The sequence below is a fragment of the Anser anser genome (genome assembly GCF_964211835.1).
Source record: "Anser anser genome assembly, chromosome: 2".
Classification (NCBI taxonomy): Eukaryota; Metazoa; Chordata; class Aves; order Anseriformes; family Anatidae; genus Anser; species Anser anser.
In genome coordinates this window covers 69,439,725-69,582,595 of record NC_139721.1, presented here as the reverse complement: position 1 = coordinate 69,582,595, position 142,871 = coordinate 69,439,725, and the positions used below count along the sequence as shown (strand labels likewise).

The 142,871-nt window shown below is 39.5% G+C and overlaps 1 protein-coding gene across 3 annotated transcripts; it reads right to left on the bottom strand.

Moving 5' to 3' along the window:
- Positions 1-45,069: 45,069 nt before the first annotated feature.
- On the bottom strand, positions 45,070-136,097 carry TMEM245 (transmembrane protein 245). Of its 3 annotated transcripts, XM_083822349.1 has the most exons (18): positions 135,143-136,085; positions 124,161-124,278; positions 122,960-123,061; positions 122,249-122,356; positions 116,909-117,118; positions 112,172-112,341; positions 107,917-107,940; positions 101,271-101,375; positions 99,978-100,060; positions 97,844-97,934; positions 96,985-97,083; positions 93,318-93,449; positions 85,901-86,023; positions 79,509-79,654; positions 57,590-57,690; positions 55,481-55,655; positions 52,645-52,839; positions 45,070-51,656 (listed from the first exon to the last, which is right to left on the bottom strand). In XM_083822349.1, exons 1-18 carry the CDS (start codon positions 135,698-135,700, stop codon positions 51,611-51,613), a joined length of 2,586 nt encoding a protein of 861 aa, XP_083678475.1. In that variant the 5' UTR covers positions 135,701-136,085; the 3' UTR covers positions 45,070-51,610. The 3 variants fall into 3 exon arrangements, with proteins under 3 accessions (XP_083678475.1, XP_083678476.1, XP_083678477.1); XM_083822350.1 differs by lacking the exon at positions 107,917-107,940 and having other exon boundaries at positions 135,143-136,079; XM_083822351.1 differs by lacking the exons at positions 45,070-51,656; positions 52,645-52,839; positions 55,481-55,655; positions 57,590-57,690 and adding an exon at positions 57,712-75,328 and having other exon boundaries at positions 135,143-136,097.
- Between the last annotated feature and the right edge of the window lie 6,774 nt (positions 136,098-142,871).

Here is a 142,871-nt window from a genome sequence, read left to right as displayed (position 1 = left end):
CTTGCCAGGTGGTTATGATTATCTACCAGATTACACTTTGATATGAAATTGGAATGTGGAGCTTGCACCTACAGGGCTTCTGGCAACACAGTTTGCAATGGGATCACCAGAGAGAAGAAAAGCTTGCAGAAATAAAAAAGGAGGACTTTCTCCCATGGCTAACCAAATTTCTTACAAATATCCAGTCATTACTAGAAGCTATAAATACTATTACTCAAAACAAAAGCAGAAAGGTTCAGTCCAAACCAGAAAATAAAATCTGTTCAATGTGTTTGTATTTAGAGAACAGACCCAATGAAAAAAATATATATGAGGATGAGGGAGAATTCATTAAATGCCTGAGACAGGCGAGTCGTCAAGTCTGCGCTATGCTTCTGAGGTTTTGTGAACAAGGTGGAAAAAATCTCAGCTAAAATAAAGTACCACCAGGGCCCCCCGCCAAATACAACAAACAGTGAAGGCAACAGTGGGAAAATCACTCCTCAACAACAGGATATGTGCAAAATGTCCAGGGCATGATACCAAAAAACTACATATGACCAGGAAAACCACAGGAAGTAAAACAATCTACCTTGCTAGATGATGTTAAAATGTCAGCCTTGACAGAAACTGAAGGAGAACAATCACTAAAGGCACAAGAAATTGCCTGATACAGCACAAGGACATTACCTATCCAAGCTCATCTCTCCATTTGTTCACACTGGTTATTCGTAGGAAGCTGGCTCAAATGTTGTTTAAGGAAACAAAAAAATTGCTAGGAAAAAATTGCTAGGAAAAGGGTTAAAGGGTTCCAGCATGGATATGTATGCAGATTCCGAACAGCCAATGCTCTCTCTAGAAGGTGTGTGGGATCACAGTGGAGAGCACTGGAGGCGTAGCAGGTAGTGAGAAAGTACGAATGAGTGCCATAGATCTAAGTTTCACTACAACTCTGTATTTTGTAGGCTTACATGGGCTCCCAGAGAATTTACATCAAGGAGATGAAACTCAGCACTGGAGGAGGAATTAGACAATTAGATTATGGTAAGCAAGGAGTTCCAGGAAATTTTTGATTTTAGAAACTACACCAGCATAATGTACTATGCATGTTATGGCAGAATCAGTTTATAAGCTTAGGAACTTAATGGGATGATAGGGAGAAGAACTTGTAACAAAATAAACTCCAGAACTTTACTTTTCTGAGTTGGTGGTGCTGCGATGGACTTGTGTTTTTTTGTTTTGTTTTGATAAAACCAACTTTTGTTTTGTTTTGGTGAATGTTGTGAGAGTTTTCCAGATGCTTTTATACACAGACAAAAAACAGCTACATTATGAAAGTCAGAGAGAGGAAAGTTAAAGGAATTGGAAGGCTCTGGCACTCATGAAAGAAGTCATTTGGTATCGACTACATATTGCTGCCAGAATACTACATGTTTCAGACAATATAGAAATTTGTACCATCAGATTCAACAGTTGGACACTGACTGGGGTAATTCACCAGCAGTTTCAGGCTGCAACCTGCAACAGTCTTTAGTATACATTCATATCTTCTTCTTTTGCTGCACAGATTTTTGTCCTGTCATGATTTGAACCCCAAAAGTGCTACTTAGAAGACAAAGAGGGCATAATGGTTTTAAAAAGGTCTTGCTGAATATGGGAAATAGTTTTGGCAGGGAGAGGGGAAGAAGTAGTACACTCTGAGCCCTGTTACCGCAGCAACTTTGAGAAATCACAGCACAGACAAGAACTTGCTCAGAATAATTCTAGTTTTCCTTCACAGTAAGGTTTTGTGATTTCTGTGTTACTGACACTCTGAGATCAGTCATGCTTTCAGAGATGAGCTCTTAACACGTTAAGATCTAGGCTACTTCTATATATCTGCTTAACAACAGGATTTGAAATATACATTTGACTTTTCTGACTAATTCTGCTGTTGCTGTCTTCCTCCACATTGCTGCAGAGCACAGGAACCTCTCAGACAGCCTGAGTGGTGAGTTCGTGCATTGAGAGGGGAGAGGTCACACTGCAATGACAAAAATGAGCTAACACCTAGGAAGCCAGCTATGCTAGAATTAAATTAGAATTCATGCTCATCCCTTCTGGAAAAAAAAAAAAAAGATGGCTTCTCTTCTCCTTCATTAGCAGAGAGAGGCTGGGCATATAAGTATGCTACAGTGTAATTTAAACAGCAAATCTGAAGAGGAAGGAGGGTGATAAATGCAAGTATCTAGTATAAAACGCGACTATAAGGAAAACACCAGCATACAGTCATTTCATTTACACACATTTCTCTTAAGGAAAAGAAAATAAAAATCAATGTTCAAAGAATCTTCAGTTACAGGAAAAAAAAAAAAAAAAGCTTCTTGGGGTAGTCACTCTGAACATGACACCACACAGCAGCAGAAGTATTCCAGCATTAGCTTACAAATTTTATTCTGTCTGCATCTAACGGAAACCTGGGAAAATAACAGTAGACTTCCTCCTGTCTAAATCACCTACTTAGAAACTGAGACATACAGCAAGGGGTGTCTAGGTAACAGCCACAACAATGTTTAGACACCATCTATTTATCTAATGAGAACTTATCCATAAGGAAAAGGACACATTTCTGGATTATATTTTACCGTGAACTGGAGGCATCTCCAATTCCTTTCAGTGTGTAACAGGCTGTTTACTGGAAATATAAAAGCTTGCCTTCAAATAGAGAAAAATGAGTTTGAAAGCAGATCTGAACCTGAAGTGGTGAAGTCCAACACGGAATGTACCCTAAGGAAATTCTTGAGAGTCTACTAAGAAGCCAAGGTACCTGGCCTCTTCAAAGCCTTCTCCTTGATATCGACAGGGAGCTCAGATGCTGCTGGCAACAGTATGGCCTTCAGACATATTTAAGTCTCACTGTCAGCTGTAGGGTTCTTGCAGGGCTATTAGAATTTGACAGCAAGCTTGCTAAGCACTGCACAAAAGGCCATCCGCTGTCTAACCAACGAACAGGTCACAGACGCTTCTCATTTTGGAAAGAAAAGAATAAAATTGAATTTAAAATGTAATCTGCCACAAGGCTTTTGAGGAAACAGCTTCTCTGATCTGCAAATCAGAGCTAAAAGGATAGCCCTTGCATGTCCTTCTCCTGTTAAATTTGTTCCCCGAGAGGACAGATCTGTATCTTCTGAAAGAAACAGGGAGAGCTCTGTAAAGTAACATTGGTGTGTTCCCATCTTTCACTGGTTTTCAGCATCAGTGGTCCAGGCTAACTAAAGGATGACCTGCTAAGGGTTATTTACATACACATTTCAGGTGTGAGCATGCATCATTTTCCCACTGGAAGAATACCTGCTTCCTTCAGAAATGTCCTAGATGCAGTGAACTGAAACCTCTAGAGTACAAGTTGAATAACAATATTTATGTTATACATATATATATTATAGAAATATATATACACATATACACGTTGTTGAATTGCTACGGTTGTTTTAACTTCATAGTACTTCTTGAGCAACAGACAGGATCATTACCTGCATTTCATACGCTAAGAGACAGAGCTGAGCATCTGCCCAAGGTCACACACAAACTCTGTGGCACGGCTGAGGACTGAACTCTGAGCATAAAAATATCTTTTGTCTGTTGAGAGAAAACCCAGAGCATTCATTTTCCTAACTCTCAGTGAAAAACAGGTGTTTCACTGATGTAGATTTGATAGACCAATCTATGCCAGGAATTACAATGAGATTCAGATCCAAGCCAGGACAAATCATGCTCTGTCTACAGTTGTCAAGGTAACAGCAGCCCGAGGTATGCTGGCTATGGAGGAGCTTCAGTAACTCCATATTTATCCCTTCAGGAAGTACTCCTTGGCTGGTTTATGGTCACTCTGTGATATACTCACTAACCCTGCTGTGAAGAGACCAGGTATGTTCAATTTGCCAATGAACGGCAGCATTGTTTGCACATAATTCACAGAACCTCTGGATCTTGGCGAGGGGAGACCCTTCCGTGGTGCTAGTGCTACCCTGTGGTCCATCCTTCAGCCCGTGACCAGGCACGGCTGCTTAGGAGAACATGGATCAAACAGCAACCAGCACAGGGTTGGGCTACAGCACTGCGAGCCACCTTGCAGCAGGACAGGAGACCGGGGCTGACTGTGGGATGATGATGCTCACAGACAGCACCTGGCCCATCCGAAATACATGCAATGGGAGAGTGGTCTACACCACAGGACAGTTCGTGGGAAACGGGTTTTTATTCATAAGTTGACATATCGATGAGACACCCATAGCAGTGAGAGAGGACTGCAGAGTGGCAGTGGTGCTCAGGGTGCATTACTCCTCAAAAGGGAGTTGTTTTGTTGGTGGTGGGCTGTTTGTTGTTGTTTTGGGTTTTAATGCATTTCCTTCAGAACAGACAGTAAAGAAAAAGTAAAAATCAGAAAATTCATTTCAGTTCTGTTTGCACTTGCTGTCAGCATAGGGTCAGTCCTTCAAGCTTTGGAATTTGGGTTTTCACACAGTCCAAGGAAACATCTGTGTGTTTTGTTTATTTTTAAAAGAGAGGATTTTTTTTTCCTATCAGGCTTAGTATTTTTGCAGCTTATTTGTACAAGATGTTAACGATAGGTGAGATTTAAGCTGACAATGTCTCCTTAAGTTAAGGCTAGTTAATTCTAGTCTAATAAACTTAAACATTCCTGCAAATATATGAACTTCTCTTTCACGTCTGGACTAGCTCAACTTGGCTGTCTTTGAGAGAAGGTCATCAGGTCCCTTCACAGAGCTGATACAGGAATAGGGAGCCATCCAAAAGCTGAACCACACTTTGAAGCGGATCTCAATAATTTTCTGGAAAGGAGCTGGCTTTCCAGCTACTGTAGTACAAATGTCTCCTCCTCCCTTGCCAGTACAGTGGCAGTAATACTAGTAATATAATTCTTAAAATGAAGATAGTGCAGGAGGTCAACAGGGAGACAAGTCTGAAAAACGTGGCTTAAGACCAAGTGAGGACACTTGGCTTGAGGCAGAGTTGCTAATAAAACCTTTTAACTATGCCTGAAGAGTAACTTTCTGGGGAGTACCTCTATGCTTCTTTAATGTTAACAAACTCTTTTAGTTTACTGCCACTAGCAATGACATTATTGCATTCATCTTTCTTCCACGAGTCTTCCGAAGGTAATCAATGCCACCTTCCACAAAGGAGTAAACTGAGGCAGATTGGTCATGCAAGGCCAGCATCAGCACTGTAAACATAACCCAAGCACCTTGTGTTCTTGCTTTGTGCTCTGCCTGCCTGGTACACTCCATGCCTCAGGTAAAAGCAAAGATGGGGCCTGAATTGGTCAGAGGGGTTACCATCCTTCTTTGCATCTAGTCACACAGAGCAGAGAGGCTACCACGACCTGTTAGTTCTTGCCAGGTGAATAGCGAGATGCTACTCCTGATCATTTAGGCATAAACTCTTCGGGTGACAGTGCCCTTTGGCTGAGTGCTGATGTTTTTGCACTCAAAACTTTCATTCCTATCTAAATTTTACACATAGCTGCCTACATCAGACTGAGCGGTCTACTTTAACTTTCCCAAAATAAGTATCCACATCCTTTAAAAACATCCAAATTATTTGTACTGCCAAGGTCTTTCCCTGTCTCCTTGACACTTCTTCCTGCATTGGGATGTAGGATGAAATTCCCTACACCCTTTAGAAAGGACTGGAAAGAGCCAAAATGCAAGGAGAGGAAGGGGAGTTGCTGCTTGCAGCTCTAAAGGAGTGTCCTCCAACTGCCTGCAGTTTGTCCTCAGAGCTGTCCTTGCTCTTTGCTTTCAGTCCCCTCTGGCTTTAGCAGAGCTTTGCTGGAGAGTTTCCAATCATTTACAGGAATGAAAAGTTTAAAAATAAAATAGAAGCTTTGATCAAGTAAGAAGTTCAGCTAGGAAGGAAAAAGAGAAACACAAGCAATGACAACTCAGGCGGAAAGGAAGGCAAAAAGTAGGTTCATTATGAGCTGACAGACATTTCTATGCCTGTTTGCAAAGCCAAAGCCCTCTCTGCTGCTCATTCTTCTCCCAAAATGTCCTGCGTTAACAGTGAAAAATGTTTTGTTTTCATCTCTGGCTCTTCTCCATGTGCCAGCATTCTTTGCTTTTTCAATTGTAAAATGTTGTGGGTTTTTTTGTTGTTGTTGGGTTTTGTTTGTTTTTTGAAGGAGCTTTCAACTGTACTAAAACGTGTGTGTATACACAGATGCACATCAGAAGTATCAGTTCTTCAATTTCTGTTTATTCTTAGCCAGTTCTCCCTCTCTCTCTGCCATATATTTACTTATGTCTTAGATTGCAATAGCCATGCCAGCTGCTGCTAATGGAGAGATATCTTCACTATTTTTCTATTGTAAGGGAGATAACGAGGCTGATGTAAAAAGAGTGCCAGCCTCCGCCTGATTTTTTTCGTAATACACCCAACTTTGCACATTTTGTATGACATACAATTGCAAAAGCCTGACTATTCAAAGCAACCTCTAAGCAAGCAGTTCATTTATGTTTGTCAAAAAGAAAAAGTCTAATCCATACATGCAGTCTGCATCGCTCAGGACCTCCAAAAATAACAGTGCTGAGGACATGCCCTAAAATGCAGACAGATCAAAGACTACAGTGGCTCTGGAGAGTGCACTTCCAGTAGTCTGGGTATCTATACTACCTTCACTATGTGGGGGAAGGCTGTTGGCAGGAAGGTGGTGAATGTCTGCATAACAGGCCTGATGAAGAAACCTTCAGGCAACAGGTAAAAACACTCCTCTCAGTTTATATTATTAACAACAAAAGTAGAACCAAGATTATTGTAATTCCGATCTTTAGATTTTCTTATCTTAAGCCAAAAATTTGAAAATGAACTCTGATCACCCCATCTTGAGCCATTTTTTAAACGACAACTCAGTAAAATCACTGCTATGTCACTGAAAAGTAGAATTGAATCACAGGAAGATTTTACTTTAGAAGTTGCAAAACTACAAGTCTCATGTGACTAACTTTTGTTTGTTACACTTTCAGATCGTGTTTTGATACTGAAAGGGGAAAAAACACACATAAATCCAAAATGAACACACTTGCCCTTTGGAGTCCCAGTCTTGGGACCCTGGTGGAGTCCTTGGAAGGTTGCCCTTTCTTCACGTTCAAATAGATGATTTGACATGCAGCTTGTTTGTTTGTTTGTTTTACAACATGCTCATGAGAAGCCTAAGTTACAAGAAAGCAAAGCTGTGTCAACAATATCGATGAAAGCAATTGCAGGTCCTGGAAATATAGGCATTCTTGAGCAATACTCAATTTTCCATTTTGACAGTTACCTTTATAACCAAAACCAAACTCTTTTTACTCCCAATGCAAATTAAATCAATAGAAACTGCATGTCTGCTCTCCGTTATGTATTTTGCAAGAATGTTCAGCAAAAACATTTATCATTGTGGAAGGATAATCTAGTGGCATAATTTAATACTTACTATTTAAAAATTACTGCTTATGTATATATGGACAAAGGAACACGCTATGTCTGTAGAGCTCTGTTTTTTAAAACCAGAAATGACTACTAGATCATTTACTTCAATCTGCTATGCCATAAAAGCCTGTCAAGCCTGCTTCAACCTGACAACTTATATTTTACTATGGTACATCTTCCAGTGAGGCATCACAGCCTTTACCTGAAAACTTCAAGAACCTGTCAGTTTATTCCAATAGTTAATCACTCTCCCTGTTAAAAACACGTGCACTGTTTCTCTTATGAGTTTGTCTGGCTTTGACTTCCAGCCTTTGCTTCTTGTTATGCCTGTCTCTGCAAGATTAAAGAGCCATTTAAGAACCCAGCATTTTCTTCTCATAAAAGTACCTGTGAAATTCACTCATCTAGTTACTTCTCTGTGCAATAAAGCCAGGCAAATGGAGTTGTGGAAGTCTCTCACTGTAAGATGTATGTTACAGCTTTTTGGTCTTGCTTTGCAACCCTTTCTCCACTTCTTCAATATCGTTCTTGAAGAGTACACGGAGAACCATGCACGTCATAACAATCACCTGAGTATGAAGCCATTATGATCTTCCATTGGTCAGTAAACTCCCGCCTATTTTACAAGTGACAAAACCAAGACACTGAACCAGGATTGGCCCAACTCTTCAAAGAGCAAGTACTGGAATCAGGACATAAATACATGATTTTTTTTTCCACAGACCTAATGCTCATGCCTTGTTATGGCTAAAACTCATGCCTCTACTACAGCAATGACCAGGTAATCTGGTATAGCAATTCTTACCAGCATTTAATGGGTCTGTACTATGGACAGTAGCAGAAGAACAATGGAACTGAAGCGCATGACTTTCTGTCCTCCTTGCTAAGCTGTCCAACAGAAAAGAGCCTGTTATTGGTGAGAGACCAGGTACACTAGGCTGGAGCTCAGGATCAGTTAAGACAGGTGGTTAAAAACAACAGCAGATCATTCCAGCCTCCACTTGGTTACCACATTTCCCCCTTTGTGCACTGCAGTTCCTCAGCACCTCTACCTCCCTGCCATCCAAAGCAGCAGGAGACACACCACCCCTTCACATTCATCTTTATGTCCAGACCTCACCAGTTTCAGTCATCTATAGCAAGAGACAGTCTCAAGATACAATGAGAGCAGATAGTTTTCAAGCAGATTTCAAATCTGATTCAAATCTCAACCTTATGTGGATTTAAACACACTACAGAAGAAGTATTTCTAACTTTAAAAAATAACAAAAAATAAAAAATAAATAAAAAACTTGAATTAAAATTCAATATCAGAAAGATATCAAGTAGGAGGGAGGAAATGGTCAGCGGGAAAACCCAAGCCTGATTTGCCATTACAGATGAAGGTGGAGTAGCAATGAAGTGTCTCAGCGTCTCACTGACTGTCACTGTACAACTCAAGATTAAGGATACAAGGGAAATGGACATGTGCAGATAGGTTGAATGCAATCCTTTTTACTGCCTGTATGTGACCATCTAAGGCTTGGTTATATTCACATATTATTTCTGTTCAGATCTGGTGGCTTCCACAGGAGACTGGAGAGCTGCTAGAGGAAGGTCTCATAGACAAGTTCCTGTACGGTGAGAGTTAGGGGGTCACAAATGCTGCACTTCAGACTCTTAGATCAGACCTCCATCAGTTTACATGTCTTCAGCAGAAAATCATGCTGCAAGATAACTGCCCTAGGGCAGGAACTGCTGGTACATCCACCCACAGCACCGTTACTCTCCAGTTATCTTACAGAAATGCTCATACTGAACTGATATTAGTTAGCAGCTAAGTAGATGCATGCCAGTTACAATGTATTAGTTCTTCAAGCTGAGCAACCCTAATTCATTTTTTACAAGTTTGGCCAAGATTTCATTCCATCACCAACAAAATAAGAATGTACATAACCTTTAGTTTCTCAGTACCTTTCTTCTACAGGCACTCACAGCCTGCATTGGTCTTAGTGGCTGCAGTCCAGGAATTGCTGCTCCTACTGCTTAACAACCATCCAACTCCATGGAGGGTTGGTATTCAATTATCTTTCATCGCACTCTGTTGGATTCTTTACTCACAGCTATGCTAATTGCTGTGCAAAATCTAGAATGGATCTTTGCTTCCCTAGATGTCTACCCCCTGCATCTCTCTTGTGTACACACAGAGAACGTGGCTGAATCCTGCAATTTAGAAAAGGTTATGAAGTGGCTTGCATTTTTATTTTTATTTTTTTCCATAGAAATACATGTAAGCAGTGGAGAGAAAGACATTTTAGAAAGTCATTATCTTCCTCTTTTAGAAGCCAGAGGTCATAGCAAAGAATCTTGGTTGTTCACTACTTACAGAGATGTGAACAGCACTCCAGGACCATGACACAAGTCTTTGTAAAGTGAGAGAAGGGAATTCAACCTTCTGCAAAACACTACATGACAAATATTTTCTTTGGGGAGCTCAGAAGGCAAAAGAAAACACAGAGAATAAAAATGTCACTGCAACGCACTGTTCATCACGTAGGAATCAAAAGAAGACCAGTTAAAAAGATAATGTTGTGACAACAAAGATGTGCTAGAATGCCTCACCTTCTGCTGGAAGTTCCCCATTAGGATCTCAGGGCATTCTGGTCTTGCAGGGTTTGTAGTCATAACGCTTGATGGAAGAAAGCAACGCTTTTCAGAAATACATTTGAAATTCCTCCCCAAATAACTGCCTCCAGCCTAGGTAGGAAGCGATGTACTCCTACCCAGTTTACACTACAGACCTGCATAAAGGCTTCTGCACTGCTCACGGCATTTACAAGGATAAGGGCTTGAACATTCCTCTCCAACAGTGTCTCATTGATTTTCCTACTCAGCCAAGTCAGATGCTGTACAAAAGTACTTCAAAAAAACTGGGAATGGAAAAAGAGACTTCAATCTTACTGGTTTTGCCATATTCCTTTCAGAGCAAAGTCTATTTTGTGTAAACACTGCTCTAGCCACCACACTATAACTTGCCAGGAAGAGAAGCTACAGTTTATGATAAAGTGTTGGAAAACATGCTGGCTACCGAAATCTCTGGCACTTTGAGTCAAGGTTGAGAGACATGCCCTCTACAGGCACCCCACATCAGAGGGAAACCCTGATCTGCTACCATAGTTAAGTTAGCTCAAGTGGTAGAAGCCTAGGACAGCTACACCGGGGAAAAAAAAAACATGGTATTTTCTCCTATAACTAAGGGCTCTAACTATATAAACCAATCCATGACCGAATAAGGATTACACAAGTAACCAGAGATTAATCTAATTACTGCTTCTAGGAAAATTCCTTAAACTTCCCCCCACTCATGAGAGCATGCTTGTGCGTTTACGTATGAGAGTAACTTAACCTTCTTCCACAGTGCTGTCAAGAGGATACGTCTTGCCAGCATTACATCCACACATATAAAAAGGGACAGGTGGTAGTGTGTGGGAGAACTTTGGTTAGTGCAAGATGGGTATTTATCTTCTGATTTGTATGCTGTTTCACCTGTATTCAGACCTGCACAGTAGCTGGTAGTCAAAGTACTCAAGGAGTTTTATTCAGAACCTGTGGTTACAGAGGTCCCCAAGAGTTCTGGAAGTCCCCCCAGGCATCATCAGAGAGGTTCCTACAAGATCTGACTGGCCAGAACCAAAATAGAGAGGCTTTTTCGCCCGAGTCTTCTCTGGAAACTGTTCTAGCCACACCACTCTAGTCACAGAAGGCAAAGGCAGGGACTGGGAGAATGAAGAACCATCCATACACTGTAGGAGAAAATCAGGTTCAAGGCCATCTAAGGAACCTGAAGGTGCACAAGTCCATGGGACCTGATAAGATGTATCCACTAGTCCTGAGGGAACTGGCAGATGAAGCTGCTAAGCCTCTCTCCATCATATTTGAGAAGTCTTGGCAGTCCAGTGAAGGTCCCACTGACTGGAAAAGGAGAAACATAACCCCCATTTTTAAAAAGGGGGTAGAGGAAGACCTGTGGATCTACAGACCAGTCACTCTTACCTCTGTGCTGATCAAGGTCATGGAGCAGATCCTCCTAGAACGTATACTAAGGCAAATGGAAAATAAGGAGGTGATTGGTGACAGCCAACATGGCTTCACTAAGGGCAGGTCGTGCCTGACAAAGTTGGTGGCCTTCTGCAATGGGGTTACAGCCCTGGTGTATAAGGGAAGACTAAAAGATGTTATCTACCTGGACTTCTGCAATGCATTTAACACTGTCCTGCATGACATCCTTGTCTTCAGATTGGAGAGATGTGGATTGGGTTGCCAGAACACTGGTGGATAAAAACTTGGATGGTCACACTGTAAGTCAATGGTTTGACGTCCAAGTAGAGACCTGTGAGTAGTGGTGCTCCTCAAGGGTCCACACTGGGACCAGTGTTGTTTAACATCTTTCTTGGTGACACAGGCAGCGGGATTGAGTGCACCCTCAGCAAGTTTGCCAATGACACCAAGCTGAGCAGTGTGCTCAACACACTGGGGGGAAGGGATGCCATCCAGAGGTACTCTGACAGACTTAAGAGGAGGGCTCATGAGAATAACGTGAAATTGGACAAAGCCAAGTGCAAGGTCCTGCGCCTGGGTCAGGGCAATCCCAAACATGAATACAGACTGGGCAACAAGTGTATAGAAAGCATCCCTGTGGTGAAGGACTTACGGGTATTAGGATCATAGAATCATTCAGGTTGAAAGAGACCTTCAAGGTCATCTGGTCCAACCACCACCCTACGACCAATGTCACCCACTAAACCACATCCCTAAGCACCACGTCCAACCTTTCCTTAAACACCCCCAGGGACGGTGACTCCACCACCTCCCTGGGCAACCCGTCCCAATGCCTGACTGCTCTTTCCGAGAAAAAACGTCTCCTAATTTCCAACCTAAACCTCCCCTGGCGCAACTTGGGGGCATTCCCTCTAGTCCTCTCACTAGTTATCTGCGAGAAGTACTGCATGACGAGAAGCTCAACATAAGCCAGCAATGTGTGCTTGCAGCCCAAAAAGCCAACTGTATCACAGACTGCATCACAATAAGTGTGACCAGCAGGTCAAGTGAGGCAATTCTCCCCCTCTACTCCACTCTCATAAGGCCTCACCTGGAGTGCTGCATTCAGCTCTGAGGCCCTCAACATAAGAAGGACATAGGCCTGTTGGAGCAAGTCTAGAGGAGGGCCACAAAAATGATCAGAGGGCTGGAGCACCTCTACTACAAAGTCAGAGTGAGGGAGTTGGGGTTGTTCAGCCTGGAAAAGAGAAGACTCCAGGGAGACCTTATAGCAGCCTTCTAGTACCTAAAGGAGGCCTACAAGCAAGCTAGGGAGGGACTCTTTGTCAGGGACTGTAGTGACAGGACAAGGGTTTACAGTTTTAAAATAAAAAAGGTAGGTTTAGATTAAATATAAGGAAAAAATTCTGTATACAGAGGGTGATGAGACACTGGCACAGGTTGCCCAGAGAAGCTGTGAATGCCCCATCCCTGGAGGTGTTCAAGGCCAGGCTGGATGGGGCTTTGGGCAACCTGGTCTGGGGGAGGTGTCCCTGTCTATGGCAGCAGGACTGAACTAGATGATCTTTAAGGTCCCTTTCCAACAAAAAACATATGGTAATTCTATGACATGACAGTCAAAAAAAAATACATTGCCTGGTAAAGACCTGCAGAGGTGCAGCAGGTTGATCTTACCTGTAAAATCACTGGACATAGCTTTTATTTAAAAAAAAAAAAAGGAAAAAAAAATACTTTCAGCCTACAAATAGCCTGACCCATATCTTCATTTTCCTCATAGGATCAACAGAAGACAGGTTGATATATACTGATCCTTCTCTCTAAAAAGTCAGATATAATTAAAAAAGGTGAAAGGGACTGTATATTTTAATAAAATTTCCAACTGCCTTTTTTTAACCTGATTAATTTATATGGTCCCTAACCATAGGTTAGACTACTCACCATCTTATCAGAGATCTTTATTCAGCCTGAAGTACTCTAAAGCCTCCAGGAATATATGGCTGTTGTTTTGTATTTAGTTCTCATTTTATCTTTTAAGCTACATGATAGCTGGAAAACAGAGAAGTTACATTTCTACTTAGAGGTAAAAATTGCTTGAAGATGTTACAATACTTCAAATACTTTCATATCTGCTCTCAGGTAGACATGATTTAGAAGTAACATTAGGTTCATTCTCTCACTTCCCTTCTTCAGCTAAACATAAGTAAATGAGAAAAAATAACGTATTGCAATGGCTGACTGGCGAGTGGTTCACTACGGGTTGTTGTAGTTTAATTGCAGAAACTCAGACTTAACTCAAACTTACACACGATAATTGAGAAAGTAAACAATATTGATTTTAGCTCAGTATCTTCTTTCCATCAAGGACAGAGAGAAGCGAGTCTTGAAACTTTCTGACTGAATCAATTTAATGTAACTAGCCTTGAAAGATCTCCCTTTCATCATGATTGTATCATGACAGTGTGAAAATAAGAATGTAAACCCAAAGCATATTTTAGAAAGAGATGGGCATTTAATATATATATTTCCTTCACAACTAGATATAGCACTCATGTGTGCACTTTTTAATAGCCACACAACTGATCTTATCAACCTGTCAGTCCTCTCCGGAAGTGTACCACAAATACCTCTAGAAATAGTACAAAAATGTCTACTGTGTTCCAGAAAAATTGATGTCTCATCTGTCACAGTTGCCATGTCTCAGAAACAAACTCTTTAATATATATGCACACCTTTGAATATTTAAGAAAATAATCAGTGCCTCTCGTTATGACCTTGGGAGGAGGCCAGTAACAACACTGTGTTATTTTTATGGCAATTAAGGCTTACAAAAAAGTGTATAAGCAACTTCCTTCTTAAAAAAAAAAAAAATTGCTCACCAAGAAAAACAAATTTTAAGTTGAAATTCTCAGAGAGAAACAAGTCTTCCCTGATCATTACAAAATTTTTTGTCTAAAAAATGTCTTTTCCTAATCCAGTAAACTAAATAAAGTGCGAAGAAATGGTTAAACAGCTTCTGAGTAATCCAACATGTAATAAAATATTTGAAAAGACAAATTTGGTAAAGGTAACATGGAGGAGAATTTATTTGGAGATTCTGAAAGCTTTACATAATGATCCTCACAGAAGCTTTATTTGGGAAAGTCAGTCAGTCAGTCAAGTTTCTTCTTGTTAGCTCACAGCAAGGAACAAAAACTGAAGAATAACAGTAACCAAACAGATAAATAGCCAACTTCTTCAAGGTGAGCAAAAATCAATGGCAAGTCACACCAGGATGCCTGCAAAGACAAGTAGTTCATATGCTTACTAGTGAATCACAAGGAACATCAAATTAAGCCTCTAGACAACATCAATGTTTTCTAGTTGTTAAAAAGTACAAGAAATTTTGAGAAAAAATATAGATTGTATTAGGGAACTGAGCAACAACAACAAAAAAGTTTTTCTTTTAATATACATTTAAAATAATTTGAGCATCATTAAAAAATGAGCACTCCTCTCACACATGTAAATGCATTTGGAATTTTCTGACCATCTTCAAGACAAGACTGATAGCACTAGTAAGTCAGCAAGAACATTTCAGTAGGACAATTTTGCATCATCAGATGAACACAACTTTAGCCTACTGGGATGCCTCAGGTGGACAAGTGCACAACCAATGCAGTGACAGAAGCAATGACATACGCAGTGAAAGAGATGGCACAAAATGTGTTTATAGGCATTGTAATAGTGAACTAACCCCTACTAAAAGAGTGAGACAAAACATGTGAGTCAACAGCAAAGGTGGACAAGTACCGTTTTTAGCACTTCTAGACTTACCAGATGAGAACTTGTGGAGGGGCAGTGAATAAACAAATAAATAAATGAAAAAAGCCTGAGGATGTCTGTCTGCAGAAAAAGAAGCCTCTGACAGAACACAGTACAAATCTGAATAGCAGTAATGATGTTTGCCTTGTGAGCTGCTGGCCTTTTGTTCAACAGGAAATAAGAACATTGGGTTGTGAGAAACACGTCAGGGCTCTGCAGATACTCAAGACAGAGACAAGCAAGGCAAAGGCAAATCACTACAATTTGGAGTCCCATGAGCTGCCACCATGCCAGGTAAGTAAACCTGAGCATAACTTGGAGAGGAAACAGCAGTTATAAAAACAAGCAAGACAAATAAAATACCCTGTAAAGTTACCATCAAAGAGGGACATATTCCTGGAGAGTGAGGTAGCAATCCAGGCTGAAAGATAAATGGCCCTAAGACCCAAAAGGTTTCAAAAAAGCAACAGCCAGATCTTGTGAACTTGTAAGCAAAGAGAAGTAATGCTGTCACAGAAAAGCCTAGCTAGACCATAGAAAAGCATATGAGCCATATACAGATTGAAATATGCTGATTAATTTGAGGACTGATCATTATAATTCCTGTATTTCATTAATTATAACGTTGCCTGTAAATTCTCATTATTATCACTTTTGCCTGGGAAAGGAACAGAGACAGAACTGCTTGAAGATGCTCTTTACAGGGAACTGGAAGCAGACATTATATTCTGCATATTCCCTCTGTATATAGATCAAACAAGAAGGCAAAAGTAGATGTCATGGCACATTTGTAAAGATACACAGACAAAGCTCATCACCTAACACAGTCACCTAAATACTTCAGATTCACTTAGTCATTGTTACAAATATACTCACTGTTTATGCAATGTTCTACCAAAAACTGAGGGAGATTTAGATATCAATAGGACTGCAAGTCAGAATGCACCTACACTTAAAATTAGAAAAATGCAAACCAATATTCATTGCATTCTCCCACCTCACACCTAGACACTTTTTCATTAGTAGGCCATAAGCATTCCCAAGCAAGGTGAGTATCATTATTCACATTTTGCAAATACAAAACAAACTAACAAACCCTGCACACAAAATTACTTCACTAGCATCACCTAGCAAGGCAGAAAAGGAGATTAAATTCAGGTTGGAGGAATCTTAGTGAACCACTGTGGCCACAAAGATGCATGCCATACTTAAATCATGATTTAACAACTGTAGAATGGTTTTCCATTCCTTACACCACAAAGTTGTATTCCTTTTACAACTGCCATTACCTAGATTCCCTAGATCATTCAAATATATTTTCAAACCTTTTTTTTTATTATTATTATTTTTCAGCTATTGATATTTTCAAAGAAACAACCCTGCAACATATCAATCACAAGAATGGGGAATGGGTAGCAATGCCTTTCTTAGTAACAGAAGAAATGCAATAGCTTTAGTTGGATCTTTCCTTATTGAGTGCTTTTTACGTTGGGTCTCTTCTATTCTGCTTCTACAAGTATTTGTACTTCTGTCAACTCCATTACAGAGATTTTGTACTTACCAGCGTTTTTTCATTATAAGGTCACAAACTCAATCTGCTTCTGCGACCTCAAAGAGCAGTTTCACAAGCTGTCAGAGGCCTCACCCATCCCAAGCTACTGTTACCTCTGAAAAGGTGTATCAAGTGTCATCTCAGCACTCCTTGAGGCATCCAAGTCCTCCTCCTGCTCAGAAGTGGAAGACTCAGGCACTGATTGCTCTCTGTGGCAGACAACCCTGCCGGCAAGGACTAACCCAAACTCACAGCTCCTCTCTTCTTCTCTCTCCCCTGTTAGCACCTCTTAAATATTCTGAGTTGTATGATACAGCAGTTACATGCGTCTACAGCACCTGCCTTCCCTTCCCCAGCAGGGAGGCAGCTGTATCCAGCCTTATTTTTAAGGAAATCCCACAGTTTATGACAATTTTTCCTGGGGCTCAGTATTGGCCCTGGCATCAGCATTCAGAGAACTCAATGCAGCCAAGCATTTCTAACTGCTAACATCTTAAATCCTCTAGCCTGCAACTGAAAAAAAAAATCTACCATATAAATCAGAGAATTGCAAAAGGCAGGCTCTTACTAGCAAGGTGTTTTCTAGGTAATTGTCAGTTTATGCTGTTGCCCAAGATATGAAGCAGCTCCTTTCCTAATAAGATGGGCATTTACAGCTACTGTAGACACATCCTGTAAACTATTCATGCTCAACTCTACTTTCATTTGAAGTTCTTTGACATTTCTTTCTCTCTTTAAAAGATGAAATTATTTAACTGATTCTGAACATAGGGTCAATCTTCCCCTATCCTCCTCCTTCCCCCTGAAAAACCCAGAAACCTGGAGGCTTACAGTCACCATCCTGAAACTTGCTGTATACAAAACCTAAATTTTGCTTTACACAAACATCTGCATATAACATATCTTTAATAAATAGATAGATAAACATTTTGTTCTGAAGGATATGAAATAGCCGTACAAAATTTGCCTCTGTTCTTCAGTTGTGTAGGTAACTCAAGAAATGGTCTGGTATTACAGAATCCATGCATTTTACATTTTTCCATCTATAAATCCTTTATTTGTCTTTTGTCCTGCATCTGCCTCTTCCTTTCTGATCTCCACACCTGCTCAGTTTCTCTCCCATCTGCCTGACATGCTGAAAATAATGACATACTGTCCCCTGCTACCACTGCCAACATCACTTTATCCTTTGAATTCCCTTATCAAAGTGCTTTTGCAACATGCCCAGCATTAGCTGCTCCTTCAAGGATCTCCAGTTACATGAGAAATGTATCAGAACTCGTCTTCCAGAGATCTTCTCACACTTGACTGCATTCACATTTTGCTCACCCCTCAGTTGTGACTCCACGATATCTCCCCTGCTGCCCCCTTGTGTGGTGCTCCTACTGAGCTTCAGTTCATCATCCTCAGACTTCACATACTCACACTCTTAAGTCATCTTGATCCAAATAGGTGCAGTCACCACACCTGACAGAACAATAAGTTTGGAATACAAAGCAAATAAAAAAATAAATCAAAAATGCACACGTGTTCAGGCCACTAAATCACACCCAGAGAACAACACAGGAGAGTGAACTATAGAAATTCTTCCCCCTGTATTTACCTCTGTCCTTGTTTTCAGTGACACTGTCCTTACCCTCCACAAATATATCATTGCCTTGTTTCAACTGCACAAAACAGACTGATGAGGCTTCAGGGGCAGGGCTTGCATCTGAAAAATTTCAAGCAGATCTAAAAGATCTAAAAGATCTAAAATCAAGCAGATCTCCTTTACAAGCTAAAATTACTGAGGTCTCAAAAAAAGCATGTATTTTTATTTCTAATTTAAGCATCTTAAGAGCAAATTAACAGACAAGTCCACATATACATGCATGTTAAACTCAGAAGTCACTCTTCTCCATCAAAAAACCTATAACTGATTACTTGTCTTAATCTCCACTTGCTAATCTCACTCTCATCAGCATGCATTTCAAACATGCTTGCCACCACATTATCCTAGTGCAAATTCAGCATGCAAAAAACCTGTTCCTGATGGCTGATATGGCAGAAGCTCGGCTACTGAAAAAGGCACTCTCAACTTGAGGCAAGACCTGTCTGTAGTGATTTCTACTTTTTGCCATGTATCTTCAAACAAGCTGCATTTTCTTGACTCAGACTTGAAGGCCTAGGGGTGTTGGAAGAACCTGGCATACAGATCCTGCTATTGCTCTCATTACTCTCTTGCAAAGCTGCACTCTGACTCTGTGCCCTCACAGCCCCTACTCACAGAGGGAGAAATCTTCTGAAAAAAAATATATGTATAACCAGACATTACAGCCTTGTATGTGCAAAAGCACTAGCATGCCCTGCTCCAGCTGCACTCGTCAAGCTGAATTTGCAATCACACCCCAACAGCACCAGGCCCCTTTCCTTTCTCCTGTCAAGGGCAGAGTCACCCTGGCAGCAGTGTTTGCAGACTGCAGGAGAGGCTCACGGTAGCTCTTACTCAAACACTTCAGATGCCGCAGCAATAAAAAATTAGAAACACAACTGATCACACAGATTGCTGTTTGGTTAAACATTCTCTTTCTTCACATTTGCTGCAGTGCAAAACTGCTTTCCCTTGCCTTAAGTTCTTTTATTAAGTGTTTCCCTAAGGAAATATTTTTATTACCCAAATCAATATGCACTGAAGTGGATTTAAGAATTTTAAGGTCCTTGATGTTTGCTATTAACTGCAGCTGGGGCAGCTACCCTGTTAAATTCACAAGTTTTCAGTGGTGATTCATTTGCAAGAGTCTGTGCCCTAGCTAGTGAATTTATTTTCCATCAAAATTTACTGGACCAGCTTCTAGAAGGCAGCACTGGACAGCCACCCTTTGTGGCAAAGGACTGTTTAATTAAGTAACAAGTTTGTCTGTCTGAACACATTAGGCTTCTTCCACCTGCCCTATACCATTAGGCTGCTGTTTGCTTTTGAGATGCTAACATGAGTAAATCAACTACACCTCTTATTTGATCATCGTGAGCCTTTCAGATGTGTGAAGTAAATAGCAAAGAAAGTCACAAATATTTCATATAAAGTAAACATCACATTTTTACTCATTTCAAATGAATAAATACCTCAACGGAGATATATGAAAAGATACACTTATTTTCTTTGTAAGCTTCCTTTTACCTAACAAACTGGATTTGTGCCTACTTTCTCCAAACCTTTACAAAGCTTTATGCAAAACATTTCAGAGCATCTGCTCCCAAAATTAGTATGGCTATTAAATCTGCATACTTATATTAACAACACACAAAGCAACTAGTATCTAACTAGTAGGCTCACACCATGTGCATGGTGTGTGCACATATTTGTGCATCTTTCTTCATTAGTGAAAAGACCTAACAGGAGGGGTTGACCCCCTTGAAGGCCAAACACTCCTGGCTGATACTGAGCTGCCACAGTAGCAGGTGTTCAGCATTTCTCAGAACTGAGATCTTCAGCTGCTGAGAGGGCTCTAGCATCATAAATGCATGTGCAGAGAGGCTTTGAAGACTAGCTACATGCAAGCAAGCATACGTTGACACCACTCCACAGCTAGGAAAACTGTATTAAATAAGCACATAAATACATACTACTAATACTGAAAGTATACATTAAGAGCTTTTTCATTTCTTGCAATTCTATGGCACCCTTTCTCTTACTTTCAAAGAAAAAAAACAAACAGTCTGCATGACAGGATAGCCTGCTGGTTACAAAAAGACCACAAATGCTGCATTTTGTTCACAGCCTTCTGCATCGTGTATCCCAGGCAAAGATGTTTCTGCAGAAAGGCACAACCCAGCCTCATTCAAGAACATACAAGTACGTGATCGCTGGAGGCAGGGTGTCTCCCGAGCTGAAGAAACGTGATTTGAAAAAGACTTCATTGTAGGAACTTACCTCAGCTGTTACATATGTAAGTCTGGGGGGGAAAAAAGTGGCTAATTAGGCACAAAACTGCATATTTTTTTCTCTACAATAATCAGTTAAGCGTGGATTGCCAAAATACACGTGAAGGACTTCACTCACAGGCTCTCAGTATTGTGTACAGGTTTGGGTTGTCTCTCTGTGCATTTCTTAAATTCATCAGCTTTACCTGATTCCAAGAAAATTTATCAAGATCAAATCATACTTCCAACTCCATATATACCTCCTACCTCAAAATTCATAGAAAAGCCAGGCTTATAGACAGTAGAAATAAAATTAATCTCACGGGAAAGATCCGGGACAGAGGACTGCCCACTGGAAATTGGAGCAACAATGTTCAAAAGGTGTAATCAGCTGTTTGAGTACACTTCTGACGTATACATGAACATTTTCCTCTCCGATTCCAACTTGGAGTGCAACATTTTTCATCATACTCTTAGATCAGGATTCTGATTGTAACAATCGTTCCTAGTGCAAATTTCCAGAAAAGAGAGAAGCAAACCAGTCCTGTCTGCTTTGAATGAGATGGAGATAGCAAATAAATGTAAATGAAGAAAATAAACCTGTAAGAATGTTTTCAAATAATTGTCATTGTCCAAAAGCTTTAAATTGGTTGAATACTTGAAAGTTTATTAACGTAATCTCAGGTTGCATCACCGAATTTGAAGTAGTAAGATAGACTTGCATCGTTGCAGAGCCTCAGTCACAGTTTAAATTGGCGCTGCCTCTAACTTCACAAGAATGAAAGAGAAAAGCATATCTTTCTACCTTGTCAGCTATTGGCAGACTTAGGAAAAAACAACAACAACAACAACAAAAAGCTGTTAAAATTAAAAAGTAATGTTTTTTTAGGACATTTCACCAAATATGTAATATTTAGTAGTAACCAGACTACAAATGAAAGGGAAGATGAAACAGTAGAAGGTACTTGCATGGTCTTAATTTACATGGCAATTGACAACAACCACAATCTGCAATGATTTATAAGTGCCTTACACCATTCACCCTTGAGACAGAAAAATGGGATTCCCATATTATTTAAGGGGAGTGCAATCCCTCTCAAAATATGAGAGTCTGGGGTACACTACTGAGTACTGAAAATCTTAAGACTAGGCAGCACCGAACTCAACTGAGAAGGGAGGATGAGTCTCTTTGGATCTTCACGTAACAGAAAGGAAACTCAGATTTTAGCCCTAAGCAACTATTTTTAGGGACAGGCTGGGAACTGGTTCTTTTTAACCCAGGGTCCATTTCAACATCTTCAAAGCTAAAGAAATGGTTGACTGCTCTGTTGAATCGTGTTCCAGGTGGAAAAACTCATGTTCCTATTAACATAAAGAGCTTAATGTCTTGCTTCCGTCCTAAAGATGAGTTTTGAATTCAAACCTACCCCCTCCGAGAGTAACAACTACCTTTACTTTGTGGGGCTCATATTCTGCATAAGAGATCTGTAACTTCAAACTTCGTAATGTCTCCTCTCAGAGAAGGGAGGAGGTTGCAGGTGTATAAAACAGCAAGACAACTTCCAAAAATATATTGCATTGCCACAAAACAACGTTACCGTATTCCTGGCAGTGCAAAAACTCCTTTGCAAACCACCACAGATTAGACATCAGGGCTAAAAAGTGTGGAACGCATTGTTTAACATTTTTCTGCATGCTTCCAACTTTACGAGCCGGTCAAGCTGAGATGACAGCTAGAGATCCCAACTGTGGCATAGGATATGCTCTGCACCAGAGAACTTTCTCCCCATAAGACGCCTTGTTTAGGAAGTACGTACTCTGTGGTGACTTGACTTCTAAAGTTCCTTCAAAATATTCCTAGTGTTATGTGTTAAATCACACTGCCTTAATCCAGAACTTTTTCAGCCACGGTTATTGACTAGAAATTCTTTTTAACCATAAATAGTCAAAGCAAAGATCTGGGGACCAGATCTGGGGACCAGATTCTTTATGTAGACCAGTTCTTTATGTAGAACTTTTCATAATCTAGCCCCATGACCTCTGACTACAGTATTTACTTCGGCTGCATATAAACTATCATGTATAAATGCCAGGATCTGGATCCTCACTCACTATTCAGGTCAAGGACTGGGCTGAATGTTTTGGCTTTAATTTGCTTACATGCCTGCATTGCTGTTTCCTGGCAGGCCACGGGAAGAAGATTGGCTGGCTTGGGGGAGCTTATGTACACATGGCTTTTAGGCTGCAGCCAAAGTGTTCCTCTAGATCTGGAAGTTTGAAGATGGTTGCAGCCTCCAAGATCAGATACACCACATATTAGTCTGGCGCAACTGATTTTTGTGTTCCTTGCACTAGCTGTTCCTCCACCTCCTCTTCACATACAAGGACACGCATCTCTTTCACGCTCCTTCATTAGTAAACAAGCCAGGATAGATTAAAGCCTCTTTCTTCAAGTCAGTAAGATACTGGGCTACAAAGATGGTGAAGGGCCTAGACACTAATGTTATTGAAATGTGCTTTTCCGAGATCTCTTCTTTGAGCCTTGGAATATACTTGACATTCATATCCATCTACTTTCTTTGTTGATCAAGCTGAACATATTTAAATTCAACTGTTTTCAAGCAAGCAGCTGTTTTGAACTCTCACAACACACCACCATTTAGCACCTGGATTTTAAAGCCATGATATGTTTCCATGATATGAACAGTGTAAAAATATCTTTTAAATGATTGATTTCCTCTTTAAACAAAAATAAAAAATAATTTAAAAAATCCCTGTTCTAAAGAGAGTTTTAATTTCTCAACCATGAATTATACACCCATCCTCCCATACTCCATGCAAATGTTGAGATTTTCACAAAATATCTCTTTTCAGAAAGTATCTGTTTTTTAAATTTGTGCCGTTCTATCACTGGTGTTCTGTCTACATTTTGGGGCACTTGCTTTGATGCTGTTGGCATCTAACACAGATGTTCTGTTTCATATATACTTAGCCACTTTTAGCCAAGTTATCAAGACATATGGGTCACAAATTCTAGAAGTTACAGATGAAACCATATGAGTTAGAAATGTGCCTGGGGAAGGGAAGTCCTCTTTTTCTCAAAGTTAAGATTCATATGGCTCCAGAAACTGAGACTTAAATCATCAAATATCATAAAACAGGATTAAAATTGCAGACATTGTCAGCATTAATCTGCATTATAGAAGTACAAACTATGTTTAGATGCATTTCTCCCTATTAGTTTCAAAAATAAGTGACAGAACGCTAATGGCTAAAGGTTCTCTTCCTCTCCCTCCCCTCCTCACTCCTTCTCTTTCCTTCTCTCAAAGGGTCAATTACAGCTAGGCTTCTGAAATTTGATGGCTTCAGACTCCTATCTGTTTTCAATCTTTTAAAATTTGCTAAGTTGTTTTTAAGTGACAGATGAACTATTTACTTCAATCTTTCTAAAAATTCCTGTCTCACAAGTGTTCAAGTAGAAGAAACCAAAGAAATCTGGTAATCCATCTCATATGAAACACTCCAACTGTGGAACATATTCACCATGCATCACAAATGCTGCCACAGTGGACTTTCTAACTCAGCTAAGGTTTGCAGAATTGCACATCATTATGTTTTATGTTTTGTTTTGTTTTGTTTTTTTAATAACTGCTTCTTTAAGTTATTTAAGTCTTTCATGCTCTTCTTGCATATTTCCTTATTTAAATTTTATTGAGCACTTTAAAGTCAAATATGAAGCAGTAATTCCATTGTACGTCATTAGGCAAAATGCACCAACATCTGTTATATTCAGAGATTTTTTTCTTTAACTAAGAGAATAGATTCAGTGTATTTACATAGTCCTAGCTATATTTTGCACTTGTATAAAAATATAATCTCTAAAGAGAAATTAACTATTCATGAGAGACACAGTGAACAGTGCTTTTCTTTCACAGAATCTTGTAAAAAAAAAAAAAAATGAAAATCCAATCAATTCACAAAAGAGTACCATGAAATGTTTTGGGATAATGTCCCATCCACCCTCCCCCTCTACAGTACTGGTTTTGCACAATTCTTCAGACAGAGCAAGAAGGAAGCTGAGGGAAGTCCATTTGCATGCCTGATGAGTTACTGAGCTTTATGGACTCAAAGCCCTAGTTTGCTAGCTTTATTTCCCTCATGAGCAAGGTTCATCTTAAGAAATCTGTACCAGCTTCCTCTCCCATGCTCTGCAAGCCCTTTGTCTGGAAACATGCTGCAGACAGCATTTACGTAGCAGCTAACCAGCAAAGAATCTCTCAGCATTATGCAGTAATTAGTATTCCATCACTAACCAAGAACTCCATTGATTGCACCTTGGATTCCACCCTCTCCTCAAAACTGCTGAAAGCTGCTGATCCTCACTTTGGAAAGAAAGGAATTTTTAGGCACTGTTCTAACACAGTGCTAGTAAATTACTGTGAAAGGATCACTTGTATCACCACTAGATGACAGGCAGCTTTGGACCCAACAGCTCATACTGATGGATATCAAATCAGCCAAGGGAAGAGGAAGGAATCTTGAGAGATATACATATAAAAGTTTTCAAAAATTACAGCAGTGAGGGAAAAAAATGCAGAAGAATATAAACTAGGGGAATTTCTAGCATTTTTCCTTGTTTCACCAGTCCCATTATATAATCTCTAGTGAAGGAATATTTGTAAATCAGCCATGAAATTTTCTCAGAGTTAAAGAACTAACATTGAAAATCTCAACAAAAAAAATCATTATCTACATGCAACTTCAAAAACTTGAAACTTGGAAAAAATCATTCTTCTTCAAACACATTGATTTACTTCTTCACATCAAAAACTCTTCTAAACAGTCAGACTATCCAGTAAATAGGTTAAGAAAAAATAACAAAGACCCCTTTAACTGCAAAAAACAGTTTCTTATACCAAAAGTGAAGTTCTCAAGGAAGGAGAAAAATAAATCTGGAGTGATTGTGTAATGATTCCCCCCCCTACAGAGAAACAGCAGGGCTGAAGTACTTGCTGGTTGACATTTTGTCAGGCAGCATATAACTCAGTTAGTTCCACAACAGCAACCTGCATTCTTGTACTCTAAAAAATCTAGGCCCTTCATTACACTGATTCAGAGGGAAGATTACAAATAAGCAGTTGTACGCACTAGCTGTATTCACCAAAATGGAAAAATTTGCAGATGTTTGATAAACACACAGATGTAATTACCACTTCAGATTTTTCAGCTACAGCTGAAGAATTTTTTTTTTTTACTCTCCGCAATGCAGGCACAAATGTGCAATACCTATGATACTCCTTGGACATCTCCCTCCAGCTGTTTGCTCATCCAATACAATACGACTTTATTAATTTGGATAAATATACTTGATATTAAAAAATCCTTTCTTATTTATTTTACTGCAAATAATACAAAAATTAAGCTCATCCTCGTCCTTAGATCTCTAGCAGTAGTGTAACAAGGCAATTGGAAAGCAAGCCATCATATAAATCAAGTAGGTTCCTCTTTCTCCTGCACCTCAGAACTCCCCTTTGCTGAAATACCAGCTGAATTCTGTCTTTCCTTAAAGCATTACTGAAATCTCAAGATTTCCATACACAAAGGATATGTGGTAGAAACTCCAAATCTGCTCTCACATACTACACAATTTCTAAGCAATGTGGAATTATGGCTTCACAGGGAATGTTGCAAGTAGTATTTAGAAAAGTCAGAATGACTTTTAAAATATAACTATTATAAAGTAAATCCAGTGGTTTCTTGACTTTTCCCCTTTTCTTCTGTTAAGAGAAAAATTATAATGGAAAGTTGTAGCATAAAACATTTATATTTCTGCGCTTTACCATGCATGTAAAATATATTTTTCTCTGTCTTTTCCAGAGGTGACACCTTAGACATGCAACCAAGTTATCATGGATTAGATGAGCACTAAAAGTAGCTGGTGGGTATGCTCTAATACCAGGTAAAATGCAATGTAAGGAAACTGCTGAAGCACCCTTTGTTATATCAACTTCCCTTGCATTTGCCCTGAGCTAAGAGTACACAGAAAGATGTGCAGAAATGTCATAACTCAGTCCCGTGCCTAAATCCTTAGTTTTGACAGTATGACTATCAGAAAACTGCGTGTTAACTGGAGTCAGAGATTGAGGAAAAAGGCAAATATCTTCACTCTTTCCATTCCACCTAAAACCCAATTGTCTCTCTTACTACAGCTTTTCTCTACTGCTTAAATTACTGTTAGAGACAAAAGCAGAAATGCCCCACACTACCTACCTGCACAAGAAACTCTTCCCTACCACAGATGTCAAGGTTATGATAGGACTCCGCTCAGGGTTGGGGAAACTAATGTTCGAAGGGCACTCTTTTTTTCAAGTAGATCTTCCTGCAAAGATACATAAAAGCATGTGGTCAGTGTAGTCTACAATATTTTCTTGTTAATAATCCAACAAAATTACATTTAGAAATGTACAATACTGCTCTGAATTGTTTTCCTCACAGGGTCATATAAAGTCTCCGAACTCATGACTTTTCTTTCTCAGCCAAGCTCTCCATTGAAACCTTCCTGTACTGTTTCAGCTACAAAGCAGTTCATGTCCTCTCTCCTCTGAGTCTCTTCCTTTCTTTGGGCCAAAGACAAGTAAGATAGTATAAGACAGCAGTAAAAGGTTACAGAAACACCTTAAAATCCAATGAAAACTTGAACAGTTAGGTACCATTCTTTGACAGACTTAACGAAACTGGCAGCAGTGTCATGTCTTGGCTGTCAGGATAATCTGCTCCACGAACTTCCCTGGCACTGAGGTCAGACTGAAAGGCCTGTAGTTTCCTGGAGCTTCCTTCTGGCCCTTCTTGTAGATGGGTGTCACGTTTGCTAGCCACCAGTCGCCTGGGGCCTCCCCTGATAGCCAGGACTGATGATAAATGATGGAAAGCTAATAAAGAACGCACATTCTTCTTAATCCTCCTTTTCTTGTTTATGTATTTATAAAAGATTTTTTTCTTGTCCTTAACAGCAGTAGCCAGACTGAGCTCCAGTTGGGCTTTGGCCCTTCTAATTTTGTCCCCGCACAGCCTCACAACATCTTTACAGTTCTCCTGAGTGGCCTGCTCCTTCTTCCAAAGGTCATAAACCCTCTTTTTTTATCCTGAGCTCTAGACACAGCTCTCTGTTCAGCCAGGTCAGTCTTCTTCTGCGCTGGCTCATCTTTCAGCATGTGGGGACAGCCTCCCCCTGTGCCTTTAGGATTTCTTTCTTGAAGATTGTCCAGCCTTCTGGACTCCTTTGCCCTTCAGGACTGCCTCTCAAGGGACTCCACCAGCCAGTCTTCTTAACAGGCCAAAGTCTGCCCTCCAGTAGTCCAGGGTGGCAGTTCTGCTAAACCCCTCCTTACTTTTCCAAGAATCAAAAACTCTATTAATTCGTGATTGCTATGCCCAAGACAGATTCCAACCTCCACATCACCCACAAGTCCTTATCTGTTAACAAGAAAAAGACCCAGATCCACTGTGGCACCATCCCTAGCTGACTCCCTCACCAGCTGCGTCAGGAAGTTATCTTCCACTAGAAGATCTCTTGCTGTTTAACATCGTCATTGGTTACATGGACAGCAGGATTGAGTGCACCCTCAGCAAGTTTACTGACAACACCAAGCTGAGCGGTGTGCTCAACACACTGGAGGGAAGGGATGCCATCCAGAGGTACCTTGACAGGCTTGAGAGGAGGGCTTCTTAGAACAACATGAAATTGGACAAAGCCAAGTGCAAGGTTCTGCACCTGGGTCAGGGCAATCCCAAACATGAATACAGGCTGGGCGACAACTGGATAGAAAGCATCCCTGAGGTGAAGGACTTGGGGGTATTATATGAAGAAAAGCTCAACATGAGCCAGCAATGTGCGCTTGAAGCCCAAAAAGCCAACTGCATTCTAGACTGCATCACAATAAGTGTGACCAGCAGGTCAAGTGAGGCAATTCTCCCCCTCTACTCCACTCTCATAAAGCCCTCACCTGGAGTGCTGCATTCAGCTCTGAGGCCCTCAACATAAGAAGGACATAGGCCTGTTGGAGCAAGTCCAGAGGAGGGCCACAAAGATGATCAGAGGGCTGGAGCACCTCTCCTATGCAGACAGGCTGAGAGCATTGGGGTTTTTCAGGCTGGAGAAGAGAAGGCTCCAGGGAGACGTAGTTGTGGCCTTCCAGTACAGGAAAGATGGAGAAAGACTCTCTACCAGGGTGTATAGTGATAGGACAAGTAGAAATGGTTTTAAATTAAGAGAGAGTAGATTTAGATTAGATATAAGGAAGAAATTTTTCATTATGAGCATGGTGAGGCACTGGAGCAGGTTGCCCATCTGTGGATGCCCCATCCCTGGAAATGTTCAAGGCCAGGTTGGATGAGGCTTTGGGCAACCTGGTCTGGTGGGAGGTGTCCCTGCCTGTGGCTGGGGGTTGGAAGAAGATGATGTTTAAAGGTCTCTCCCAACTTAAACCATTCAATGTTCTACAATATGGAGTACAAATGTACGGTTGCCTGGGGAATTCATGTGTCTATATGAAGCATTGTATATAAGTAATCTGAACAGCTGACAACTCCATTACACATGAAAGCCACAATTTAGATTTTCATAAAAATATTTTTATGAATCCCAGAAATGAAAAAATGATTCAAATATATGCCAGCACTTTTATATGCTAAAGTAAAACTTTCAAGTGACCTTTACTTTCAAATGTTAATTATTCATCAGACAACATAGTCTTCCAAGTTCTGAATTCCTGCTAAAAGAAAGCAAATCAATATAGATTCTTTCCCCAAGAAATAACATTACTTCACAACTGCATAAGTCTTTTGAACACACTGCATGCTAAATACTGAAATAATCCACTAGAAGTAGTTTCTCCAATATTGTTGGCTTTGGAGTTAACCAATCATTGTACCTGGTGAATACATTGATACTCAGCTGCTCCCAGGATGAAACTATTTGCTTACACTGAAGATCATGAGATTATTATTATTTATCAAGTGTCAATGAGATAAAACTATAATAGATGCAAATACAACACATCTGTCCCAAGGTATTTACAGTGCACATTAGAAAGATAATCCAGTTTATCACGCCACAGCAAGTAATTAGATAAACTCACTTCAAACTGGGGCTTTTTCCTGGAGTCAGTGTTTGTTCTAATGATGCAGGGAAAACAGTTTCACAAACCATGCTCCTCCTGAACCAAAAGAATTACCTTTCTAAGGTCACCACTGGATCCCTGTTTTAAAAAAGCTTTTGGATTAAAGAAATACATTAAATATATAGTAGACTTGGAAACTTCTAGCTTTTTTTAACTACTACAACAGTGTATTCCAATCCATTCTTTTTTTTTTCCCCAAATCATCTATTTGTAAGCTAAAAATAAGACTTGTAGCAATGTCTTTCCATACAAATATTTCAGTTTATAAAATATCCAAGGCCTGTTTTTTGCTTTGCTGATATAGCATCTTTTTGCTTCCAAGAACATGTTGGTTCCCCTAGCAGCACAGTTCTGTTAAGGAAAAAAAAATAGTGCGACTGCAAACTAAGGGTAGCCTTTGATTAACACTATCAGCAAGTGATGATATTGACTGGCAGTAAGGACTGTGCATGTTAAACAGTCTTACAAGAATTCTTATGACATCACTTGTCTCTGTTTTTATTTACTGAAGTCTGTGCATATTTCTCAAATATGCACTTCTGTAAATAATCATGTTGATACAAAATTACACTCATTTGTATCAACCTTCATACTTATCATATCCTAAGCCTACCTTTGCTTACAAATAACTCACATAACTATTCGTGTTTAATTTCTGATTATTTTATTTTATTTTTGTACAGTTTGCCTGAATATGTATTTTAGCTACTGTTCTAGACTAGTCTGAAAAGGAAGGTAGTCTTGAATGAATATTTTGGTTCTTAATAGGCAGGTATTCCTCCTTACCATTCACCACAGACATTTTAACTCTTTCTTTACTTGAACACATAGTATTAATCCAGGTCAAAATTAGTAAGGTGAGTATAGCAAGCATAGAGTCATGAAACTTCCTTCTTGCTTCAGATCTTCTTCAGACTGTCATTTAAATATGAAATTGTATGCAGAGCATCTCTCCCACGGTCAACAGCCACTACAGCAGCACTACAACTGCTTGGGCTGGCATTAACATTGCTCCCTATGCTTACAGGAACATTTCTCTAATGCAATCGTTATAAAAACAGATAAAGTAATTTCAATATAAACAGACCTGGAATAATCCCTAGGATCTTACTTATCAGAAAGAATGTTTCAGAGAAGAATCACTGACTACTTTGACTTTCTGCTTTATGAAACAAGAAGCCTACAAAGCAACATGCTTCCATACTTCCACTTTTGTCTATTGTTGAAGATAACCCAAAATTTGTGTTTTAATCTACCATGCTCTACAACGTTCCAGCAATACAATCTTGTTTGCTGGACTCCTTTGGTTCTTTTTCTATTTCCTCTGAACTGTGAGCTTACTAATTCTATCTTCCTAAGAGGGACAATCAAAACTTTTATATAGGTAGTCCTCATCTCAGAAATTTCTGATGTTTTTATTTTCTACAGGGAGGTGACAACTCCTAGTTAACATTTCAGGTTTGATTTAGTTCAACAGTACTGGTTTGATTTAGTTTTCAAGAAAAAATCACTCATCTTTTTAGTTTGATGCTACTGTTTTTTTTCCCATTCTGTGCTTTTTTGTTTGTTTGTTTCACTTCCTGTTTTAATTAAAATCTTATTTTGAAATGTCAAAATTCTTTGTGAGATGATCACCTTTTCTAAAGAAATCCAGCTCCTAGTAAGAACATGGTTATCAGCACAGCAGTAAACAGCAATGTCAAAATCTGCTAAACATGAAGGTTTTGACAAGTTTCTATTATGTAAGCTGCCAAGTGAATCTACATTAGAAATTTCATTTTTAACTCTGCAGTCTCACCCCAGTGTACAATGGTCTACTCTTGCAAGAAAACAGATCTACTGCTGAAAATGAGGTGTAGTACACAGCTAGTGTTATCATGACATTGATTATTGTATAAATGGCTATTATCTGAAGAGCAGCATCTACTTTTCGTGATGTTTTGACCTTTTTAGGAACTTACTAACCAGATGTTCTGGAAATCATAATATCACAAAATGGTTTGGGTTGGAAGGGACCTTAATGATCACCTAGTTCCAACCCCCCTGCCATGGGCAGGGACACCTCCCATCAGACCAGGTTGCCCAAGGCCCCATCCAGCCTGGCCTTGAGCACCTCCAGGGATGGAGCATCCACAGCCTCTCCGGGCAACCTGTGCCAGTGCCTTGCCACCCTCACCATGAAGAATTTCATCCTTATATCTAATCTAAACCTACCTTCTTTTAGTTTAAAACAATTTCCCCTTTTCCTATCCCTACACTCCCTGACACCAAGTCCCTCCCCAGTTTTCCTGTAGGCCCCCTTTAGGTACTGGAAGGTCACTATCAGGTTTCCTTGGAGCCTTCCCTTCTCCAGGCTGAACTACTCCAACTATCTCAGACTGTCTTCATAGGAGTCACGCTCCGGCCCTCTGAGGGCAAGTTAAAATGACAATTCTTGTTTTGTTTGTTTTTGTTTGTTTTTGTTTGTGGTTGTGTTTTGTGTTGTTTTGTTTTTTTCTCAAATTCTCTTCCACCAGCCAGCCAGACATACTCTGAACACTACCGACAGGACATCTATGGTAAGGATGTGTTTTAAATCCATTTTCCCCAATGCTTAAGAAAGTTTGCCTGGCACTGCTGGGGTAACATTATTGGGCTTAGAACTAAAAGCTTAGGACCGTCTCCTAGAAACAGGTTTCTAAGATGAGCATGGACTTACTCTTTCCTTACAAAGCAGACAGTTAAAAGGGATGCCTCCAGCCCATCACCTGTATTTATACACCTGCCTTGTACCTGGCAGGATTGGTACTCTTTCCTACCTAAACAGGCTAAGTCGCTTTCCTCCTCACTGCCTCCTCCATTTAGAAAAAAAGGAATGCAGTTTCCTTTCTCAGCTGAAGCTGTTCTGTTGTACACTGAGTATTTAAATAGTAATTAAATCAAAGTGAGCAGCAGTCTCTAGCCTAGGTGTAAGAGTACATTCACTTACTTTATATTAAAATGCTACCAGAGCAGGATCCCCTTTCCACACTGGCTGCTCTCAGAAGAGTAAATTGAATTTGTATCCCAGATGAATGCTTGAACCGAGAGACTAGTAAACAAGGGAAAAAGGAAACAAACATATAACTCTGATATTGGCTATGCTTTACAATAAAATGGCAGTCACTTCTCTGTTGGGCCAATAGCCCAAATACAGGCTCACAGAGTAAGCTTTCTGGGAGTGCACGTGCTTAACGGAGAGAGGCAGAAGAACAACACCTATTTACAGATTTGGAAGAGCTCAGGTGCATGTCTGTCACTGAGCTGTTTGGATCTGTCAAGGTGATGGTCTTCTAGGCTTATCCAAGATCAGATCTGGGGGAACAGAATACGGATGTATTAAAACCAGTAACTCCTACAGATTTTAGCTGCCTCTAGGTTTAAAATGAACTCAACAGTGAGACCGGGAACAAAAATCCTAATTCCCTTTCCAGACCTGACCTTTAGTCTGTGCCTCTATTCCATGCCTCTGCTTGAATGTATACCAAAACACAATTAACAGCTTCCCCGGCTTGTCAGTGTCTCATATATGTTAGCAGACAAAAGCAAAGGGTTGCCTGAAAAGGAAGAAAGGAATGAAAGCCAGAAGATAATTAACACCATCAGTGGTCAGAATGACAGCCCAAAATTTCAAGCATCTGACAGACTCTGAGTAAACCCTGTGGCGGGGCCTCTGTCAGAACCACTAACAGAGCCATGGTTACTTTTTAGCCTTTTAGTGGGGAAAAAACAAACACAAACTGCAGCAGGCAACAAAGCATATCCAATAGTTTACAACTGGCATGAACATTAAACCACCTCAGAGAAGTTATGAGGGTGCCTGTTGTGCCAAAAAATGACAACAGCCCAGATCCAGGAGGGTGATGTCCGCTTCCCAGAGGTTGCTCCCCTTCAGGGCCCACAGCGACACAGGCCCGCAGGCAAACATGGTGGCCGGGGAGGGTAAGGCAGCTCCTTGCCTTCACAACACTCACAGCCTCACCTCTCCTGCACCCCATGGCACTGCCTGAGGCTCCCCACAGCTGTACTATCCAGCCAAGTAATTCAGAGAGTCAAACCTGCCAGGAGAGCAGGGAGCAAGGTGAGGGCCTCGCCACCCTTCCTTGGTCCCTTCTGCTGCTATGTTGCTGGCTTCCTCCATCTTAAAGCAAAGCATGCAGTGCTTTCATTTTACAATGGAAGTTGTGGGTAGCAGGGGTCAGCCTCTTCTCACAGGTAAATAGTGATAGGACTAGGGGGAATGGCCTCAAGTTGTGCCAGGGGATGTTTAAGTTGGAAATGAGGAGACATTTCTTCTCAGAAAGAGCAGTCAGGCATTGGGACGGGTTGCCCAGGGAGGTGGTGGAGTCACCGTCCCTGGGGGTGTTCAAGGAAAGGTTGGACGTGGTGCTTAGGGACATGGTTTAGTGGGTAACACTGGCAGTAGGGTGATGGTTGGACCAGATGGTCTTGGAGGTCTCTTCCAACCCTAATGATGCTGTGATTCTATGATTCATTTGGCTCTGATGCCACTCATACCTGATTAAACACCCACCCTTGGTAAGGAAAGCACAGTTACATAAACACTGACTAACCTACCCAGATTTTCCCCCTACCTCCTGTGAATAATAATAATAATAATAATAATAATAATAATAATAATAATCAATCAACAGGCTCCTCCGTCATATCAGTAGGCTGAGATGTGTTGTTAACAAGTTACCCAAACATTGTCATTTGGAAAGAAGTAAAAGACAGGGGAAAAAAAAATCTGGCAGTAGGAACATCAATCTTTTCACAAAAAGGACTCCATGCGTCAGCAAAAATGTTTGACTATTTTGAGAAAGATTACTTGGATTATGACAGAAACAATTGTTTTAAAAACAAAAATTAAAATAATGAGTCTTGCTCCAAATATACGCAAACAGTTTGTGAAAAGAGTCAGTCTCTTTACAAAAAGAGTGCCAATGACGTGGTATCGCTTAACTGTGTTAAAGATGCTGCAGCCAGCAACAGTTTACCCAGTTGTTCTCAACTGGATTTCATGGGGAGAAAAAGAAAAGCCAACAAAAAAAAAGTCAGTTCCAGTGGGACTTTCCAATACATTTATTAACTCGGCAAAGCTACAAGGTCATTCTTGTGCACCCTAGAGCATTTTAGATTAGACTACTTCTTCACCAATAAGCATTTAATACCTGGAGGAGAGGTGAACACCACATGTCATTCCAGAAAATACACTCACCCTGGAAGAAAATGAAGAAGCACCTAAGCAAGCCAGCAACTTGACAGCATTTTCCTGTACCACAAACAACAAACATTCCTGTTAAGAGAGATCAAGGCATGACATCATTTTCTTAGAAACAAGACACAAAAAAACAAGACACACACAAAAAAATGTTTTTTCACTCAACATCACAGATACTTATTTGGAAAACATAAAAGTCAAAAAGCTAACATCAAAGCAAAGCCACGCAAAGCTGAAAAATATATCTTGCTTCAGCATGACTCATGAACCCATTTCCACTCCTAAATCCCTAGTAAAATGCCTTTTTGCAACCACCATTTTTATGTTATAATAAAAAGGTACATTAAAGGACAAAGGCCAGTACAGCGCAAGGAACTATCATGAAATCTAAGGTGTTGATCTTGCAGCTTCCAAGACAGCAGCCATTGTTTATCTTTGCAGACAACTGCAGATGCTTTTAAGTACATGAGGGGGTTTAACTGAATGAAATTACAGTTTTCAGCAAATATTCCCTATATTGGAGCACTCACAGAATTTTTTGCCAAATGGATTGTACTAGCCTCTATTTTGCATCCTATATAAAAGAAGCCATAGGATTTTTTCATTCAGAAACTCAGTTGTCCTGGACACAGTGTAATTAAAATTTATCTATTATGGATTTTAAGTCTTCAAGGATAATTAATACCTTCATCAGTGTGATTTTTCCATTTGTTAATTAGTGTTAAAACATGTGGCATAACTCTAGTCTGAATTTGGTTATAATCAACTTCCAGCCATCTGATATTGCCATTTTTATCCTACTTGAAAGGAAGACCCTTTGTTATTTATTTATTTTTTTCCTTAGAGTATGATCAATCTACTGCCAATAACCTCTTTCTTGGCCAATCTCTAAATACAGTGTTTCCTTAATCACTCATTAGAATGAAAATTTGCCAAGCCTGAATCACTCTTTTCCCTTGTTTCTGAACTTTTTCTACCAGCCAACTTTCTTGTCAATGCATAAGCCTCAGGTCTAGCCCAATTATTTTCTCAGTTCTATTAATGTCATAGACATGTATCTGATACTACCTTTTTTAAACATCCAAAAATTGTATTTGTTTTACTCAGCATCCAATACAAGGAATTTTCATTCTGTCAGATTTTTAACTGGATCATAAAACCTTTAAAGAAGCACTGGCTTCCAAAATATAATTCTCACAACATACATAGAAACCTGAATGTATCACCTTGCATTTGGCACTGTTAACATGTACGTTGTTCAAATGAGACCAGTTTGACAAGTAACCAAGTTTTCTCAGGTGTAATTTTTACATATCATTGCAAATGCTGAGAGTTATCATATTTAACCTTCAAATACTTTAAATCTTTTCTTCCTGTCTTGATATACATCAATAATGTGATAGACCAAGAATGATTTTTCAAAGGAACATACTGCAATTTTTTATAGAATGAGTGTTCTCATTTATGCTTTTTACAGTCATTTGACTTGTGTATAATCCATCTAGCTTTCAAATGTATTACCAATTTTTTAATCTTAATGTTGTTTTGACATGGTGTTTGTCAGCTCTCACAAGAGTCTACCAGGTCAACAAAATTCTTTACAGTCGATCAAAACGGAAGTATTTCCTTCTGCAAGACCTGCCATGTGCATGGCTGTCCAGAAGACAGGAATCCCCTTTATCAAATGATCATTTCAGTTTAACAAAAAAAATATTCTTCATATTTTATTTAATTCATGTGAACATTCAGAACACATCTATTTTAAAGGATAGAACAAAACTGTAGAAATAAGCTGATTTATAAAATTTACTCTTTTAAAGAGTGTTTTTACCCTGTGGTCATGAATATACTAGATTTTTCCCAGCCAGGAGAATTTAACCCTGGAATCCTTTCTTCAAATATTTATTCCTGAGAGATGAAAAAAGTAATGACATTTGAAAGTGCACAGGCAACCCTGATGTTCTTGTAAAGGTACTATGAAAGTTCCATTTAGCTACTCAATAAATGCCAGTGCAAAGTAGTTCATTCTGACACCAAAATTAAATATATTGGAAGTTTTAGCTGCCACAGAACATTCACTTGCTCTTTTAAGAGAGCAGAAATACTTTGAAAGCAAGCTTTTTAATGCCTGTAAGCCAGTGGTGATGGCAAGCAGAGAGTTCAAATTCATTGCTGTCTCCATAGTTTTATTAGGAACCCATCGGCATAAGGTTGACGCTTTCTCAGATAAATATGGTTAGAAAAACATGTAAGACTTCATCATTTTGCAATAATTGGTAATAATCCAAACAGAAATTTAAAGTTATTTCATCCTTCAGAAGAACATTTATTTAATTTAAATCTCCACAAAGAAATAGGCTTTACAGCATACAGGCAGCTTCTGTTTTGTCAGGATGTATGAAAAAATGGGAATAGGCTAACCACAGCTAGAATGATTGCAATAGGACAGCAATGACAGTCTAGCCACAACTATCTACTAGCTGCATTTTATAAAGAAAGAAATAACTTACTACATGTCAGTTACAGACCACTGAGAACTGTAAAAGAAAATATTTGACATTACCAGTTTGTAAGTTTCTGAATTCCCCTGCTGCCGTCTCAGTTCTTGAAAGTCCACAGCTAAACCAGCATTTGATGAAAGCCAGAAGTCTTGCTTTTTACAAAATGAGATTTCTTAGGAAAAAAAAAATATATATATATATATATCTATATACATACACCATATTCTGTACATTATTAACTTAAGGAAAAAAAATCAATCTAAAGAAAATCTGTCATTGCTGCCTCCCTCCTGATGGGGCTACATATATGTTATGGCCTTTTACTCAGACATCTGAACAGGAAGCTATGATTTTTACCTGGTTGAATTGAAATAAAGAACTGAACTGTCATGACAAAGAAAAACTTCTGGGGTATCTCAGGGAAAGATGATTTTTTGAGGACCTTTCTCTAAGAGGAATCTGAGCAACTATTTCCTTTGACAAAAATCAGATCTAGATTCCCTTTCTGATTTTTACATATTTTTTTTTTTCCCAAACTAGTTATGGAAAATCTTCAACAGAAGTCCATGTGGTGCTCCAAGAGGACTACGTGGTACTTTCCTCTCCACAGAACCAATATATGCCCTGTCACCAAATACTGCAGTGGGCTCCCAACCAGCAAGCATAAAATTGTGCCCCCTTAATTATCAATCAAAATTATTCAACTATTTTGTGCTATTTTTGGAGAGCCACAGAGGTGCAATCTGCATGCAGTATCTGTTAGGGAACTGCTGTGCCTTGCCACATATTGGATATGTGTTATATCAACACTTAGTCTGTAAAGCCTTCATGTCGTCAGTGCAGTGCCAAAAATCCTATCATTATTCTAGCTGGCAGAGCTGCCATCACCTAACTTTGCCAGCATTAATTTGAGTTCTAAAGCTATTGAGGGTAGCTCTTTTACTGAAAATCACCATAGTTAGATAAACCTACCTGGATAAAGTTTTTTCGGTAATAAACAAATACATTATTATAATTCTTTAACTGTGGCATCTTAGAAAAGATGAATTATTTGAACTGCAACAGTTCAGTTATCCCTGTTTGTAAAACAAAGGAAGAAGAGAATTACATGGAAATACAATTTTGAAAGTGGCACAATGTTTCTTGTGGTGATCATTACCCTGTTTGTACCGTTAGTTGCTTACTCACTTCCAAATTTCCACATGAAATCTTCTTAGCCTTTCAGTGCATAATTCCAGACTGGGAGCAGCAAATTTAACTCACCAGCATAAGGCCAAATGCCTCAAGAAACTGCTGAAGTTCAGACAAGCTAAAATTACCAAAGTATGCCTTTTCTGAACAAGCCCCATTACATTCACATCTCTGAAAATTGAGAGAAATTTGTTTCTTCTGAGAACAGAGAAACACAGACTAAGATGCAAAACTTGCAGCCTCACCTCTCTCCAGTTCTCATAGCTGTCAACAACCACATTGCATGTCAGCAGCAGCAGCCCTGCAAAAAGGATGTGCTCATGGAATCGCAGAATCATTTAGGTTGAAAAGACCTCTAAGATCATCAAGTCCAACCTTTAACCTAGCACTGCCAAGTCTACCACTAAAATACATCCCTAAGCATCATATCTATACATCTTTTAAATAACTCCAAGATGGAGACTCAAACAGGAAGACAACTTCCCTGGGCAGCCTGTTCCAGTACTTCACAACCCTTCCAGTGAAGAATTTTTTCCCAGTATCCAACCTAAACCTCCCCTGCTGCAACTTGAGGCCATTTCGTCTTGTCCTATCACTTGTTGCTTGGGAGAAGAGACTGACCTCTACCTCACTACAGCCTCCTTCGAGGTAGTTGTAGAGACCGATAAGGTCTCTCCTCAGTCTCCTTTTCTCTAAGCTAAATGACCTCAGTTCCCTCAGCTGCTCCTTATAAGTCTTTTTTTCTAGACCTTGCACCAGCTTCATAACCCTTCTCTGGACATGTTCCAGGGCACCGATGTCCTTCTTGTAGTGAGGGGCCCAAAACTGAACACAGTGCTTGAGGTGCAGCCTCACCAGAGCAGAGTACAGGGGAACAATCACCTCCCTGGTCCTGCTGGCTACACTACTCCCGATACAAGCCAAGATGCCGTTGGCCTTCTTGACCACCTGGGCACACTGCTGGCTCATGTTCAGCTGGGTATTGACCAATACCCCCAGGTTCCTTTCCGACAGGCAGCTTTCCAGCTACTCTTACCCCAGCCAGCCTGTAGTGTTGCATAAAGCTGTCTGTCCCAAGTGCAGTACTCAGCACTTAGCCTTGTTGAACCTCTTACAGTTTGCCTCAGCCCATAGGTCCAGCCTATCCAGATTCCTCTGTAGACCTTTCCTACCCTCAAGCAGATCAACACTCCCACCTAACTTCTAATTTCTCTGTTCATAAGCAAAAGATCCAGCAGGGCACAGTCCCTAGTTGGCTCACTCAACAGCTGTGTCACAAGTTACCTTCCACACGTTCCAGGAGCCTCCTAGACTGTTTTCTTGGCTGTGATGTAGTTCCAGCAGACATTTGGTAAGTTGACATCGTCCACAAGAACAAGGGCTAGTGATTGTCAGACTTCTCCCAGCTGCTTGTAGAGCATTTTATCTGCCTCTTCATCCAGGTTGGGCCATCTATAACAGACTTCCACCATGACATCTGCCTTGTTGGCCTTCCCCCTGATTCTTACCCATAAACGCTCAACCCCATCATCACCATCATTAAGCTCAAGACAATCAAAACACTCCCTAACATACAGGGCTACCCCACCTCCTCTCCTTCCTAGCCTCTCTCTTCTGGAGGTTTTATAGCTATCCATTGCAGCACTGCAGTTGTGCAAGTCATCCCACCTTGCATCTGTGGTGACAAATATATCGTAGTTTTCCTGCTGCGTGCATTTGTGTCGATGCACTTCAGTTGGGCTGTCTTTTGGGGCAGGGGGAGGACCCTAATTCCTAGGCGAGCATTCTCAGGCACTTCCATGAGTTCTAACCCATCACCATGCCTTGTGTTTTTGCTGTCATATGATTCTCCATCCCTTACTTCCACTGGGAGGGCAGACCAAAGGACCTTGCTAGCACGCTGTCCCACAACCATCAGTGTGCCACCCCCAGACTTATCTCTAGCAAGCCTGGTTTTACGCTTCCTCTCTTTAAATCCAGTTTAAAGCTCTTTTAGCGAGCCCTGTGACCTCCTGTATAAAAATTCTTTTCTCCCTTTGAGGCAGATGTACCCTGTCTGTTGCCAGCAGGCCTAGTGTCAACCCGTGATCAAAAAACCCTGCTGGTGACACCAGGCTTGGCTCTTCCTGCTTTCCCCCACCATTGCCTGTAACTGGAGGGATAAAGGAGAACACTTGTGCTCCTGGTCCCTTAACCAGTTGTCCCAAGGCGTTGAAGTCTCTCTTGATTGCCCTCAGACTTCTTGCTGGAACTTCATCGCTGCCTACGTGAAAAATCAATACTAGATAATAATAATCTGAGGGTTACACCAGGGTGGGAAGCTTTCTTTTTACATCTCTACCTGTAGAGCCCCGGGGAGGCAGCAGAATTCCCTAACAAGTGGGTCCGGTCTGCATATGGGGCCTTCTGTCCCCTTCAGAAGGGAGTCTCCTGACAACGACCCATCTTTTTTCCTTTGTGGAAGCAGTTTTGATGCAAGGAATAGGCTGACTTAACCTCGGCAACACCTCCAAGCCAGATGAGCCATCATCCTCAATACTGTTCGGTTCCACTTGCAGAGCCTCATACCTATTACACAAAGGCACCGTGGAGACAAAACTATATGTGAGTTTCCCTAAAACTTGTCAGACAATGTCATCTGAAAGATACTTATCAACAAATTCGGAAAGCACCAAAAGTTTTGAAGTTTTATCACAATGTGTTTTTTTCTCTGCTGTTCATCTTCTTTAGTAAACAAAAGGAGATATTCGCCCAAGATTATTTTGTTTTCATTTTTTATTAATATAAAAGATTAGATTATGGTAAGAAAGGCAAAATCAAAACAGCCTGCTTTATTTCCCTAAGGCATGAGGATTTGATTCCAGCTGTGAACCAAAAACACAAGTTTGTGTACTGTTCTAGGTGCATAAACAAACAAACAAACAATCAAAAACATAGGTGTTGGTACATATTTGGATCACACTTTACACCTGCATGCATTTGCAAGTGCCTTCAATTTTTTAAAATCTCATTACACTGAAGGGAGGAGGAAGTAGGTGAAGGAATAGCTAGAGCAGATTTTCATAGCTGTTGGCGCAACACAAAGAATGGAGTAGAAACAGTGCCAGGCTCATGTGCTTCATTTTGGCTGAACACTGCACAGGGGACTGATGCAGTATTCCTGCCAGGCAATCAGCTCCACTGCATGTGGTCAGGAATGCAACATCTCCATGAGCAGCTTTCAGTACTTATAGCTGCACACCTATGCTCAAGCTCATTCTAGTCTTAGCACAGTGAAACATGGCACAAATTAAGAACATAAAATAAGGAGCCTAAGAGGCCAGTAAGGGAGTTTGGGAAACAAATGGAATAAATTACATTATTTCTTATTTGTTTCATGGCTCCTATTCCATCTCTTTCTCTGCTCTGTTCCAACAAAGCAGAAACAAGACAAGCAAAGCACAGGGCTGTGGACAACCTAGAACAGTTGGGGTTTTGTTCGCTAGAAGGTATTTTCAGCCCTACACAAGGCTGCGCACTCCATGCAGACACCACTTTGTGGCAGGTTGAAACTTTCACAAGTACACCACTCCTTAGCTCCATGTGATAAATAAATTTCTTGTGTCTTCCTTAAATCATCTTGCAGCTACTAACTTGACCAAACCACTTGTAAGCGTGCATGTTCAGAACTTCACAGAACTGGATCCTCAAAGAAGTATTCAGGGTTCATCATAACACAAATAATGGCAGCATTAATACTTCAGTTTCAAAGATTATCTTGTATAAAGAAAAAAAAAGGGAAAAAGAACTGCCACATGAAGTGCAACATGAACTTCCTTGTGAATTTACATAGAAAAGTAATTAGCATCAAGTAGTTCCTGATTTGAGGTGGTGGAAAAGAGCTATTAAATTTTTGATACAAAGCTATGTCAAAGGATTTAAACATCCTTCACTCAAAGGGAAGAATAAACTTAACGTTAAACACGCAACCTCAATTCTTTTTGCATGTGATGTTAGGATTACATTATACATCTCAGTTGCAGCATGAAATTTTAAATGGCAGCATGAGATACCATCTCAGTGTTTTTCTGAGCTGCTTTCATTCTTCTTACTATTTTCCTTGTTATCATTCACTGTGTGTTTGGATTAATGTCAACTAGATATACTTGAATGTCTAGGGTATTATTTTTTCTCAGAATGATAACTGCTATTTTTATGAGTGGTAAAGCCAAAAGACTGCAACTGCAGTGTGAACAAGGGACTTTAATGTTCGCAAGATGGAAAAAAATCTCACCACCTATTCTTTTTCAGTGCTGTTAATTGAAATACAAAAAGTCTTCTAAAGCAGTAAGAATGAAAACAGATGAAAGTAGTCTTTGGAAAAAAATTGCCAATGTTCCGTAAAAGTTGGTTAGTAAAGCAGTCATTTGGTTTGGCCTCACTCAGCAGGAAGAGCAATTCATGTGCCACTCGTCATCTTGAAGTTCGACAAATAGGTTAGAAACTAACTGAAGACCAAATTTTGCTTCAATTCTTAATATATTCAGTAATATTTATTTCAGAATGGCAGAGAAAATGCGATGTATTGTAAAAGCTACTCTTCCGATTTTAGTTCCCACCAATCCCAAAGAAACAATGGATTCATCTTGCAAGTCGCAGTCAGCTGCTCGCCATAGATTTTCTGTCACTTTTCAATTAAATGCTAACAGCTGAAGCCCTTTGATGGAGAGGCTTTTATCCCCTCTTCCCCAGCAATTAATTCTTAATGCTAACCAAATTGCAACGAGCTGAACCAAGGAGGGAATGGAGAAGGTGATAAGGCCCTCAGAGGCTCACATCTATTCAGTGCATGTCCTTCCCAAAAGTGAGAGAGGAATTGTTACAAACACTCTGTCCTGCATGGGCAGAGCTGACTGTTCTGAGGTTAAAAGACCGATGGGAAAAAAAAAAAAAAAAAAAAAAAAGGCAATCAGTATGAGCCAAATTCATCTCCAGGAAAATCAACTACAGTATGAATTACTGCACCAGAAAATCCTCGCTTAGATTAACAATCCAACTGAAATCACCAGAGAATGAATATGTAGTTTGGAAATGATGAGGACTTCTTACAATGAAACAATTACATTTTTAATTATTTCTTTGGTCAAGCTCAAAACACATCGATAACTTTTCTTTCAGCACATTTCTTCCTTTGTATCTGCCTGATAGTTCTTTCATACGCTCTAACCTTCCACCTCCAAAATACTAATGAATTATATTGGACATGGACCTCCTGAAGTACTTTGAGCAAAGAGTTGAGGCTGAGCAAAAAGCCTCCTTCACCAATGCTAAACCATTTTAAAGCTTTATCTGCTGTCACTGCTGAACATGAGAAAACCCATAATTTTCTCTTCATAAAAACAAACACTGTATTTGTACATTAAAAATATGTATTTTTTTAAAAAATGGGAGCAAAGGAGTTCTTACAGAAGTGCATTTGTTTTGCAAATGGGCTGCTGGTTTACAGATACATTTGTTTTGTTTGCAACTTAGGAGGAATTATGAGCATCTTGGAAGCCCCAATTTTCAAAAAAAAAAAAAAAAGTCATTATTACGTTGCTAGCATCAACTGCCACAAATCCCTGCCCATACTGAACTAAACAAGGTTTGATACCTTCAAAGAACTAAATATCATTCGTCTCTCTTTACAGAGATACTCACTAAAATGGACTGTGCTATATGAATTACTTTAAGGCAGTAAGTTTGGCCACCGAACAATGAGAGGGCTGAAAGTGGAACATCAGCCGTACCTCTTTTTAAACGCGTGAGCAGTCATGCAGAGAGGATTTGATCAGTTTTGCTTTATAGTCAATAGAATGATCTAAAATTATGCTTAGACACCAAAGAATCATTTCCATTTCACAGAGTAAGTCATAACGAAAGTAACTTGAATTACCTACAGCTGCCGAATGCAAGCCTTTGCAGGGTCTGGATGCGTGGTCATGCTACTGCAGGCAGTGTAGCAGGTTGCCAGATGTCAGCTGGATCACAGTTACTGTTGAGGCACATGCCCTTACCCCATGGAAAATGTGAAGGAAAAAAAGAGAAGTATGGAACTAAATGGAGTTATGCTCAGTGACTGCAGATCCGTTGCCTTATTTGTTCTTTGTCTCAAGCTTTGCTTGAGATATTTCACCAAATTAACCTGGCCTTTGTGACTCATTTCAAATATCCGATCACTCAAATCAAACTCAATTTTCTTTTCTTTAACAGCATTTTATTTCAAAATATATTAAACATTCTGTGCTTACAAAGGACTGCAGTGTGAATACAATATTAAGTTAAAAGCCTCGTATACCTGCTACAAAAAAAATGTTATTAGAAAGAGGACTGGTGCATACAATCAAAATTAATTAAATACCTCTGCAGTCTACACAAGTACTTCTTAACCTTAACTCACATTCTTTTTCTGCCACAAATGGACATATAGATTATATTTTCAGTATTACACATGCAAAAAAAAAAAAAAAGGTGCTGTACCAAAACCTACCAAAACCAGTTATGGAAACATTAGTTTTGAATGTAGTTCCATTCTGAAGATGTATCGCAGGTACATTTACAGACAAATTTGAGTCAACAGATAGAAGTTATTGCTCCAAATCCCCCCAAGTACTGGTTAGAAATGCACGCTTTTGAACAAACTGTGCTCTGTAACACAGCTTTTAGATTTTAGTAGGATCTAGCCAGTCTTAGCACACAATATCAAAGTTTTCTTTGGATTTGGTTTGGTGAAATTTACCAAAGGGGAAAAAACAAAACAAAACAAAACAAAACAAAACCATTGCTAGTCTCCCAACCAAAATATCAAACAGTAGTTAACTTATATTTATAGGTAAACACACAATATTATTATAGAAAGTTTCTTTCCAACTGTCAGTGAAGCAGAGAGTTTCTTTTTAAAGGTAACAATCTGAACAACTTGTGTGCTTGCAGAATATACCAGTGGTGACAATGGAAACTGAAAACATTGATCTACTCAGCCATTAAGGTATAAACAACATGAAGTTGTTTTTTACTGATTCTTCTTGAAAAAACTTCAGACTGGCAGAAAGGAGGCCAAAATTTTGGATTTGTTCTTCCAACCTTATGGTCTGGATGACAACGCCTAATCAACTTCTGTTCTGTGGCTACACTGTAGCTTTGTGATGCCTCTCACATTTAATCCACAATGGTACCATGAAAAGTTACTCTGACTTTGGGTCCCCATTCAAAGTCAAGACACAAAAAGTCAGGCTAGGAAAAGAAATCAGTATTTTCCTTTTAAAAACTTTATGCTGAAAATCGTTCAGATAGATACGTGGATGTTAGGGCACTCATGCTGCCTTCACTATCTTCCAAATGCATCCTGCTGCAAGCAAATATGCCCTGCTTCTGACCCACACCTAGCTTTGGAATCACTATATAACACTGCTCAAAAAACAACCTCTAGTTCAATAAAACATCAATTATATTTGTCCAAGTCCAACCATATGCAGAGCACATTAGGGATGCACTTATTTGCCAATTAGCGATTCCTTCCTGAATTGGACATACTGCTATCAGTACGGACATTCAAAGCGTGCCCTTCGGGGGAATCTGTCCCAAAATAGCACGAAGCAACACTCTCATATACTAAACCAGATTCAAAATGAGGTACCAGATGAGGGTGCGGAAGAGGTTAAGACACTGGGGATCTGAAGACGTATTTCATGACCTATTAATTTTGGCAGCTCTTTAGCAGATGTGTGCAAATACTTCCAGGACCAGTAATCTCTTAGCAATGCCTTACTAGATGGAAGAGCAGTCTTTCCCAACTTTATATTAACTACAGCAGAACAGTCCTAGTCACCCCACCAGTATTTGCTTGCTACTACCCTGACCTTTATGAAGTAAACATTAATTCTAGAAAATAGTGCTTGTTTTCACTATATAGAGGCACTATCTTGTTCTCAGATATCTTTAAAAAAAATGATAGGACAAAATTTCATTTGAAGCCTGAATATGACAGTCACTGTTCATATTTATATAATGGTGCACATCAACACATACATTTATGAACCCCATGTGGAATCCCTGAATAGGCTCTACGCTTCTGGCATGGATTCTGGTTTCAAAATGTCAACTTCATTTTCCACACTTTAATTTTTTTCTTAAATTTCCAATTTTATCACTTAAAAGTGATCTGGGATATTTTTATCATGAAGCATTAAAGAATGTTACTGAAAATGAGAGAACAACAGTAACAGGTTGAAGATCAAACCTCAAAAAGGTTTAGTATTAGGCAATTTTAGTTTTGTGGAATCGGAAATCAGAAGGGAATACATTTGCCAAAGCATGCTTCACCAAAAAGCGTTAGTGATTAATAATAATAATACTCTTGAAAAACAAGCCAAGATGGAATTTGTAAAGATGATGTGGTTTCCATAAAGGTAGCAGTGAGAAAGTTAAGCCAATATAATATATACACAATGTCTGAATAAAGGCAGTTGTGGAAGCATCTTCCACCACTGATGCAAAGCCATACAGTCTCAGGAGAATAATGATATTTCATAGGGAAGGCAGCACTCTGTACAATATTCTGCCACCAATATTTGGGATTAGAAATTTAGCAATGCTGCTGCTGGTTTTAGTGGGGTATAATTTTATCCAATTTTGTATTTTCAGGCTTTCTAAAATCCTATTTAATATTACAACCAAACACCTATTTCAGAAATTACACTGATGTTTAATATTGTAGAAAGCCTCCGATTTTCCCTTTGCAATGTTTTTTTTCTTCGTTTATTCAATTTAACAGATTATGGATTTCACAATCCAATAATCACTGACAGAATGTACAAAAGTGCATCTTTCTTCTCCCAGTGTCTTGAAGAAAAGTCACTTACCCTTTGAAATCAGACAAGCCTCAAGGTATCTTAGATGAACGAACTTGTATACCAATGTGAATGGAAAATCAGACTGTTGTCTCAATTATTAGACACAGGGGTATCCAGTTAATTTCTGTAAAATGCATACTGTATGTACGCCTCTAATGTTAAACACTGTTTTTTTTTTCAAAATAAGCCATTGCTGCTCCCAGCTGGTCACAGCGCATCTGTGCTGAAAGCCAGCGTTTTGCAGTAAGGCTGGCAAAACGAGCATGTGCCGGACTCTCACCCTCTGCAACTTGCTGCGTTGTGTTCAACTAAGCCAGTATTTATAGTGACCTGAGGTTAACAAGCTGGGCTGTAAACGGGCACACATTCACTTCTGCTGGCTCTGCTGCAGTACAGTAACGTTCAGCTAAGGTGTAGGAAGGGCAGAAAGGGATAACTGAGGCTCTGTGCAAAAACAGTTACCCTGGCCCTTTGGCACTGCACTTACTTGCAACAAGCCTGACTTGCTAGAAAAGAATGATAAAAAAATAGTATCGTTGTACACTACAACACTGTGAGACCACATTGTCTTGTTTTATTACTATAAACACTCCCTTCTGAATTCTAAATTGTTTTTGTTCCAAATTGAATACTAAATGTATCTAATACAAGTAAATACTTGCCCCTGGAATGACTGTTTACAATAAAGCTAAAGACCATCAGCTTCTTACCTATGAACATATTAAGACTGGCACTGCTAAGAAAACTGTTGTTAAATGCTTCTACAAAACACGTGTGTGAGCAGTTTCCCTCCCCGCTCATCTTTTTTTTTTTTTTTCTGAAGCCTACAAGACATTTAAAAGCTCATCTCACAGAGCTGCTGTTTGCTTTTGCAGACAAAGCTATATAATAGGAAATCGTATGTTGAAATGACCAGAAGTCAAAATGACCACTTTGATTATTTTCAGGTTATTGTGAGACTGACCTAAACCAAACTAGTCTTAAAGAGGCCAAATCTTTACAGAAAAGAACATGGAGCTAGCGAAATACACAAGGGTGCGTGGCAGAATTCTGTATTTCATATTCTGAAAGGGTGTTATTGGAGGTTTTGTTCTTTTCTTTCTGGCAGCATACCATTACTGTACCACCAAGGCACACAATTTATTCCTCAGTCAGACATGGCACATAGCACAGGATCCTTAAGTTTCATTTCCTGAGAAAGACCATGCTACAGAAAGTTCTCCATGGCAAGCCCTAGTCGAATTTAAAACAGGAAGCATCAAGTATGAAGACTCATTTCAAAGGTGGACAAACTAACAGACTACGTAAGAAATGAATTCTCCACACAAAGTGATTTCTCTTCATGTTGGAAAAGGAACATTTCAAAATAGCAACATACGTTCTCGGCTGATTGCACTGACTTGCCATTATTGAAGATGACTGTCTGAAATACAGTTTCAATCTTCACATAAGAAACCCTTCTTTGATCTAAGGCAGTCACATGAACGGGGGGGAAGAAGAAGAAAACTTAAAAACAAACAAACAAACAAAAGAATAACAACTCTTTAAAATGACCATGCTGAGTCTGAAAGATTGTCTCAAAAATAACTGGGTAAACAAATGTGGATAATACAAATGTCTTGACCAGTGAGAAAAGAGGAGCAACAGAAAACTGGGAATACATTAAACATGCATATTTCTTGCTAGTAATCATTAAATACTGTCTACAAGAAGCTATAATGTGAAGAAGACATTTCAGTGCAAAATTCTGGACAAAAAGAAAAAAAAATAGAATAAAAAAAGTCTCCCAAGTATCAAGGTGGTCTCATTTAAATTGGTTAGAGTGTTGCCGGAGTATTTAGGAGCAGCCTCAGTTTCTCCGTCATCCTCCAACCTAGCCAGCAACAATTATGAAAATGTGTTTTATTAAAGATTAATTTTTTAAAAAATGAAATTAAAATATGGGACAGTTACTTAATACAAACAACACATCCTTCTGTACAGTTACTTGAAACTGATGTGTAGTCTTTCAGAATTTAAAATATTAAATGGGATATTTCCATATTTCAATGAACTAAAGTCCAACCACTACATTAAGCCTGAATCTGTCCTCCAAACACATATCTGCAAGTTTGCAAGACCAAAACCAGCACACTTGAAACCCCACATTTAGGCATAAAATTTCAGTAAAACTGCAGCAGCAAATTTAGAGAATCTGAGAACTAGGCTATTTATTTCTTAATAGGCAGCCTGTTTATTGCAAAACTATAGCAAACCTATTCTTGCTTAGTAAGTATCAGGCTATTTGCCAGCCACTTTTTATGTCAATATACTTTCAGAAATCATCTAAATATACATGTATTATCAAGAAAATAAGAGCCTTCCAAATCTATGAGCACCTCTGCAATGGGAATAGAATAAACATCTAATTTACTGAAACCTGTCTCTACACAAACCAGACATCCTTATCCCTAGATACGAACAGATTTGTGTACCAACCACTGTGTTATGGTAAACAATAAATGCAAGGCATGCCTGTATTCAATATAAATCTTGTCAATCAAACTCTGAAATAAATTCAAGATAAGTTATAACTTACTAGAAACTGAAAGGTGGTTCTTTGGTTAAGCATGTGCAACTGCTACTTTGTACCAAGGGCCTCAGTGTGTTTGTGGAAAATCTGTTCAAGTATGAAACTTCCACCAAAAAAACACTTCCTGTTTTCCATGGTATAAAGATCCATTGTGTCAAAGTATTTCAACAAGCAATACGAAAGGCCTTAAATGTCACCAAAACTGCAATTTAAGCAGAACTACATATGGAAGAAAAACGCTAAAGCAGTTTGCTTCTGTGACCTAGGCAATGCACTGTTTCAGAAATTTAAGAACTCTGCCTAACTTTCTAAGATATTTGGCCAGAGGCATACAAGGGAAAAAGCAAACAAACAAAAAGGAACTAAACAAAACCAAAACCTGTATTCCTTTTCCTTCCTCTTTAGAAATAAACTTGTATTTGTTTGAAAAGTAAATGGAACTCAGTCACAGCATTTGAAAAACAATATAAAACAATCCCCATTCAAACTCTTCCTATTATTGGAAGGAGACATGACAATTGTACATTACCTCTGATTGAAAACATTTAAGGCCTTTGATTAAATTTAGTTGACAAGATGACTCCACTAGGATGGTGAACAGACAGCAAAATACTATCAGATTTAAACTATTTAAACAAGTCCTCCTATTTCAGTATGAGGAAAACCCACATTTTACAATCTGTATGTCTACTAATTTCAGGAAGATATTAGAAATACCTGTCTCCAACAACAATAAATTTCAGTGCTTATAAGAGGAAAAGATTTAAGTGTACTTATGAGTTATAGGTGATGATTAAAGCCTTTAAAGAAATACTTTGAGGAGCAGCAAACAAACAGTATTCAATCTTCATTTAACAATGAGTGGTTTACATCTCTGTTGCCACCAGATGAACAGAAAATAAATATTTTGGAATTAGCTTTCTGTAAATCTACTACAATTTAGTAATGCAAATAACCCAATAAATAAAAAACAAGTTAGTTATTTCAGCAGATAACAACTCCAGTGGATATACCTGTCCTCTTAAACATCCTTTTTATGAAGATAGAAGGTCTACAAAGGCGGCAGTGGAACTGTGTGTTAGTATGCAAAGCCATGGAAGTAGACTTCCTTCCTCTCTCGAAGAAGCAAAGTGCACAATAATGTAAGGCCAGCAGTAATTTGGGAAGTGGTTTCTCCTAACGCCCAAACTATGCTTCCCCGTGAGCTATCCCTAGGTTCAGCTGGAAAGGGACAGAAGGCCATGGCTGTTGTGAACTCAAGACAGAAGAGAATGATTCTCTCCTGTCAAATAGGTGCAGCACAGCAACGTCATCATTCCGCAGCCATTTTCGTCTCCTCAGGACTCTCTCTAGGTGACCTGGAAAAAAAATAAAAAGATTCATTTTTTTTGAGTGACTGCAAATGTCTAATTTCCTACAAATGAAACAGGGAAAAAACACATGCAAATTTTTGTGCATACTGCAGGCAGCGCTATGTGTAGTATATGGAAAGTCTAGGAGCATAAGTTCCACAAGTCAGAGACTACAGACAGGTCCAATTAGTGATTTTTTTCATCAGATGAAAGATGACAACATTATTCATGTGAATGAAGCAAAGAATTGCTCACAAGCATAGAATCTCTTTAAGATATATGTATAATGAGCTAGCCTATATAATTAAACAAGACAGTAGAGACATTAAAATGCCTATTGTCATTAATAATTTCACAATATGATTTCCAACTCTAATTAAATATTCAGTTAGGAATTTATTCATCCCATTCCTTAGCTGTACAGTTTAAAAATACATTTCTATACTCCACATTTGGTAATTTCAATATAGAGATTAATCAAGACCGTACTTTTAATGGAATAATGGCATATAAAGGAATCTCATTCTTTTAAATTCAAGTATGTTTATTCATATTTTGCAGTATTGTAAAGTAACACAAAGTGCAATATCCGCAGACAGTTCTCTTATTAAGGCCAATAAACACTATCAGATATCCATGAATAATAGTTTTACACGGGGAACAGGGGATGTTCAATTATATTCAAGCACAAAGGCAGCATGTGTATTATAAGATACAAAAGTAGTGTCAATGAATACTCTAAAAGAGCTTTCTGTAAGAAGCTGAGAGACATGAAACAAACATTTCAAGTTTACAAATTCCAGTGAGCATTTTACAGTACTTTTTATTTCTAGAATACAGGATAGCTGAATCCTCTCTGAATACTTCAATACACATGTATGAGTGCAGGCACACACGTACACAAACTCATGCAGACATTCTCTATACCTATGTGTGTATACAGTGTTCCATGTAAAAACTTATCATGCATACATGTAAGACACTTAAAGCTTACCGGTAAATCTGTAATGGACACGCTGCTTGTGATGGAGTGGGCACTGAATTTGTTGGACTAACTAACATGGCACTGTATATGTTGGAGGCAACCACAAGTATACAAAGTAGAATTGGTCCTATGATGGCTCCTTCTAGTCCCAGGTAATATGCTCCACCAGCTACTGCAAGACCTGTCAGGTAAGGGTGACCACCTCTGGAATTACAGCACGAGAAGGATAAAATTAAAGAACAAGCAACAATACTAGTGATTATGAAATGTGGATTAATCACACAGTATCGTTAAGCTTAAAAAGTGACATATATTTACAGATGCCTGTATTTAGAATAAACTGCTGTTTGAATGATTGCACAAGTATTCTGAGCTGCATTCTGTACTATATTTGTACAGTATATCAAACAAAATTTATAGCACATAAGGGTAGCAATATCTACAGTAGCTATTTTCTAGAGAACTGTTGGAAGAATCACAGAATCATTGAATGGTTTGGGTGGGAAGGGATCTTTAAAGATTACCCATTTCCTACACCCCTGCCAAAGTCAGGACACCTTCCAGGTTGCCCAAAGCCCCATCCAACCTGAACCTGGACACTACAAGGGATCTGAAGGAGTTAATAGTAAAAACGTTTCCATTTCAAAAATGGAAAGATTACAAAGACTGTTCACGGTTTACAGTCAAGAACTGTTAAATTTTAAGACAGATGGCAACATTTACTATGTTGAAGCCCTGAGAAGAGACATTAATTTACACAACAATAGCAATTTACATTTCATCTTCCAAAGAACAGTTACCATATATCTTTTAGGAATTATACTAGAAAGCCTACAGTGTAACTTAGCTTCCAATTTTTAGGAAGTTGCTCTAAATTCTGAGTGTAATGTAATACTAGCTGGTCATTTTAGAGCTCTGGCAGTTTCTGCCACATTTCTACCACAGTCCTGACTTCTACCCTGCTCCCACATTAGCAGTCCTTACCTTCATTACAGCTATGTATAGAATAAGATCACGAAATGTTGTGATTTATTACATCATACTCACCTCATAATCATGTCTTACCTAGATCAAATTTAACATACTGGTAGGGCCAAAGAGATTGTTTTTTTTGAGAGGACAGACTTAACCTTAAAGTTTTATGTTGCTCCAACAGTAGACATGTGATTCATTTCTGAACCTTTAAAAATTTCTAATATTTTTTTCCAACACTCGCCATCAGTTTTAAAGTTTTTTCTGGCTAGTTTGCTAAATCAAACAACAGATCACCTGATAAAATAGAGCTACAGTATAAACTTAATACATTTAGAAAACCTCACATAACCTAATTATAGCTATATCAAATAGAATTAACCTAATCTGCAAGGCAGCATGATGCTTACTGTTTTATGTAATGGGAAGAATACAATTTTGCTCCATCGTTAGAAAATCTATTCTTGCCACGTATATTTTCTGGACAGTGAACAGAGCCCACAACCCACAAAATCAAAAAATATATTTCAATAAGTAGAAGAGTTATTGGCTACTTAAATAGCTACTGGCCTTAAATTTATCCACAATTTATTGTTGAAAAAAACAATGTAATTTGATTATACTTCACCTGTTAGCTTTAATTCACGGAAAATAACTAGTGTCACAGTCTATGAAAAAGATTATTAATATTGCTCATATTATCATAAGGTTCTCTCTGTTCAGTGTAACTATTTGGTGGACAAAAAAATGAATTTCTAACTTAACACAGCTGAAACAATGTCTTTATTCTACATTAATTCACTACAGTGCAAATTAATACAAATGAAGGACTAGTTTCAGCATACAGCTATGTCTGGAGCATGAATTAAAGCAAAGACTGATTGAGCATTCACACCTTGTCATGAAAAGTTCTCAATTAAAACAATTTGACTAAGACTGAAGCAGTGACTAGAAGAGAAGAACTTTTAACCTATATTGTACATGGTTGTGAACACGTCTTGCACATATGAACCTTGACTGTTCGTATCTTTGGCAGCTCTGTAAAACTTCACTTCTACATTTTCTAGTTTGAGTTCCACAATGGGATTTACAAGGTATTTCAGCAGTGTGACATGCCAGTCAACATTTCAGTAGCATTGCTAGTCCTCCAGGTACAACTGCAGATGTTGACTTTCTGTCTCCACAGTTTGGAGTTAGCTTTTTTTGTGTACAAACTCAAAGCTGAAACCAAGAGACACTTCAACTCAATACAGGCAGCCAGAAACCTAGCAAGATTTTTCCAGAAACCTGTGTTCAGCTCCAACAACAGGAAAACAGCTCTGGCTGCTGTCTCAGTAGAAGCCTCTCTCCAATTTCACACTTTCAGCTGTCTCAACGCATTTAAAGATCAATCAAAAATCAATAGATTTTCTACACTGGGGCACAGTGGCACAACAAAGGCTGGCTTCAAAACAATCCTCAAAATTTTCATAGCTTATTTTGAAAAATTACAGGATTTTGGGGGGGTCCATAACTATCTCATGGATTTTCTGTTTGTTCTGCAGCATCATTTGGCGTTAGGTGATATGAAGGAGAATTCAAGATGTCATTAGTCAATGATCAGATAAATAATATAAGTTTACTTTACCAGCCAGAGCAGCTGAATTTTTGACTGTGAACAAGTTCAAGACCTCTGAAATGACAAATTTCACAGAAAAGAGGCCTGGGAAAGTAATGGCTTTTAAAACTTAGGTCAGTTTTACTGAGATATCACTACACCTACTCCTGTGCTTAAAGACTGTTATACATGCTTCATAAAAGTAAATTTAAAGGCATTGTTGTTCATTAATCACTTTTACAATATGTAAATTTAAAATATTTTCAGTATACTTACCCTGATATATCCGAATATATTGCTGTATCTACAAAATAGGTTGGCAACAGGTGAAAAACCAAGAGCAAAATGGCTTTGCATCCCTGTCCTTGCACAAGCCACAAGTCTAGGACTGCAGGGATTGCTGCCCAGTATGTCCCCAGAAATGGAACTGCTCCAAGGATTGCTGCTAATGCTAGAGCACACAGAAGCAGGGGTGAGAACAACACCAGAGAAACCTAAGTACAAAAACATTTACAGTTCAACTCTGACACTTTAGCCACACCAGTAGTCTCACTTCTATCAACTGTTGCAAACAAGACACTGAAGAGATAGCACATAAGGCTCTTACTGTTTTATAACTGTGGTCAAGGAAAGAAAGAACTATATTTAAGAAAATGGAACTATTCCCATACAGAAAAACTCCACCAGCTATTAGTCACAAAGAGTTACTTCCAATAGAGACACTGATTAAGAAAAAGCTGAAGTTATAATAATCATTCAAATTTCATGTAACCACAAAATTAGCAACGGTGTGCAAGAAAGCACACAAAAGGAAGTCTCAGTGAGGCATTGGAACAACCAGTATAATGTAAGTAGTACTGTGAGAAACCAGGTGATAAGAAAACCCTTGACTTCACGTATTTATGTCTGCACATAAATAAATATGTATCTGTGCAGAAACACACGTGTCCACACAGGCATACAGCCTCCTGCTTATTCAAACACCCCTGGTAATCTCAAGTGATGTTGTACTGCTGTCATTCTAATTTAATGCAAAATGAATGAGCACAATAGAAAAAAAAAAAAAAGAAAAAAAAAAGGGTTTTACTCCTTTTTGGTCTCATTAACCAAAAAGTAAAATCTAAGATTTTGAAGGTAGCCGAAAGAAAAAGAACGATTATATTTCTAAGTAGGTCTAATGACAACCAATACCTTTAAGATAGCTGTACTTTATGATACAAAGGTTTTCTATTACAAGATATTATATGATATTTTTTCTGTTGCTTTATAGCTTCCCTTTTTGTTCCCTAGTACATGAAGGTACAACTGTTGTTTTTGTTGTTGTCTTTTTGTTGTGTTGTTGTTTGTTTGTTTGTTGTTGTTGTTTACATGGGAATAGGGGGAAAAGAAGAACAGGGAGATTTTTCAGTGAAAACTGTTCAGCCATTCCAAAGCTAAAACTTAGAGAGTAACAGAAACCAGAGGCTGGTAATACAGTCAGGCAACAGCACTGAGAATAGGAAGCATGCCTCTATTGTGCATTTTCATGATACCATATCTTCCTGCATTTAGGCATCCTGAAAGAACAGCACCTGTCAATTACAGAGGAAACAAAAGCCAAGGCATGCAGAATGAAGTTAAAACCTAGAAAGACTTGGACTGAACAGAAGGGGGAAAGAATTACAGCCAGCAAAATAAACAGAAGTAAAATAGCTGGCTGGGGATGTGTTGTGAAAACAGAAAAAGGTAAATAAAGCTAAGGAGGTAAGACAGAAATCAGGGACTTCTCTCCACCCTACTCGTGGTCATCTTGAAACACGCCTGGAATAAGTTTTCAGCAGCACTACATAAATTCACAGCTGGATCTAAAGATTTTGAAATAAGAGCTATGACGAGCTGTACAGTCCTCATGGAATAATTAGATCTATGGTAATTTAAATTGAACTTGGAGGAATCAGTTAATGCTAAGAAGCTCTTTGGAACTCCAATGCATCATGCAAAAGTATTAAACTTGTCAAAGTATATTTCCAAGTCTGGTTTGAACAATAAACGGGAAATGAAAATGAGGTTTCATATTGAATGGGGAATAAAGAAAAAAATAATTGAATAGCTACTTTCTGAGTTCATACCATATACTGAGTCCACCAACAGCCTCAGGTGTCATGATTATAAAAAAAAAAAAAAAAGTACCCAATTTTGTAATTAGAAGCTGTATTAAGACCTTTGCACAAATCAACCACATTAAGGTTACATACACAACTTCAATTCTGAGAGTTGCCAGATTCTAATATAATGTTCTCTAAAAATAACTTTGGGACTAATCTCATCAGCAACATTTAATCCTACTGCCCTTGTGTAATTATGTAATATTACCTATGAATAGATTATAATTATTCAAATTCTTACCAGATGGTATGAAGACTATATTAATCCCAAATATAGTGTGAGTCAGCCATGTGTAGAGTCCATAGAACCCAGCCATTTTGAGGGAAGCATCAAATACACCTCTAAAACGATCAAAGAAACTCTGTTAAATGTTATTGGCAGTACGATTCTGGGAACTATAAATCTTTACATGTATGTTAAAATACAAGGTAGTTGGATAAACTGCTAAGCCGTTAGTGCCACAAATTACACGACTGAAAATGTAACCCATTTGCATGTGTTCCCTACGAAAAGGACAATTATCCATTGTATTTATCGTTTAAGCCATCTATAGGAGAAAAAATAAACAAAAAATAGACTGGTTTTTACTGCACAGTGGGTTCCTGGGATAAACTTCTGGGAAGAAACTGCCCAGGCATCTAAAAAAGAAATCTATCTACGAGAAGCAGTACCGTTCTATGCACAAACTACTTTGTCCTTTTCTATTTCTACCTCTTCATACATTTTCTTTATCTCTTCACATTTCTCTACCTGCTTATTCTCAATGGATTAAAACCACTGGTCCAAGAACTGAAATAGGCTGTTTAAGCTCTTACTTTCCTACATACCTACAAGACTTTCCAGATGAAAATAATTCAGCACCTCATATTTATTACTGAATTTTAGTCTCAGTATCTTTATTTTCATAGCTTTTAGGTTGCTTACTAGGTTACACAGATAAAAAGCAAATAAAAAGTCTTGCAATCTAATTAAATCCTGGTGAATTTATATCCAGCTCGCTGGCCACAAAACAAGGTACTCTTCTGTTAAGTGTCACCACAGCTTCATGAGACAGCGAACAGGCAGCTAAGTGTTGTATCCTTTTCACAGCACTGGCACACTCACGCAAGTGAAATGTCACGCAACTGAAATGAAAACTTGTGCCTTCAGACTACAGTCACAAAAGCCACACTCCAAAATTTGTATATCTCACCACTGCACTATGCTAGTTGTTCACTTTTATTTGAGAAGGACACTGAGGTTCTTGGCTTGGATCTGAGCGACTAAAATATCCCTACCAACTCTAAATTCCTCCTCTCAAAAAAGCCCTAACAGTTACATCATTGCAGAACCGGTGTCACACACACCCTCTTACCAAAGATAAATGCAGTGTGTTGATGTTAACTTCCCGTTTTACGTTTTATGCTTTTGTACACTGTTTGTATCTTTACAGTTTTGGGAGCACTGGAAGGAGGGCAGAGAAGATGGGAAGACACGTAACTGAGGTCCTGTAGCCAGATGATTAGCTGCAAGGCTGTCTCTGCACCTTGAGGAGGAACAGTCTGCACAGAAAACATCCCTTTCTGGAACTAACCACTCCAAGAACACAATTTCGTTCCTCTGTTGCGTTGATAAAACCTTGTAGAAGGGGAACACTCTCAGCACTCCCAACCACCAGGTAGAATCTTCCAACTACCACCAAGAACTCCAGGACTCCCAGCTTTTGCTTCTTTGGGCTCCCTTCTCATTATTATTCCCTTGAAAAATTTGCATATTTTTGCCCTCCTTTCCCACCTAAAGGCACGCCGTAATTCCCAAATGACTGCTGAACCAAAATTGCCTTATTCAAAACTCATCCACTGGAAGTGAGGAGTGCATAATAAACCTTGTACATCCACACGGTTGTTAAGATAAATGCGAGATTCTCTTAACAGACTAACTAGAAACAGCTGTTGTCAGCCATTTTCCCGGAAAATGGAGGGAAAAGTATATATATAAAAAAGAAAGCTTTACAGAATGACTTGGAATAACAAATCCAGCCTTTGACAGACAAATATTATGAGGTACTTGAAAAAGGGGAAGGAGTGTTTATGAATATGTGGGGCCTCAGTGAAGAGAGTCCGAACACCTCACAGCTTAAAAAAGCTTCTATAATATTAAAATGGGAAGTTACAGACCAAAATCTATATAATCTGAAGATTTTGAGGAGTGAAATACTTTTTAGTATTTTAGTTATATGAGAAGTAAGCGTCTGGTGTAATAAAATTTGAGGAGAGAGGAGGGAAGTTCCCAAAACCAAAGCCACAGAACACTAAATACAAGTTTGCACTAAAAACTCTGGATGGTTTCATACTTCAGCTGCTCAAAAGCCTGATTCTTCTGTATTTTCTGTGACATTTAATTCATGTCAGCTCCTTCAGAGGATATCAAAGCAGTGTAATGTTTTCGTAACAAGAACCTGTTTATTGAAACTGATTCTGTCAACCATCAGACAGAAGGGGAAAAAAATAACCTGTCAACATTTTATTTAAGGACACTTCACAAAAAAGGGGGCTAAATACTACCTGCAAGTTATCTGTGGTTGTATTTTAAGAATTTAGAACATGAACAGTTCCAACGGGGTCTTCTGCAATGAGAGCCTCAAGGCAGCTGGTGGGATGAAGTGCTAGCTGTGCAGCAATGATCATGATGGTGCAGCAAAAAACACTTCTCCTGGTTGCCGTAAGGATACATTTGTTCCCACTAAAGCCGTATGCTTTTGTCAAGCCAACCTCCTCAGCCTTGTTGGTCTCTTAAATCTTAGGCTTGTCCCATAGAAACCTCACAATTACTGAAACTCTCACAGGTGACAGTTTTCAACTTTTTTAATGCAGTTCACCACATCCTTCCAAAACCAACCCAACCCGAAAAAAAACACAATCAAAACAACAACCAAAATCCAGAACAATTTAACAATTTGGATTGTTAGAAGAAAATACGACATCTAAATATTTAATAGCATGTATGAGAATCCAGGTTTCAACATGCTGTAATTAAATTTTCAAGTAAATCCCTTTCCTTTCAATCAAACAGGAACCATGGCACAAATGTATTTCAGTTGTCAAAAATGTTTTAAAATTGCCCTTGAAGTACCTACTTATTTTGCCTGTAAAAATGTTTTCTGTGCTGTAGAAGAAGAAACTAGGTCTTAACTTCTATGAGCATGCCCCCAAACTACCTTCGAGTATACAGGAGACATGGCAGAATCCTGGCTTGAGGCAGGCATCTGAAGTATCAGCTTCATTTGAAATTAAAATACCCATCTACAACTACAGGACAGACTTAGTGTTGAAACAAGCAGTCATTTTAGATTTCCCCCCAGAGACTACAGAAGACGGGCTAAAGTCTTATTACGGTAGCTACAAAAAGAAACCAATAAACAGACAGAAGAATGATCTGAATGGCCAAAAATAATTGCTGTGAATTTAACCATCTCAGGGAACAGCTGCAAATGTATTTCTCATTCACAAGAAAGCATCCAAAACTAATCCAAAACTAAAACTAATTCTACCCGTCTATTTAGGCAGCTTTCTGCACATTCCACTTCAGACAAGGGTTGTTTTTTGATGAATTTTATTCAAATCTAAGTTCCAAGTTCAGACATGTCTTTTGCTGATGTAATCATGCAACTTGTAAGAAAATTTTATATTGTAAATCCATTTCTCGTTACAGATCCAGTAACAGAATAACAGAAAAGTTAATCATGAACCAACACATATGTCCTAGTCTGATGTCATTCTGCAGCCTGACGAAATGCATTACGGTTACTGAAATTTGTAGATGATGTCATGCAGTTGGGAAGAGCTGTGGTAATTTAAGAGCACAGATCACAAATCAAAGTGGCCCCGAAAAATTAAAAAGCCACCTTAAAAAATGCAGTTCAACCAGGAAAAAAAAGTAGCGTATTTCGATAGCAAAAAATAAAAAATAAAAAATCAGGTGTAACTAGAATATGTGGAATTGCCAGTAGCCCTGCATAGACAGTGGTTACGAGGGATCATCAGCAAATCTATATTATGTTAATGCACAAAAAGAGAACTTCATATGATCCCCATATACATTAGTGATGTCTATGAGATTGCTACCTCCAGTAACAACTTTACGTAGTAATGCCTAGGCATCAGCTGCAAGACTGTTGCACAGACTGATTTATTGATGTTTCAAGAAAAATGTATGGATGTGATTCATAGTGGAAAGTGGTAAGAATGATGAGCAGTGCAGAACAGGTGACCTTTGATTGAAGATACCACTAGAAAGGATACCGCCAGGGAAGAAAAATTTGAGGAAAAGACAAAAGATACCAAAGACAGCTGCAAAGTCAAAGTAAGTGCTTTTTCTTCCCCACCATGGGTTGGACAAAAAGGAGCACTTGAACTAGAAAAAGAAGGGTTTAAATTAGATGTTGGTTTAAAAGCTCTTCCTACGTAGGTCAGGGCAGTCCACCACCAAGTTTTCACGAACAGGTTACAGATGTGGGGTGCAAGCTGCTGGGACTGAGGCACAAATCCATGTGTCCCATATGTGTCACAACAGGTCTGCAACGCAGTGCTATGGCAGGCAAGAAGCATATACCTCTAAATGGCTGCATAGTAGTGCAACATCTCTCCAGCTCCTTGCATCTAGCACACAGAACTAATAAGCTGAAAGGAGAAGGCATTGCACAGTGCTGAGGACCTGTGAGGTGCCAGTAGTGAAGCAGGAAGTGTGAGGAGACAACCTAATTGTATTCTCCTTCTACCAGGAAAATTAATAATCCTATTTTAAAGACTCTAGAAATTCATATTCATTGTAGCTCATGGTTATGGCAGCTCAAAACACTGACCAGAAACTTCATACACAGCATACTTCAGCTATTCTGCATCTGTCATACCTGACCTTAAAGATCATGTATGTTAGTGCAAAACGCTGAATGAATCACCATCAGTACAAAGCATACCTTCCTGGTTAAACTATGACAGTAAATAAATTTCTTTTCTTATTACTTTATTGGTTTACGCACAGCTTCCTTTTAGACATAAGAGCAATTCTACGTTTTAGAAATCAGAAAATCCAATTGCTTTTCATATCTCACTTTGGCATTGTATCTGGATGAGCAAGAGTTGTCATCTGCAAACATGTAATTTATAAGCACTTCAAGCAATTTGGTGTAGGGCACATTTAGACATATGGATTTTATTTTACTGAGTTTTGAAAAGCATGTAACTGACAAAAAAAAACAGAGAAACGTGTGTCACACTTCACATTATTCAGATTATAAATGAAGAAACTTCTGTCAAATTGTCAAATGTTTCTACACAACTGGCCTATATTTGTTTTTCAGTTATTTCTACTTCACTGAAAATATAAGAAATTTGCTTTTAAATTTCACAAGAGACATAATTTTATGGGTTGGGAGGGGGGTCAATTTTTTTAGAGAATTTTGTTTATTTTTACTGATTTATTTCTACTGGAATTTACATTCAATGTATGCTTGCCTACTAAAATAAACAGATGAATTCAGGTGCACTTCACAGAGCCTACAGGTAAGGTCTGTTTATCATTACTAACACAGTGAACTGGCTTCCATATGAAGACCTCCAAAAATTTCAGCCTACTCCTGTAACAATCCCAGTTTAAAGGAAAGAGGCAGAAGAACGAAGGCTCCTGGGATGCAGAACATACCTCAAGCTTCAACTCAAGAGCGTTATTTTTTTGACCTCTGAGTTACTTTGATTTTTTCCCTCTTCCCAGAGCACTGAGGGAAAGAATGTATGGGCTGAAATGACGAGAATCAGAGTTTCCAGAAAGATTATATAAAGAATATAGTAAGCTCAGAAGAAAGATTTAGTGGTTACTATTCTAAGGGGCATAAAACTAAAAAATGGATAAAAGTCACATTTGTCTTTGAAACAATTTGCAAGAATTAGCGTTTCCCTAAATACTTTACAAAACATCTGACAAGACATAAATTGGTTTACAATGTGATTACAATGCAAGTTTTATAACAAGAACACCCTAAGCTAAGAATACTATTAGGAAAAAGACAATTTCACTCCATAATCATCACCTTTAGCACCACTTTTGGTATTTTCCCATATTCTCTAAGTACACATTACGAGGGTTGCACTGTGTCTTTGTGGCAACACCTTCCTCTACACAAACCTGACTAATTCAAATGATACTTTAGGAAATTCCAGGTATTCAATTTCTGTTGAGAATACACCTTTTACAACTTCCAAGTAGAGGGTTCAAGGTATAAATGCGAATGCAAGCATTACAAACTTCACAGCACAATTTTCCAATTTATTTCTTCCTGCCGTAAGAAGAGATCCCACCCGTTTCCCTGTTCTCAATCATTCATTTCTGCCCCAGACCACCCTTCCTCTGGGTACTTGCCAGCACCGACGCTAAGTGCCACAATGGTGCAAACAAGACCAGGGAACAGATCTGCTTGCCAATGATCTCAGTTAATAACTGCTTTTTGCTGGGGAACTTCCAACTAAGTAGCTCAGCTCTCTAGACCCCATCCAACTCATAGAGCCAGCACACTCATAGCTGGCAGGGCAGGAGATCTTTGTACAACAGAGAACTTACTTATCCCAAATGAAACAGAGGAGCTGTTGACTCCCTTGAGGGTGAAGTGGCCTTGCAGAGAGATCCTGACAAATGAGAGGGCTGGGCAATCACCACCTGTAGGAAGTTTAACAAGAGGAAGTGCTGGATTCTGCGCCTGGGACAGGGCAACCTCGGCTATACGTACAGGCTGGGGGATGAGAGGCTGCAAAGCAATCCTACAGAATGGGACTTGGGAGTTCTGGTTGACAGCAAGTTGAACATGAGCCAGCAGTGTGCCCTGGCAGCCAAAAAGGGCCAGCCGTGTCCTGGGGTGCATCAAGCATGGCATTGCTAGTCGGTTGGGGGAAGGGATTGTCCTGCTCTGCTCTGCACTGCTGTAGCCTCACCTCGAGTACTGTGTGCAGTTCTGGGCACCACAGTATAAACAGGACATAGAGTTGTTAAAGAGTGTCCAAAGGAGGGCTACAAAGATGGCGAAGGGTCTGGAGGGCAAGACATCTGAGGAGCAGCTGAGGTGCCTTGGTTTGTTCATCCCAGAGCAGAGCAGGCTGAGGGGAGGCCTCATGGCGGCCTGCAGCTCCCTCACGAGGGGAGCGGAGGGGCAGGCGCTGAGCTCTGCTCTCTGGGGACAGCGACAGGACCCGAGGGAACGGCATGGAGCTGGGACAGGGGAGGGTCAGGCTGGGGGTTAGGGAAAGGTTCTGCACCCAGAGGGTGGTCGGGCACTGGGACGGGCTCCCCAGGGCAGTGGTCACAGCACCGAGCCTGCCAGAGCTCAAGGAGTGTTTGGACAATGCTCTCAGACATACGGTTTGGTTCGTAGGTGGTTCTGTCCGGAGTCAGGAGTTGGGCTCGATGATCCTTGTGGGCCCCTTACAACCCAGGATATTCTGTGATTCTACAAAACCAACAACAGCTGTCCTATAGCTTGAAAACCAAATAACTCCTCCTTCTCTCAAATACCACCAAGACTGATTGCAAAAGACAAGCTACCAGTGACAACAAAAGGATAGCCATTACCTTAAAAAAGGACTTAAGTATTTTTCTTTCACAGTGATCTCCAAAATTTCAAGAGATCATTGACAGAACAAGATCCTGTACAATGAAGAATGAATTCCAAGTGCCAGGACTTAAAGAAGTCCTTTTCTAAAAAGCTCATAAGCCTTTCTTTTGCTCTCCTTAAGGGTCCTGTTCTTTTAGGGATAAAAAAGACCCTCATTATTTTTCAGTTTCAAATTACACATAAGAACAAGCCAAGAGTGGCAAGATATACTATAGCTGCAAGTAAAGGAGAAGTGGCAGTAAGTATTCTTTTGACAGAGTTCATCTCCAGAGCAATATAAACGTGAAAATAATTTTCAGAGATGACTCCATGAAATAATTTCAACAAATTTGCTGTCGAAGTAAGTTTCTCCTTAGGAATGATGCAACTGATCAAAGAAAGGTAATCGCTCCAACATATGGAGACTAGCAATCCCACTAATCAGACAAAGTGATATAGTCTTGAACAAAGCATAGGTCCTTGAGATAGAATAATCAGCACAAACTTTACACAACTCAAGGCAGGACACTGCAGTGGCTGTACCTAAATTTCAGACTTTTAAACAGTGGGAACTAGTCTGAGAAATACATCAGCAAACAGGCTGTCTAACAAAGAAACAGGTCTACATTCTCCGAAGAACAATTAACATGTAGTCCAACTTGTAAGACATGCTACATCTAATTATTTCTTCTTTCAAAATTCAAAAGATTTTGGGAATATTTTTGAATGCCTATTTGGGCCTGTTTTAGCCATATATACCACATGAACTTACAAAGATTCTTCCAAACAGCACATCTGAAAACAGTAGCTATTTCTGAATTAACTATTTCTAACGTTTCCAGATTTTTACCACAAGCAGATCATGATGGTTACTAAGCACAAGACCTATCTACTCTTAAAAAGGCTTTTGGGACAACACATACAAAAACCCACACTAGTTCGGACCAAAGGACTGTCTAGCCAATGTCTTATTTACAGCAGGAGCTAGCAGCAGACACTAAGAGAACAACAGAAATAGGAAAACACATTTAATAGCCCCAGTGAACACTTTTCCAACATCTGTTTCCACCTCTGGGGATATCATGAACCTCATACAGGCTGTCTTATCTAGGAATCCTAAATTAATGTGTTCTTAACTCTGTGCAGCCCGTTATCCCCCCAAAAAATCTATGCAGAGTTCCTTCAACTCCGACTTTCTTTGGCAAGATATTCCCCATGCCTGTTGTATTAAACAACATGCCTTTGTTATTTCTAAAAATGTCTCCTGCTTGCTTTTTCGATGGTCCTGAGATTTTATGCTGGAAGAGACCATGAAAAGTCCGACCTCAGTCACCCTTTGCATGCCAGGTCTGATTCTGTAGACCTCAAATGTGTAACAGGCTTTTTCCAGGCCAAAGAATCCTAACCTACTTCGTTATTCCCCACACAGAAACACGTGCAAATCTTCATTCCTCTGATCAGCCCTGTTGCCCTTCTAGCTTTCTGAGATGCAGGAACCAGAATGGCACACAATAATTCAAGGCTTAGGCCAACCACAGATTCATACAATGGAATAATATTCTCTGTCTTTTGTAACAAAACATTTAATCTGTCTTGCAGATACCTTTAGATATTACCAAACACAGGGCTAGCACGCGTACTTGAAAATAGAGTTCCCAAGCAGTAACAGACAGCACAGAGGCCACTGGTCTGCGAGTGAAGTTAGGACTGTTTTTCACCCACATGCATCACTCTCATCTATGCTGCATTTCATCATTTTATCCCCCAGACACTGCTGTCTCCTGAGATTGTCTGCAATCCTGCTACAGTTCTACCATCCGCTTTCATCCTTAATAGTTTTGCAACATCAATAAGATGTCCCTCTCTGCTTCTTTCATAGGATGTTTATGAACAGGTGGAACAGTAGAGGTCCCTACCTTGATACTGTCATTCCCTCCTGCCTTCTGTTTCTTATTTTTTTAATCAATTATTTACCTGTGCAGAACCCTTCTCTATCATCACTACTTCATCACCACAAGTCTTGGAAAAGAGATGCTGTCAAAGACCTTTATGAAACTTCAGTAGAAAGTAACAGCCCAATTGACATTATGGCCTTGTCTGCTGAGCACTTCTAAAAAGAATAAGGCAGAACTTCTCTCTGTGAAACTAAATCATATTCACCGGGTGCTGGTACTTCCTTAACTATAGTTCCTGTCCTGGTTTTGGCTGGGATAGTGTTATTTTCTTCACGGTATGAGCTGTGTTTTAGATTACGGCTGAGTATAATGCTGATCCCACCCCGATGGTTTAGTTGTGGCAGAGCAGCGCATAGCCGGAGCCAAGGGCTTTTCAGCTTCTCGTGCTGCCCTGCCAGCGAGGAGGCTGGGGGTGCAGCAGGAGCTGGGAGGGGACAGACCCTGGACTGGTGACCCAGACTGGCCAAAGGGATATTCCTGACCACACAGCATCGTGCTGAGCAATAAAAAAAATGGGGGAAAGAAGAAGGAAGAGGGGGATGTTCAGAGTCATGCGTGATGAGCCCTGCTTTCCTGGAAGTGGCTGAACACGTGCCTGCCGATGGGAAGTAGTGAATGGATTTCCTGATTTCCTTTGTTTGTGTGCGTGGCTTTTGCCTTACCTTGTGAACTGCCTTTATCTCAACCCATGAGTTCTCACACTTTTACTGTTCCAATTCTCTCTCCCGTCCTGATGTCGGGGACGGAGCAAGTTGGTGCTGAGATGCCTGCTGGGGTTAAACCACAACAGCCCTACTGGTTCTGGTGTCTGACTTCCACATCTGTATGTCCTGGGTTCCCTGGATCGTTGTTTGTTTTTTCTTTTTAATTCCATCTTTGAGTTTTCTTTGGTGAGTATCATTTGCTCTCAGCAGCTTGCTATCACTCAATTTTGTACATTTCTGTTACAACCTCTCCTACAGTCACTTCATTTTCTGAAAGATTATGCTGCAGCTCTCACCCAAGCATGGCTTTACAGCATGACTCCCTCCACTTGTCTTCACAGCAAAGAAAGCAGCATTTGACCTTACCTCCCACCTCCCACCGCCCCAACAGCCTGCAGCAGCCTTCTTATCGCTGCGTACTCCTTTGACACGCCTCACCATCCCTTAGCCTGAGTGCTTTCTGGTCCTGGTGCACAGGAATTTTGGTTTAGTAGCACTTGGGGGAGCTTTGAGCAAATCCAACTCTCTTCTCCCCCTTCCTTTTCAGCTTATTTCTATCTGCAAGACTTTATGGTCCTTCTGTTTTCTTGATTTAGCTAAAACTTCAGCTTTTTTTCAGGTATTTTCTCATTTCCTGTGACCTTTGTTCCTTTGATGCTTACCCATGCAGGCTTCCTTTAGCTTTACCCAAGCCTTCCTTAACAGCTAGCATTCACTGGCACTGTGCATTGAACACCACACAACTTGAAAGGATTTATGTTTTAGAAAGCCCTTTTAGCTTCAAAAATTTCATGAATGAGAGCAACAGCTAGCTGGACTCAATAAAGCTCAAGATCCGTTCCAGTTTTATATTAAGATACTCCCAGTCTGTTCAGATTATTACTATTACACATTTATGAATCACAAGCACCAATTTGATTGCTTATGCAGAGAGTAAGTAGTGGGTTGACTTAATAGTTCAATCTAAAATGACAATAAAGCAAAAAAACTAGAGCTATAATATTAAATCTTTCAACTGTCAGGAAATGCTGGAGTTTTACACCAGTCCTCATACTGTCCACTCACATTATAATAAACCTGTTATTTTAAATAGCAAAAATCTATTTAAGGCTATAATAACGTACACTGCAGCCTTAAATATGAAGATAAAGAATTATGAGATATGCAAGTATGGAAACTTGCAATGTTATACTAAAAAAATAGAATTCTCATAGTATCACTTTATTCCTAGAAAAAAATTCCAACATGCAAATAGTGTTTTTTAAAAAAAATCGTGTTGTAGAAAAAAGCAGTGTAAATGCAAAAATGCATAATTAAAATATGATTACTCGGGGCAATACATAATTCAAGGATTAGTATCTAAGATACTGTGCAGTTACATGGTTCTTAAAGATTGCATGCAAGTGTGCATATGTTTAAACCCACACACACACGCACTAACCCACTCCCACGTGTTTCCAGATACCTTCAGACTTAAACTGGATAGTCACAGAATCAGAAATTACAAAGTAGACTGAAATAAATACATCTGGGACATACAGAATATGCCATCTGGAAAATTAAAGAAGCAAATGTCAGAAAGGTGACACTGCCTGATACAAAACAAGGAAGTCCTGCAATGGCCAGTGAATGTGTTTGAAAATACACTACACCAGTCTGCTCAGTTTTGAGAATTGTTTTTTTTCCAAGCATCAGATTATGCACTTAAATAATGCTGTGTATTAGGCATAGTAAGCTGGAAAATTCCTACAGACTTTGTGATATGCTTGACCCGAAGTATGTGTATACAGTAATTTTTCATAGTTTCAGATATAGTTGGGAAAAAAAAAAGAGTAACAATTAAGCAGAAACAAACAAAATTGCTTTATTTTTTTCCTTTAATGTCTTTTTTCCTTTGTGTAATCTGTTGAATAACTTTTTAAAATCATGTGTATGTAAAACAACATACAGACAACTGTATTTAGTAAGAACAAGTATTTTGGATATAAAAGGAAATACAGGTAAATACAAATGCTTTTCTTTTCATACAGGTCAATGTTTAAGATTATCTAACATTGTGATATGGGTGAGTCATGTGGTTACTACTACTAAAACTCTCATCAGACATATACCATTCGTTATCTATCCCACTGGGATAATCAGGTTACAATTACTGTCAGTCTGGTTCTGCAAACAGTGGCACAGTACAGCAGCTCTTCTGGATTTATAAACTATAGTATAGCCTAGACTTTTTTTTGTTGTTGTTCAGTGACTTAATTGAAGCCTTCCTTTCCTCCATTAAATTTTTAAAAATATATTATTCCCTATTTTAAGCTAGGAAATTATTTAAGACAGAATCGTTTTTAGTTCTATTGCCATCTCTTAACATACACCATAACTAGACTTTATAACATTTTATTATGTTTCTGTTAAATGTATTCTTGTGACAAAACATATTTCTGCAAGAGACACTCCTGTTACTAAAGAACACACACAACCATGCAAAAATTAAGTCAAAACATAATCAGTTAACAGTGGCTTTGAAAAATTACTCTGAAAGACATTATTAATGTTGCAGTAAAATAAACAAGATCACATATTTTGGCTTTTCTAAGCATTAGCTTAAACATGCTGGAAGATTATTGTTTTCTGTGGGAATTGTATCACCACTTCATTTTCTCCATCATTATTGCTTGGAAGACACAGCAAACAAACCAGATACTTAAAACAGCTAAGATTTTTTTTTTCTTCATGATAGCTCATTTCAGATCTCTTTAAATGTTAACAAATAGAAGCTTAAAAACCATTAAGAACCTATTTCAGCCATCCAGGTACTATAGGTTCTCTTCACATCAAATCTCTCCTTATGCCAAATTTCAATTAAGGACATGATTACTTTGAGACTAAAATATTTCCCAATATTTTAAGAAACGTTTATATAGCCAATGAAAAATCTGTTCGAATTTGAAGCGTACATGACAAATGAAGAAAATGAAGCCAATAATGACAACCCTTCTCAAATTGAAAACAAACAGTACTCATCTTCCTGGCATTACAAACCAAACTTTCACTAACAAACGTTTCAAGACATCACTCAAAATACTGATCTGGGTTTAAGACCATCTCACAACGTAATCAGGCCCCACCAAAATTGAAAGCTGCAGTAACTTTAAGCCACAGCCATACCCGTGTGCATGCACTCATGTGAAAGTATCGCACACACTAAATTGCACTGAGGCCGTGACAACATGCAACTTAGTAATGTGCAATATCTCCACCAGAGCAAGCAGAATGGGAGCTTCAGGGAAGAAGGGTATGGTGCATTCAGGAGGAGAACGACATGCTGCTCAGGGAAAGGAAAATGGTTCAGGCAAAGGTGTGCATGCTACTACTTAGGAGACCTTTGAATTGGAGAATCACTGCTTCATCCATTCAGAAAAAAAAAAAAATCCAGACAAAAGCACCACCTCCTTGTTTAAGGGGTAAAGTCTGACCGACATGAATTTCCTACTTACACAGGGATGTGTGGGTGACTGACCAACTTGATTTTACAGTAGCTTTTGAGTCAAGTAAATCTCACCATCTGGTACATGCAGATAATGATTTCCTCTTGCCCTCAAATCACTTCAGGGACCACTTTTGAGAACTAAAAAAAAAATCTAAATCCAGTAAACTGGTCTTACTGGTTTTCACATTTCAAAAGTAAATCACCTTCCTAAACCTGACTGCAAGTGCTGCCAAAAGAAGCTGTACAGCTCATCTTATTCTGGCACAACCCTTCTGCCATATTTGCCAGCTCCCTCCCTATTCCACTGGTTCCCATCTTTATTTCAGTAATATTTCCAGTGAAAATCACACTTGTTACATTCATGGACTACTAAACAACACTCAGTCAAGGCAGACTCTTGAACACTATGCAGGTGCAATACTACTTTCATAATTCACCCACCACATTTTTGTGCTCATACCTACCAAGTCAAGTAATAAGGATATACGGAAAAACAAACAAATGAAAAGGAAAAAAAAAAAAGAAAAAAAAAAGAAGAAAGAATATCAGGAAGGGCGAATGGAGCATTTGTCAAGAAGTAGCAGTAGCAGTAATAAAGTGTGGTCACACCAACAAAATTAAAGTGAGAAAGGCCTGAGATTATTTCCAAGTTAAAAAAGAAAAAAAAAAAAGAGAGATCAAATATCTGGGCACGAAAGACCAAGTCAATTAGAGGACAGAATTTATTTTGCTACTGAGGGACTAACAGTGTTCAGAAGTATTACCATTTTCTTAAATTTCTACTTCCCTCTTGATTTGTAGGTGATTGTACATGGAATTGCAGCACTGAATTTAGCATTTTGAATGAATTTCTTTACTTGGAATAGCGTGAGTACTACACACACCAGTCAAAAAAAACAACAGTCATATGTGCTTTTGGTAGCATTCTTCATCCCAGGCTTTTTGCCATGTTTTTTTTTTATGGAATCATCACACAAATATTGACCCTCCCTTTCCTTGCAGGTTACAATTTGCCATCCCCAAGAAGCAACCTATCAAGAGGAACAAAGGCATTATATGGCAACAAAGCATACAGAGGTGCTTATTCTGAAGAGATCTAAACACATTTAAATCATGTAAGTTATTCTAACGAGAAGGACAGATTTATGAACAGTTTGCAAAACCCCGTTTGTTCTACAGTTCAAACCCTGTCAATCCCTTACAATGGATGCCCGGGCGCCTGACAGGACTTGTCCATAAGCACTGGGACAACTCCCTCAAAGGCAAACACCTGGGGCAAAGGCAGATGTCCAGATCAGAAACACCAGACCACATATGCATTAGAGGGAAAGACCGAAACAGAAGCAGGCCATTCCTCATGTTCGTCTTTGCCTCTTAGTCCCAGCAAAAGCCTGGAAAGACTGAAATACACTCCCAGGTTGGGAAGTTCCACCCCCAGCAGATACAGGGAGAAGAGCAAAGGCAGTTCTTGCATCCCTCCCTCTCCTCTCCATGCCCCAAGACGGGCAAGAGTTTCTTCCTGGGAATCTGCCTGAAGGCTCCCATTCAGGAGCTATTTGTGACAGGAGAGCCCTTCTTCTGAATGAGGAAGCAAGAAGCCACAAAAACCACTTGAGAAAAGAGCAAGGACGCACCTCAGACCGCCCCTTTCCCCCCCATGCCCCCTCCAGGCCCTGAGGACCTCGGTGGCCCTCCAGCAGACTCCCCAGCACAGGAGGCCAGGCCCTCTCCCCCATCCCCCTCAGGACTCAGGGCACCTCTTCACGCTCTGGGGGCTGGGGTAGGGGACAGCACCTAAGGGCTCTCACAGCACTTGACCATCAGCAATGCTTTCATTGACCACCGGGAGACCTGGCGCAGGCTGTCTGTGCCTCTCCCCTTCCACTTGCAGGACTCTGGGTGATTCACCCCCTGCCAGCTCCCGTCCAGAGCGGGGCCTGCAGCATTTTTATGGAGCCGTGCTGCTGACGGGGGCGGAGGGGTGATGGATGACCCCCGACACTCTGGAAACACTCCTGCCACCATCACATTGACGGGACCCTGAGCACAGCGTGAGCAGGGGGCTGGAGCCCAGAGAATAGGAGGGGAGGTGGAAGGCCCGAGGGACAGCGCTCACTAGCAAAATGGCATGGGGGAGTAATCCCAAGGAAAGGGGCCCTTGTCCCCCCAACCTTCCTCCTCTTTCCACACAAAGGCATCTTTCAGGCCACAGAACCTAACTCCCAACACAGCCACACGTGGCTATGTGTGTGTCCCAGCATCACAGGGGCTTCCTGATGTCATGGTGGCATCTGCCCCACCTTTTGTTCTGGGCCCTACAAATGCAGCTGGGCCCACCACTCACTGAGTTTCCAGGCCCTCTGGCGACAGCATGGTTGGAAGGATGAGCACCTGGAGCAGCAGCTGCCCACCTTTGCATGGGACAGAAGAGAAGTGGTTCCTGGAGCCAAAGAGGAGGAATACATATCCCACGAAGAGGAAGTGGAGGAGAAACAGCACCTGTGGCATAAGAGCCATGTCCACCACTGTGGCTGATGGTATAGAGGCCATGGAGATATATCCACCTCCAAGACAGGTGACCAGGGCCTCCCTGCTGTGCGGTCACATCAATGGCATTGCAGGAGCACCCAAGGAGCTCCATACCCACACTACAACCTCTGTGCCCAAAAGTAAACGGGAGAGGCCATCCTCAGACATCTTGCAGGCTTGTGTGCGAGACCTCTCAGTAATCGACAATGCCTTTGTTGGTTGGCCAGGGTTGTGTGAGCCCTTCTTTCCCATCCCTGCCCCTCATGAAGAGTTAGCATCTCTCCTGCACAGTCCCAGGGAAGAGGGCAAGAGAGGAGCTGGCTTCCCTCAGGCTGCAGCACAGTGGCAACAGAAGTAGTCATCCCTTGGGGGGTCACTGTGGGGCTCCCATGGGCAGTCTCTCAGCCTGAGGACAAGAAGGCTACCCAACGGGTACTTAAAGATGAAGCCAGACCTTCTGTGGTGGTGCAGAAAGAACAGCAGCAGATCAATCGAAACAGTTAGCTGTTCCTTTGGAGAAGCAGAAGACTTCAGCATCTGGGCAAAGAACAACCCCAGACACCAGTATAAGTTGGGGACTGCCCTGCTGGAGAACGGCATAGGGGAAAGGGACCTGGAAGTCCTGGTGGACAGCCGAATGTCCATGAGCCAGCACTGTGCCCTTGTGGCCGAGAAGGCCAATGGCATCCTGGGGTGTATCAGAAGGGGTGTGGTTGGTAGGTCAAGAGAGGTTCTCCTCCCCCTCTAGTCTGCCCTGGTGAGACCACATCTAGAACACTGCATCCAGTTCTGGGTCCCTCAGTTCAAGAAGGACAGGGAACTGCTTGAGAGAGTCCAGTACAGAGCCACGAGGATGATTGAGAGAGTGGAGCATCTCCCTTACAAGGAAAGGCTGAAGGAGCTGGGTCTCTTTAGCTTGGAGAGGAGGTGACTGAGGGGTGACCTTATTGATGTTTATCAATATGCAAAGGGTGAGTGTCAGGAGGACGGAGCCAGGCTCTTCTCAGTGACATCCAATGACAGGACAAAGGGCAATGGGTGCATGCTGGAACATAGGAGGTTCTGCTTAAACTTGAGAGGAAACTTTTTTATGGTGAGGGTGCGAGGGGGGTTGCAGAGTCTCTTCTCTGGAGACATTCAAAACCGTCTGGACGCATTCCTGTGTGACATGATTTAAGTGTTCCTGCTCCAGCAGGGAGATTGGACTAGACGATCTTTCAAGGTCTCTTCCAATCCCTAACATTCTGTGTTTCAGGTATGCCAAGGAGTGCTGGAGTGCACTGTTAAGGTCCATTTACAATATTTGGTTAGTTCTTTCAAAGACTGGGCAACAAACAGTGCAGAAATAAAACAGTAAAAATGCTGTCCTCTCTTATTTGGCACTTTTATGACTGCATCTGGGCTCCTGCATCCCCTTCTGGTCTCTCCAGTACAGGAAAGATACCGATGAGTGTGGTGTGAGCCTGGCACAGGGCCATGCGGATGGCGAGGGGCTGGGGCACATGGCAGACAAGGGCAAGCTGAGGGAACTCCTTTGGTCAGCATGAAGAAAGTGAGGCTCAGGGGTAGACCTGACTGCTGCCTACAGCTGCCTACTGGGAATGAAGCCTGAGTCTTCTCAGAGGTGCTCTGTGGTGGAAGGACGAGTGACGCCAGGCCCACGCTTGCATGGTGGATGGAGAGATCCAGCTAAATAAAAGGAAAAAACTGTCACCATGAGGGTGCTCAGACACAGAACAGGTGCCCAGATAGGCTGCAGAGTCTCCATCCTTGAGGGTATCCAAACTAAACTGAACAAGGCCCTGAACAACCTGATCTGATTGGGGCTGCTTTCAGCAGGAGCCCGGACTGGAGACCTGCAAGAGTCTCTCTGTAACACTGTGCTTCTGTGGTTCTTTGAACTGCAGCTGCCCAGCTTCCCCCACACTGGAGGGCAGGCTCACAGCCTTGCACAACGTGGCCACCACCATTCGGGCCTTTGCTTCAGGCAACCATTTGCATTGGGCCTACCAGTGGCCCCATGATGGAGCAGCTGAAGCTTTGTCCTGCTTCTCATGAGGTGGTGATTGTCCCACCTTGTAGAGCCCTCACCCAAATGGATGCTGCTGGAAATGTATCGCTGGCCTTGCTAAAGACAGCATACATTACATTCACCACGCTCTCACCTCCCATGCAGATGACCAAGCAACCTCTTGTATTAGGCCTCGGCATGACCCCCCTTAGCAAATCCCTGCTGGTCACCCCCCACCTGATGTGCGTTGCTGGCATTTTGCCTCCCTTCTGTCTTAGATAAACAGATTTCCTATCAGAGGAAGGGAAAGGATTTCACCTCGTGGATTCCCTTCAGCTTCAAAACTCTTGAAAAACTCTTAAAAAGAAAAAAAAAAAAAGCTTGAAAAAGCTGCATCTTTTTTTCTCCCACTAGTCAAGTGGGAATTTACCATCTGAAGCACTGTGACATATACAGTCAGATTCATTACTTGGCTCAAAATAGGCAGCAAAGCTTTTCTTATCCAAACACTACTCTGTCCAATCAGTGTGACCCCAGGTGAGTTAGGAAAATATTTATGGAATCTACAGGTACTTATAGTGAGAAAGATCACAACACAGCTCTGAAGAGTCATTGCAATGGAAAAGGGTCTTTGATCAGGTGCTTGCCAAGTAACAAGTCCAAGTTCAGTGATGCCTCAAGCTACAGAAACCATTTGCAGACTGTCCTCCTCTTCTTCACCCTTCGATCTTCTCCTTGCAGACATACAGCAAAGGACACAAAGCAACACACTTTCCAGACTGCATCCATGTTTCCTCCTGCTTCTCACTAACACGTTTCAAATAAAGGAGCAGTGGAAGCGACTTAAAACAGTGAGTATTTTAATGTCATTTGATGCACAAGCAGAGAGGTAACTACGTGGCTTGCCACGAGTATCCCTGCTCTCCAGACTGGACTACTTAGATGCACCCTGTGCTCTGTGAGGGTGCTATGTCCCGCTGGAGAGTGATGGGAGCTGGAACACAGCTGGTGGCTTTCAAGATTTATAATCTGATCTGCCTGTACTTTTGGTCAACTGGATTGCATGAGTATTTTGAGACCAAATTCAAGTTTGTGTAATGCTGTTGAAGTCTAATAATGAAAGCAATTACAGAAGTTTCATTATTTCATTATTCATAATACAAAGGCAGACCCTTGCTCCCCTTGTTTTATGATAATTCGTAAAACAAATCTGCCCTGCAAAGAAGGACCTGGGGGTACTGATGGAGGAGCTGGCGATTTCTGCTTGTAGACCAGAAAGCCAACTGCATCTGGGGCTGCATCAAAAGAAGCATGGCCAGCAGGGCAAGGCAGGTGATTCTCCCCCCTTTACTCCATCCTTATTGAGACCCCACCTGGACTACTGTACGCAACTCTGGGGCCCCCAGCATGAGAAGGGCATGGGCCTGTAAAAGCGGGTTAAAGGGAGGGCCACAAATATGATCATGGAGGGCTGAAGCACCTCTCCTATGGAGACAGGCTGGGGAGTTGGGGTTGCTCAGCCTGAAGAAGAGAAGGTTCCAAGGAGACCTTATAGTGGCCTTCTAATACTTAAAGGGGAAGCCTACAGGAAAGCTGGGGAGAGACTTTTTACAAGGGCATGTAGTGACAGGACACGGGGTAACAGTTTTAAACCAGAAGAGGATAGGTTCAGATTAGATATTTGGAAGAAATTCTTTTCTGTGTGGGTGGTGAGGCACTGGCACAGGCTGCCCAGAGAAGCTGTGGATGCCCCATCCCCGGAGGTGTTCAAGGCCAGGCTGGATGGGGCTTTGGGCAACCTGGTCTGGTGGGAGGTGTCCCTGCCCATGGCAGGGGGTTGGAACCTGATGATCTTTTAGGTCCCTTCCAACCCAAACCATTCCACAATTCTAACTTCTATATGCATAAACACAGGGAAAATTGTTAATTATACTCTTCATTTACATACTGAAGATCACATTAGGTACTGAGTGGAATCCAAGGTCATCTAGAAGAATTATGAAAAATTCTCTGGTACAACTAAGCAAGAGAGAAACTGTTGAAAATCTCAGAATTACCGAATTCAAATAAGGTACCAAATGGAGACTACTCCAAACAAAGAAATATGAAAGACTGATTCAGCCTGCCTTAATGAACACACAGACTAAGCTCCTCCTCAATTTGTTTTTATTAAAATCTATGACTAGGAGCTCCACATCCCACTTTCTCCAGACACTATCTTTTTCTCATCATATTATCAATTACTGCTGTACACTAGCTCTTTCCTGCTCTTCGTCCTGATGTTTCTCTAATATTATTTTCTTTCTTTCCACCATTCTAAACTCTGATAAGTATCTTGGGTCACCTGTGTCACAAACCCATGAATTTAATTCCCTCTAATACAATCCCCTTTGTAGAGTACCCACGCCCGGAGAAGCCATTTTCTATTTTTTGATACTGTTCCCATCTACCAAGGGCTAAAGTAAACAGAACAATTTGTGAGATGACTAAGTTTCAGTTTATAGATCTTCCAACACCTTTCAGAAGAGACAGAACTGATATATTAACCACAAAAATCAATGAGAACTTAATAGCAGCCTCTCAAGAGAAGAGCTGTTAACTTCTTGGCAGAATTCTGAATTTGTTTCCTTCTACCTGGATTGCCCCTTCGTTTCAAACATCTGTAGCAGTATGGTAGTTGGTCTAGATCTTACACAGCATGATCTAACCTGCTCATTGCCACAATGTACCCAGACACAGCTTAAGTCCAGTAAAAGAAAACAACACTTGTAAGGTACATTTAAGAACAATGGCTAACATCTGGCAATGAGTTTGGAAAGTAGCTTAAAATATCATCTACTTAAGCTCTATTCATGTTTTGTATATGTGTGTGGCACTGTAAGAGACAGCAGCTATATAGATCTCAAAATGGAGACTGCTGACTTTGCGTAGTCCAACTTTTTGAAAAATGGAGCTATGACTTAAATACGTTATTTAAATCCATTTATTATGTTGCCATCATGTTAGTGTTTCACAGTGCTAGAAAGTGAAAACTGACAGCTTCATTCATCTCTGATCAGTAAAATACATTACTGTACCAACCCCAAAATTGCTTTCTTGTCATATCTCAGTGAAGCATACTTAAAAACACAAACACAAAAAATCCTCCTTCAATAATATGCAGCAATTTAGAGATGAAACAGAAGAAGGGTAACTAAGTATAAAACACTGTGGACGCACTCCAGAGGTGCGGTACAATAGCATCTCAACTAGGATGAGGAGAATGCTCCCCAGTTTTTCCTTTTGGTGTAATCTGGTCCATACAGTGGAGAAGTCTTGGGAGACCATGAACTAGATTTCTCTCTGATGAAACTGTACCAGGAAATGCACCCCAGGAGCATATCTAATACATTCCAGTGGCAAATGGGTACTTAATCCCCAAGATTAGACTAAAAATAGCCCAAAGTAAGTAACTTCAAAACGTGTACAGCACAGATGTCATGTCCTCCATTTCAACTGTTTTACTCTATGAATCTGCTCCTACTGAGCTGCATTAGCTGTTAATGCCATTATAGCTGCAGACACAGTGCTCACTGATGGGTTTGGAATGTGATGGGTGATCAGTTTGTTTTGTAAAATACTAGCATTCACTACAGCATAGACTTTTTTTTTTTAGGCAAGTCCAATCAAATTACTCTTATCAAGGGGGGGAAATCATCAATGCTAGATAGGCTCTTGAAAATCTTGAGATCTTGAAAATCTTGAGAGTTTCAAGTCATGTCTTTGAAACGTGAGCTGTTGTAAGTGCTTAGTATTTGTAATTGAACACCAAATTAAACAAAAAAAAAATCCAAAAAGGGCAAGAAATCAGCAACATACCTTATTGCTTCCTCCACAGATTGGCCAACTATATTTGAGGAGGCACCTGGCTGAGACAGAGGTGTCAGGCTTATCACCCACTTTACTGGCTTGTAGTATTCATCACTGGAACTTAATAGGTAGAACAGTGTGGTCAGGAAAATCACCTGCAAAGCAAATTGGAGTTTTAAACCAAAAGGAAATAAACAGTTTCAAGAACTACAGTATGCAGATATGCTTCAGATCACTGAACTTGACTGGAAAGTCAAAGTAGTATTCTACAAGCTTGGAACACACAGAGCTAGGAGAGTAACTTCCAGCCTGTCTCTACAAAAGACTTAACAGTTGTATCTAGACAGCACAACCTCTTAGCTCCTTTTAGCCTCTTCACAAAGTCACATTAAAGCAACCAGATACTGATCTAGATCAGTGATCTAGATTGTTTTTGATTTTCCAGCATAGTTAGCAGATCAGAAAATTACTAAATGTTAACATCCTTTGTTAAAAACAAACAAAACCAAGTAACTCTGAGTTGTCTGGAGAATCATTGTGTAACTGGATACTGGATGAATTAAACAAAACCCCACAAACAGAACATCTGCAGTGTAGATTAGATTATGCAGATTAGTCTCAGCAGAAGTGACAGCAGTTCCACTGTTTCAGTTTAAAGACCAAAACGCACAATCAGATTGTATTACCTTCAGGTATGTTGCAGTCTACTGTGTTTTACTTACTCTCCAGATAGTGGGTTCAGCAATTTCTTTGGCTAAACATACACCACAAATGTCTCCAGCCTGAAACTGAATACCTCAAACAAGGAAAAATCGTTCTGTATATTACAATGGTAAACTACGGCTTATATTTTCTTCATCTGCAAGCCTTAGTTCTCTTATCTGTCTTCCCAAGATTAAAAAGAATTCGTTGACCTTCCTTATTTCCAGCCTACTGGTATGCTGGAATAAATCATATCCTAATCTTCTGATAAACCAGCCTGTCTGACCTACGTAACTCTTGCTTTCAAGCATCTTATCCAGTCTGCAGAAACCTCATGACCTTTTTCTGCACTCTTTCTGAAGATGTTCAGAAAAAAACACAGGCAGCATAACATGCAGTATTAAGTTACCAGTCTCAACAAAGCCATCTACTCGTCATTGCTCTTTCTGTAATTCCTTTCTACTCAGTAAAATGTTACATTTTTTCCCCCATCACAGCCTTTAAGTCACATTCAACTGTTCACCCACAGTGACCCCTTTCCAAAATATCACGTATAGATACGGGCTGTACTCTATCTTCCCAGGTGTGCAGCTCTGGCCTCAGGTGATCAACCAATCTATCAACTAAAGCAAGTCATTACATCAGCACATTTGTTCAGCATGCTGTTAATTTCAAGATCATAAAAAAAATAAAATAGGTTTAATGAAAAGCAATCCAGCAGCAGTATCAGCTAAACTGTAACTCAAACTTACAACTTCAAGTGAATCTTAAAACCTGAATCAGGTTTACTATCTTTTGTAATGCTGCAAACATGGTTGTTGTCTCCTTGGTAGGGCCTGCCTCCTAAGCTACTATAACGTTTCCTGATTTAGCTACAAAACTCACCACCCTGAAGCAGGCATCCAGATGGTGAAAACACCATCCTTCTTCCTTCCAGTGGGACCTGGTTATAGATCCTTCCTGCAATGCAGCTTTCAACACAGAAAGCAGCACACTGCTAGACATGCAATATCCTCTCATCCCAATACTTACAAAAAGCAAAGTGGGGAAAAAAAAAAAGCTCCACTGGATCTTGTTTTTATTAGGACAGCTTCAGTTAACTCCTTAAGATGTTACCCTTTGAAAAGTGTATGGCAGCCAGGGAATGAGGAAATTAACCGCAGCAATCAGGCAAAGCTTGATTCCCTGTGGCATGAGGAACATAAAGTGCTGATTTAAGGCAACTACGAACAAGAGCTGGGGATTAGTTCAAGTGGCAACACGCACAGCACCTGTACCCACTGGAAAAGCTTTTCTCCCCCAGTGCCCACAAAAGAAACTGTCTTCCTTAGGGAATGATGGATACGCCAACTTAGACATACCCACCTGAACTGCAGAAGCCAAGGTGGCAACAGGGATTAACAGCAATAGAATAAAATAGTGTTAAAACGGACTAAAAGCTATGAAAAGATTAACAAACCAAACTCAGTTCTTGTTAAGACAACGTGCACATAACCACAGCACCATACAAAATAAACTGAATTTTAGATCAGCTGCATTTTGGGAAATTACTGTATTTTCTTCAGCAAAGTAGGTACAGAAATGCAAAGAAGCAGCAATCACAGAACCTATCAATTTGACATCAAGTAGCTTGCTAACTTTTCTAACGAGTAGAATAGCTTCAATGGTACATTCAGCAGCAAAAAGATGTCCCTCCCTCTCTCTACTGGCGTTTGAAAATTTTCAGATCTCTTTTGACAGGATATCTAAGATTTCAGACATGACCTAAACTGTTTCCTAACCAGCAAAATTCAAGACCCTGCTGAGGACTCTAAGAAGGAAGCCACAGAAAATAAAATAAGTTCTTTCCAATGTTAAACATTTGACAGATTACACTTTCTTGCTCTAGAATTTATCCTATAGCCCCAAGCTCTGAAACTTTAAATACTCTAATTTGAGGGTGAATAGACTGAATTCAAGGCAAAAACTATGAGTAAACACTAGGCTAAAATGGTAATTCAGCATTTCCACATGTATCAAGAAGCACATAGTTTAATCTCTTGTATGTCAGGTCCACAGACTTTGGAAATATTTCTCTAATGCTTTCATGCTCAGTTTTCCAATAAAAAAAAAAAAGCATCAGAAATCTGTGCATTCCGTGCAGGACTGTAGATACCCATCTGCCAAATAGAGCTTTTCTCTTCCAACCTTTAAAAGAGGGAGCAGACACACACCCGCTTATATATATGCCCATGTGCGGATAGGAACTTGCACTCAAAACAGAAGTAAAATAGAAGTAGCACTCTTGCAATGAATGATCAATTTTCAAGCGTCTGTTGAACATCTGAATACAGCCTTACCAGCCTTACTGGATTGTGTAGGGGTATGCTACACACACAGATTGCTTCCTAGTGAATGCTTTGACAGAAGATGCATTTTTCGAAATGGAGGCTCTAAATAACATGTCCATTATTTCCATGTACTAAAGCATAATTTTTTAAACTGTTTATGAAAATACTATCTACTATTTTATTTTTTAAGATGACTAAAACTAAAGTATGTAACCAATTGCATCCGGGAAAGCCAACGACGTCTGGGATGTCTGGGGCTACATCAAAAGAAGCATGGCCAGCAGGGCAAGGGAGGTGATTCTCTTCCTCTACTCCACTCTCACGAAGCCCCACCTGGAGAACTGCATTCAGCTCAGGGACCCCAACATAAGTGCATGGACTTGTTAGAGCAGGTTGAAGAGAGGGTCTCATGAACATGATCACAGAGGGCTGGAGCACCTCTCCTATGAAGACAGGCTGGGGAGTTGGGGTTGTTTGGCCTGGAGAAGAGAAGGCTCTGGGGAGACCTCACTGCAGCCTTACAGTGCCTAAAGGGGGCATAGAAGAAAGCAGGAAAGGTACTCTGTCAGAGAGCGTAGCGACAGGACAAGGAGTTTTCAGCTAAAAAGGGATAGATTTATGTTAGATGTTAGGAGGAAATTCTTCATGGTGAGGGTGGTGAGGCACTGGAACAGGTTGCCCAGAGAAGCTGTGGATGCCACATCCCTGGAAGTGCTTCAGGCCAGGCTGGATGGGGCTTTGGGCAAACTGATCTAGTGGGAGGTGTCCCTGCCCATGGCAGGGGGGTTGGAAACAGATGATCTTTAGGGTCCTTTCCAAACCCAACCATTCCATGATTCTATGAAAAGAAAAAAAAAAAGAAAGAAAAAGAAAAAAAGTATGCCTTGAGACCCTGGAAGAATAACAACTGTTAAGGTTACTTCTGATCTTCTCCTCACTTGGAATTTTTTTTCTTCCCTAGCTTTTAAGAAAGCAAAGTGAGTAAATCTAGAAATGATATAATCCCAAATAGAATTCAGCAATGATGCACGCTGCAAAAGTTAAGAAAGCCACAGTGCTTAATCCTAGAGTCACATTGAGATTTTCTCTGCTTATTGTATTACACTGTTGCAGAAGGAAAAAAAAAACAAAAAAAACACATGGAAAATTTAAGAAGCAATTACATTACTTCTTCAAGGACTACAGAATAGCTCAATTAAGCTATGCTAAGAACTACTTTAAAGCCAGAAAAACAGTAGCAGCTGAATTCTCACAACAGCTAACATTTTCATTCACTTATTGCCCCAATTAATGGATTGCACTAATCTCTATTTTGTGCAGTCTGTTTTCTGAAAGTCCTAAATTTGAGTCCTTTCTCTTTCAGTCAGTCCTGATAATAAATCCACACTGAACACTACTACTACAAGTTTCATCAATTTACCTTCTTGTGTTTTAAGAAAATCTCTTTACTTTTATAACAAGGATCTTTGTGAAAGACTTTCATAAATATGATAAACCATGGTTCTGACTGGACAGAAAGACCTACGAAATGTACAGTGCAAAAAAAGACTACATTACAGCACCCACCCACAGTGTTTAACAACATTAACTCTCTTCAGGTAGGCACAGTTAGGTCAAAACAAAAGACACGCTGCTAGGAATGATGGCCAGGAAGGGCTAAAAGTCACTATGCATCTAGTATCACCTGCAGCCACAGTCCTTGAATACTGATTGTTTGGCAGTTTCCTCTGAATCTGTTAACTCATGGAAGTGGCACAGACCGAATTTCCAAGCAGGAAGGAATAAATACATCAGCTTATCCAGAAAGTTTCTGAAGTGGATCCAACAGCAGTTGGACTGCTAAGGCTTTCATCCTTCCTGGTGTGACAGAAGGGTCACCTGCATCATGAGAGTAGAGGCAGGATGACCACTCTCACTGCTGCCTAGGGAACTGCACTGTTCAAAGGCACACAAGTTACTTCTTACAGAAGAGTTGAGTTACGAGTTATAAATTGCAAGTTAAGAGGTAGGAAACTTGTGAGCTAAAAACCTCATGAATTAAGTGACGAACTAGTGAGTTCACATTAGACTAGTCTGTATGAAGAGGATTGAGCCCTGGCTTGTTGTGCATGTTTAGTTTCTTTTCTAATGAGCTCAAAAAATGAAGTTTAATCTACAGAGTATGTTTGTCACGTAAATTTGAGAGATCCAAAGAAACTGTGACAAACGCTCAGCCTACAACAGAAATGGAGGAAGAACAGTAGCCTTTAGGGCGTCCAATCTTTAAAAGAATTGCAAGGCACCAGTATCCCAAGTAGCTCTGCTCATCCAGTTGACTGCACAGTGCCCCAGCAAGCAGCAGGACCCTGATGACAAAAAAAGGCAGGACCATGCATCACAACAGCTGCATAGAATGAATCTGGTATGAGCCATTAGACAGGAAAATTTAAATTTTGTGTCAGGGCAATGAGTGCATTAAGATGATCTGCAATTATCATCTGAACTTGCCATTTGGAAGTACACTAACTTCTCAGATACTGTTACCAATGTGTCATCATGGGTGAAGTAGTGTATTGATGAAGAAATTAAATGAAATATTCCTACGCAATCTTTCTCTTTTCATCACTAACTGAAAGAAAGCTAACTAGAGAACAACAAAATTCAGTGGCAGTGATTTCCTTCAGTTCAAGGCAGTCATTTAATTAAATTTTGTTGCTATTTGTTCTTTCTTAAATATCGAAGAGCCCACACAGCTGCCTTGAAATATTGTTAAACATTATTTCAATTTTGCAGCTTTGTCTACAAAAACCTCTCTCCTGAGCAAGCATCAACGGAGGAAAAACACCTAGTTTTCTAACAAATGTTTTTGAATGCTGAACTAGCAACCAAGACATGGATTTCAGTAACGCTTCCAAGATCAGTATTTTAGTTAAAACAGGAAAAAGTCCCAGGCTATAGTCCTTAATATTGCTCACTGTCCGAGATGAAGATGTTCAGAAGCTTTCAGCAATCTTCCAGCTATTACATTTTTTCCCATCTTCTGAGAGTGTTAGTTTGTTTTAGTATATGCTTACGAGGATATGCCCTAAGATGTCAGCAGTTACATAGCGTACCACAAAGCACAGCTCAGCATCTTCAAGGCCAGAAACAAAAGAGTTTTGCATGAACAGACTAATAGGAGGACTTCCAGCTCCTCAATGTGGAAATTACAATGGGGAAATTAGACTCCTTTGCCTCGGATGTTTCCCAAACAACTGATGTGAAAATTGCAACATCTTAATTAGGTAAGTTTAGAGGATGTTTTCAATGCTTCAGGTTTGATTTTCAACACTACAACATGTGCAATTAGGTTCAGTAAAATCGATCACAAACGTGTAACATACTACTTACCACTGAAAGCACAAAATTGAGAAGAGCTGTCCCACTGTGGAAAAGGATTGTCACTAATGTTGTAACAGTAGTAAACAAGAGGCTCACGTTGCGACTCATCACTATCCACAGAGACTCCAGGATCTGGAAAAGGAGGAGGGGAATGAAGACAAAGTCAGGCAATAGACTGAATTAGCAAGAAGATAACTGCTTGCAGAGTGATTCTTCTTCATCAAGTCATTATTTTTTTTAATGTCATCTTTATATAAATCATCTTCCCTCACCCCTAAATAGCAACAGGTATTATTGAATGAAAACATCTACTTCGCCGAAGACATGCTTCTAGGTAGATGGTTACAAGGTTTTAGAACTTTTCTCCCAATACCCAAAAGTATTTCATCATGTAAAATTGCAGAAAATCTAGATGTGGTGACACTTTTTCATTGTGATAACACCATCAACTGAAAGCAGATCTTGTCCTGGGAGGGAAAGCTCATCTCTTCAAAAGCAGGAATGCTAAAGCACAAAGAACAAGGAGTAACATCATAAAGCAGAAATAAATCTGAAGCTACCTTCAAATCTATTAAAGCTGTAATTGTGTTAGTAGATTTGTTTTAAACACACTATGTAAATAAGATGCATAAATTTTATAATGTCTGCAGACAACTACACAAGCTGTGATTTTGCATAGGGATGCAATAGTTAGTCAAGCAGTTATGGAAAATTAATCAAACAACTCTACACAACCTATTAAATTCTGTAATGGCTTGAGGAACTGATTGCTTATTAGTTACAGATAGTAGAGTAGTTTTGAGACATGCCTTTAAATATGGAATACCAGTACAGCCAAATTAGTTTATGTTTGGAGACAGACACAACAATCTGAATAAGGCAGCAACTTCGAAAACACTAAGGGCAAAAAGGAATGGCATAAGGCACAGAGAGGCATCCTAAAATCTGTGCACAAGTCTCAACAACTATTTCATTCAGAAGGAACACAGTGAGAATGTATTAGCCAAACTGATCCACAGATATAAGCAGCAAGGTTGAAGGTGAAAAGCCATACCTTTTTTCAGACTAACATAGCCATATGACCATCTCTATTTTGTAATCAAGAGACATACAGAAGGTAACTTAGGAAGCGTGATTTTGTGAGGGAATAACTGCTGGGGGAGGTGATGAGGATTTACCATACACAGTAAAAACACGATGTCTGTGCTTCTTACTATGTAATGGAGTTAGATATTTAAAGGCTCATCTTTTGAAGAGATTTTATTAGTCTCCCTTGAGAATGCCTCAAGTGAGGTTACAAATGACAATGGCATTCGCCTGAAAAAAGTGTTCTCCCACAGTACTTGTCCACTTCCTTACTCTGTGCACTGAGAAATTTATTCGAGGTACACAGCAGTTGGTCCAAGTTTGCTTAGTCACCAGATAACTTTAATAATGTGCATTACACCATGCGGACTGTAAACACAGAGGTCAGTGATTTTTGCAGGAGCATTCTGTAGCTAAAGCAGAGGCTAATCAGCAAATAATCCGTAAGAGTAGTACTGCCACTGCTAACAACAGAATCACAGAATGGTTTGGGCTGGAAAGGACGTTAAAGATCGCCTAACTCCACCCCTCCTGCCATGGGCAGGGACACCTCCCACCAGACCAGGTTGCCCAAAGCCCCATCCAGCCTGGCCTTGAGCACCTCCAGGGATGGGGCATCCACAGCTTCTCTGGGCAACCTGTGCCAGTGCCTCACCACCCCCAGAATAAAGAATTTCTTCATTGTTTATAGCCTAAACCTACCTTCCTTCAATTTAAAGCCCTTATCCCTTGTCCTATCACTACGTGGTAAAAAGTCCATCCCCAGCTTTCCTGTAGGCCTCCTTTAGGTACTGGAAGGCCTCTTTAAGGTGTCCCTGGAGCCATGTTATCTCTAGGCTGAACAACCCCAACTCTCCCAGCCTTTCTTCTTAGGAGATGTGCTCCAGCCCTTTGATCATCTTCATGGTTCTCTTCTGGACTTGCTTCAAGAGGTTCACGTCCTTCTTATGTCGGGGACCCCAGAGCTGTCCAGGCGGTGCCTCCCAAGGCTGGCGTAAAGAAGGAAGAATCACCTCCCTCTACCCACTGGCCACGCTTCTTTTGATGCAGCCCAGGATACGGTTGGCTTTCTGAGCTGCAAGAAGAAATTGCCAGCTCATGTTGAGTTCTTCCACCCACTAGCACACCAAAGTCATTCTCCTCAGAGCTGCTCTCCATCTATTTTCTGCCCAGCCTGTCTCTGTGCTTGGGATTCTCCCAGCCCAGATGCAGGACCTTGCACTTGGCCTTGTTGAACCTCATGAGGTTCGCACAGGCCCACCTCTGAAGCCTGTCAAGGAGCCTCTGGAGGGCATCCCTTCCCTCCAGCATTTCAAACAGTCTGCGAGTTTTATGCTAACTGTGCAAAACTGCAGTCCCAGAGTGTTACTGGGACTTGCTGCGTGAACAGCACCTTGATGCCACAGGTATCTCATTATGATGTGGAGTTTACAGAACAACAGCAAAGGCATTGAAAATAACGAGACAGTTTGAAAACAGAGGCCTCAGAACCACAAACAGTTCATTGATGAAGATGACATCAAAGAGAGCTAGGAAGAGACTGCTTTTGCTCTACGAAAAAGCAGCAGCAACTAAGAAATGGGGTGGAGGTAAAGGCACAGGATAAGGCACCTGCCATGGTCAGAGAAAGTAATAATTCTCCAAGAATCACATAAAATATGGTCCAAAGCAGAGGTCAAGGGGTGGGAGTTGTCCAGACATGACACAAACCATTTTATAAAAAGGACAATCTCCTTAATTTGAGGGAAGATGATGCTCCAGTTCCCGTTTCCCTACTGAAGAGCTCTTGAGCTTGATCCCCTTGACTTCTGTGACTGACGGTGGATAGCAATGCTAACTACAGGGCATCAGCACGATGCTATTCTACCCTCACAGCTACTGTTGGATATGATTGTTATAGCCTGACTACTTTGAATACATAGCAATAGCAATTAGTAGACTGTAAACCAAGTCATTAGCATTAAGTGTGCTGTTAATGAAACTTAGTCCAGTAAAGTTTTGTTTTAAAGATTACAAGTGGCCTAATTTTTCAGTCTTCTAAATGTTAATCACAACCATCTTTAATTCCTACACACACACACACACAGCCCTTTTCACCCCAAGCTGCTGTTGATGAGCAGTTCTCATGGACAGGGACTTGTTCAATCTCCTCAAGATCATCTGGTGGGGGCTGGTAAAGCTTCTATAGGGATATTATGTTCCTCCAGTACAGGCTGTGGTTATTTAAGTTTCCCGAGAAGTTTTAGACTAAGGAGCTAATAACCTGAGTATGCATCTGCAGTTAGCTTGAATGCAGTTATCACAGGGTTCATCCTAGCCATTTACTTTGGGGTAAGCGTGGATAGTGCATTTTGGTGACTTTTGGTATGTCCTATGAAGGCAAGGGCATCTTCTGGGACTGGTCTCCAGCTGTGGAGTAAGTTGCCCCTTATGCATATCTACATTGAAAATTTCAAGACACATTTCACAAGGATGAGAAGACAGAAATAGCAGACATTAGTCATCACTGAATACAGTATCAGAAAGTGCTCAAATATTCCACTAACAGTCACAAAAACAAAAACATTAAGTCCCAGCACTTAAGAGTTCACAGTGGTGTTTGAGTCCCACAGAAAACACCGAATCCCAGAATACTTACTAGGAAGAGTGCATGGTACTTGAATTATTACTGAAGAATGAACTGTATTGGATATACAGTTAGGTAATTACATGAAGAAATCCTCAGGGACAGAGAAAACATTGGGATGTGTGGTAATTCATTGAAATATTTGAGCAATTGAAATTGGATGTCAGCCCAACCTGATTTGGAACATACGTGTATCAGTCATGCTAAAGGAACAGATCGAGAAACCTAACCGAGCTGAAGCTTACTCTGTATGTTTTAATGGAAGGTGTTCTGTCTTTCTGCCTGGGAAATCTCTGAATGAGATACTGGCTGCTGGTAGAATGATGAATACTCTTATGGAAAAAGCAAGATCAATTTAGGAGACATGAGCAATGTCTCCTATACCATCAAGGGAGTTTCAAGTGATCGTTCACAGATTTAGCCAGCAGCAATTTGCTTTTTCAATGTTTCGAACCTTCAAGAAATGGAGGAAAGGGTACGAATGGAAAAGCAGGAGAGTGGAGAAGAAATGAGGCTTTTTCATTTCTCAGAAATTAAATCTTTATAGCCCAGCAACATATTGTATGTTTCTTTCATCTAAAAAACTACCTTAGATGTGAGGACCCACTCCAGTCCTCTCCCCAACTAAGAACAGGATGAAATAAACCCCACTTTGAAAACATATCACTACAAAAATTAGGTTAATAACACTACCGCTTCTACTGAATCTAGAAGAATTCAAAGATGAAATGCATCAGAGCTGCTAACACCACAGCTTATAAAAAAAATGTAACCGATGATTTTGAAAAGCTTACCTTTACATTAAATCTTCAGGCAATGTACATGTTTATATAGTGAGCTACTTTAAGATAATCAAGGTCTAACTACATTAAACTAGAGCTAAATATGACTGCTATAATGAACAGCATGTTTTGAGGGTGGTACAGTGCTTTACCTGATACTCATAGTTAAACTCCTGAATTGATGCATACTGTTACAAATGAAGTAAATGCCAGCAATTCCCCAGCATAGCTATACCAGCTATTTAATTATATGCTTTCAACGCTAATATGAAAGTTTCTTCCATTATGGGAAAAGCCCGAAGAGAGACATTTCCATTTGTCTTTTTTAACATTTTTCTTTTAACTGATGCTCCTTCTCTTACTGAAGAGGATGAACACTTGCTACAATTTCTATGAATGGGAAAGAGCTTATCTGCTTCTAATTGCAATATATATATAACACTGTCAAAGAGTTGTATTTTCAGAGAATACATAGTGATCTGAACTATTCTGAAATACTTCTGAAAGCCAAGGGGCTAGCACAACCTATTCTGTGGCAAACTCTAGCCATAATCTATGCATAGGTATTTATTATACACAAGTATTATAATCATTGTTTATTCTTTTCCAGAGATTGAGGAAGTCTCACTATAGCTACATATTCACACACCACTTCTTTACAGTTCTCTCTTTAACTGTTCTGTGTTTAAAAACACTGTCAAAGCAGTTTTTGGAATCTACCTTGTCTTGCTATATGCTTATGAATTGCAGGTTAGCATTGATTTCAAGCGTCCTAAAGCAGAAACATCCTACAGTTTCAATTAGAGCTAAGCCATTTAAACCTCCACCTCCAGTCTGTACAACACAACCAACCACCCAAAAAAGAAACAAAGCAGAAACCCACACAACACAATAAAACCCACAAAAATGTGAGCAAAAGCCCATGAAACAAAAAAATGAAAAACAAACTCCAAACCCCACCCTCCCCAAAACTACCCAAATGATTTAAAATATTGATCCTTCCCAGTTCAGTATGCCATTCCATGGTAACTGATTGTTCTCCAAACACTAAGAAAAAGATTTTCACTCTCTGATAAAAACATAAATCCAGAATACAGTAAAGTTCCACTGTAACCTAGGATAGGTGAAGCAACTTTCTTAGCAACATCAGACTTAAGTTAGAACTATGCTCATTTTAATGATCTCTAAGCTTTAATGACCTAGCCATGAACACAAATCAGATTTTCATCGATTCTAATTTAAAACAGTGTAATATTTATGCAATAGATTGTTTATGAGACAGATAGCAAAGAAAATGCTACCCATAAGGATGTGAAATCAAGATTTAGAGTTGTATACTACACAGACCAGTTTACAGTCTGTCATGGACATGAGTGTACGGAGAAAAAGGACAGGTGTTTCCCCACAGCTGATAAGTAATGGGTTCATGGATATAAACAGGAAAGCAAGCCAACTGGTGCAATTTTTTTTTCCTGTACTTCTAAACAAGATTTTAGAAAATGTTAAGCACGCTAGCTAGATAAAAATTTTAATATTAATGTATTGCAGTCTTAAATATTTATTTTCTTTTCACTATTTCTTCCATTATTTTAGCCTATTTAGATTACTGAAGCACGCTTTTTATGGTTTCTGAGCACTGTTTAGCAATGGAGTAACAGAGACAGCTAGCACCTATCAAGTAGTTTAGTTTCTCCTCCTCTCCCTCTTGCCTATCAGCACATTCTGTATTTATTTTAAATGATACGCTATGGATGTTTATAACTGAGCCCCAAGCATGCAGACAAAGAATTAAGCAAATTTTCACTATTAACTGAAAAAGGTTCACTACAGTAAGAAGTTTGTCTCAACTTCTTGACTTTTTTGTTTTTTAATGATAGAAACTGTAAAGATTTAAGCAGCAGTTGAGAGAAGACAAAGGACACATGCCTATCAGTTGAGACCAAGAGCTGCCTCAAGGCAAACAACTGCTTAAATTGCATCCACAGAAAACTTATGTTGCAAGTTAGATATAAATAATATTCCTTCAACATGGATAAACATTAACCTGAATATACTTCCAGATTACAATAGCTCAAGTCAAAGATGACCTGTATCAGGGACTGACTGTATGTAAAGTGCTTCAGATTCAACATCATTTTTTTAGACAAGTGTAGTTGCTTCAGTTCTGATTGCTTTCAATGCTTTTTCTTTTTCTCCTAATGAGGTGAAAGGTCCAGTGCATTAATTCAGAGATTCACACAGTGTAAAATATTAATTTCATTCTCCACAGAACTTCCATAAAAGAGAAATAAGCTGCTTTCAACCCAATGAATAATAATTTGAGGAAAAAAAATACGACTACAAAACACACACACATACATTTATATATTACATATAAGCAATATATGTGTGTGTGTGTATCTCACAACCTCTTGGTCAATATATTTCTCATTTATAACCTAGACAAATGGTATTCTTTTTTTCAAAAATAAAAGCCTCCAACCCTGCACTTGCCACACATTTTACATAAAAACAAGGCTGAAGCAAACTGATATTTGGCAAATAACAGAATTTCTAGAAGAGACAGATAAAGTAAGAACAATTCCAAACAAATGACCTCCAAGAAACAGAGGAGAAGACTACAGACTAAGAAGAATTTATCCAGCTTGAAGGTGACATAGGTGATCCTACAGCAACAATCTCACTCAGGAAGAACTCTGGCAAGCAAATATCACTGAAGATGCTGAAATCAGGAGGGCTCCCTCATCACAATTGGTTCTGTTTGTAGTATGAATATATCCTAAAGAGACTTACAAATATTACACAGGTAATTGTAAATAACACTACCAGTGTTTCCATGTACTTGCATGCCATGTCCTTAGCAGGAGTCCAAGAAGGAATTAGTATCAGTTAAAACGAGACCAATTTGGTAATAAGAGTAAACAATACATACCGAAAGAAATGTTTCAATGTTATCATGAACAAATGAAGCAACATCTTGCCAGTCCAGAATATCACCAAGCCAGCTGTTCTGACGATTTATGTGCCATTTGTGTCCTTTGTGTCTTCCAGAATGTGTTACATTCTTAAAGAAAAAGACAAAGATGCAAGGATACCAGACGTGAATAACTTAATAAATGTGAAAGCCAAAGATTTTCTTAATGAGTAACGTGTCCAACATGCATCTAAATAGTCAGACCTGCTTTAATTGGCATCCTCAAAAATACCTAGAAGAAATAACGCATTTCTCTGTACAACTGAAAAACTAAAAGCTGACGGAAGGCTGTAGTTAATTATCCCGTGTGAGTACAGTTCTGCACATCGTACCGATTCATCTCGGTTAAACATCAGCTTCACAGCCTGAGACAACGGTATCTATCTTGCTCTTTATGAAAGCACACAAGAGGTAACGATTTCAGTTACTGCCTACATAATTTACTGTTTGTAACATATAACTTCTTCCAGTACAGCCCACAAAGAACAATACGAGAAGCTGCCAAAACAACTAGTTTCCTCATAATTAGCGTCTGCTCTTCTATTGGCAACATTCAGTCACGCAGAAGTTACAAACTAAACTGAAAGCATGGAGGATTTCTTATGACTATACAGGTTTGTAACTGCGACACAGCAAGAGCACAGAAAATGGTCATAAACACAACGGCTAGTTACTTAGGTGGCTTGACCCTAATTACGAAGTTGTCTATTCTGCAGCTGAACCACACGTGACCACAATCTAATATGAGACTATTTGACTCAGTCTGGGACTGTAACAAGAGTTTCAAAGAAGGATGCCACAATTATACAGCTAGAAAATACAAGCCAACCTGTTGATTAAAACAGATCTCATCCCAATCTTCAATTGTAAGAGACCCTCTCAAGCTCTTAACTCTGATGTTTATACAAGCATCCCTCTACTTCTGTTAGAATTTTCCAGAACTCTAACCTTATTCTGCATTCAAAATGACATTATCTTTTTCTGACATATATAGCAAGTATTATTCTGAGCGAAGTCCCTGCACTGATTTATATGGATCAATCTCTTGCCCCAGGCAACAAGCGATAGGACAAGAGGAAATGGCCTCAAGTTGCATCAGGGGAGGTTTTGGTTGGATGTTAGGAGAACTTTCTTCACTGAAAGAGTTGTGCGGATTGGAATAGGCTGCCCAGGGAAGTGTTTCAGTCACCATCCCTGGAGGTCTTCAAGAAACGTACAGATGTGGAGCTTAGTAGCATGGTTTAGTGGCGGACTTTTCAGTGCTAGGTTAAAGGTTGGACTAGCTGATCTTAGAGGTCTTTTCCAACCTGAACGATTCTATGATTATATTTTCTGTTTACTACCAATTCTCCCTAGACACACTGTTACATTTTACGATGCACAATTAGCAAAGTTGTTTAACAATCCACAGCAATGCAGAGATCTCTCTTCTAAGGCTGACAGCTTATTTAGAGCAGAAAAATGCAAATAGTCAAAAATCTACCTACAATAAGCCTTTTGTATTTGTACACTATGAGAAATCTATTTTCCGTTCATCTAGTTCTATTTTCAAAGACTATTCTAGCTATTAACCAGCAGGATTGTGTATCACTTGCAGTTTTGTTTTTTTTTAATATTGTTAATGCCCACTTCAAATTCACTGTTATTCAGCAATTACACTGCAGTAGCACTTACGGCCTTTTAAATAGAGGATTCAAGGAAATTGTCAACTGATTCCTCTAACAAATTTACTAATCTTAAAACACAACAAAACAAAACACTTCACACCTGAATAGACTAGCAAGACTAGTTCTCCCCGAAGGCAACAATTCAATTGCATTTATGCCCTCATCTTCCAAGTGATTTATGCTTCTGTCATTATTTTACTTCAATGAGTACAGAGCCTCAATGGTAATTAATCTCTCACAACATCTTTGGAACCTTTTAAAATATACACCATTTGCTACCTACTGATCTTTTCAGAAAGTCGAAGTTACTGGTTGAATTAACATTTTGTTGGCAATTCCTCCTCAACTCTATAACTGTCAAGGAATAGCATCACCTGAGCTTGGGTTCTTCAGTCACCTACAGGCTACAGCAACACTATGTAGGCCTCAGAATGAAGTGTGATTATTACGCTCATGCAACTGAAACGATGGGGAGCTTGATAGCTTTACTGAGACTGTTAGATACTGTACAGATGTTTTGCATACTGGAATTTAGCTTACATCCAGTTCACTCATTTTCAGATACTCTGAAGGACCCCACAAGGCTACTACAGTATTAAGAGGGAAATAGCCAGGTGGAAATTACCCAGGAAAGACATGTAAGTGAACATGGGCTGTGACAGAAAGGGTAAGATCAGAAACTGAACCTGGAGCAGCAGATAAACAGCTGCAGCCCAGTGTGCCAGTGCTAGCACAGGGTTTTGAGCGTGCAACAAGGGGAACAGACTTCAAAATCATATGCAGGGAGCATCAATGTGCTCCTGCAGCTCTTTCTGCCCTTTTGACTCCTGGAAAAGCTGCTTGCTACTCTGCTCTACCAGAAGAGTATCTACAAGACCACAGCCTCATAGTTTTCTCTTAAATAACAAACTCCAGGGAAGGAATCACATAAAGCAATTCACAGAGATGTGACCTGTGCTGCATACTGCAGCAACAAGGTACTCCTCCAGCACGTTCTGCTGAACCACGCAGTGCCAGGGTGCATCTGACATACAGCTTACAACAGTAAAAGCCTAAGTTTATCAGTATTAGCTGTATCAAAAGTACACAATTTTGGGGTTGAGTATTCAACACTGACTACTCCTAAGTGCTTAATGCAAACAAAATGTCCTGTAGATGTAACTTTTATTTCTCCTCAGCAGTTTCATATTCCCCAACAGCATCGTGTAGTCTACCACATGATCTTCATGCTTCTGACAGCATTATCTTGTCAGAAGAAACAACCAATTCCTTCCCCTACTATTTTTGTCACAATACTCAAAACTCTTACTTCTTTTAATGCAAGATCTTCTTCAAACTTCAGAAGTACTTTAGAAGTGACTGCGTAAAGAAAAGTTAATAAGCTGTAACTGCAATTATTTAAATATAGGTAAGTATTTCAGGGGTATGACTTTTGGATTTTGATATTTCCATTGCACCATGGCTAATGAATTGCTTACTTTTTCCTTTACAGGCAAACAGCACTGACAGCATAAAAATGATTTAACTCTTATGAACTTTTCAAGATTCAGTGTGCAGAACCCAGTTTTGGCATTCATAAAAATGCATTTAAAGTAATGTGAAAGGACAACTTCTTTCTAAAAATTTCAAATCAGTAGAAGTTACAGAAATCAGGCAGAATACCAGCTTTTTCCTAACCCCTCAAGATCACAAAAATTCAACAGAATGCTCTAAACTACAAAATACTACATATAAAAAGTGAACACAGTATACATTAAATTGCTAATATTGCAATTTATAATACTTAATTGTATACACATAAGGACATAGTTCTGAATGTACTCAAACTGTAGCTGTAGAATGAGCTTTTTTAAAAAAATAATTTTCTGTTATTATGATCTTTACTCAGTACTCCAAGCTTTTTTACTGATCTCTCTAAGTGACAGTTTCTACAAATATGATTTAAGTAAGTTACCCACCTTCACAAACCAAGAGTGATAAAGCCTGTCCCAGAGCTCTAGCACTTGCTTTTCAATCACAGCGGTGTTGTTCACTTTTTCTCCTAAAATCTTATGGAGCTGAAACATACAGAAATCCTTTATTACAAGGGACAGAATGAAGCTGGCATCTACTGACAAACTCGAAGGTAGACGAATCACACAGAACTGTCAGTAAAGGCATGGCCCAAATCCACATAATTGGAAAAACTGAGTATTACTATGGAATACACTCTTCAGACCAATATGGTTCATAACAAAGATTTTATCTGTAAAAAACATTCTGCCACACTAAGCTCAGGCTTCTATCTACACTGAAACACTAATACAGTCTCTAAAATGCTTAATCCAAAATCTTACTCATAGTAAACATTCAAATTATTTGAGATGTGTGCTAGATATCAAAATGCATATGGCAAATCCTCCTGAAGAACATAAACTTAAAATTAAATAAATAACACGTCAATCTACCACGCATAGCCCACACAGAAACTAGAATACTGGCGGTAGGAAAAAAAAAGTACATTTTCTAAAATTGGACAGCTATAACCAGATGAAAAAAATTACTCATCTTTGTTTGATGTATTTTCACTGGCAGTCTTATTAAAATGATAGACTTTTTTCAGCTGTTATAAAAAAATATTCCTCCGAGCACAAAGACTACTGAAACCACTCCCACCCTTCCTTCCCTCACAGACTAAAGATTAGAAAGACTAGATCCATTAAAAAAAAGCTAACCACATAGAAAAGGAACACTGAGAAAACCTTTTTATTTCTTTTTCCCTTTTATGAAATACACAAAACCAACACATTAAAAAAGGCAGGGGGACCTTGTTCTTACCTTATGCGTAATCCACTCTCGGCCATACTGATACACATTATTAGCTGCTGAGTTGAGCGCCTTCTGAATAACCTGGGCTTCGGGGAGCCAGCTGTTTTGTTTTGTTTTAAAGAAGGAAGACAAAGTTAATTGTTACATATTTTACTCATTTCATTATACCTGAAACACAATACAAATTAACATATTGAAACAACAACAAACAGCTAAGGTTAAATACTTATAAACATATTGCAACTAGACAATTTTGTTGTACATGTCAAAGAGCAGACTTTTTAATAAGCAAAGCAAAACTCAATCTAGGGCACGTCATTACATTTGTAATTCACTAAGGTTCCTGAAACCTTAGTTCAATTCATATCTCAATTTTTTCAAAAAGAGATCCTTATTCATATTATGTTCTCAAATTTTCCTAGCTTTCTAGCTTTCTGACAATACTATGTAAACCAATCTTTTTTAGTTGCAAAGACAACCTTCTGAATTATGAGCTGAATGCTAATTGTTAATGTTGTTTCCCTGCATAAGGAACAGGATGAATCAACAGGTTGGAGCGCTAGTTACTTCCAAGTATCTACAAAGCTATCCACTCATACCTATCTTCACGGATTCCCGTCACTTTCAAGTAGTGGACCCATTGAATTGACAACATTTCAGCACTTTTGAATACAGGGCAAACATTCCCTGTTTTGACTTTCTACAGCTTGATTTAATGACTGTACTGCAGACCTTCAAAAAAAAAAAAAAGCAAACCCAAACTGCTGCATTTGTTCACCTAACTCAACACAGAAGCCTTTCTGCCCATGTAACTCTTCAGGAATGTTCTCCACAGGATTTCAAAGACATTTCAGTCACTTGTCTCTAAATATAATGTAAACATCAAGCTCCGAAAGCTGACTGAAGCTTGATAGATTTGATAGGACATATTTATTTCTATTAAAAGATATTGTAAATAAACATTTTAACTAAAATTCTGCTAATTACTCAGCTAGAACTCCGGTATTTTCATTATGTGAATATGCTTCAGTCAAACTTGATTTACCTTCGTCCTACTTATTCCCATCCTATAGCAAAATGGGAAGGCCAAACAATAGAAGAGATGCCATGAAGGAATAATCAAGAGAAAACACTTTACAATGTTTATGATTAAGTATTTTTAAAATACTTTATTATAGCATTTATCAATTATATCATTTTAGTTCTGTTTTTGAAAACTTCCCTTGCTCTTAGAACACAGCATGCAGTTTCTTTTGATCCGATTAAACTGTTGTTGCTTTTGTCTAGAAGGTGCTCTTGAAAAAAAGTCAACTATTTTTTCCCCATGAAGTGCCTGGACTCACCTTCACTCAAGGTCTGTTTAGCTGAGGCAGAACAAAAGTAAACCTGAACAACCCTCCTTCAAAACCACACTCCTTCAGTCTTACCTATTTCCACTCTGCTGTTCATGCAATCAGTTTGCTCAGCAGGCCACCCTTGTTTTTTTCTCTATGTTCATTTCTTTCATAATCTTCTCCCTCCCTTAACATTTACCTGGCTTTTTTCTTTAATCATTACATATATCACATCTACAGTCTTCCCACTATATATAATACACATCTACTCTCGACAGAAACAGCCTTTCCTAAGCAATTCATACCAAACTTTTCCCATCCACCATTCTTCTTTCCACCCTTGAACTCTTTTTCAGTTCATTCCAGAAATATTTCTTTCAACTTCTATTCTGTCAAAGGCATTGTGCAGCCAGCTTTCTACATTGAAAAAATATTTCAGCTCGCAGCTCACAATCTTTTAGAGCAATCTTTCCTATTACTTTTCTTTTCCAGGTAAAAGCAAAAGGAATATTGGCCTCTTTATTCTCGGCACCATGCACGCTTTTCTCCAAAACTGTAACTTGAGAAGTTTATACAGCTGTCCTTCTCCACCAAAGTCCAAACAGTTCTCAGATCAGATACCAAGAGTCTCTTCCAGAATGAAGCATAAACACTGCTGCGGCCTAAGAGTTCAGCTTTTACATCTGCCTGCAACAGTTACTCCCATTTCTGTTCACCTTGGGGACTTTTTACGTTAAAGAAAAATGTTAACAGCACCTGGAAGCTTGTTTATCCACCCTATACTATTTGTTTAACTTCAGCATTCTTACTTTGCCCATTCTGGGTGACTGGCTACTGTCTCATTGATCAAGCTGCTTGTGACTTGAATCATGTGAACGCTCTCTTGATGTACCTAAATTAAATACAGAGAGAAGAAATGTTATGTAATGCAAACTAGAACTCTACCTATAGTCAGAGAGCTTGTGATACATTTAAAGAATAATTCTTGCAACACAATCCATTATGAAGAATGAAGTGCCATTAACCCAGAAAAACAATCAATACAATAAACAGCACTCTGTTCTGACAATTTTGGTCATGCACTGTGTAACTAGTAATGGCAAATGGAGATTTGAACCTTAGCTCATCAGTGAAAAAAAAAACCTAGCAATACAGCTGTGCTGTCAAAGGAAGTACTAAAATACAAAGCATAGTTTCAGATATATCTTTTAAAGCCAAGGATCAAAGAAGTATAAAAATTAATGAATGCTCAGCTCTGATATGACCAACCATACAATGAAGTGCGTCAGTAAATTCTTTCTTCAGTAAGAAAGATAAAAGACTCCACATATAAATACCTTAATGCTCCTTTTATGAATGTAAGGAAGCTTTAGGCTGGAATGTTTGCACAGCTTTTAAAGCTTTCGATTTTAAGTACTTGACAATATGTAAGCCTACATTTTGGAAAAAGGAGACTAACATCAGAACCCATCTGATTTTTGTTCCATAACTGTATGCAAGCGAAACATTCAGTCTCCATTGACTATTTCCAGTATGAATTACAGCTCCAAAAAAAAAAAAGAAAAAAAAAAGGAAAAAAGGGGAAAAAGAGACATGAGTGACCTCTTCTGGTGAGAAAAGAAACAGCTACAAACCAAAAATCAATTGCCATGAACATCTCTCATGAATCTCAGCACATTTAAAATTGAAATGGGATAGCATGAGGTTATTACAGGCAATTATACAAACAAATGGACAAATACACCTTAAGCATTCTGCAAATAAGTTTTTGATGCAAGGTAAATTAAGAAGAACAAAATTCTAAGTAGCTCTGCCATTGACTAACCAGATGCAAAACCAAACTGTAATATATAAGCTAGCAATTGTATTATCAGAATAAATTTCACATTTCAAAATCTCTCTATATTGGTTTTGTCTCTATATAAATACAAATATATATTTTTATCATTCCAACATTTTTTAATATAATGAGTTCAACTACAGAACATTTAATTGCTAAATATTTCAAAAAGTTCTTTATGCTACACAATTTTGCATAAGTATCAGTAACTCATTCAGTTTTTACAATGAGCTCTATGATTACATTCCTTAGAGCACTGTACCTTTGCAGTAAGGAGCAGGGCTAGCAGAAGGGTTCCTATTACTAGCAAAAATATTATGAAAATGCTGATTATTTTATCTAGCATTTTCTCCAACCACACGATCATCTGTGCAGAAAAAAAAAAGAGAAAAAACAGATCATGGCATATAAATCAATCCATAATGAAAGCAATGTTAGATGCTATTTGACGGTATTGTTATTTTTATTTACAACCAGGGTGCAAAAATCAGGCTCTAATAAAACAGCATTAATGCCAAAGCTCTGAGATGAACAATTAACAAGCAATGTTAGCATGATTAAAGTCATGGTATGACATGTGATTTTGCAAACAACATTTACACAGTACCACAAGACACAGCAAGCTCTTTGCAAAGCAAGCAGTAATTCAACATTTACTTAACAGACCTAACAAGGCTAGCACTCATCTCAATTACGACCCTAGAATTTGTCTGTTTCTTGTCCTTTACCACTTGGCAGCTTACAGACACTATTTGCATAGCAGTTAACAAGTTTAAGAAGTTTACACGGAAGCTAACAAGGTATACCATAAAGTACAACCATGACTTTTGAATCTGAATAAGCTAGTAGCCCTCTAAATGACTACAGATATATTTCTGCAAATAATGAGATTTTTAAAGCTGCTTATCACCTTCTGAACTGAAAAGGGACTGGAGGTTTTCTAAATTATTAAAGATCAGGGCAATTATTGTGCACTAGATATTCCATCTACTTTCAATCTTGAAAGGATTCTCAGTATTATAAACATGAATCAGCTAAATCTACTGATAGAGGGAACAGACGTATTTGTTCTTCTGCTGGTTCGTGGAAAGGCACATTCTGCACACGTGCACAAGTAACAGCGATACCACTTCAGATTAGAGATATTCTGCTGATGTCATTCAGAACAAAACTGCTCCACTATGTGACTACACAGTGCAAGCTGAGCTTTATCTCATACACCAATCGACTGTTTACCTAAAAAGTTGTGAAAGCTCATGCAAGTATGACCAAGCACATTTTTCTAGCTTCTGTGGTTCAAACACCAAGGCTATTTTTATTCCACCTGGCATTACTGCAGAAAAAATAAAGCTGTAAAATTTGAGCTTTAAGAGAACTAACTAAGGTCATCAACTATGTGCGGGAGAAAAAGATATTTTTCAGTGAGCACAAGTTAAATATTCAGTGATTAGGACAATAGCTTATCGGTTAGAGCTCTTCCAAAACTACTAAGCTTGCTGATGGTTTACATTATTTTTTTCCTCCTTACTTGCCAAATCCCTACATGTAAAATTGGCCCCAAAACAGAAGTTATATCTCCTATTTGAAAACAATAATAAGGATTTTTTTCCCTGAGCCAATCCTGAAATATCTAAGCAGTTAATGTACATTAAGGTTTTTTTGTTTGTTTTCTTTTTAACTGCAAATTTTTACAACCAACTCCTGGCTTGATCTGAATTGTCACAACAATTACATTCAGTGTTTTAGAGCTGTTCAAAATACTGAAAAAAGCAAGAAGAAATCAAAATCATATTAAAAGAAACTAGTGCTGAGCTAGCAAGTTTCTGTAACAAAATCTACACGACCTGCAGAAAGGAATCTGCAAAATATTATGCCTTGGATATTTTTAACATTTCTCCCCATCGCTGAAGTATTTCTGCCATCAGAAATGCCTTGTCAGTGCTGGGGGGGAGACTGCCTGCCTGTAGCAATAACACAGCTTTCTGAAAAATTCTGACTAGTCTGTACCTGGTCTGTTACCTTTTTGGAAATAAGGCTGAAAACAGGATTTGCTGTGCCCTTCCAAACTTCAAATACAGCTAAGGATTAAGCAAGAGAAGCAAAAATAAAAGCCCCTGCTTTAAAGGTTGGAAATAAAAACTATCCCTGAAAAACACCGGATGGCCAGGGAAGGGAAACTTTTTGACATGGGCTTCAAACTGAAGACACAAATAATTAAAGCTGCCCTTGTTATTTCTTAAAGTAAAAACTAATTGCTAATTACTTTCTAAGTTAGAGAGAAAAGAAACCCAGTAGTTAGTGTTACATATAGCACTTGAATCATCCTCATTGAGGGGCATCCAACAGAAGTAATCTCGGTGCAGCCGAGGATGGATGCTTTAGGTGTTCCAGCATGGTAGCAACTACTAGAAGAAGACAAAGTTCCCAAAGACCAGGATTGAGGACTCTCTCAACTGGAACACCCCCAGCAGGGATCTCTTCTTGATGATCCTGACTGTAGGTTGCCTATACTGCCACTGAGGTGCAGCACATGTGAAGCCTGAATTACCTTTAATCTAGTTAAAAAAGTAATGGCAGCGGTGATGCTGCACTAGCACAGGCAGAAACCTCAGCCACGCAAGCCCACCAAGCTAAACAACTGGTATACAGAAATCAGAGGAGAGAATCTGAACTAGACTGAGTATGGAAAAAGTAAAAGCATATCCACAACATTAACTTAGGGCTATGTTTACTCCCTCTCTAATTTACTTGCTATCAAACCTCCCTTCCTTCCTCTGCGTTTACCCACAATACTTCCGTAGGAAGCACTCACCCTGGCACACTTGTGCTAAATAATTCATAGCTACTAACTTAGTACTGCATGTAAACAAGAAAGTTAAATCCCTGCGTGCTTGTACTTACCACCGAATCAGGTCCTCCCTTTACATCTTTTCTGTAAATCGTGGACACACACACACAAATACAAACATGTACTGACTAAATGCTAATCATCAGCCAGAGATCAAGTTTTAAATTCAGTTCAAAGCTTCTTCATCTAAAGGTTAGTCAACAGCAGAAAGCTGATGCTGCCACAACATCCAAAATTACGCAAAAGTAAGGAAAGCCAGGCTCCTAAGCTACAGAAGGTCACACTTGTAAAACCAAACTGAAACATTACTGAGTTGTGATAAACTGAACACAAAAAGCTATCTTTAATTGTCAAGGTTTTGGAGGGAAAGGTATAAATTTTTATATATATTTTAATTTTTAAAATTTAGCTCAAGGCAGAAAGAAGCTTTTAAGCTAAATTGCATTCTGTTAAAATGCTTCTCAATAATCTGTAGGTACTGCTTGCTCTCAACTTTCAGATAATGATACTAACCCTATTACACTGAGCTGCAATAAAAGTTCTGCTCATGCTTAGCATCCAGGAATCATGCTACCTGAACAGGATCCCTATGTTATGCAGCATGATACATCATCTATGAATTATGTTTTCATGTCCTCACACTGCATAGCCATCCAAACTTTTTTTTTTTTTAATCATTTCACCTACTGCATTACACACACAGTGAAACGTACCTGGATATCTACTCCATTTTCAGTTAAATCTACACAAAATTACAAGAACTATTTTTTAAATAACAGTTTTACCACCTATCAGCATTTTTTCCATAATTCTTTTTAGCCATTAGACTTGTTAACATTCCCCTTTAGTTCCCTTAATATTTGATAACATCTTATTGATACCACTTGGTAAGAATGAGGGGAAGCCTGTAATCACAACACATCCCAGGACTATGCTGAAGCGAACCAGATGAGTACTTAAGTTAGAAAAGCTGGAGAACAAGCTATATGAGGTCTCAAGTCTACTCATACCGATGTCCCTCCAACAGCAACAGCTTTTAGTAATTCTTTATAAAGACGCTTGCCATGTTCATGAAGAACCAATCACGCTATCCCAATGGAACCTATTCTCGTCTTTGGGGCATATATGCCACGTTAAATATAATTATGTATTACTCTTGTTTGACAAAAAAAAAGTTTCAAGCAGGAAGGAAAAAAAAGCTAACATTTATCACCAGCAGCCACAATCAACTATCACTTCAAATTCTGCTGTCTCTACGTGGCATATTTTCACTTTCTCAGTGGATTATCAGAAACTCATGCTAGTCTTCAAGAAAGTACTTCCCTTCAGAGAAGCAAAAACGAGGAAGACACAAAGCAACCTTTTAACTGAATCCACTGTTCTGTGTTACTAGTCTTCTCTTTGCCTCTGGTAGAGTATGATTTTTAAAATATAATTAAAAACAACAACAACAACAAATTAACTCAGGAATTAATGGAATATTTCATTGTTTTGTTTTTTTCATCATGATTGTAGTGCTATTGCTACTTGCTCGTTGTGCACTGAAGAGTCAGCACTGCATGTAACACTAACGAGCCCTCAGGATCTCCTCCTATGGAACTGTAAAGCAAAGCAGTAGTTTCCAAAATAACTCCAAGGAACTTAAAAAAAAAAAAAAAAACTTTTAAGAAGCTATATCTACAGGTTTTTGCCCAATAATGTGAACCTCTGAACAAACAAACAGAAGTATTTTAGAGTTCAAAGCAATTACAGTGAAATCATGTTTACCAAACAAACCAATAACCAATCAAAAATTTTATGAAGGATTATGGGTGTACATACTTATTGATCATAAACCACTCACATTGCAGAAACATTTCTAAGCTGGAAAATAAAAAATGCAACCTTAAAACAACCAAACTATATTCAAGGGCAAAAGAAAATTCAAAGTTTGCCCTTTCAGTGGACAATTACAACTGAATGATAAAGCAAGCTACTCTACCTTCTCATTCACAAACACAGAAACACTCCCAGTAATATAACCCTGAGCTGACTGATTAACTATGGAAAAAGAAAATCTAACTTGCTCAATTCATTATGGCTACTCAGCCGATGTGCTACTTCAATCAGAATCACAGAATCATCAAGGTTGGAAAAGACCTCTGAGACCATCTGGTCCAACCATCCCCCTACCACCAATGTCACCCACTAAACCATGTCACTAAGCACCATGTCCAACCTTTCCTTGAACACCCGCAGGGACGGTGATGCCACCACCTCCCTGGGCAACCCGTTCCAACACCTGACTGCTCTTTCTGAGAAGAGATGTCTCCTCATTTCCAACCTGAACCTCCCCTGGCACAACTTGAGGCCACTCCCTCTAGTCCTATCACTAGTTACCTGTGAGAAGAGGCCGACCCCCAGCTCCCCACACCTTCCTTTCAGGTAGTTGTAGAGAGCAATGAGGTCTCCCTGAGCCTCCTCTTCTCCAGAGTAAACAACCCCAGTTCCCTTAGCTGCTCCTCACAGGACTTGTGTCCCAGGCCCTTCACCAGCTTCGTAGCCCTTCTCTGGACATGCTCCAGGCCCTCGATGTCCTTCTTGTACTGAGGGGCCCAAAGCTGAACACAGCACTCGAGGTGCGGCCTCACCAGAGCTGACTACAGGGGAATGATCACCCCCCTGGCCCTTCCTGCTGACTACACTATTCCTGATACATGCCAGGATGCTCTTGTAGCATCACTTGTCACCTGTCTCCCACAGCAGGCACCAGCTGGCCACCCATCCTGTTAAGAGAACCTTCTGGAGGGTTGTATGAGTGCCCTTCAGGGCCTGCATATGCTACTCACTTACATTAGTTTTCAGTGTCATTCAGAACAACAGTACTTCAGGTATCTTTCACAACATCCAAGGCAGATCCATGGTTTCTATTTTAACTGTTACTGAGTAGAATTGATAGGTGGCTTATCAAAGATTAATGCTGTTTATAAACTAAGAAACCACTCTGATGCACCCACTAGTACTGAAGTGATGAGAATAAAAGTTGCATTTGCAGATACGGTATTTAGTTTCTCTCTCTCTCTTTCTCTCTCTCTCTCTCTCTCTCTCTCAATTTCCATATTTTATCACACACTCAATCTTCATTGCCAAAACTGAGGTTCTTCAGATGTAACATCCCTACAGGCATCCTTCTCCAGCTCCCTGCTTCGCTGAAGCAACTGCACTGCCCAAGTCTCACACAGACATCGCTGCACTGAGGAGTTTTCCAGACTTCAGTCACACCTGAGGCCAAACACGGACTGATTCAGCTTTAACTTCTCTTGAGATGCGGGTTCTCCAAGACCAATTGCTAGTCCCAGTGGACTAAGATGAGTGATGTCAACTGAGGAGTATATTTCATACATAACACATCACGTACTTTTAAAATACATGCAAAAAATAAAATAGTTAGCTATACCAACTGCTTTATTACCTTTTTTTTTTTTTTTAAACTAGCCACCATTCCCTGAGAGTGTCATTATATTCCTCAGTTCTCAGACCATGGGTACCTTCATTTCACTCACGCTACACTCAGTATGACAATGTACAGGCCAACTTGACACTTCAAAATGCTTTAAAAGCAATGAGAGAAACCAGTCAATGCTCTGTATGCAAGCACTTGTGTTCCTAGCTTTACAACTGTGCTTCAAGCCCTGACCCTCAGCACTCCCAAGTAAATTCTGGTAACCGATGCATTCCTGGGCAGAGGACAGCTCTCTAGTCAGGGAATTCACTTGTTTTGTTACGCATATATATGGTGAAGATGAAGTGCAACTAAACCAAACTACCACTTGAAAAGCAATATTCTGCTGTACAAACCATGTATCTATGTGCATTTATTTTAGAAGACGACATGAGATCAGGTAGAATTACATGACCTTCAGTAGCTTATATCAAGAGCTGGAAAAGAGACACTTGGGAGAGAAAACTAAGAAGCAAGGCATGTTAAGGAGTTCATGCTGGAAAAAAAAAAAAAAAAAAGAAACCCTCCCCAAAACCGCAGAATCCATTAGTTGGAATCACAATTGTTCGGTTTATTTACCTTCTTATTAAGCCAGTGCCACAGCTTGTCAGTGGCAGAGGGAGATGGAAGAAAAGGGAAAAAAAAGACAAGAACACAGTGGAAAATTATTGAAAAACGCAGTAATAGAGGGAGGGGAAAGCAATGAGAGGCAGGCAGTCATCCACAGAATGAAAATGAAATCGTTCCAGACACAAAGGTAAACTGCAATAGGAAAAGAGCATAGAAACTTTGAATGCAAGAATATAGATTTTACTATTAACATGTACTTTTTGAAATAAAGAGGGGATATAACAAATAAGAACAACTGTAATGATATTAACAGAGCAATCAGCATAACCTGGGCAATTCCAGTTTCGTTATACTAACAGCTAACATTTCAGGGTAGGATTTCTACTTTGAGAAGTGCACATTACTAAAGTAACAAAACTTAACATGAGATACTTATTGAGTGCATTAATACTCCAACCCAGGCAGTTTCATTTGTATTTCAAAACACCCTTGTTATGTCAATTACTATTTAAAATAAAATTTTAGTACCACACACATATTACAACATTCATATTCAATGTCACAACATGGAAAGAAATATCAAATACATAATTAAATCTGATATACACACAAAGCAAAATATAGATCAAACAAATGTATAGACATTATTTTTTATTTTTTTTTTAAACTAGTTCTCACCGAAGTGCACAAGTACACTCATTTTAAGGCTTAGTTTATGTAGGACTATACTCTTAACTCCAGCCATTACCATTCAGATAGAAGCATAACCACAACAGTGAAAAGCTTTAACGTTATTGTTCATCTGTGTTAGAGGTTAAGACCAAGTATATGAAGTTTGTTCCTCCCTGAAAATAAGAAAGACCATTAAGCTCTTAATTAATCTAGGGTTTTCACCAATTGGCTGAAAGCATATTAGCTCTGAATAAAAATAAAACCTAAGGACATTATCTAATTAAAAAAAAAAACACTCAGAACGTTAATTAAGTTTTATCAGAAGCAAGAAGTGGATTACAAAGAAATATGAACACCAGGGAATCTGAAAATAATGGATGTTACAAAGCACCCAGTTTTCCTACCTACTTGTATGGCTTCAGTGTACTCACAGAAAGAAGCACAGTCGTGGAAAACAATGACAATGCTTCAAAAGCCTCAAATTGCCACTGTACAATTTGTTTCTATTTTACTTCTTACTGAAAAAATGTAGAAGTGTAAATATGTTTACAGATTCAACATCATACTTTTGCTTCTAATGTTACTTTTGCATATACTAATAGTAAAATCTGCTGTACATTAGGCTTATTTTGGGGAAAAAAGAAGTAGATCTCATGGCCGTATTACTCTAGTTAACAACTACAGTGCAACAAAAGCTAGAGCTCCAGTCTTAGCCTGAGCTTTAGCAGAATGTGAAAGGAAGTCATTTTGGTATTTTTATGTAATTTTAGCCTCCTGGAATTGGATGATAAATACAATAACTAGGAAATAACACTGTATGTCAAAAATAAGAATCATTTTACTATTAAGGTTTATTAGAGAAAATATGGGGGACTCTACCTGCCTATTATCTTACCAATCCCTATATTTAAGTAGTTCTATAAATGTGATCAATCTACATTTAAAAACAGGTTATAGCTTAAGTCTAATGTTCAGGTCATTCAAAATGAGTAAGGCTACAGCGACTTTTTCAGTTTATTACTGGAGTAAGGTTTATACAACATCTTATATGTCTATGGAATTATTTCCTAGAATAGCACACGCACTGGTAGAGATTCTGCCTAGTTACTACTACCTGCTTTAACTACATGCTAAATTTTGTACCCAAAGAACCAAACTTTGACTTTACCCTAAGTACAATCTACCACAGTCCTCCACATATAATGTTCTAGTACACTATATCTAGAAGCACCTTATGTTAACTGTATGATTTGCAGAAGTCTACCAGAAAGCATGCATGCAAAATAATAGCACATCCTAATTAACAGAAAGTCTAGTGTGTGCAGCTGATCCACTGATTATGCTAAACTATTTAGCAAACTCTAATCAAAACAAAACTACTGTCACCATATTAAAACTTTTTTTTTTTTAATTTTATCAGACTGAAGTAAATTTTCAGTTCTTGACTGTTGTTAAGCATACCATAACTACTAAGTTTTAAGGTGATTAGGTGGATGACAACAGAAACCTTTTCCCTCCTCTTTCCTCCAGGAAGCCTCCCATGTCTGAATTGCTGTTTGTCTACTCCAGGGGGCAAATCCACGATCAGGGACTGAAGAATACAGTATTGACACTGTATTTCTAGAATCCGCATTTAAACCAGGCCTGCACATATAGGCACAGCTTCACCTACTGTTTATAATGAAAATGAAAAGTAATGCCCTTTCTTTCTTCTTGATCAGAACTTCTCTTCAGTTCAAATTTGTCTGCATTTCCAAGATGATAACCAGAGGTTGATGAGCAATCGGGAAGAAGTACAGCAGCTCTTTTACTTATTTATTTTAAACTGCTTTTAGTTAAGTAATTGGCCTAATCCTACTGGCATTGCTTCCCAAATTCTCAGAAATACAATTCATCCATGATCTTACAATGCATAGAATAAGCATAACCAATAGAACTTAAAAATATGAAAGCGTTAGTGTGACAAGCATTGGAAGCCCACAATTCCAGCCACCCATGACAAAGCCAGGTGAATTTTAGTTAGAATCGGCACAAAAAAGGACAACAGCATCATGCAGAATATCAAATGTCTTTCTTATAAAGGCCTGAAGAGCTTGGGTTGCTTTAATACACATAGCACAGACACAGAAGGAATATGACTGTCAACTAAAAATGGGGGGAAAGATAGAGACATGTATTGTGTCAACACTGATCTTTTGCTTAGACAACAACAACATAAATATAAACTGACCTTGTATACATTTAAGCTGGAGAGTGGGAAGTTCTGGTGCACATTAGGACAAAAACCCCTACCTTCTTCAAGGAAAAAAGACTTAATGGAATTAGGAAGGATCCTGTATCATACAGTTCTGTGATACACAGACACTAAACTTGACGAGACAGAAAATATATGCACTATTGTGCCTAGAGATTTTTCTTACTTCCAAAACAAAAGCTTTTAGTGAAAACCTTTGTATACTGTAAGCTTTCCCCCTCTCTAACACATTAATCTTTCCCACCGTCTTTCAGAACCCCACTTAACTTGTTCATAGCTGTATTCTGGAAAGAGTTTTCTTTTTCAGAAAAATTCTTCCTCAATGAACCCCGTAGAACTTACTTATTTCCCACAGCCAGTTAATGCTTTTGTTGACCTTTTGGCATCCATTTACCCATTAGATCTGGGCTAAAGCACTTTATTTTCCTCTCAGAATTCAGAGGTATAAACTGCAAGCATCTGCCCAGGTGCTGATGCTCTGACAAATGTACTTATAGGATACAGCCCTTTACTTACTGAGAAGTCTGAGGTAACAGCTTTTTTTTTTTTTTCTAAAGCAGAGAATAATTCAACAAAATAGTTACAGAAAGTACATTCTCACACACTAGCAAAACTATTACAAACAAAATATTTTATCAAGTTAAGTCAAAACTTAGAATTCCAAATGGAGTAGTGTTCTTAAATTTTATGGAGCTTTCCAACTCTGCAATTTGCAATGCAGATGCGGGTACATTTTGAAAGGAAGGGGAGAAGGGAGAGGATCACAGAAGCCTTATTCTATGGATCTTCCCATATTGCTTATTCCACATATTTCTTCTCTTCCAGAGCAAAGCCTCCCTTCTGTACCATGCCACTGTGTTCAACACCTATTCATCCATATCGTATAAACAAATGTGTTTGAACTCGCTCAGGTCCTACCTTCCAGAAGAAGGTGGGTTGCTTTTTAAGATTAAGTTTGCGCGATAAAGTAGTAACATTTCATTCTTCATATTCAAGCTCAGAGAGTTTAATTTCAAAATCTTTGTAATCGGGTAAGGTGACTGAACTGTAGGAAGTTTGCCTCACTCAAATAAGGAATCCTCTAAAGCTAACTCAGCTTTTTAAAAGTGACTTCTGTCAAGCTTTGCGTGTAATTATCGAACGAAGTTTAAACACGTACGTCAGTGTGAATAGTGACAGAAGACATGACCTAAATTACGCAGTAAGACAGATGTACTTTTATACATGACAGACATGCCCATTAGTGACAGACATTTATTTTAGAGTTAAGGCATCTCAGCACACAGTTAACACAATAATATGAATTTTCAGGTTGCTTAGGAAAATATGTAGAAATACCTTACTGTCAAGCTTCAGCATGACCCTTCCAAGCCCTCTGATGGGTCGTGGAGCAAGAGCTTCCTGACGTTCCTTCACAAAGTTTTCAACAAGTTGCCACCAACTTTTGCAACGGTTTGCCATGAAGTTCAAAACTCCAAAATGAACCACGAGTTTTTTCAGTGCCCAAACTGCAACGACAAGAAAGAAAATCAAGTGTTAGTGATTCCAGAGGAGCACCGCAAGACTATGTATCTATTCCAGTCTGAAAGACCTATGAAAATGAAAGAAAAAGATTAAGTTTTAATTTGCATTAGAAACCACTTCCAGAATTTTGAAGTGGTTTTACTACTAATCTCCTCATTCATTTTACACACATGCCTATCAACGTGGAATTTAAATTACACAAGCACAAAAGTGCCCGAGCACTGCACACTTAGGCATACAAGGCTTCGGCAAGACCTGGGATAAGCAGGTACCATTCCACAAGTCCGGTACAGTGCATTTAGCACACGTTCACATATGTACCACAGATACCACATTCAGAACTTAATGGGATGCTATATGTAACAGAAATTGTTCAGCCTCATTTCTTAAGTATTAGGCTTTCTACTGTTAAATCCGCATTTTCCGTTTAAGGACTGACAGCAGGTCGTGAAGTTAACACGTAAATCTTAAACTGAAATACAATTACTGATTCATTATTGCTTTTTAACATCTAAAGCATTGTCCTGAGATCAGCTTTACATCTTGGCTTCAAAATGACAACCGAAAAATCCATACTGTACCTCAAAACCAGACACAAGAAATATGAACCTTTTTTTTTTTTTATTTGCTACCACAAATAGGTTTTCTCCAACTTTCCTAACCTGTGTTCTTGACAACACTGGAGAAGCCTAGCATTAATTACAGAAACAAAAGATCACATTGGTTTATCTCCAGTGAGATACAGCCCACAGAATTCTGCATAAGGCTTATCAGTCTAATTCTGTATCGTTGTTCTCCCTCACCTAACTGAGTATATATATACAAAAATTGTGAAGCATCACAATACGGAATGCGAAAGCAAAGAAAGCATGCTACATACAAAACCTTCCTTGGAACCTAATAGGCCCTTAATAGCCACGATATATCTGTCATAATTCTTATTATTCAACAGAATGTTACACCACTCTAAATAACTATCTTTTCATCGCTAAAAAAAGCAGGCAATCTTCCAAATACACTAGCAAAAGTAACATCACAACAGTGAAGTTTGTTAACTCATATTATAGACAAACGTTTGTATTACAACCAATTTTACCAGAGTATCGATGAAAGCATACCAGTCACAAAAACATCATTACATGATCCTTTATGCAGATATGCCTTAATTAAAATATTTGGCAGTGAGATATGGAGGTCTCACAACCCAGTCCTGCCATGAACTATGGATGCAAAAACCTCTAGACAAAAATATGCTAAGTCCCCGAACACTGAAAACTGTTTATAAAGGAAAACAAAGTAAAGCCATTAGCAAGGGAATCCCATTTAGGTCATTTCTCCTACGTTTACTTTTTTTTTTTTTTTTTTTTACACCAGAAAGTAACTAACAGTGAATGTCACACGTAGATCAAAAATTATACTCAATGTTAAAAATTTTACTTAAACAGTCAAATGATTTTCTAGTGAAAATTTTTACCAGCAGCACTCCTTTGATTATATCACATTTACTGCAACATTTGATACTGAACTCCCCACCGCTAGATTCAAACATACTTTTATATAAGATTTTTTCTTTCCTCCAAACTAAACATACTACTTACTGCCACACTTCACCACCACAATAATCTCTCTGCCCTCCAAAATTGTCATCACGCTTCTATTTGGAGGTATCCAAAATGGCATACATAACCCCAAAGGTTAACTTTTAATTTCCAGAGTGCATTCATCAAGGTGCCACAAAAGCCTATTATCTGTAAGCCATTTGTGTAGTACTTCATATGAAGAGCTCGCTCAACAATTCAGAAGTTTGGTTTACTTTCCTCTGGCACCACCATGTGGCAAATAATAGGATTTATTCTCTTAAAGAAATAAGCTTTCTAATAAATATCACCTGGTAAACAAAATGCAGAAAACAGTGCGAGTGCCAACACCTAACTTTTAAGTTGAAGCTCTGTATGATATAAAGCAACTGATGGTAAATACACAAACGGCTCCTCAGCGAAACAGAGCAAGCTGGCATTTTACAAGCAATCAGCATATTTGAAATGACATTCTAACCTTCTGCTATTAAATATAAATGCAGAAATATCTTCTAGAATAACTGATGGTACTCATTGCAAATGTGATGTGAAAAGGTCCTAGAGTCCATCACACAGCTGTAACTGTATGAGGATGAAATGAGTCAAGAGAAAAAGCAAAAGGGGTTTTGTTATTAGAAAAACATGAGCAAAAGAACAGAAATACTGCATAGTAAGACATTTCAAACACCTCCAGGGAGCAGAAAGTGAACCAAAGACAAAAACTAAATTAAAAAAAAAAAGGCATGAGGCAGAATAAGCAAGAAAGTAAATGAAAGATCTTAAGACTAATACCAGGATCCCCAGGTTCTCATCATTGAATCAATGCTAGAAGTGTTCCACAGACTGGTTTAACATTTAGCTTTTGAATTCAAAATTTACTTTTTTACCGTTTTATGTAGTATTTTCTATACCTTAAACAATTTTAAAGGAGCATCTCATTCTATTGAAGTACAAATTACTTCAAGGGAAAATGGTAATGGTACCAAGATACTACTAATAATCTAAACACTATTTCATGTACATCCTGTCTACCAACAGGAGGAACCTGGGCAAAATTAACCCTTTCTACTTAAAGGTGTTTTGTTGTTGTGGTGGTGGTGGTTGTTTTTGAAACATACTAGATGCATTCTCCTCGAAGTCTCAGAAATTCTTTATAGTCTCCTTAAACTTGGAAAGTCACAAGAAAACTTGCTTTATATGCCTTCTTATTTTCCACCGGTAAGTATTTTTAGTACCATCTCTCTTTTAACAGCCCAGGTTATCCTCATTTGCCTTCTCACATTTGATATATGTAATCCAACAGTCTAAATTTGTCTCTGTTCATCACCATACTGCCTTCTCATAATATTTTTGATGATCTAGTTATATTCATCAGTTATACACCAAGAAAAAACACCTGCTAGTATATTCAATGTTGCTGCTAGGACAACAGGTAACAAATATTCTCAAAATTAATTTGTATTTTGGCTTGCTTTCAGGTTAGAGGATTGTTCAGGTAGAGGATTTAAACTTAAGGACTGGCAGCAGCAGCGTTCATCCACTTCAGTTACAGATGTATGCTCTGGTCTAGATTTGCCTGGCTTAAACTTAAAACCAACCACTCATTGACACCTGCCCAACAGCCAAACTATTGTGTCCATTTTTCTTTCCCACACGAGCAGATATTTCTAAACAGTGGTTATATCACTCCAAGACTTTGTGTCTTCAATAAATTAGGCCACTTAAGCTCCACTCCTAGCTAGTTTACAACTGATTTTCTAACCCCTTCATCATTTTTATGACATATGACCACTCTATCATCACCATTTGCCATGTTGCCCAGACACCAAGACTGGGGAGTTTCTTCTGCAGCAACTGCAATGGAATGAAACAAAGATCAAAACTCTTTTTAGCCTGCGTTCAACTATTTAAATGCCCAACATCACCCTTTAGCTCCAGCTACAGTGTCACAGTCAAACGCACAGCTGCTTCTTTCACCATGCCTCTCATAGCCCCTGTGATCTGTAAGCATATACAGCCCACGCCAGAGCACAGGGAAAGAGTAAGAAGCTGCATGGGTACTTCAGCTGCTTCCTGAGGACAACCCACAGCACTTAGGAAGAGAATAATTAGCTACACTTAAATGTTAGATATATATATATATATATATATATATATATATAAAATGCTGAAAACTAGAGTTTAAAGAAAATACCTTAGAGAAAGATGGAAGAAACTGGGGAACTGTGTTTATGGAGGATGAAGAGAGAAAAGACTTTCACATTCATGGTAGCTCATGCTGATTTCCAGAGTTCTTCCCTACCCACCCTCCAAAAAAAAGGTATTGCAAAAAAGTGGCATTCAGCATTAAAATAATTTCTTCAGATAGCTATCATAAATATTCCATTCTTTCTTGATATGGAAGAGAACAGATACATGTAGATGTGAAGTGGCAAAGCTAATTAACCTCTAAGCTAGAATCAGAATCAAATTTATCTTGTGACTTGTCCACAGAACCTAGCAACCCTTTTTCAATGGAAATTAAAACAGATGCATGAGCTATATTTCAATATTGAGTAACAGCTAAAACATTCTCTATTTATAAATACAAAAACATGAAAGACAAGACATTAAGAACAAGAAAAACGAAGTACTCCAAACCCAAAGTATTTTTACAATATAAGGTGCATCACTAAATTATTCCAGGTAACATACATACTAACGACAGTCAACAGACAAAGCAATTCTACAGCGACAGAGTTATCGTCTACATGGTAACAGACAGCACACATGAATCCTACCTGAAGCTACAATTCAGCAAGAACGTTGTCACATACTTGAACTCTGAACACTTCAAAATGAAGAGTCTTGAAAAAGCTTTAAATTTAAAGAAATCATATAAGCCTACAGGCCTTTCCTTCTCCTTTGCTTTACCCAAAGCCTAAGGCTACCCAAAATCATCTTTTAAAAAAGACTTCTAGTAATTGATTACTACCTGCAAAAGGCACTGGCAATAGCTGAACAATCCAGAAATTTAGCCAGATCTGGACAATGACAATGGCCCACACAAGCGTAACGAAGTAAACATCACTGGTTTTCTTCTTTTTAAGAAAAGATCCAATCTCAGGTCTTTGTCTGCTCCCAGAAGAGGATGAAGAGGAGAAAGATGAAGACGCTTGTGGAGGCTGATCACCTTCTGTCACACCTAAAACAAACAAAAGCAAACAAAGTGGAAATTATCACATTAATGGTTACTACAGAACAGAATATACTTCCAAGAGCCAACATATTCTGCTTTTTTTTTTCCTTTGTAATTTCAGTAGAAGACAGGGACAGCTTGACACTGATCTGAATTTTGGAGAGCTAGAAAAGGGCCATGTAAGCTCTCCCACAACACGCTGCACCATGCCAGGCAGTGCGGGGAGCCGAGTAGAGATGCTATAGCCCCTAACAGGCCTCCTGTCACTGCACGTAAATTACAAACTGAATGTACTTTAGCAAATAACCACAAAAACCTGAAAACCACAAAATATATTTCACTATCAGCAGGAAAGCAGAAATCTATGTCTTAAAATTAATTTAAATTTCTCTTCAAGTACTCAAAAAGAAACCTTAGATTTGCTCAAAGATCATTTAAACAAAACACAGTATACATTGAAGAGGATACTTATATCTTACAAACTTCTTACTACACTTCATTTTCTGAACACAACAAATATAGCGCTCACTGTGATCCTAAATTGCTTGTGTAACCTACTTTAGTAACAAAAGCAATTACAGATTAGTAGATAACAAATGCTGTCATTCATTTGTAAATTAGTAAAGATTAAATTCAATCCAAAAAAACGCGTGCTGATGGGTTAAAATCAAAGGCACTTAAGAATAAACAGGCAATAGTCATTTCAGGCAAAAAATATTATGTCCAATTTAAAGTTCTTGTACAGAGAACATGCCAATTTTGTATTTTTTTTTTATATTTTACTTTTTAGTTGATAAGTCTGCCTAACATCAGGCTACTGTGGATGATTCCAAACCCGTATTCAGTCACTGCATGTACAACCTCTATTAACACCATTATTAAATTTTACTCAGGCCGCATGCTCAGCTGTGTGAGGAGAAATGCAGAAACTTTCCATGCACCACCACTTGAAAAACATTTACGGCCATTGTGGAAGAATGGGAACACAGGAACACCTGAAAAGCTACCGTGTGCTGAAGAATAAGAGGTAATTTGTATGCTGGTACACGCTGCTGCAGGTAAGCAACGAACACTGGACCTGTGTCACGTCAACACCAACCACTTTCCTCTCATGAAGAGAAACTGTTGTCAAAACTGTGTTAAAATACACTTACATGCATATCAAAAAAATCACGGTTCACACGTGCAATTTTAGCTGCAATGTGTCACTAAAGCTACTCCTAGACTAAAGCGTGACAGCTAGAGCGTACAAAAGACGGATTTGTCATACGTGTACAGTAGTGGCAAGTGACAAATTCTGCAGCCTCACACACTGGATGAGCACTCTTCTTTTGTTGTAGAAAGCTGCACTGGTGTTCTACAAGTAAGGGGAACTATTTTTAGAGCTTATAAGCACTTCCCAAACACACTAATGCAATAACGCAGATTTACTGATCCACAGTTGGACACTGAGGCAACGACTGAAACATCAGGTGGTTGCTGGTAACGTTTTTGGTGGAAATTCTGAATACTTCCAGAGGAATTACAGGAGGCAACCTGAAAGAAAGAACTCTGCAAGCAGCCAAATACAGCCGATGCTTCAGGGGGAGTGCTTCTTGGCAAGTCAGCTGATGGAATGAAGGCCAGCCCTATCATACTTGAACTACACTTTGGACAAAAAGACAGATGTTAATTTTTCATAATGGGATAGGAAGTTACCTGTAAACAGAAGCTTTCCTAAAAAGATGGGGAAAGTGTTTTTGACTTAAGAAATAAAGGGGTCAAACATTCCGCTGTACTTCACATTCTATCCTTGAAGAAGCAAAAAAGCACACAAAGAAAGAGATGAACGAATCCGGCTTACAGTACACTTGAGAAACACAAGCTTGAAAGTTGAAGGTCCATAGCTGAGAATACTCCCCATCTATTCAACACCTTTCTTATTACATTTTTCCTCAAAATGTAATATATGTCAGAAGTAATATGACAAAATGCAGAAATTCAAACGTTTATCAAAGGGAAGGAAATGCTAAAAGACAAAATTCAAAACAAATGGATTTAATATGATGAAGCCTATGCCTCAAGATTAAAATTATCACTTTGTGCCCCAAAAGCAGTTAGTAACACAACCTTTATGAAAGAAAAATATATATATATTACTTCCTTTGGTAATGAAAACATTTATCAGCATATTTTTGCAATGAAGAAAATCTTAACTAAATAACAAAAACAATAACGTTAAGAGTAGTACCAATTAAACTGACTCACTCTCTTACAGCTTCCCTATTAACATAATCAGACTACACAGAATGCAAAACACAGATGGAATAAGCTGGCAGGAAAAAGAGAAGGAAGAAAAAAGACTATAAAAATCCTAGGGGATCCCAAGACATGACATCTTTTTCAGAATTTAGTTCCACAGTACTTTAAGCTGAACTATATTGACGCTGCCTGTGACCCAGTCTTCTTCCCGTGCCAAACACACAGACTCCTTAGCATCAGAAATGCCATTTGGGTGAATGTATTGTAAGCCAGTTCACAGATTTGATCCAGTCCAAAAAACAAACACCACAAATGAAAAAAGCCACATTTTGCTGACAAGATGAGCTCTGCAAATCAAGGTGTGAGTGCCTCATTAACACAACTGGAGAAGGACTATCAGAACCTCGACTTAGAGTAACTTTAGGTTCTATAAAATTTCACTAACTGTAGTCCATCGTGGCTTTGGAGATAAAACTTGAAAAACACCTTTTTATCCTCTCACTAATGACAATATGACAGTCCTTCCCAAATAGCTAATATAACAGCCAATCAAGAATTCTACCAAAATCAGAATACACAATACAGGGAAGGGGGAGGGAAGGTATGGAAACATTTAAGGATTTTGGTTTCTATCATATTTGAAGCCAGCAAGACAACAGTGTCTTGCCTACAAGGCAGCTAACAAAATACTGCAGTAGTGCCTGCTTCTGAAGTTAGATACTTGGGTGCACTTGCTACACACTATGGAAATTTTTGGGACCTTCATAAGTTAGATCACCTTCCTTCTACCATTAAACTTCCCACTCCCAACACTAAAAAGCAGTATTCAACTACAAAATCAGGAAAACAAATAGTGTTCAGAAAAAAAAAAAATGTAAAATCAATACACCTTATTTTCCTTCCTGTTTTCTTCATGAAACTGAAGCACAAGAACAGTACAAACATGAAACATTGACTGTTTTGTGATTGAATTAATACGGTATATGCCTATCTCCTCCTACTTCCAGTTAACCAACCTTGACAATTACTGACATATATTTAGAGTAGATATAAGGAAGATCCCATGAAGTCTGATAGATTGATGGTGCAAAAACTTCCAATATCTTAAACTTCTCATAAAATAGCTGTATATTACACTGCAAGTTCCCAAGCAGAACAACGGAACATCCAGAAATCATGACAGAAGACAAACAACAGAATTACAAATTCCTAACCCTGCAGGTAAAAACTTTTCGCTGTACAAGAACGATGTTTCATCACCATTCATGTAGAAAATCCAAACCAAAAATGACCAAAGCAAACACTCATAACAGAATACAATGCTGCTCCCCAAGAGACTGTTGAAAAAGTATTTTAACAATTGCTGAAGACAGCAAACTCTGTATTTGTTCTTTTCCTGTTGTGAAAGAAAACAAAAACAGAACTCGCAAGATAAAAAAAAGAAAAAAAGGTCATCAGAAAGAAAATAAGTCAAAAAACCACTCAATATAGGAGATACATTTGTAAAAAATCTGTAGTTTTCTTTCAGCCAAGAAAGGTTACATCTTGAAATCAGAAAAGAAATTGTCTTTAAGAGTAAGACTACAACTGGTAAGTTTAAAAAAAAAAGCACTTATACAGCACATTTGTGGGAGATTGTCACTTGACCAGATGTCCAAAACGCAGCCAAAAAAAAAAATAACAAACAACTAATTTCCAAGATAACATACAGCAATATAAGAAAATTTTCACCATGACACTCCATTCTCAAATTTCAGGACATACGTATTCTGTATTTATTTTCACGATAGTCTTGTAAAACATAGAGACAAAGATAAGAAAACAATAAGTTGTCTAAAGCTGCCTGTTTTGTATTTTAAAAAGAAGCACTTTTCAAATACAGTTTACACTGACGTATTTGTAATTTGGAAGTGTGTTTATGTTTCACCGTAAGATTTCTGAAGAGATTGTTCTACATCAATTGTTTTACACCTGATAGCTAAAGTAACTTTTTAGTTTCATGCAAACTAGCCTTTAGGCAGAAGTTTTTAACACTACATGCTCAGAGCATTCTCTTTTGCACGCTCACTATGTTTCCTCCTCTTTGTAGTTCACACATTTCAAACAATATAAAGAACATCCTGTCTTGAAGAAGACTGCTCGGACATGGTCAATTTCAAGTTTAAGTTTTGGAAGTTCATGTTCTGTCAAGTTGAATGACCTGTTTTGTTTGTCTACTCATAGGAAATTGATGAAACCTTTCAACTGCCAGACATCCCTATAATAGCTTATATTTTAGTATCCCACTCCATCAAAGGCCTACCCAAAAAAATGATAGTAAGGCTTAAGACCAGAGACGGACATGTAAACGCCCTCTTTGTAGTTCTTTCAAGCCTTTTCTTACAGATTTCTAGTTCTGTTATTGCAAGCGAACATATCATAACTCAAAGCTACATTCTCAAGTAAACTCAAAGGAAGACTTTGAGCATTAGTTTAAAAGGAGAGCAAGGCTTTTTGTCACTGTGATGTACAGAAAAGTCATTCTGTAACCACTTCTGAAACCCAGTTATATCTTTTAACTCACAACAAGTCAAAGAGAAGGGGAGGAAAATAAATAAAATAAATAATAAAGATCAGGGGAAAAATGCCCTCATTCTGAAAAAAAAAAAAAAAGTCTGCTAGTCAGGTCTTCTAAATATACAGACAGCCACATACTACAATTCAGAAGACAGCTCTTAGATAATTATAATTGTCTTAACATTCTTAAAAACAGATAAACGACTTTCATAAAGTATAAATGTGCTATTTTGGAAGGGATGAAGAGGAGAGGGACTATTTTGAAATTTGTTCTTAATTCCCTCTAATTTCATGCCTTTAGAGAAAATTCAAATATTTTCTTACAGAGTATTCAGTCACCTGAGGGTTGTGAGGAACGTTCATTACTGGACTCGTCTTCTGTCATTGAAATTGCCATGGCAATTGTTGAAGCAGCAATGGAAATCATCTGACCAGGAAGCTCTGCCCCTGTAAAATATATATGTGTATGTAAATAAAAATAGGCTCAGGTCTTAAAATGTTGTATTTGTCGCTTGATATCCACTGAAGCTGCAGAAATAACAAGTATCAGAAATAACAAGAGGAGAAAAATATTTTTCTCAAAGTCTAAACACAAACCGTATTTTTAAGAAACTGATATATCCAATAATTTGTGGTTAATGTAAGAAGCTTGCTGGACGGAGCTGTCTCACTACTAAACACATACTGCTCATTTATTTCAAAATCAGCCTTCAATTCCAAATTTCCTGGGCTTTACGCTTGAAGCTACATATAGGATTCTCTAAAACTATTGAAATATATTCTAAACTTCGTAGTTATGGGGGACTTGGTTTGAAAACGTGAGTAACTACTTTGCTATGGAAAACAGTCGATTGCAAAGATTTTCTGTGAAGAATCAAATATTCATTTCAACATGCATAAACCACTTTGAAGCAAATGTACTAAAATCTTACGGTTAATTCTGGCAATTTATATGATATTGAATTTACAGTAATACAGTCCAGATTCTCCCTCTTGACTTCACATATCTTTTGCCACCAATAACAGAAGAAATAGTGACTCATTTCTTACCAGAAGACTCCTTTCCATTCTGCTGTTCATGCAACATGCCTACAGTCATCAGAACAACTATAACCAGGAACACAGGAATTCTCCAGCAACCTGCCACAGAAGCTGAAACAGACAGTATTTTTATGAAATAAAAAATAATAATAATAAAAAAAAAGATGGCATACACCATTAATGAACCCTGTAATTAGCAAAACTAAGAAAAGTACCCCAACTACAAGAACAATATAGGGCAAAACTGAAAAGTTTCGCCAAAAGGCAAGCAGGTTTTCTGCATTCACAGGAACAAAGAATAAAAATAGGTGAGCAAGTATCAGAATTAATAAATCAAGTTGTTACCATTTCTAATGTCAGTGACTTTAAACTATGCTGATATACCTTAGAAAATAATTTTAAAACAATATACAGCATTACGTTAAGATATACACAAAGTAAAAACACTTTAGAAATCAGAGGCAAAACAAATCCCCCCCCCCCCCCAAATCTGTATTTATTGTTAGATCTCTAGGGTGGCATCAAGCAGTGTCTTTCTTGGGTTTTGACTTTTCAGCTAGTACTTCCAGAAAACCCAAGACTGTCAAAACATAAGGAAAGGCAAAGCCACTATGTGCAGCTTCAAACCTCAAGAAAGCATCGCCATGCATTCAGAACATCCCTTGAAACCTGCTGCTAAAGCAAAGTTAATCATGAAATATGCTCTGAAACCTTCCATCGTGACACCCTTTTATTATTTGCCTAACACTGCCAACATAAGCTCTCATATAGATAATATAATCTGACATTGTTATATAATAGTAGTATTAAATTTGCATATTTAATCTTATATTTAATACTAACAGATTACTATAGTCTTGTATTTGCACTCATGTACTATACAGATCACACAGTAAATTTATTTGATATTGTTGGTATCAACATGCTTGTTGACTGCTGAATGACACACTTCAAATAAAGGGAAACCACAGCAAGTGCACACTGGTCAGCAGGAACGGAAGACAGAAGTTGCTCAGCTCCTTGATGCTCTTCCCATTCCTTACTCCAAGGCTCTCTGCTGGCTACGTGCAGCCAGAGTTACTGAGCAGAGAGGAAAACCTGCATCTTGATTGAGGCTCTATCGAGGGATTTAGAGAAAAAGCAAGAATAGCTTTGATTTCAAGACAACAGAATCTCTATAGACACATTAGAAAAATAACTTGTTACTCACCTAGGTGAAAGAGCAGCATGATCCAGACAGGAACGGAGACCGCTTTTAAGTAGCGTTCGGTGCTTATATTCCACTTGAATGAAACCATCAACAGGTAACCAAGCACCAAGGTCCATATCTTTAAGAGAAAGATACACACAGATAAACATTCATACTTGCAATACATACATATTTGTGTGCATGTGTGCACACACACATACCCCTAGCTGATACAGCGAGAGCGCTGATGTCAGGTTTTAGTTCCCAAATGCAGGTTTCTTAAAGGAGTGTCGACTACAGGAGTTTTAGCTCCATGTGAGGGAAATGTAAAGTTTGTGCAAAGCACAAGGAGACGAGGCCAGACGAGCTTTTGGTCTGCCTTCAGTATGGTTCAAGCATGAGGGGGAACACATGCTTTGTGTGAGTGAAACCCCAAAGGAAGATTCTGCAGCTGAGACCAAGCGACTGCTCTGAACTTCCACTGGAAGGTCAGAGTCTAAACGAAAGGGGGCCACCAGAAGCATCAGAGGGGCCTCAGGGGAGACAGGGCCAGCAGAGCACCACTTATTCTAGCAGGGCACAGCTTACCAGCTCCTGTGTGCCCCCTCAAACAGATAATGGACTTTATACCAAAGATGGTCTTTAAGAAGCTCAACAAAAACTGCTGCTCCTCAGCAGTGTTGGTTTACGGAATAGCCCTGCCTTTAAAATGACTCGTGACATGTAATTTTATCAAAGATCATTTAACTGAAGTCAAAAAAACCTTTCTGTGGTAGCAGATGAGATGTGGTCATTTGCTTCTGCTGCTTGTAACTGCTTTCTACAAGCCTGCTCACCAGATAAATGACAACCGAGAATTCTAAGTAAGACTAGAGATGAAGGATTTAAGCTTGAAAATGGTGAAAAGAAGAAAGCGGAAACTGTAAGAGACAGCGGGAGATAGAAAGCTGCTACTCGGCAAAAGATGTGCAATAAAAGAGGTATGAAAATCTTAGAAAAAAAAGCGTTCATTCTTATAAAATACTTTAAATATCATATATAATCATATATATGTGGTATTTCTGATATTTCCAAGTGGTCTGGAGGAAATCTGAACTGCACCAAGCTCAGCAGCCAAGCACTGATGGAGCCAGTTAACTTCAGCAGGAACTCTCAGGCACTTAAGGCAATTCAAAAATCACTTAAGAAATGCAAGCAAACATATACCCTTTTCATACCAATCTTTCACATCAAAGCTGGTCAGTGCAACTTTTCACTGTCACCTAACTGTAGTCACACGTCAACAAAACAGTGTAATACTTATGGCCAAATACAGACTCCAGGCTAAAGCCTAAAACTAATAAAACTCAGACATTAAGACTAAATTTAAAAAAAAAAAATTTCAATTCTGACCTCAAGTGCATCACAGCACGCCTTTCACAGCACAGGTTCGTAACATATTCACTCACAAGGTGTACCACAGTGCAGCTTCAGGGAGAACTCAGCATGAAGATGCTGCCCTACTCCTCCCTACTATCAGCCACACAGCATCTGTGTATCAGGCATATTCCAGCATCAAGACAATTTTTCTCTTTGGCTTTAATGATAAATTGCAAAAAACTGACACTCTAAGTTCTATAAATTAGATCTTCTGATTAAAATATACCAAGAGTAGGAGAGTAACAAGGCATATGCCTCTGTTTCACAGCCAGCAAAGCAAAACACGTTCCACTGCTTTTAGCCATGCATGTAGCTGAACAAAAAGCTAGCACGAGGATTTAGGTATTCAATAATTATTATTTGTGTTCTAAGTTACAGTAACGCATAAATTCTCAGTTTTAAAAACTTAGCAAATGATCCAAGTAATAGGATTTATTTATATTGATTAGTGTAAAAGAGCTTATTTTAGAAAAAAAATTAGTCACCTTATTTCAGAAATCAAACAATAACAATCCTCAAGTCCTGTAAAGAAAACTATGCAGTCAACTGACCTATTCAAGAGGTTTAATTTCTACACCATGGAGTAAGCAACTCACTATCGGTTCACGTTATGGGCAAGCACTATCAAAATTCAGCAGCACCTCCCCACGCTGCAAGAAACAAACACACTGCGTGGGACCTAGGGTAGCTCACTCCCAACAACTCACAGCTGAAAGCAACTGACAACAACTGACAAAGCAAATTCACCTCACTGGATGGTGGATTTTATCCCTTACTAACTTGGCAATAGCCTTTTTTCTGTTTAACCCTTTAAATGCATGTTATATAGCCCTTCCCACTGTTTTTTTCTGAATGGTGTCCAAAGGTTTTGGCCTCATAGGAGTGAAAATGTTAACAGCCTCTTCGTTATTACACAACCATCTCAACAACAGACAAAGAAATGAAGAATAAAAGATACTGCCTGCTTTCATTAACATTAAGCTTTTTCAATTTAAGCTTAATCATTGCACTAAACCTAGAATTAGTAAAAAATCCATGCTAAATCACAATGCGTATAAATTTGCTTTGTGTGTATACAGCTAACCAGGTGACTAACGCACACACTTCAGGTATTGCAGAATCCATCCGCTACCATAATTTCTTATTTATCAAGCTGAAGTCAGTCGCAGGTGCCTAACTTTCCCCATTTACTCTGAGATTTTAAATGCCTATTCGATCTCCGTTATACTTACAGGTATGCACAACTCTCATATATCAGAATTGTAGGATGGTTTAATCCAATACGCTTTCCTTCTTCTTTTCCTCACTTATCCTCACTGTCTGAACAGACAGCAAAGACCTCACTCCTCGTATCTCCTTTGCATTTTGTAGCACCTCTTGCAAATTTAAAACAATATACTTTTGCCTTTAGACATATTAAAAACAAATAAAAAAAGCAAGCTGTATACTTCCCTGAATAATAAGACTGCATTACAACTTCTCAGGGTTCACCATCCATTTTTGCATTACAGTGGTAAATTTAAAAGACCAGGTCTAGAGATGTCTACACAAGTCTGAGGGGCTTCAGTTCTCTTCCAACAGCCAACTGGAGGCAAAATTACACCACAAAAAAGCTGCAGCTTTTATGTTAAGATCAAGCATCTGCTTCAGTGTTTTGATTTCCCTTTTAAATTTTACTGCTGGAACGTCTAAGATTTATCAGCATGGCTGTTTCAACGTTACTGGAAGTCTGCTTTCAGTTGTAGTTAAAGCTGGGAGAATGTGAAAATCTGAGAAATGCTTTGGCATCATTTTTCAGTGAGAATGAGCTCTCTTGTCTCTTCCTCCTCAGCTCTCGACAACGGTTATGTTGATGAGTAAAACTTTTTATTTGCATAGCTCCCTCTTCCCGTCAGCAAGTTACTCTCTCTGGGAGAGGCTTCAGAGCTGATCTCATTTAGCAGCTCGCTGCTGCTGAACACAGAGGCAGCTCCCTTCTCCCACTGCTACGGATGCAGCCTCACCCCTTCTGCACTCCAGCTTCCACGTCCACCCAAGCAGCTCTAGTTCCCTCAGCTGAAAGAAAACTACTCGGGGAAAAAAAAAAAAAAAAAAAAAAAAGTTTATAATCTAATTCAGCTACAGCTGAGCATATCTCAGTTAATAAACTTCTTACCTACTTCATGGAAACCATCCCATCATAAACACAACAGTGAAGACCGAGGAGAATGAGGAACAGTCACTTCTGATATATGCCCTGCCAACCTCCCAAACATTTCCAGGTTTTAACAAATCAAGATCAAATGGCATGTTTCAACTCTTCCTTCTTCTAGTTTTCTACCCTCTGCCTTTGCCATCTCTAAGTGTTGTGTGTTTTTTTGTTTCCCCCCCCCCTCCTTTTTGAATGGAGTTATTTAAAGCAGCTTGAGGAAACTCTGGATCCAATTCAATTCAAATGTTTTCCTATTTCCAGTTTGCTTCAGGGCTATGACAAAACAAGAAATCCTCACCACCTCCCTCCCTGTAACATTTAAAAATGAAATTTTCATTTAGAGGTACAGATTTTCATCAGTTTTTCTTAAAGTAGTAAATACTTCAAACATTCACTAGCAGCCTTAATCTCCGACAGCTGCCATACAAAATCCATCGACTATGCACAGCACCTTCTGGTTCCCTCCCTGTTCCTTCATCAACCAGCTTTAACCAACAGAAAAGGATAAGCAGAGGAAAGGGTCGTTTATCCTTCCCTGTTCAGCTTTCTATTGCAGACACCCATTTCCTCCAATAATATTTCCATTAGAAAAAAAAAACTTTGGCATGCGATTATCACTTACTTTTGAAAATCAAATTATGGACCATCAGAACAAGAGGACATTTCCAAGCAAGCTGCCTAACGCACACACCTATCTAGGCACCATACAAATAAATCCCTACAAAAAAGGGACTTCATCATTTTAGTATTCTGCAGTCAGCAGCAGTCACACACACACCCAGAAGTCTTCTCAGCCACTCCACGTGTGTTTTGCAAACTTTTAAAATGGTGCTACACTGAGGGAAGCCGGTTGAAGAAGAGATCTGGTGACAGCAGCTCATTATTTCTACCTCCTCCTCCTCGCTGGCAAAGGAATGAACCCATGGCAAAAGCTGAGCAGAACAGCGTGGACTTGAAAACTGAAGACACTCTAGGCTTTAAATGCATAGCTAAAAGCCAAATTGTGTTTGCCACTACAAATATCACAGCGTCTTCTTTGTGTGTCCATCTGAAAATGTTTTTCTAAACAACAAAAAAAGATATTAAGAAGGCAAGTGAGGAATTACGGAAATGTTATTTTTATTCCAGTTTTCAGAAGCAAAATTAACTTCATGTGGTTATACTGTATATCGCACAGGACACAAGAGGAAAGATGCCACAACATGCAAAGTTCGGCAGAGTGAAGAAAGCATAACTGCCCTTCATTTTACATGGAGCTAATTTTTGTCAAAGAGCTACAAAACCAAACAAACCTAGGTACACAGATAATGCTATTGCCCACCTCGGAGCAAACTCAACCACTTCTTCCCTTCACTAGAGAAGCCTGCATTTACCTACGCAGATAAATGACAAGTGTACACCTGCCTGAGCGTGTTATTCCTTCTCCTAAACCCCTGGGAACACAAATATGGACCAGTTCCATTCCTCCCAGAACCCCAAACTGTGAAATATATCCACTTTGATATCTTTAACACCCAAGGGCTACTAGACCAGCTTAAGCAGCAGCCTGGTGTTCTGCAAGATTCCAGCTTTCTTGAAGAGACAAAATCATGAACTTATCATTGAAATCTTGGTGCGTTCCAGAACTGAGCTGCAAAACCAATACTGTCACACACAGGTTGAAAGTATTTTCAATGCCTTCTGCTACATTTCCTAGGCTGTGAATGTAAGGAAATCCATTACAGTAAGATATCCAGAAAACTGCAGCTCTCAATGCTAAAATGCCCCTGCATTTCGTTTTTTTCTGACTTAATACAAAGGTTACTTTGGGGAATCTCCGTTAATAAAAAGCTACTTGGAAATCAAACTTTTCAAGATTCACTTGTGAGAAGAGTGCATCAAATCCTCTCTGTGCAGACAGAGTAGTGCTCCTTCGACATGCTTCATGTTGCCACTTTCACAAGAGATGGCTCCTCGACCTAATAGACTTCTTCATCTTCTTGTTTTATTTCACAGTGTGTAGGCAAAATCTTGCTGGACAGTGCCACACCAATCATTCCTTCCAGAGGTGGTAGAAAAATAAATATCATTGTGTCCAAATAATATATGTGTGTGTATATATATATATATAATATATATATGAAAAAAGCAAAAAATAACTAACTTTATGTAGCTTTTATCATTAGGCTCAAGACTAGTGTCAGCTTGGTGCCTGGGGCTGCACCTCAGGCATATAAATTAAAAACAAACAAAAAAAAACACAACTCATCACCCTTTTCAAAAGGCACCTCAAGGCAGGCTCTCCCAAAGCTGAGGGGTGTGTGGAAGGGAAAAAGCAAAGGTGGGAAAAAAAAACTTCAAACATCCTCTTTTTTTCCTGCCCCTCCCCATCCTGTTTTCAATAGGACATATGTGGTCTCTACAAAATCGATCTCTTTTGTGAAAACAAAACCAAAACTGTGGTTTTGGTAACGTGTGTTTACAGCCAATGCCTGGCTGATTTATAAACCATGAAACCAAATATTGAAAATACTCTTATAAACAGCAGAAAGAATACGTAAGGTGTTTTTTTTTTTTACAGTGGTTGTATTTTTTGTGGGTGGTAATGGTTTGCGGGCTTTTTTTCTGTTTTGGTTTGGTTTTTATATGCTAGGAAAGTTTTAGAAATCTTCAGGCCTGCTCTAAGAATAAATTTCTTCCTTTCCCCCCTCATTCTGAAACACTGCAAAGAGAAATTACATACAATTGTAAATCAGAACGGCATTTTCCTCATTTATAGTTATACAACATGACAGCCAAACTTAACCCTTTCCTATGTTAGAAGAGAAACTGCCCAGGAGGTGAACTTCACAAAATGTAGACGCTTTTATCCTTTGTAAGTGGCACTAAGGAAGCCAAGCACCTTGGATGCCCGTGACCCAAAGTGTTTGCCAAGAAGCACGTTTGAGAATTTCAATCTGCAAGGGATGCTTTGGGGACTGCTGACATCTAGTGCCTACATAAGTGAAGTTTTCCCTGATGGATGTCTTTGATAATTTCCCTGAAAAGGAGCAGAGAGTCAACAGGCTAAGACAGACAACACCGTCTGAGGCAATTCCAATGTGCTGGTCACAGCACACAATTATTTCTGAATTTGCTCAGCACTGCAGCGAGCAAAGGACTGACTGGGTCTTCTAACTGCTTCTAAGCCACTAGCACAAAATGAGTCATACCTGTTACAGTGAGAAGTATAGCTCTGCTAACGGAGACCTACAGTTCCACACCTGAACAAAAAAAATTATAATATTACAGACACATAAAAGTACAGAGCTCTGAACCTGACCAACTACTTGTGACAAACCACAGAAGAAAGACCAGCCATGGGACAAGGGTTTTGACAGCCCTGTGACCAACTTCACTCTGGAGAATTCTGCCAATTAAGATCGCATCAGATTTCATTTACTGAGGAGATGAACTTCAGAGTCAATGTGAAACGGCTGTATAATTAATTTTATCTGCTGGGATCTACAAACGAACCATTTTCTATATAAATATGAGCATGTGACCCCTACTGAAGAAAAATAAATACAACCACTAGCTGGCATTTCCTGCATAGTACTGTAAATGTAAAATGTTAGGCTAAACTACTCTGAACTGCTGGCACAAAGCAAAGGAATTTCCCCTACCTTAAGTATAGTGCTGGATAGAAGATACTTCCTACAGAACTATGATGGACAAGGCAGTCCGAGGTTAGTCTTCAGAAGGTGTGAGCACTGTGAGGGTAACCATGATGAAACTGTTATAGCATATAAACATATAAGGGCATTTTTATAGCCTGCTTTGGGACAGCCTCCCCTCTGATTGAAGGAAAAAAGATGCAGAAAAACTTCCTTCTTCCCTATTATACCTAACTGAAGTTCATGCAGAATGCATGTCCTCTACATAAAGTTTCTGCAAACAACCTGGAGGGAAGGCTGGAATCAGGGTAAGGAGCTCAACTGGAATTTACTGCCAGCTCCTATCTTTAAGGCCAGCAGTCTACTACATTTCTTGAGCAACCTCCTTCAAAGAAGATACAGGAACTGTAAAGCATGAAGGGAAAGGAGATGGTAGGAACACAATTCTTGCAGACCAGCCTAAGATCCTGGGCTTGTTCTTCAAATGTAATGTTTTGTAATTAATTATTCAACGGGCTTATCCTGGTGCTATCTAGGACTCCTAACTCAAATTGCAGAAGTGACTTAGAAACCACAGCCAGGAATGTAGCCATTTCTAAATCTTCGCTTATCAACGCCGTGAATGGCTTTCCCAGATTTGTGGACAACAGCACTAGAGAGCTCTGTAGCACGCTGGTGCCAAGATGCAGTTGTCTCCGTCATTACCCCACGTTAGTCGTGTATTTGGGGAACGCTCTGTTCTGGAACTAAAGAGAAATTCTCTCTTCCTGTCATGGCTTAGCAGATACCATAAAAATACCTTTTGATAGGAAACTCCTAACTGGTACCCAAAAAAATGTAATTGTTTTCAGCCGAAGTCTAATGACAGGCACCCTCTCGCTTACCTACTACATCAGAGGGAATCAGATAGGGAAAAGAGGACTGTGCACATTCTTCCTTTGCACAAGCAGCGGGGCCTTCCAGGTGGTGCAAAGCTCCCAGTAAGAATACAGGCACTTTACACCTTTGCAAGACAGAACTGTGGCTGGCTGGAGCACAGACATCTGTAGTTCACAGGATAAAAACTGCCATAAACTACCATGTGCTGCTACTCAGATGCTGCTCTCACGGCCAAAGTGCTCCACGCAGCAACAGGCATTTGCTTGTCTCCTTTACACTTTTAATAAGTGCTTCATTTATTATATTCCTGGCAAGAAAGTATTCCTTACTGCATAAGGGAAAAAATTACTTATTTTATGTTAATTAAGTTGTTCTGAATTCAAGTATTTCAAAACACAGAGATCTGGATTGGCTTAGTTGGCTGCTAAAAGAAACAGTGCAAAAAACAAAAATGAGATTACCATTACTTTTGCTTATCACAGAGTACCTACAAACAAAAACAGTTCTAATTTTCATGCAGGATACCACAGAGAAGGAGCCATGGAGAATTCGGGTCCCAGGAAAGAACAGAACAATGGAGCAAACTGACATGCAATATGCAAAATTCCTGTGTGGCTAACAAGCAGAAGGTAGACATGCAAACTTGGTCCTGCAAAGTAACACGGAAATTAAACAGCTTTTCAATGCTTAACTGCAGTTAAAGCAGATGCTACAAACTGACCCAGCTCAAGGCTCCTCAGCAGCACAGATAAAATTAAGTTATCCTGCTGCAGTTCTGAAATAATACAAATCAAGTAATAGCAAAATTCATGAAACTGGAATCGAAAACACTGTAAAACGTACAGATGATGCCAGGCTGAGCTGAGGTTATTTACAAAGTGAAGACCTTAGTTTCTTTCTCATATAGTGTCCCAGAAAGAGATTTTGGCAGCTCGCTTGGCTGGTTACTGGTTTGCCTACGGAAGCCCATGGTTAGTTATTTTGATCTAAACTCAAATTTTCACAAGGAACTTACGTCTGAAGAGTTCTAGGAACTTTTTTTCCCCTGTTAAAATCTTACAGCACTTCAATGAACACAGGTGTCACACCAGAAACACCAATATGAAGCTGAAGTATCAGATGCTGCTAAACAAACCTGTACTGAGCACCGAGCCGTCAGACTGTGTGCGGACTGACACAGCCGTCAGCACTACAACCAGAGTCATGAGGCTAAATCCGTGCAACTTCCTTTGGTAGTTTTCCATTTACCAGCTGTAAGTATAGCTTAATTAACTGAGTTTAAATAAAGGACTGGACTTAGCCAAGTCACATAGTCTAGTAATACTGGCTCTGTTAAACACGCATGCCAATCCAAAGGAAAGTCTTAAACTCATCCAGTAAACTGCATGGCAACTAACCAAACCTTCCAATCAGTATTAACAAGCCATGCTCATGTTCTCCCACCACTTAACTGAAGGTAAAGGGGAAGAAGCTCATATCTTTGTCTCTTAACAAAATGAGAATGAGAGAGACTGCCTGTCTTGTCTACTCAGTCTTAATTATACACCTGAGGACAAAACAGACCAAAAAACACATCTCCCCTGACATCTCCCAGCACATGACAACACTTCAGAGTACAACTACTTTTTTTGTTTTTTCTGGTATACACCTCCAAAGTTGTGCTTGAGATTTCAGCATACATTAGCCACACCAAAGGAATAAAACTAGGATTCAAACACACACAAATTCAAAACCAGAAGCCCGGTAAGTTTGCTCTTTGATTTTCCTGGCAGTTTCTCCCTCTTGCCCACATACGTGAATCAGTTTTAACCAGTTCTTTAGTTTTACCTCCACGTGTAAGTGGAGATAAATGTGTGTCTCCACTCCACTTTCCACTCAAGGTTTCTGTTGCTGTTATGACTTTTTTGGGGTGTTGTTTGCTTTTTAAAGTAGAACAGTCTAGCTTTAAAAGCCTGCTTAAAAAAGCCTTTGACACCAAGGAAGCTGAGCATGTCAACAGCACATCGGTACAAAAAAAAGTACAACTTTATTGATCTACTCTGCTTTCACATAGCCACTTAATTCAGATATGTAGGTTTTGGGGTTGTTTTTTTTTGTATTTTCAATTCAACATTTCTAACTAACAAAGTGAGGATGAGTTCCGCCAGAGTTTTAGTCTACGTACTGAGGAAAACTTAAGACAAAGCAATCTCTCCCAATCCCCCTTATCACCACACACAACACTTGTAAGTTAGACGCACAGCTTTACTTGGCGCTCCAACTAAGTCTGCACTGCTTGGTACTTGAAGGAAATAAGTAAATTGGTGAAGAAGTAGACAAGCCTCCAGATGCCCTTCCCCAGCCCCTCACAGCCGCCTCACACCGGCTGCTTGCCCAAAACCTCACCTGGCTTACCCCAATTTAGGGGCACCTCACAACCGCAGCATGGCTACGGTAAGGGCACGACATACAGGCGGTGGACACCTGCTTCTGCGGCCGGGCTGTACCTCAGTCGGGGGCTTTTTTAAACACTTCTGCATGCGGCTTTGGCAGGAAAATCGAGGCTCGCCCTACACAACCCCCTCCTCCCCGGAGCCACCCGCCGGGGCTCAGGGGACGGCTCCCTCCTCCCTGGGTGCCAAACACACACAGAACAAACCCAACATGCAGCCAAGGGGCTCGTTACAACTCCACACACACACAAAAAAAACACGAAACAAGCCCAACCCGCAGCCAACGGGCTCGTCACGACGCCCCACGCCCGCGTCCACAGGGCGGCGGTGCCAGCCCGCCCGCCGGGGCGCAACAAGTGAGATGGCGCCGGGCCGCGCCCCGGACCCCCAACACCCCCCCCCAAAAGCCCCCCAAAACCCACCCCCAGCTCCCCGAGCCCTCCTCACCCACTGGCTGCTGAAGTAGTCCAGCCCCTGGCAGATGAGGCGGGCGGCCTGGGCCAGCAGCAGCTGCACGCCCAGCGAGCTGCCGAGGCAGTAGAGCCCGTAGAGCAGCGGCCCCCCGGCGCCCAGCAGCAGCAGCAGCCGCCGGCGCCGCAGCACCTGCTGGCCCAGCGCCTCCACGCCGTAGTTGGCGAAGCAGGCGGGCAGCAGCAGGGCGGCCAGCAGCACCGGCGTGCCGGAGCGCTGCAGGCGGCCGAGCCAGCGGCGGCCCAGCGCCGTCAGCGAGCTCTTGAAGGGGTGCAGGAAGGTGCCGCAGAGCACGGCCCAGAGCAGCGGCCGCAGGAAGGCCTCCAGGATGAAGTACACCAGCACGGCGGCGCCGCAGCACAGCCCGGCGAACAGCAGCGCCCCGGTGTTGTAGAAGGCCTGCTTGATCGGCTTCTCCAGCCGCGGCAGCGACACCCCCGAGCCCCCCGACGGGGTGCCCAGCGGCAGCCGCGGCACGGCCGCCGGCGCGCCCCCAGCCCCGCAGCCCCCCGGCGGCTCCCCGCGGTCGGCCATGGCGCCCCGCAGCCCCCCGGGCGCGGCCGCGGCTGCCAGGGGGCGACGCCGCCGCCGGAGGCTCGGGCGAGGGCGCGGGGAGGCGGCCGGGGCCGGAGTGCCGCCCTGCGGGGAGGGAGGGTGCCGGGAAATGTAGTTTTTTCCTCAGGAGGAGGCCGCTCCGTCCCCTATTTCCCTTTTTTGTTAGCGCCGGCCGCGGCCCGGGCACGCCAGCCCCGTGGTTATGGTGCCATGGGTCGGGGCCAGCCCGGCACCTCAGCGCTCCGAGGTCTTTTCCCGTCCTCACCCCATCCCACAGCCCTCTCCCGGCTCCGCTAAACGCCCTCCCGACGCTACTTCGGGAGCTGAAAACGTTTGGAAATCTGCGGTGTCACCGCCAAGGTGGAGAGCAGGACGGGTTGGACCAGCCGGAGAGCTGTGGCCTGTCGGAACCTGCCCTGGCATCGAGTTGTTTACTGAGAGAGCAGCGGCGCTGCTGCTGGGAATTAGGCCGACTGAAGGAAAAGTAGCTCTGTCTGGAGCTTTAGACCTGACATCCGTGATGTTAACATTGCATCAAAGTTTTTTTGCAAGTAATCTAAGGAGGAGCAGATTTCCTACATCTGGCATACAGCTGACACGTGTCCGTCTGTGAGGGTGACAGCTTGTGTTTTACAGGCAATATAAAAACCTCTATAAATATTTGCTGTGAATAAGTTTGGTGAGGGCTGAGATCCACAACATTTGAAGCAGCTCAGTGCTGGCATTGTGCTGTTCCAAGAGTTTTCCTTTCACACCCCCAGGCAACCTTCGCCAGGTACTAAAGCTATCGGCGATGCCACCATAAAGCCTCCATAGTGATTTTTCCCTTTCTTCTGAATGGGAAAGGCAGCGTAACATCCATCTCTACAACATATTGCAGAGGTGCATGCCTCTGAACATACAAAAAGCGCATAGAGGTTGGAATTTGATTAAAAAAATTAAGGTTTACATACAATTTTAACATTATGTAACATCACGGTAGATCTGTGTCCACCAGGACTTCAGAGTTTCTTGTACGCTGTAGATATCCACAGGCTGAAATTACTCTGAGCACAATTGTTTTCAACTTATAAAGTAGGAAACTGTAGTGCAGTTTTTAAAGGCAGAGCAGTGAAGACTGCAGACGAGTGCTGAGACCTATCTGTCCCATCCGCCCGGGAAGGAAAGATGCAGGTTTTTCCCACACTTGCTGTAACTGCGTTGTGTCCTGCAGCCGTAGGTGAGGCAGAACCCTGCCAGTTTCTGAGAGCTTTTGGCTCGCAGTCCTTACTCTTCCATGCTGCAAAGGCTTTGCTGCCAGTTACACGCCCATTCCTGCTTGTAGAGGTCCCTCTCGGCTCATGCAGCTCCGTTTTCCTTTGCCAAACAAACCCTGTGCCAGTTCAAAGGACTTTAATTTCATGCAAAGGGAGGCATTTAGAGACCTACAGGTACCTTGTTTGATCTCGATGAGGATGATGCATTACAAGCAGCTGTCCATAGGAGAGAGAAGCTTTTACTGCACCTTAAAATGATCCTGTCACTCACTGCTCTTTGATCAAATACAACTACCTTCTGGCAGGGCGCTGAAATAGGTAACAAGCACACATCACTACCCCAGTCTTTTCTCTTCGGTTCCTGCAGATAGGAGGAAGCATGCCAAAAAGAGACTCTAATGGCTCATTATAATACATCTATTGCATTAAAGTTCAATTAGCAAGTGTCAACTGAGATTTACAGAGGGGGAGAGTTGAGAATACAAATCTTTCCATTAGATACACAGATGCTGGCAAATCAAATCTTCATAGGCACATCGTTACTCCTTTGATTTTTCTTAACAGACACAGGCAGTCATGTTCTTCACAAACAGAAATTAATGTCACCTCTTTGACTTGAGTGAAGCTATAAATACTGATTTACACAAGCTGAGGATTTGGTCCGTATTATAGGAAGCCTTTCCTATCTAACTGTATTTCACTATTCATTACAGACAATGAAATACACCAGAAATTTAGAACACACAAAAAAAAAATCAATGAAATAAAGATTGGTATCTCATGGATATCTCACGTATTGCAACACGAACACTTAAGAACAGGGAGATGAATATCAGAAAGCAATCTCTGAGGTGACAGCTCAGGGAGGATCTTCACAAAACACATCTCAAGGTCTGAAAACTTAATTCCACAACAGATTTCAAACAGTGACTGCAGCCTTCGCAGCTGGTCTTGTATAATATTGAAGTACAATGTGATTTTAGATTCAATGGCAAATTAGGTATAAATTGCACCGACAATTTGTGGTTTCAGCATTTGTATGGCCATAGGTATACAGTGCATCTCAGGGACCTATACTAGCAGAAATTTTCCAGTGCTACCTTTGGATGTATTTTTTTGATATTTGTAATTCTTCAATGGTGAAGATAATGGAAAAGGAATGCTTCTGTGGCAATACAGATAAAAAATGTATGTGCCTAAAGTACCTATGTGGTAAGTATCGATGGTCCTTGATGCTCTGTTATGTAAAGAGTAATATAAAATGAAATATTACCTAACGAATAGGTAAGCTTCTAACTTCCATCTGCTGCTGCATTAGCGCCCATGATTGTGTGTGCACTGAATTGAAGCTATTTGAGTCTTCTCTCAAACAATTCCAGGCACCCACAGTTCTTATTCACTGCACGTGCAGTCAGCACAGCTGCAAGATCCAGACTGCCTTAAAAGTGCTACCAAAACATGGGATGCTGAGGTGGCCAGGAAGCACAGCAGACAGACAACAGCAAGTTAATAATGACTTATACCTGTAATAACCACAGGAAACTATGCAATAGCTCAGTAACAAAGCCACCAGGTGTCAGCACTAGCCTGTACACTTGGAAAATAAGTCGCGAGAAGTCTTTTTTTTTTTAAGCTCTGTATAGCTCAATATTTGTGATCACTCAGCTGGGGTTAATCTCATTTTATTAATTCACTGCAGTTTAATAGAAAAGTAATCTCTTCAGATGAATGAGAAAAATATTTAAACCACTACAGATTCAGTAAGAGGAATAAAGATGCAGTAAGAGGACCAAAGGAATAAAATATATGTAACCCTTTAAGTTCATAATTCAGATGTAAACTTTGTATTTTTAGGTGACCAGTGCATACCTTTGTATTTTAGCCTAAAGGAAAAAGTTAATCTTTTATGTAGATTCGCCAGATTGACAATTAAAATGAGATGACTCCAAATTAAATATTATTTACAAAATAGTGGTGAAAAGAGAGTGAAAGCCAGCCCTTAGGAGCAGCAGCTCTGGAAGTACCCAGTGACTACAGCAGTGACTGACTGCATTGTAGAAACAACTTTGTTCAAGGGCTCTGTTAAAGTAAATGGCATTATCAGTGCGTAGCACTAGAACTATTCAGGAACAGTCTTGTTAAGTTAATGAGGGGAATCAAATGCACGGTGGTAATGCACAGCAGTCAACAGCACCAACAAAAAGATGTCCATTCAGTGGGCCAGCACACAAAATCACCAAGACCCTGGGATGGACAAAATCTAGAGCACTATCTCGCAGGGTTAGCCCACATGGCAGCTGTGTGCTTGGAACAGGAGCTGGAGCTACACAGACCTGCGTGACAGAAGGGTATCTTGGCCTTGTCCGGTTTGTGACAAAATACCGTACCAATCATCAAACATTATATGGTGCAACATGGAGTAAAATCTAAGACTCTCTGTTGGTCGTGACTACGTGGATTGTGCACAAGTAGGAGACGCTCACAAGACCCACCCTTTCTTGCATTGCAGCCTGCAGCTTCAGGGTAGCGATACTGCATACGCAACAGGGTACACAGTGTAAAAGCAATATATTTCTTGGTGCCTCGAGCCAACGCTTCTCAGTCTGTCAGCAAAGAGCTAAAATACATACCCAAGCTTGAGAGATCTTGGAAACTGAAGCTTCCCTTCTTGAGTAACTTCTAGAGCTGCTGTTGCTTGCTGACTGTTACGAGACCTCCTCCCCTCTCCATTTCCAATCTCCGACTTAATTTCATCGTCTTTTTTTGCAAAAGCCTGTTCTCACCGCTTCAGGAGCTGCTCTGTTCGGCCATGCAATGGGGCAGTGATGACAGCAGGACACCCCAATTTGAAATAGTTATATTGATTATAGCTGCATCACACAGGTTACAAATACACAACATAGAGGTCACCACGGGAACCCCTGCATTCGTTAGTTAAAATACAGACGATTGCTTTTACTTACAGCTTCACAGCAATTCCGATGGTGGAAAGAAAAAAAAAAGAGTAGTCTCCCACATCTGTTAAGTTGCTATTGTGACCAGTCTCAGTGACTTGCATGGAATTACTCTGGATAATAAATTCAAGCCCATGGCACAGGAAGGAATTATTAACACAACACAGGGCAGCAGCAGAGACCTTAGCCTCACAGAGAACTTTTTTTTTTCCTCCCTTTTATAAATGCCATACCACACATTTTCTTAGACTAAAAAAGCATTTATTATAACAGATTTATAAATATTGTTGTATGTCACTGTCAAATAGCTAAGAAGGCTCACTTTAACACCAACATTTAGTATAAAACAGATGTTACAAAGCAGTATTTTAGGGCATGCATTGATTGTAAAATAGTCCCATAGGTCACCATAATTTCATTATGTATTCATCCAGCGTTATTTTTTCAGAAAGACTACTGCATGAATATAAATAAGTTTGATGATTACTTCTGGACTACAAAGCCTCAGCTCTGCACTCCCACCCAACCAAAAGCTTATTGTCTTCAAATGGATGCTGGGTATTGGCATACAGAACTGAGCTTACAAAAAAAGAAAAAGAAAAGGCAGAATACCACTTAACACTATACTTGCAAGTGCTTATTTGTATGTTTTATCTGTGTATTAGATTGAAATTTACTCTTGAGAACACTGAACAAAATCAAAAGGTACAGCTGACATTTCAGCTTCAATTTACGTAACACAACACCAAGTGGCAAGAGTTAATTCAGCTATGACAGTCTGCTTACTTGCAAAGAGGTTAAGGCAAACCAGACCTTGGGATATATTAATCAGAAATACCAAGACATGCCAGGCATCTGTCTTAACCTAAACAGAACTCACCATGCTTCAAATATGTTAACAAGTTTATCTCCCCAAATGAAGGGTGGGGGCATCATGCAGAAATATCACGGTCCCATTTTTCCAATGAAGTTAACAGGTTTGGAATTTCATCTTAGACTTTTTGTGTCAAGATTTGAGTGATACTTCCAGCTTAAGAGAAAATTATTGTGGTAGTTTTTTCAATTTGATTTTTATCACTGGTTTCATATCACCAGCTATGAAAAACTGAAAAACAAATCATTGCTGTCCGAATATCTCTGAAGCAGATATAATATTTTGTGTTTAAACAATAAGCCCTTCTCCTCCTAGATTTTAAACATGACATCTGTCTTCTCTCCAATTATCCTAATACTCTATATGACAATATTTCCTTTACCTCTTGAACTTTTATTTTTTATCTTGTTTAGAAAAAATAAGAAAATAACATGAGGCTGATTTTTGTACTGAAGAAGTCAACAAAAAGTTAGTATATAAAAACTGCAAATATAATACCCTAGCAGGCAACATGTCAGGTTTGCATATATTTTTGTACAATGATACAGAAGAAAATATCACCTAGGAGTAAGGGAACATGTAAGACTGTCTTTTTTTTTGATCTTTGAAGTACAGCCTATCCTTTAGTTTTTAAACTGCCTTCTATACTTTTCAGATTTGCACACATACACACTAATACATTTAACGAATTTACTCTGCCTAAATATTAATTCTGGGGAGAATATTTTTCATTAATATAAACTTTGCAGATCACTGTTGTGGAAAAATAAGCAAGAATGTTTTTATTCCTTTGCACAGAATCTAGGTGAATTTTTCCTTTATTTAGTCCTCTACTACTACCATCTCATGAAATTGAACCGAATGGTGTGAAGCTTAAGAGAGAGCTGTGAGACTAAGTTCTAGTCTCTCTGATGTAGTGGGAGGTGTCCCTGCCCGTGGGGGGATTGGAACTAGATGATCTTTAAGGCCCTTTCCAACCCGAGCCATTCTATCATAAATTCGGTAACGTGCTGCAATCACTAGTCGCCATGAAATGTTCACTACCATGAGTAAGCATTGAAGCCATAAAAGATCTGCAGCTGTTGGGTACTTTTGAAAAATCCAGTTCTTTAAAAATCCAATTTCTTTAAAATACCTTTACAGAATGGTTCTTAGAAGTGCCATAGAAAATTTTACCTTGTAAGGACATTCCTAAATAAACTGTAAGTGCAGATCAAAACTAGCCTATCCTAAGCAGCAACCTTTCTACAAACACGGGTGGTGAAGCTCTACATATGCTTCAACCTCACATCGGTGAGGGAACATCCCTACTTCTGTAAGGGACATGGAAGCAAGTTCGGAATGAGCACAACTCAAATTACTTGGCAATCCAAGAAAAAATAAAAATCTGCCCTTTTCCTTACAGCATATTCTTTGCTATTGCCAATGCAATCACAGATTTTCAAAAAAAGTAATATCTGTTCAGTCTGTTTTTTCACACCTATTGACTCCACAAGCTGCACAAGTCCTCCTTAACATTTCAAAATCACACTGATTTTGCCTGAGCCCAAATTAGAGAAAAGTTAAAACTATGTATGTTTGTACTCTGTAATTTACCAAACTCAATGTAAAATTGAAAAAAAAGTTACCCAAATGATTATTTCATACTAGTAAGAGGTGAAGAAAAGGGAGGTTTACCTAGATCTTATTCTGTAGCTGCAAAAAATCAGACAGACACATAAATTGCACAGAAATAGCTAGAAAGGAAAAGAAGTAATGAAAAGTTGGCATATGGTAAATACATATAAATGTTTTTCTTTTGATTAATTTTTGTACTCAGGAAATTAAGATTTTCTTTAAAGCCATCAACAGGCTTCCAGTTAGATCCCTATCTGTGCTGGGCAGGCTGTGGAAGGACTGCATTAGGCACTACCACACACAGAAATCCTGATAATGAAATTTTAATTAGGGAAAAGAGACAATGGACAAAGAAGGCTGTTAAGACTTAGAGCCCCCATCTTCTGAGATTTGAACTGCCACAGCCGAGCAGTTTGCAAAATGGCTAGTGAGCAGGTAAGTATGCAGCA

What these genes read in the sequence shown, in the direction of transcription:
- TMEM245 (XM_083822349.1), bottom strand. Translation starts at nt 135,700, where the DNA reads ATGGCCGACCGCGGGGAGCCGCCGGGGGGCTGCGGGGCTGGGGGCGCG. An exon ending in TGCTGAAGCTTGACAGTAAG is followed by an intron (nt 107,941 to 112,171) that starts GTATTTCTACAT and finishes GCCACTGACAAG; the next exon opens with CTGTGGCACTGGCTTAATAA. An exon ending in AGTCACCCAGAATGGGCAAA is followed by an intron (nt 97,935 to 99,977) that starts GTAAGAATGCTG and finishes AAAACAAAACAG; the next exon opens with CTGGCTCCCCGAAGCCCAGG.